At 49.7% G+C, this 136,784-nt stretch overlaps 9 protein-coding genes, 1 long non-coding RNA gene, 1 other non-coding gene and 1 pseudogene across 18 annotated transcripts; 10 read left to right on the top strand and 2 right to left on the bottom strand.

Annotated features, from left to right (window-relative positions):
* Positions 1 to 8,716: 8,716 nt before the first annotated feature.
* TRNAR-UCG (transfer RNA arginine (anticodon UCG)) lies at positions 8,717 to 8,801 on the top strand. The gene has a single exon. It is a non-coding gene; the product is annotated as a tRNA-Arg (tRNA).
* A 1,746-nt stretch (positions 8,802 to 10,547) lies between these two features.
* On the top strand, positions 10,548 to 15,318 carry KLK12 (kallikrein related peptidase 12). The gene is made up of 6 exons (XM_027037178.2): positions 10,548 to 10,865; positions 11,046 to 11,101; positions 11,814 to 11,973; positions 12,758 to 13,017; positions 13,923 to 14,056; positions 14,961 to 15,318. The coding sequence occupies exons 1-6, from the start codon at positions 10,837 to 10,839 to the stop codon at positions 15,114 to 15,116; spliced, it is 795 nt and encodes a 264-aa protein (XP_026892979.2). The 5' UTR covers positions 10,548 to 10,836; the 3' UTR covers positions 15,117 to 15,318.
* Positions 15,319 to 16,361: 1,043 nt separating this feature from the next.
* On the top strand, positions 16,362 to 21,233 carry KLK11 (kallikrein related peptidase 11). Of its 2 annotated transcripts, none has more exons than XM_027037195.2 (6): positions 16,362 to 16,525; positions 18,398 to 18,472; positions 18,911 to 19,067; positions 19,442 to 19,707; positions 20,234 to 20,370; positions 20,783 to 21,233. In XM_027037195.2, the coding sequence occupies exons 2-6, from the start codon at positions 18,433 to 18,435 to the stop codon at positions 20,933 to 20,935; spliced, it is 753 nt and encodes a 250-aa protein (XP_026892996.1). In that variant the 5' UTR covers positions 16,362 to 16,525; positions 18,398 to 18,432; the 3' UTR covers positions 20,936 to 21,233. The 2 variants fall into 2 exon arrangements, with proteins under 2 accessions (XP_026892996.1, XP_053066979.1); XM_053211004.1 differs by lacking the exon at positions 16,362 to 16,525 and adding an exon at positions 16,998 to 17,421.
* A 1,972-nt stretch (positions 21,234 to 23,205) lies between these two features.
* On the top strand, positions 23,206 to 29,171 carry KLK10 (kallikrein related peptidase 10). The gene is made up of 6 exons (XM_027037177.2): positions 23,206 to 23,339; positions 23,780 to 23,884; positions 24,628 to 24,808; positions 25,402 to 25,676; positions 25,903 to 26,036; positions 26,784 to 29,171. The coding sequence occupies exons 2-6, from the start codon at positions 23,794 to 23,796 to the stop codon at positions 26,934 to 26,936; spliced, it is 834 nt and encodes a 277-aa protein (XP_026892978.1). The 5' UTR covers positions 23,206 to 23,339; positions 23,780 to 23,793; the 3' UTR covers positions 26,937 to 29,171.
* Positions 29,172 to 30,352: 1,181 nt separating this feature from the next.
* On the top strand, positions 30,353 to 37,219 carry KLK9 (kallikrein related peptidase 9). The gene is made up of 5 exons (XM_027037191.2): positions 30,353 to 31,693; positions 31,879 to 32,035; positions 34,475 to 34,740; positions 35,879 to 36,015; positions 36,452 to 37,219. Exons 1-5 carry the CDS (start codon positions 31,651 to 31,653, stop codon positions 36,602 to 36,604), a joined length of 756 nt encoding a protein of 251 aa, XP_026892992.2. The 5' UTR covers positions 30,353 to 31,650; the 3' UTR covers positions 36,605 to 37,219.
* KLK8 (kallikrein related peptidase 8) lies at positions 37,219 to 43,958 on the top strand. 3 transcript variants are annotated; one of them, XM_053211001.1, is made up of 6 exons: positions 37,219 to 37,421; positions 38,546 to 38,623; positions 39,102 to 39,261; positions 39,417 to 39,676; positions 42,405 to 42,538; positions 43,725 to 43,958. In XM_053211001.1, the coding sequence occupies exons 2-6, from the start codon at positions 38,554 to 38,556 to the stop codon at positions 43,878 to 43,880; spliced, it is 780 nt and encodes a 259-aa protein (XP_053066976.1). In that variant the 5' UTR covers positions 37,219 to 37,421; positions 38,546 to 38,553; the 3' UTR covers positions 43,881 to 43,958. The 3 variants fall into 3 exon arrangements, with proteins under 3 accessions (XP_053066976.1, XP_014943650.1, XP_026892987.1); XM_015088164.3 differs by lacking the exon at positions 37,219 to 37,421 and adding an exon at positions 37,907 to 38,120 and having other exon boundaries at positions 38,517 to 38,623; positions 43,725 to 43,950; XM_027037186.2 differs by lacking the exon at positions 37,219 to 37,421 and adding an exon at positions 37,921 to 38,120 and having other exon boundaries at positions 43,725 to 43,950.
* Positions 43,959 to 52,705: 8,747 nt separating this feature from the next.
* Positions 52,706 to 57,503, top strand: KLK7 (kallikrein related peptidase 7). The gene is made up of 6 exons (XM_015088161.3): positions 52,706 to 52,860; positions 53,201 to 53,334; positions 53,800 to 53,959; positions 54,141 to 54,388; positions 54,580 to 54,716; positions 56,725 to 57,503. Exons 2-6 carry the CDS (start codon positions 53,262 to 53,264, stop codon positions 56,878 to 56,880), a joined length of 774 nt encoding a protein of 257 aa, XP_014943647.1. The 5' UTR covers positions 52,706 to 52,860; positions 53,201 to 53,261; the 3' UTR covers positions 56,881 to 57,503.
* Positions 57,504 to 61,891: 4,388 nt separating this feature from the next.
* KLK6 (kallikrein related peptidase 6) lies at positions 61,892 to 70,269 on the top strand. Of its 3 annotated transcripts, XM_015088170.3 has the most exons (7): positions 61,915 to 62,011; positions 62,801 to 62,851; positions 63,281 to 63,325; positions 63,629 to 63,785; positions 66,884 to 67,131; positions 68,238 to 68,374; positions 69,580 to 70,269. In XM_015088170.3, exons 3-7 carry the CDS (start codon positions 63,283 to 63,285, stop codon positions 69,730 to 69,732), a joined length of 738 nt encoding a protein of 245 aa, XP_014943656.1. In that variant the 5' UTR covers positions 61,915 to 62,011; positions 62,801 to 62,851; positions 63,281 to 63,282; the 3' UTR covers positions 69,733 to 70,269. The 3 variants fall into 3 exon arrangements, with proteins under 3 accessions (XP_014943657.1, XP_014943656.1, XP_053066980.1); XM_015088171.3 differs by lacking the exon at positions 62,801 to 62,851 and having other exon boundaries at positions 61,892 to 62,011; XM_053211005.1 differs by lacking the exon at positions 61,915 to 62,011 and having other exon boundaries at positions 62,102 to 62,851.
* Positions 70,270 to 74,371: 4,102 nt separating this feature from the next.
* On the top strand, positions 74,372 to 81,948 carry KLK5 (kallikrein related peptidase 5). The gene is made up of 6 exons (XM_027037170.2): positions 74,372 to 74,576; positions 74,838 to 74,922; positions 76,809 to 77,079; positions 77,604 to 77,860; positions 77,985 to 78,118; positions 81,454 to 81,948. Exons 2-6 carry the CDS (start codon positions 74,850 to 74,852, stop codon positions 81,607 to 81,609), a joined length of 891 nt encoding a protein of 296 aa, XP_026892971.1. The 5' UTR covers positions 74,372 to 74,576; positions 74,838 to 74,849; the 3' UTR covers positions 81,610 to 81,948.
* Positions 81,949 to 99,855: 17,907 nt separating this feature from the next.
* On the bottom strand, positions 99,856 to 110,714 carry LOC113593321 (uncharacterized). 2 transcript variants are annotated; one of them, XR_008293788.1, is made up of 4 exons: positions 110,576 to 110,714; positions 106,737 to 106,879; positions 103,507 to 103,739; positions 99,856 to 101,495 (listed from the first exon to the last, which is right to left on the bottom strand). It is a non-coding gene; the product is annotated as an uncharacterized LOC113593321 (long non-coding RNA). The 2 variants fall into 2 exon arrangements; XR_008293787.1 differs by having other exon boundaries at positions 99,856 to 103,739.
* Positions 108,563 to 111,978, top strand: KLK4 (kallikrein related peptidase 4). 2 transcript variants are annotated; one of them, XM_027037172.2, is made up of 5 exons: positions 108,563 to 108,623; positions 109,887 to 110,049; positions 110,469 to 110,719; positions 110,806 to 110,942; positions 111,543 to 111,978. In XM_027037172.2, the coding sequence occupies exons 1-5, from the start codon at positions 108,563 to 108,565 to the stop codon at positions 111,693 to 111,695; spliced, it is 765 nt and encodes a 254-aa protein (XP_026892973.2). In that variant the 3' UTR covers positions 111,696 to 111,978. The 2 variants fall into 2 exon arrangements, with proteins under 2 accessions (XP_026892973.2, XP_026892974.1); XM_027037173.2 differs by lacking the exons at positions 108,563 to 108,623; positions 109,887 to 110,049 and adding an exon at positions 110,141 to 110,273.
* Positions 111,979 to 118,983: 7,005 nt separating this feature from the next.
* LOC106989675 (kallikrein-1-like) lies at positions 118,984 to 124,378 on the bottom strand (annotated as a pseudogene).
* Between the last annotated feature and the right edge of the window lie 12,406 nt (positions 124,379 to 136,784).

The following is a 136,784-nucleotide window of genomic DNA, read 5'->3' as shown; positions in this document are numbered from 1 at the left end:
TTTGGATGGAAGAATCTTTATCTTTTGGGAGGCTCTGTTTCCTCATCTGGTACTAACAGGACCTACTGCTCAGCGTTGTTAGAAGGAAGACCGGCATTTAAAGTCTGCACCCGGAAACTTCTCAATCGGTGGAGATGCAACATGATGCGATAGCTAAGAAGGTAGTTTCTGAGGCCAGGCTGCCCGGGTGTGACTTCCAGCTCTGCCACTTATTTAAAAGAATTTTTTTTAACGTTTATTTATTTTTGAGAGAGACAGAGACAGAGTGCGAGCAGAGAGAGAGGGAGACACAGAATCCGAAGCAGGATCATGACCTGAGCCGAAGTCGGCTGCTTAACCGACTGAGCCACCCAGGCGCCCCGGATTAGGAATCTTTAAAGTGAAGTAACCCATCTAGTGGCAGGGATGCAGACCCAATGGAACCCAGGTGCACAGCTGGGACCCTAGGACCCAACAGTTCCACGCCTGACGTCTATCCTAGGGCAATGATCATGCAGGTCACAAAGAGGCAAGTATGGAAGGGTCTGTCAATCACTTATTTGTTGTGCTGCAAAATTAGAGGAAAACTGGGCACCCACTAATGAGGGTGGGGGTGGGTGTTAGGATGCGGTGGAGAGCACCATGGAGGACCACACAGCACTTACAAGCAACAGGCTAGAGGCACACATGAACGGAATCTCAAAGGTGCAGTGCTACCAACGTCAATGGTTAAAAAGACTGACACTATTAAGCACTGGCAAAGATGTGGGGCTCTGGAACACTTATACGCTGCTGATGGCAATGCAGAGCGGTACAACCACTTTAGAAAACATTTGGCAATTTCCTTCAGAATCCAACACACATCGTACGATCTTACAGTGCCACTCCTAGGTGTCTGCCTAAGAGAAAGGAAAACATGCCCACACAAATGATGTGGACGTGAATGTGTGCAGCAACATTATTTGGGATAGCCAGAAGCTGGAAGCAAACCCAGATATGTAACGACTTGCAAATGGATGAAAGCTGTAACACGTCCACACTGTGGGATACTGCACAGCAATAAGAGGCAATGAACTATGGAGAGAAAAATGCAAAAGCGTGGGTGATTCTGAAATGCTATTATGCTAGTGAGAGAAGCTAAACATTTACATGATATTCTAAAAAGGCAAAACTCTAGGCAGAATGGAGATCAGTGGTAGCCTGGGGCAGAGGGAAGGAGGGAGAGCTTTGGCAGAAAGAGTGCAGGGCAGTTTAAGAATGGGTGGCTGGAAGGTGGGAGGTACTTGTTTTAGGTTTTGATTTATGGTGGAGGTTACAGGATTGTATCCAGTTTCCAAACTTCATCAAATCGAACACCTAAAATGAATGGATTTTAATTTATGTAAGTGATACCTTCTTTAAGAATGAAAGAAGGGGCGCCTGGGTGGCGCAGTCGGTTAAGCGTCCGACTTCAGCCAGGTCACGATCTCGCGGTCCGGGAGTTCGAGCCCCGCGTCGGGCTCTGGGCTGATGGCTCAGAGCCTGGAGCCTGTTTCCGATGCTGTGTCTCCCTCTCTCTCTGCCCCTCCCCCGTCCATGCTCTGTCTCTCTCTGTCCCAAAAATAAAAATAAACGTTGGAAAAAAAATTAAAAAAAAAAAAAAGAATGAAAGAAGCATAGTTAGGGCACCTGGGTGGCTCCCTCAGTTAAGCGCCGATTTCGGCTCAGGTCATGATCTCGCGGTTCATGAGTTCGAGCCCCGCATCTGGCTCTGTGCTGACAGCTCAGAGCCTGGAGCCTGCTTTGGATTCTGTGTCTCCCTCTTTCCCTGCCCCTCTCCCACTTGTGCTCTGTCTCTCTCTCTCTTTCTGTCAAAAATAAACATTAAGAAAAATGAAAGAAGCATAGTTTTTTTTTTTTAATTTTTTAAAATTCATTTTTGAGAGAGACAGAGACAGCGTGAGCAGGGCAGGGGCAGAGAGAGGGAGAGAGAGAGACAATCCCAAACAGGCTCTGCACCGTCAGCGCAGCCTGATGAGGGGCTTGAACTCACAAAACCATGAGATCATGACCTGAGCTGAAACCAAGAGTCAGACACTTAACTGACTGAGCCACCCAGGCATCCGGAAAGAAGCACAGTTCTGAGCTTAAAAAGGAAAAACTATGTACCACAATCCTGCTGCCATAAATTAAAACTAAAGAAAACGCTACGCAATGTTTTGCACATAAAGTGATACACAATTTGTAAGAAAGTATACCAACAAAAAAATATACATGACATTGTGAATGTACTGAATGCCACTGAACTGGACACCTTAAGTGGTGAAAGGTTATTTATGTGAATTCAACCTTTACCTTTTTAATTAAAAAAAAACTTTTAAATTTTATTTTGTCACCATAGTCTTTAAAAGCTATGCGAGGGTGCCTGGGTGGCTCAGCCAGCTGAGCATCCGACTTTGGCTCAGGTCATGATCTCATGGTTCGTGGGTTCGAGCCCTGTATCAGGCTCTGCGATGACAGCTTGGAGTCTGGAGCCTGCTTGGGATTCTGTGTGTGTGTGTGTGTGTGTGTGTGTGTGTGTGTGTGTCTGCCCCTCCCCCACTTGTGACTTCTCTCTCTCTCTCTCTGGCTCTCTCTCTCTCTCAAAAATAAATAAAGACGTTTAAAAAAAGCTATGCGATAATAAATGCAATAGCAGAAGGCACGCATTAATAAAGGTAGCAAAGGATACACAAGAGCAAAAGATAGTAGCAGTAGATACACAATAAATAAAAACAATAGCGAAGGATATACTGTAACAAAGATAATAGCAGATACACAAGGGTAAGGACAAGAGCAGAAGGGGAGGGAGACAGGGAATAAGCCAGTAGGGAAAACAAAAGAGGGACTTGTACAGATCACTCAAAGCATTGTGCCACCAACAGATTCAAGTCTCCCCACCTGAGGCTTTAGAACTATCTAAATATATTAATGGCTTTTTTGAATGTTCCTTTATTTATTTTTGAGAGAGAAAGAAAGAGGGAGAATACCAACCAGGCTCTGCATGGTCAGCCCAGAGCCCAATGCGGGGCTCGAACCCATGAACTGTGAGACCATGACCTGAGCCAAAACCAAGAGCTGGATGCTTAACTGACCGAGCTACCCAGGCGTCCCTATTAATACATTTAAACAAACAAACAAACAAACAAAAAACCACTTCACAGGGCTCTTGGGAGGATTAATTGCATTAATACATGAAGAGCCCTCAGAACACCTGGCACCAAGCAAGTGTTTACTAAGTGGTGCCCTCATTAGTATTATCCTTGCTCTCATTGACAAAATTGTTATGACAATTTGTCTCCAAGGCCCCAGAGCCAAAGCAGCCTGCCTTGGGTGACAGCTGGGGATTTGGGAGAACGGGAGGTGGCCGCCCAAATCCTTCCTGTGGAACAGAAAATAATGACATACCTGAGCTGGAGATTCTGACTGCCAGCAATACCTTAATTCAGTTGGCCAGCCAGGTGGCCAGGTTTCTCAGGCATCCCTCCGCCCTCCTTCCCTCTCCAGGGATTTTGTGGCCACACGCCCTCCTCTTCCTATTTTTGCTCAGGGGAATTGTAATAACAATGGGATCCTGTGCTGGAGGGATTTGGAAAGCTGGGGCTTGTGAGGGAGGGGCGTGGAAAAGACTGGAGGAGAAACCGACAGCCTTCTGACGGGAGGGAGGTCTATGCTTCCTACGCATCCCCCGCCTCCGCCCCCGCACTGGCCTGGGGCACATCAAGACTTCTTTTTCTCCTCCCGAGGCCTCAGGAAGGGAGATGTCAGCTCCTAAACTAGACCTAGGCTAAGAATTTCCCTAGTCTGAAGCGTCCTGGCCAAGCTTAGCCACTGCCCCTACTAGGAGGCCTTTAATAAGGGATTACGTTGGGCTTCCCTGCCTAATAGGGATATTGGTCTCCACACCCAATCCCAACGTGTGGGGGTGGGGTTCCCCAACACCACCAGGCATTCTCCCACACCAATTCAACCTAATTTTTGATTTTTTAATGTTTTTATTTTGAGAGACAGAGCATGAGCAGGGGAGGTGCAGAGAGAGAGGAGACACAGTCTAAAGCAAGCTCCAGGCTCTGAGCTGCACAGAGCCCCACACGGGGCTCGAACCCACCAACCATGAGATCATGGCCTGAGCCGAAGTCGGACGCTTAACGGACTGAGCCACCCAGGAGCCGCACAATTCGGTGTAATTACACTAACTACACTATCTACCTGGAGGTAACGTCGGATCACAGAGGTTAAGGACTCAGTCCTACAAGACCCGCCCCCCTCCCCCAGTACCGACCTTTCAGACGCCAGTTGAAAGTCCAAGTTGTTACCTGTGCTTCTGGCCAAGCTGCTATATAGATTGAAGGTTTCCACCACCTCCTCCTGGAGTTTGATCAATTTGCTAGAGCGGCTCACAGAACTCAGAGAAGCACTTTACTTACTTGATTACTGGTTTACTGTGAAAGGATGAAACTCAGGAACAGCCGGATGGAAGAAATACGTAGGACAAGATACGTGGGAAGGGCTGTGGAGCTTCCTTGCCCTCTCTGGGTGCCTCATTCTCTCCACACGGCTTCACCAATCTGGAAACCGTCCCAGCCCCATCTTTTTGGGTGTTTATGGAGGCTTCACTGCATAGGCCTGATTGGTTGACTCAATGTCCATTGGTGATTGATTCCACCTCCAGCCCCTCTCCCCTCCCATTTATTGGCAGCTTTCAAAAGTCACCCATTCACATGACAAAAGACATCGTCATCTCTTTCCTTACTTAGGAATTACAGGAGTTTTAGGAACCCTGTGCCAGAAGGAGACTAAGACCCAAAATATATTTCTTATCACCAATCACAGTATCAATGGAGGCAAAGGGCATATAAACCCAAGCTTCCATTCTAAGGGGTCAATGTCAATGATAAAGCAAGAGAAGCAGACAGGCTGCAGGAGGGTGGAAAGGATGGGAGGCCCAGGTCAGGATTTTTGGAAGAGATAATGGAAGGATAAGGGAGCCCCCCCACCCCGAAACCGGATGGACTCCCCCATCTGAAAGTTGGTCCGCATGTCAAGACTGACGATGTCACACACGCATCAGAAGGGTCCAGCCTGCCTCCGTGGGGTGACCACAGTTGGTGCTGTGAACAGGAGTCTAGATGACCCCCCCCCCACGGAGTCTCTCTCCTCGTGCTGTGCTGTCCTGTGCCTGCTGGTGAGTGTGCATTTTGAGCTGTGCTGCTTGGGATTTGCACCTGTTGTAGACTCAACCAACCCAAGTCAGGAGTTTCCATAGTTGGCATTCAGGAACAGAGGCGTGGGATGGGGGGCTTCCTTCAAGTGGCCCTGGGCTGGCACATCTGCACCCCGACCTGTCTGTGTGCTTCGCCCCAGCCAGGGCAGTGGGGGAGGGGTGCCTGAAAGTTCCAACCCAAGTTGTTGGTTCCCCTGGTAACCAGGCTGCATTTTCCTCCAACAGTCACCTAAGTAGCATAAATTCTGGTAGGGTTAAAAGTGTCTTATTATGGGAGCGCCTGGGTGGCACAGTTTGGCTCAGGTCATGATCTCACAGTTGGTGAGTTCCAGCCCCGCGTGGGGCTCTGTGCTGCAGGCTCAGAGCCTGGAGCCTGCTTCAGATTCTGTGTCTCCCTCTCTCTCTCTGCTCCTCCCCCATTCACCCTCTGTCTCTCTCTCAAAAATAAATAAACATAAAGAAAAAAAATGCTAAGTGTCTTATTGGGAATAACACTCCTATGATACTCCTTACCTCTAACCACTCAGGAAATTCCAGAGATTTTAAAGCTCTGTGCCAGCAATCGGAAAGAAAACCAAATATAATCCAGGGAGGTGTGGGAGGGGTGTGGCAGAAGAAAAGGAACAGGCTGGATGTAGAAAGACCCTTACGGGGCTGTCCAGGGACTAGGGGTGGGGGTGGGGGGTAGGGAAGGGAGCCCAGAGGGAGGGAATCCAGGTAGGAGGCTAGGGTGAGGGTCCAGGGAGGGGGGTTTGAGGCCTGAGCTGAGGCTGGAGAGAGTGGGACAATGGAGGGCCAGGGCTAAGGAGGGGGAAAGAGGAGGAGAGTATGTGAATTCAGCCTAGCGAATTGGCGTGTGGTGTTCCCCCCACCCTGGGAAAACCAGGGGGAAGATGCTGAGCTCACGAGAGGCATGTGATGTGGGCCCAGGGGCATGCAAGATGCCAATAGCTGCAGAGGGCCAGACTTTCAGAGGCAGATGTCAGAGCCAGGGAACTGGGAGGAAGTTATCTGTGGAGGCAGTACTGGGATGGGATGTCTCAGAAGAAGGACGGGTCTTAGGAAGAATCAGTGTCTCAAGGGTCCAGACCAGAGGACTAGTTGGGAGGGGGAGGGGGGAAGCCACCACAAGGCCAAGGGAGTAGCGTCTGAGAATAGGTTGGTGAGACAGTGGGGGACCTGGGTTTGTGTCATCCAGGAGGCTGTTGGATGCACAGGCTTGAGGCCAGGGAGAGACTAAAGAGCCATCCTGACCCAGGTGACAGGTGAAACTGTCCAGTGTATGTAGTCAGTGCAGAGGACAAGGCTGAGGACTGGCCCTGGGAACACCCTTATTTGTAAAGACACCAGGAGAGGAAAAAAGGCCTATTCATGTCCGAGAGACAGAAAGTAGAAGGAAACCAGAAATGCATGAAGGAGGGAGCAGCAGACCAGGTGATAGGCTGCCTGAAGGCGAGTAAGGTGAGGACCAGGAGACCAAGATTGCTCAATGTGGAAGGACTCTGGAGACCCAAAGACCACCGCGGCCATCCAGGGCAAGCAGTGAGTAGATCTCTGTGGATAAGTTTTGCCAGGAATGATGGAAGAAAACAGAGCAGGCGAAGGAGGGGTGGGGGCTGCTGGTTCTGATGAAACTCTGTGCTCCCAGGATCACCCAGCAGAGGGTCAGGCTCACAGGGCATCTCAAAACGTTTGTTGAGTGAATGCAGTATGCCTGCAGGCATGAATGAATGAACGAGTGAATGGGGCAGAGAAATAGAAGGAGAGAGAGAGGTGTACAGACATAGACAAAACACAAAGCACCAAGTTGTAGCTGATAGTGCTTCACAGCTGAGAAAAAAAGGTTCTGTCATCTAAGTCAGCTTTGAAAATTCCTTCTTCAGAAAGCAATGAACCGGGAAAGCCAATTGCAATGGTGTCTCAACTCAACATAGCTGATATCCTCGCCCATTTTTGTTGCCTTGTTTGATGATCCCAACAAGAAATGGTATGGGGCCCTTGGGTGGTTCAGTTGGTTAAACGTCTGACTCTTGATGTCGGTTCAGATCATGATCTCAAGGTTCATGAGTTCAAGCCCTGAGTCAGGCTCTCTGCTGTCAGCGTAGAGCCCACTTCCGATCCTCCAGATCCCAGTCTCTCTCTGCCCCTCCCCATCTTGTGGGTGCAAATGTGGTCTCTCTCTCCAAAAAATAGACATTATAAAAAGGGGGAGCGGTATGTAGACAGGTAGCTTCCTCCTAGCCCCATTTTTCAGATGAACAAACTGAGGTCAAACCAAAGCCTGATGATGATCCCCAGGGAGTCATGGCATGAGCTGAGCTTTCAGCCGTGTGTATGATTCCAAAAGCTATCCTTCTTCTTTGAAGCCTGTAGGACCATTCATACGTTCCTCTGTTCACACCTGTACTCGTTCAGTTAGCCATTCATTTGTTCATTCATATGTTTGGATAGGGGCTCTGGAGCCAACTGGCTGGGTTCAAACTCTGGTTCTGGTACTTGCCAACCATGTGGCTGTGGGCAAGTGACATTATCTAGTCCTGCCTCTGTTTCCACGTCTACGACAGTCTCCATGTTGTAGGCCCTCTCCCCAGGTGTCAGGGTGGCCGCGTTCTCTCTAGGGAATAGCCTTCATATTGAGTTTACCATGGTGCCCAAGAGGAAAACGTGGAGCTTGGGACTTGAGAGCACTGTGGGCTCCCTGGAGGAGGTGGCAAAGGGGCTCCGAGCTTTCCCTGAGTGCGAGAGGTGTGAGAGTGAAGCTGCAAGCCAGTCTGTGCCCTCTTTGAGCCTCCAGCTGCAAAAGAAGGGACTGGCTTTTTCCAGAAGCCACAAGTCTGCAAGTCTGTGTCAAAAGAGAACCACTGAGAAGCCACTCCCCACTCCGTACAGCTCCAGCACCATTAATCTGCTTTGTGTCTCTATGGGTGAGCCTGTTCTGGACGTTCGTATACATGGCGTCATATAACATGTGGCCTTTGTGATGGACGTCTTTCAGCTAGAATCGTGTTTTCTTTTTTCTTCCTTTTTAAATGTTTATTTATTTTTGAGAGAGAGAGAGAGACTCAGCATGAGCAGGAGAGGGGCAGAGAGAGAGGGAGACACAGAATCTGAAGCAGGCTCCAGGCTCTGAGCTGTCAACCCAGAGCCCGACGCAGGGCTTGAACTCACGAGCGATGAGATCATGACCTGAGCCAAAGTCGGCCACTTAACGGATTGAGCCAACCAGGTGCCCCAAGCATAGTGTTTTTAATGTTCATCCACGTTGTAGCCAGTGGTAGTGTATCTCTCCTTTTTATGACTGAATAATACTCCAGAGTATGGATAGACCACATTTTATCAATCCATTCATCATGTGATGGACATCAGCCTAATGGAGATAGAGTCTCTTCTGGGGCTGATGAAAATGTCCTGGAATTAAATTGTGGTGATGGTTACACAGTGTTTTGAGTGTGGTGGACCTCACTGAAGTGTGGACTTTAAAATGGTTCAGGGGGCGCCTGGGTGGCTCAGTCGGTTGAGCATCTGACTTCGGCTCAGGTCATGATCTCGTGGTCCGTGGGTTCAAGCCCCGCGTCGGGCTCTGTGCTGACAGCCCAGAGCCTGGAGCCTGTTTCGGATTCTGTGTCTCCCTCTTTCTCTGCCCCTCCCCTGTTCATGCTCTCTCTCTGTCTCAAAAATAAATAAATGTTAAAAAAATTAAAAAATAAATAAATAAAATAAAATAAAATGGTTCAGGCACTGGATTTTATGTTATGTGAGTTTTATTTAAAAAAAAAAATCAAGGCAGGGCGTGCCTGGGTCGCTCAGTCAGTTGAGTGTCCAACTTTAGCTCAGGTCATGATTTCATGGTTCATGAGCTCTCTGCTGTCAGCCAGGAGCCTGCTTGGGATCCTGTGTCCCCCTCTCTCTCTGCCTTTCCCTGCTGGCGCTTTCTGTCTCAAAAATAAGTAAACATTTTAAAAAATAAATTAAAAAATAAAGGCAGAAAGAGAAAAGAAGACAGAGAGAGTGGGATTTAGACGCTTTGTTTTCTTGCCAATATTTGAAAATCAGAAAACGTCCCACCATGAGTCTGGATTTCCATCTTCTCTTGAAAAGCCATGGAACTTGACCATGCTCGTACGTGTTCTGGAGGGCAGCCCCTGACTGGAGCTAAGGGTGAATTTTATTCCATGTAAATTGCACCTCAATAAACCGAACCCTCCAGGAATCCAGAAATAGAGAGGGATTCAGTTAGGTGATTTGTCTCAAAACAAATCAAAAGCTGAAGATTTGTGGGGCGCCTGGCTGCCTCAGTCGGTGGAGCATGTGACTCTTGATTTCGGCTCAGGTCATGATCTCGAGGTTCATGGGTTCAAGCCCCACAATGGGGCTGACAGTGCAGAGCCTGCTTGGGATTCTCTCCCTCCCTCTCTCTGTTCCTCCACTGCTCATGCTCTCTCTCTCTCTCTCTCTCAAACTAAATAAAATTTAAAAATTTTTTAATAAACTTAAAAAAAAAAGAAAGTAAAAGCTGAAGATATGTGATTATGAAATCAGAGAAGGAAAGAGATCCAAGACCAGAGAGAAGGTGATGGACTGAAAGGCAGGAGTAAGGGGGGAGGGTCTTCTTCTGTTTCCTCACACTCCCTCTGCCTCTGACCACCTTCCCTCTCAACTTCCTCCCCTCTGAGTGTCTGTCTCTCTCTCTCTCTCTCCCTTCCTCCCTCACAGGTGAAGCAAAAACTCAGATGAACCAGCACAGACTGTCCTGTCCCTGGTTCTCTCTCGGTCCCCTGTTTCCCTTTCTTTCCCAGTGGAAGCCCTCACGCAAGAGAAAAAAAAAATAAATAACTTTCATGTAATTAGATAAATCGGCCACATGCAGATAGGAAAAGTGGGCTTCACAGGGAAGAGGGTCGACCGTGCATTTAAAAAATTCAGTTAGAATCAGACTCTGCAGAACCCAGCTTGGAAACCTCTTCAGTCTCTTTCTGATCATCTATTTCGAAATCCCTTCCTTCTCTTCTCAGTCTGGGCTCTCTCAGCTCTGGTTTTCCCAGCCTCTCCCTTCCACTCTCCTGTGCTCTTAAACACTCACCCTCCTGCCTCTTCCCTGCACACCGCAGGGAGGGGGGGGGGAGGGCCCCACCCTCCCTAAGCCTTCCTCACTAGGAATGAGGATTAGAACCCAATTCCTAGGTCACCTTCAGTCATGGGTCTGAGCACTGGCTCGGAGAGAAGGGGAAAAGGAGTGGGGCCGGGTCTTTCCCCCTAGAGCCATTCTGGGCCCAACCCCCCTTTCCCCATTTAGTTGTAAAGCTCAATTAGGTGCCATTAGCTGAGAAGATTTTCTGCGGGATTAGAGAGGGTGCCCCACCCCAAGTCTTCCTGGTCCCCTTCCCTCAACCCGGAAATCGCATGGGCTGGAACAAAGAGAGTTAAAAGCTGTGTCAGCTGCCTGTCTGGGGCAGACAGACAGAAGGAGGGGGACAGGTGGGGCAGCATGACAGGTGGCTGAGAAGCCAGGTGGACAGTGGGAGAGTTGACTGGCGGGGTGGCCAGTGGATGACAGGACAGGCAGGTGGTGGACAGACAGATAGCAGAGGCAGACAGGCTGGAACTGTGACAGCTACATGGAGGCCCCAGCAAGCAGGGGGACAAGGTGAGGAGGGGGCAGGTGGTCACCAATGAGGTGACCCCCCCTCCCCACCTGAGATGGGCAGAGGGGGGGATGGGCAGGCATCCTGTCCTCCTGGAGCTGGGCAAAGAGGCGGGGTGGGCAAAGAGAGGGGCAGGTTGACAGGGAAAGGGCCATCTCTGAGATTCCCCCAACGTTTCCCAGGACCTGGAGGTGGCTCACCCTGGGCTCCAGCATCCTGTTGCTCCTGTGTGTTTCTGGTGAGTTCCCCAGCGGGGCGGGAAGCCCTTCCTCCCTGACAGGGAGCCCTCCGATCTCCCCCTCCAGGTCTGATCCCCAGTCTGGCACTGAGGAGGGGAGGGGACTGCCTCTATGTCTCCACTCACCTCCAGCTCTTGGGGGCCCTGCCACCTCTATCTTTTGATCTATACCTTCTCTGTGTCTTCCTGTCACTATGCCTCTGTCTTTTCTCTCTGTCTCTGTGCTTGTCTGTCTCTGTCTCACTCCTATCTTTTTTTTTTTTAAGATTGATTGATTGATTTAGAGACAGAGACAGTACAAGTGGGAGAGGAGTAGACAGAGAGGGGGACAGAGAATCCCAAGCAGGCTCTGTGCACAGAGCCTGATGCAGGGCTCCAGCTCACGAAACTGTGAGATCATGACCTGAGCCGAAAACCAAGAGTCGGATGCTTCAGCGACTGCGCCACCCAGGCGCCCCTGTCTCCCTCCTATCTTTAAGCATCTCTCTGTCTTTTTCTCTTTCTCTTCCTCTCTGTGTCTCTGGGCATCGCTGGGTCTTTTTGTATTTGTCCCTGGGTCTGTGTCTCCCTGTCTCTGACTCTCTCTCACGGTCTCTCTCTCTCTCTCTCTCTTACCTGTCTGTGTCTTCATCTCTGCATCTCTTTTCCTGTCTCTGAGCCCCAATCTCTAGATCTCTGACCCCATCTCTCTGGCCCACACCCCTGTCCTCAGGGCTCAGCCAACCGGCCACAGAGAAGATTATTAAAGGCAAGGAGTGTGCCCGTCACTCACAGCCTTGGCAAGTAGGGCTGTTTGAGGGCACCAGTCTGCGTTGTGGGGGGGTCCTCACTGGCCGCAGATGGGTCCTCACAGCTGCTCACTGCAGTGGCAGGTAAGCCCCTGTCTGGGTGTGGTCTTTTCCAGGGGGGGGCAGCAGAAAGGTGATGGGGAGGAGAACCCTCAGGGTAGGAGATGGGGGTGCCAAGGAGTAAGGAAATGGTCTTGCAACAAAAGGTTCTGAGGTTAGACAAAGAGTAGGACTTCTGCAACAATGGGTCTGGGGTGGGGCTGGGTGGGGCAGGTAGTGTGGGTGGCATGAGGGGTCCTGGAACCTGCTCATCTACCCGCTCCCATTTCCTCGTGTTCCCCTTCTTTCCCACATGACATCTGTCACCACCCCAGCTATTCCCTGACCCAGTCTGGGCATCTTCTCTGGGTCTCGGCAGTCCCATCTGTGAAATGAGGAGATTGGACTTTCTAGGTCTGAAGCTCTGAGGTTTTTTCAAAAGGGAACTTCCAAACACGAAGAGGCAGATTGATTAGGGAGAGAACAGAGAGAGTCCGCTCATTACTCACGCGTTCCTTCAGCTGACAGTGCTAACAGCCCAGGCAGCCTCTAGGGGGTGGGAACAGAGCAGCAAGCAATGAAGGATGGATGTGCTTGCCCTGGCTAAGAGACTCAGAAAGGGACAGAGATGCAGGGACTCAGGGCGGAGAAGTAGGCAAATGCAGGAAATGGAAAGATAGTGATAGAGACGAGAGACAGAGAGACAGAACAAGCGTGTGAGGGAGGGAAGACTGACACTGAGGTGCAAAGCAGCAGAGAAAGGCTGGAGGGTCTGGGAGCCAGGGGTCCACTGCCCCCCGCTGAGCCACCTTGACCCCCCCCCCCCCAGCAGGTACTGGGTGCGCCTGGGGGAGCACAGTCTTAGCCGTCTGGACTGGACGGAGCAGATCCGACGCAGTGGCTTCTCCGTGACCCACCCCGGCTACCAGAGAGCCGGGCACAGCCATGACAATGACCTCCGGCTCCTGCAACTGGGCACACCCGTCCGCTTGACCCGCAGCGTCCAGTTCCTGCCCCTGCCCACCACCTGTGCAGCGGCTGGCACCAAGTGCCACATCTCAGGCTGGGGCATCACCAATCAGCCAGGGAGTAAGGGAGCCTCAGGGTCAGGGCTCAGAACGGGTAAAGTCTGGGGTGGAGGACGAGAGATCAGGAGTCATGCCAACAGAAGGATGGATCAAGGGTCAAACATGGGGATTGTGGTTTGGGGTCAGAGATCATGGTGGACCAGGGGTCTTGGGAGTCAAAGTGGTCAACGGGTTGGGTATGGAGTCAGAAGCCATAGGTCAGGGACGTGATTAGAGGCCAGAGTGATAGCAGGGATCATCAGACTGGAGAAAAAGGCACGGGTAAATAGGACCTTGGGTCATGGGTCAGAGACGCTGGTGTTAGAAGTCATTGTAGAGTTGAGGACATGGGATCCAGATGTTGCACAAGCTGGCCACAATCTGAGGCTAGAAATTGAGATTCAACCAGGGATTGCTGGTCTGGGATTGAAAGCCCTAGAGGCTAGGGGTCATGGAGTCTGGGGTCAAATAAACTAGGATCAGAAGTCACTTTGGAGCAGTGGTTTAGAGCTGAGTTTGGACGTTTAAGAGAAGACAAGAAATGTGGGGTCTGGAGACAGAGAGGGAACATGAGGTCAAGTTGGGATCTAAGTATAATAAGATTGAAGGTCAAAGGGCACCGCATGGGGAATTTAAGGAGAAAAGTCCGGATTCACTGTTTCTGGGGTTGGAGGGACAAAAGGTGTCTTGAGTTATGGCACTCAGAGTCATAGGTTAAAGGAGAGGGGGACTTGTGTCAATGGACTGGGGCAAGGGTCACTATGAAATGAAGTCATAAATCTGAAATCTAGAAGTTTGAGGATTGTTGTGGAGAGTCACAGGAAGAGGGCAGAGTATAGACTTACATTTGGCTTCCTTTGGTGGAAGGATGTGGCCCCCAAATGGGAAGCTTTGGGGAACAATGCAGCTTCTATCTTCCACCCCCAGAACCATTCCCGGACCTGCTCCAATGCCTCAATGTCTCCATCGTTTCCAGTGCTGCCTGCCAGGCTCTGTTCCCCGGGAAAATCACGGACAACATGGTGTGTGCCAGCGGCGCTGATGGGGCGGATGCCTGCCAGGTGAGTGAATGCAGGCTATGCACGGTCACCCCGGGACAGGAAGTAGGAGACAGAGCAGGGAGATGGGGGAGAGAGGCGTGGTCAGAAAGAAGGGGAGGCGCAGGATACAGCAGCAAGAGCTAGGTGATGGAGGATAGAGGAAAGGAGGGAACAGAGAAGGAGACATGGGAAGAGCATAAGGAGAGGGACAGGAAGAGACAAAGAAAGGTGGGGAAGGCCAAGAGGTGGCAGGGATTTAGAACTCAGGAGTGTAACTGGTTGTCTCTCCCCATACCATCCTCCAGTTGGTGCTGGCCCAGGTCAGAGAGTGAGAGAATCTAGGATGGAGGTGGGAAAGGAGCCTGGTGGACTCTCCTGCCCTCCAATTCCACTACCTTGCCCTCTTGGGTCCTTCAGGTTGGAGGATGCCACCCTCTGCTGGCTAGGGCTCCCTAGCCTTTGTCCCTGAGAGAACTTTTATAGCTCCCGCCTTCCTTTGCTGGGATTGGTCACTGGTGGTTGTGTTCTTTCCCTCATTGGTCAGGGCCCGTGCCAATTGTCCTCTATAGAACGCTTATGGTTTCCACCTCCTTCGCTGGGATTGGTCACTGAATACACTCTCTTCACTCATTAGCCAGAGCTCTAACCATTCCCCTTGAGAGATAGCCCCCCCCCCCCCCATCACCACCACCTGTTATGGAGTCCTGCCTTCCCTGGGATTGGCCCCTTAGGAACAGGGTACTCTTCCCTATTGGTCAGTCATTGCTCTTGTCCTCAGGAACGGAGTAACGCTCTTCTCTCTGATAACCAAGCGCCGACCCACTGTCTTCAAGGCCTGGGAATGGATTTGGGAGTCGGGAAAAAGAAAATGGGAACAGGCTTTCTTCCTTACTTATTCAGTGCTCCTTCTCCTTCTGTATTCCAGGGTGACTCTGGAGGACCCCTGGTGTGTGGAGGAGTCCTTCAAGGTCTGGTGTCCTGGGGAACTGTGGAGCCTTGTGGGCAAAAAGGCATCCCAGGAGTCTACACCAACATTTGCAAATATGTGGACTGGATCCGGATGGTCATGAGGAACAACTAGCCTGCTCCCTCCGCCTCCACCCCTCAGGTTGGGTGCTACACTGAGTGAGCCTCAGAGCACCAACAGCGCCCCCCATTATCACTCTGGCTCCCATCCTTCTTGCTCTGGGGATTTTCTTCCCAGAACTCCAACTGCAGCCAGCCCTTTTGAGACCCATGGTTGGGGGAGAAAGGAATGAGTGACTACCTGGAATAAATATAACTGGAGGAGGAGATGTGTCTGTCTGTTTGATGCCCCCATGCTGGTTGACACAGGAAGGAGGTTCATCAAGTCCTCTGCCCACAACTGTAGGAATAGAGACCACAGAGGCTGAAGGTTTTCCCTTAGGAGCCACACAGGAATGGAGTAGCAAAGTTTACTCATAACAATAAAAATAAGGGCCTTTTTTTTTTTTTTTCCTCCACCCAGCACTTTAGGAACAGTGCCCATGAAGGACCTGAAGGGGGAAAAATTATCGGCCCAAAAATGCCAAATGAAAATTGCAACATCAAAATTCATGACCATTTAATTAAATGTCTATAAAACCTAACATTCTTGCATGTAGCGGATTCCAAGTTGGCTTTGCTGGAGCTGTTGAGCACATGTTATATTTAATTAAAAAAAATTTTTTTTAATCTTTATTTATTTTTGAGAGAGAGAGACGGAGCGTGAGCAGGGGAGGAGCTGAGGGGAGGGAGACACAGAATCGGAAGCAGGCTCCAGGCCCTGAGCTGTCAGCACAGAGCTCGACGTGGGGCTCGAACTCACGAACCGCGAGATCATGACCTGAACCGAAGTCGGACACTTAACCGACCGAGCCACCCAGGTGCCCCAAGCACACGTTATATTTAATGTGGGATGTGGGTTCGTTTTACTATGTCTGTGATGATGGAAGGTGGGGTGTGGCCTTGGAAAGCAAGAGGACCCAGACTAGGTCTTAAAATAGTCCTGCCCACCCCTTGGGTTCTGTCTTCACCACCGTCCAGGAGGTGAAAAGAGAGCTTCTCCCCAGTGAATGGAAAGGGAATTTGGGGGTAGGAGAGTGCGGGGTGATGGTGACAGCATGGGAATACTTGCTGAGCGCCTGCTGTGCTCGGCTGTCCCGGAGTCCTCATCCCAATCACCCCAAGGCAGGGCTGTCCCCCCATCTCCTAGATGAAGAAACTGAGCCTCACCGGGGTGGAGTCCCTTGGCTCACGTCACTGTGGTAGGAAGAGGCAGAGCCGGGGTTTGAGGCCAGGCCTGGCTGCCTTCAGAACCCATACCCGGTCGTCTTGCCCCACTTCTGGTTAGGGGAGAGAGGAGAGAGGAGGCAGGACGGAAGCGGGAGATCTAACTGATAAGGAGCCAGCCAGGAGATAGAGGGATCGGCAGACAGGATATTGAGGTGGCTCCGAGTCGGAAGTCATTGGACCTAAGTCACACAGCGAGTAAGTGTCACAGCTGGATTTGGAGGGGGGGGGCGGGGAACAGGGTGCTGGGGGGGTAGGGGCGGAGGCAGGAGAGGGGAGCGGAGGGGAGGGTGGGTGGCAGAAACAAAGCCCCAGAGGAATGCTAGGGGCTGAGGCCTTGCAGAGGGCTGACTCCCTTTCTTGGGCCTCGACTCCCACAGGCCCCAACCTGCCTCCCCCACCCTCCCGGCCTGCCCCTTCGGCTGGCAGTGGCCCCACCTCTGTGACACCCCAGTTTCCCCTCTCCTTGGAATAGAGAAGGGAAGGCCCTGAGGAGGCCAGGGGCCCATCTGGGCTTGGGCTGTGGGGAGGGAGGGGAAGGGACAGGAGAGAGAGAGGGACTGGGAAACCGAGGTGGAGGGGGAGAGAGAGAAGGAGGCATAGGGAGGCAGAGACGGAGAGACACAAAGAACGATAAAGAGTTAAAAGAGTCATGCAGGGAGAGACTGAGAGAGAGACAGAGACAGAAAGACAAAGAGACAGAAAGGCACAAGCCCAGAGAGGCAAAGAGAAAAATGACAGAGAATTACAGAGAGGCAGGAAACGGCAGAGACAAAGAGAGACAGATTCAGCCTGACGAAGAAGGATGCAGACAAGTCGGAGAAACAGAGAAAAGCAGAGAGAAGAGGGGCTTGGAGAGGTGACAGAGGCAGGCAGGCGCGCACACACACACACACACACACACACACACACACACACACCACCCCCAGGGCAACAAGGCAGGGCTTAGGAGGCCTAGTCATCCGGGCCACCCCACGTCTGCCACCTGCCTGGTGCCTGATGCTCTGACCCAACCTGCCTCTGACCCAAACCGCCACAGCTGCCTACACCACCACTACCACCACCGGCCACCCAGAGCCCCAGCCCCAGAGCCTGTGAGTCGGGGAGGGAAGGGCACAACCGCCCCCCCCATGCAGCCTGCCTGGCCTCCTCTACCTCCGCACCCTTTCTCCCTCTGCTCTGCCCTTCTAGGCTTGGGTGGGTGCTCTCTGCCTCTCTCTGTGTCTCTGATCCCTACTTTGATAGCTGAGTCCAGCCTCCACCCCTCTCCCTGCTGGCCAGGGCAGCTGAGGGCACTGGCCTCTCCCCTGACTGGCCCAGCCCAGCTCTATCTGCCTGTCCTTCAAAGGGGCAGGCATTCAGAAAGACAAGGCTAAAACACGGTCCCAGGCTGAGCTCCTTGCTATACGGGCCCATATCACCCTGCGGTGGATGCTAAATGACGCTGGTTCCTATTATTCACCTGTCCCAAGCTGCTGGGGCCTGGCCAGGTCTCAGGTGTGCAAGAAGGAAAACATTCACCCCAAAGCATCTCACAGGTACCATGGCTGACTTAAAACGGAGCCGGCCAATCGCTTGCCCCAAAGTCAAAGCCCCTCCCAGCAATTGCCATATTCTCTTTGGCTGCTAGAAGCTTCTAGCTGGTATCAGTCCCCTCTAAGGCCACCTTTGATACCAAAAATTTATTTTTTTAAGTTTATTTATTATTTATTTTGAGAGAGCGGGGCGGGGGGAGGGAGAAGGGGCAGAGAGAGAGGGAGAGAGAGTATCCCAAGCAGGCTCTGCACTGTTAGTGCAGAGCCCAATGTGGGACTCGAACTCATGAACCATGAGATCATGACCTGAGCCAAAGTCAGAGGCTTAACCCACTGAGCCACCCATGCGCCCCTCAAAGATTTATTTTAAAGGTTTGGAGGCCGGGATGCTGTGAGAACTCGGGAGTTCCTCAAACCCCGTTGCTTCTCCCTGGGGGGAGCCAGAGCAGGGAAGGGGAGGAGGAGACAACATGAACCAATCCCTCCCTAGTCTCCCCATAAAGTGATTTGGCCCCTTGTCCCTTCTTGTTCCCAGAAGAACCTGGGGCCTGCCCTTCCCCTCTCCAGGCCATGATGATTCTGCGATTAATCATTCTTGCTCTGGTAACAGGTATGTGGGAAATGGGGGAGGGCAGGGGCCTCCTTCTCAAATCTTTAAGATCTCTCAGCCCTCTATGTCTGGATATTGATAGGGCTGATACTCAAAATACAGAACAATCCATAGAAGATCTAAATGGGTATATGAGCCATAATGAGGTCCCAAATGCCCCTTGCCAGGCCAGACATAATCCCTTTAGATGCCAAAATGGGGAGAGGTCAAGGAGGGTCCCAGGGGAAGGGCCAGGGTAGCTGGGGAGATACTCAAAGAGCCCAGAACAGTAGCTACTGGCCAGTCAGTATGGAAGCAGTTCAATCATTTAATATCTGGCCCATCCAGACAGTGCCTCCCAGCAGGACACAGGGCTGGGGCCCACACCGCCCACCCCCTCTCTGTTCTCTCCACCCCCACTTCTGCCTGAGCCCCTCTTTTGCCCTCACTCCCCTCCAGGGCATGTAGGGGGAGAGACCAGGATCATCAAGGGGTATGAGTGCTCTCCTCATTCCCAGCCCTGGCAGGTGGCTCTGTTCCAGAAGACACGGCTGCTCTGTGGGGCAACGCTCATCGCTCCCAAATGGCTCCTGACAGCAGCTCACTGCCGCAAGCCGTGGGTGCGGGGGCTGGGGCGGGCCGGCAGGGGGCTGGAGATGGAGAGATGGTTGGAGAGGGGCTTGGGGATGGGGAGAATGGGCATGGGGTCGGAGACGGGCACGGGTGGGGTGGCATGAGCACTGAAGATGGACACAGAGCTGAGACAGGACGGAAGGACGGGAGGTGTTGGGAAGGGGGTGGGGGCCAAGTGGGGTTATGGTTTCGAAGGAGGCTTCGGTGGGAAATGGGGATGAAGTTGCGAGTGGAGCTTTGTTGCTTTCTTCTCTCAGTTGCACTCAACCCTTCCCCTTCCCCTCTGTGTCCCCCCACCTCCTGTCTCCTGCCTCTCTTCCTGACCTTCCACCTCTGACGCCATCTCTCCCACCTCAGCCGATACTTAGTTCACCTGGGGGAGCACAACCTCCAGCGGCGGGATGGCTTTGAGCAGACCCGAACGGCCACCGAGTCCTTCCCCCACCCAGACTTCAACAACAGCCTCCCCAACAAAGACCACCGCAATGACATCATGCTGGTGAAGATGACGGCAGCGGCCTTCATCACCCGGGCCGTGCGACCACTCACGCTGTCGTCACGCTGTGTCGCTCCTGGCACCCGCTGCCTCATTTCTGGCTGGGGCACGACGTCCAGCCCCCAGTGTAGGGGCTCCAGAGGGCGACACAGAAGGGGGCGTGTGGGAGGACAGAGGGACAGGGGGAACGAGAGGAACCTGCAGAGGGGAGAGTCATGGAGTACGAGAGTGCAAGAGGGGCGTTCCTGGGGGTGTCATTGGTGGGATAAGGAAGGGTTGCGGAAGAGGGAGACAAAAATCGGGGCCTTGGAGTCAGACAGATAGTGCACATTGCCAGATCCACAACCTGCTAGTTGTGGGGCCTCAGGCAAGTGGCTTCACCTCGCTGAACCTTGGTTTTCTTCTCTATACAATGAGGATAATTCCACCCACCTACCAGGGCTGGATCAGAGATAGTGTATTTGGAACAACCGGCATCATAAATTTACTCAGTAGTGTTACCAGTGCAGAGAGATGAGTTGGCTGCCAGCAGGGACAGGACCTGGGTGTGGGGTGGGGCAGAGCAAGGTCCTTGGGTCCAGAGCAGGCTCTGTAGCATGGGGAAGGGGACTGGGGGCTCTCATTGTCCACACCCCTTCATACCGTTTCCACAGTGCACCTGCCCCATACCTTGCGATGTGCCAACATCACCATCATTAAGCACGAAGAGTGTGAGAACGCCTATCCCGGCAATATCACAGACACCATGGTGTGTGCCAGTGTTCGGGAAGAGGGCAAAGACTCCTGCCAGGTCAGGGGGCAGGGCCTGGGTCTCCAGCCACATCCCCGTGCCCATCTCCCACCTCATCTGCCTCTTCAACTACATCCCAATCTCATCCCCAACCCTAACCCAGTCTCCCCTCCCTGCAACCCTCAATCTCTCTCCACCCCTAGTTCCTATTTCTAACCTCTGTGTGATCCCCAGCTCTGTCCCCATTCCCACCCCCAACTCCAGCCCCAACCACCCCCCCCAATCCGTTTCCAACCCTCACCCATCTTTATTGCTATCCATATCTCCAACCGCATCCCCAATTCTCTTGCCAACCCCATCCTAAACCTCCACCCCAATCCCAACACCATCGCTAACACCATGCCCAATCCTGCCCCTCCCCTATGGCCACCCTCCCCCCCTTTGTGACTGGTTTCTCTCTCTCCATACCCAGGGTGACTCTGGGGGCCCTCTGGTCTGTGACGGGTCTCTTCAAGGCATTATCTCCTGGGGCCAGGATCCATGTGCTGTCACCAGAAAGCCTGGTGTCTATACCAAGGTCTGCAAATATGTAGACTGGATCCAGAAGACTATGGAGGATAATTAGCCAGGACCAACTTATCACAGCCCAACACTCCTGATCCCTATTTGGTGATGTGGCTCATTCTGTTAATAGTCAAGCCCAAGAGAGGACATCTTTATATATTTTCTTTTCAGCCACCTTAACTATGAGACATGCTGTGGTTTAATAATCAACTTGGGGTTTGGAATTAGTGAGGCCTGGGTTCCAATCCTGCCTTGTACTAACTTGTGATTCTGGGAGAGAGAAGTGTTGTTTGGTTCACTGTTGTATCCCTAGCCCCAAAGGCACTCACCAAGGTTTCAATAAATACTTACTGAGTGAATGAATCTTTGGAGTGCTTACTATATGCCACACCTGGTCCAAGGGCTTTTCAACATATCAACTAACTTAATCTTCACAAAGATTAAGTGCTATTATTGAACCCATTTTGCAGATGAGGAACTGGGGGAACAGAGAAACAAGTCACTTGCTCATATAGTCACACAGCCAGTAAGGGGAAGAGCAAGGAATCTAAAGCAAGGTGGTTTCTTTTTCCTTTCCTTTCCTTTCCTTTCCTTTCCTTTCCTTTCCTTTCCTTTCCTTTCCTTTCCTTTCCTTTCTTTCCTTCCTTTCTTTCCTTTCCTTTTTTCTTTTTTCTTTCCTTTTCTCTTCTCTTTTCTTTTTCCTTTTCTTTTTTAAAGCAAACTGATTTCTTAACTACAGAGTGAAACTCGATTAAGGCTCAATTTTCTTATCTGTAAAACCATGAACGTAAAAGTATAATAGCACACGAGGCTAAGTCAGCCTGCACATAATTAGGACCTAAGAAAAGGAGCTATCATTGTTTTTTTTTTCCCAACCTCCGTGCTAGGTAGTTCCACCAGACCTGTGCTGGCCAATACGATAGCCACTAACCATATGGGGCTATTTATTTATTTACTTAAGTGTATTTATTTATTTTGAGAGGCGGAGCACGTGCACAAGCTGGGGAGGGACAGAGAGAAAGAGAGGGAGAGAGAATTCCAAACAGGCTCCATGCTGATCATGATCTGAGCTGAAATCGAGTCAGATGCTTAACCGACACTCACCACATATCAAATGCTTTGTAGCCACATCTCGTTGTTGTACTGAATATCGCACATAGGGCATTTCCACTGTTGTAAGAAGTTCCATTGGACAGCCCGGAGCTGGACAACCTCTAGAGTTAACTCAATTCCCACTGGAGAAGATGCTGCATAAATGGTCCAGAACTCAGAATCTTTTTTGATGTCTTGCTCACCTTGCAGGAGAGGTCGTGGGCATGAGATGTAAGAGCCTAGAGCTGGGGCGCCTGGGTGGCTCAGTCGGTTAAGTGTCCGACTTCGGCTCAGGTCATGATCTCGCGGTCGTGAGTTCGAGCCCGACGTCGGGCTCTGTACTGACAGCTCAGAGCCTGGAGCCTGTTTCAGATTCTGGGTCTCCCTCTCTCTCTGACCCTCCCCCATTCATGCTCTGTCTCTCTCTATCTCAAAAATAAATAAACGTTAAAAAAAATTAAAAAAAAAAAAGAGCCTAGAGCTGGAACTGGGGCCTCCTGGTTGTTAGGTGGATTTGCTGTGTGACCTCCTGTGAATCACTGCCTTCTCTGGGCCTCCCATTTCTCATCTGAAAGGAAAGGATGGAGCAGCTGACCCAGGTGATACTGACATTCTTCTGTGGCCTTGGCCTCCTGTGATTCATGGGCCTATGTGTCACCTGAAGACACGCAGGTGGCAGGATGTGACGTGACCACACCTGGGTGTGATGTGCAGTGTACCCCCCCCCCAACATGAGGAAGGGACGCTACTCACTGGGCCACCTGCTGAGCCCCCTGTTCTGGCTGTGAGGATGAACTCAGCACAGAGCATCATCGCTCAGGCTCTGAGCTCTGCCTCATTCCCCCTCTGCCTCCTTTCTGTCTCTTTGTGTCTCAGTCTGTGTGGCTCCTACCCTTTCCTTCCATCTGTCTTTTCTCTCTGCCTCCCTCTCTCCTGGCCAGCATTCTGGCCTCACAATCACCTCTCTCCAACGCCCTCCTCAAGACCCTTAGGCTCCCTGGGATCCTCTCTCCCCAGCTGAGAAGACTTCTTGGAACAGGAGACGTGGGGAATCCCCATGGAATCCAGCTCCAAAAAGGGTGTTTGGGGCCCTGGAAAGAGCCTGTATTCCCTGGGCCCCTCCCCGAGCAGGAATCTGGGGCCCAGGTTGGGTGCCAGCCCCACCCACGGTATAATTAGGGAGAGGGAAAGGGAGGGAGTGAACCCCTGGGGGGAGGGTGGGGAAATTTCCGGGCTCTTCGGGGTTAAAAGGGAAGGCCAGGCCAGGGGTCCCTGGGCAGAGGATTCGGCGGCCCACTCGGCGGCAGGGCAGAGGCACTTCTGAGTCTCCTCCCTCCTCCTCACCAGCCCTCCTCCCTACCAGCGACTCCCAGGTGAGGTGGGATGCCCTACCCTGGTAGGGGCGGGTTGTGAGAGCATGGGTGGGGACCTTCGGGTCGCGGGCACGAGCCCTGTTTGAGCCTCAATTGCCCTATCAATCGGGCGCGCCTCTGAGCCTCGGACCCTCGCGCCACCTGTGAAGGAGGGCGAAACCCAAATGCTGTTTGGCCGGCAGTCCGGGGAAGCCGGGGTCCTGAGATGGCTCCCCCTTCGGGCACAGGGAGGTCTGGAGGACGCCACGGGGGGCGTCATTAGGGTAATGGTGCCCATCCCTGGTATTCTGGCCCGAGTCGCCCGTCCCCCTGTCCCTGAAGTCGTCGGCCGCAGGTTTAGCGGGTCTTCGCGGGCTGGGTTGGCCCAGGACGGGCGGACGGGCGCCGTGGGGTGCAGGTCTCTGACGGGGCATCCGTTTTAATCCGCCCTCGCCCCCTAGCCTCGGTCCCGGCCATGAGATCTCCGCACCTCCACCCCTCCACCGCCTCTGGCCCCCGGGCCCGGGCAATGCTGCTGCTGCCGCTGCTCGTGACGCAACTCTGGGGTGAGGCGGGGGACAGGGCTTGGCGGGAGGTGCCAGGGACCAGGGGAGATGGCAGAGTGTGCTCTCATCACCAACCCCAGCGCAACACTGCTCCTCCGGGGACCCCAGGCCCCACCTGCTGATCCAGTGCTGGCCCGCCCCTAAGTCAGCCGGGTCCCCCCCGAGCTCCGCTCTGGGGGATTGCGCCCCCTGCACTGCGCCTGGATCCCTACTCCTCCCTTCTCTCGGCTTCCTTCCCGGCCCCTGACTAACCCCGTGCCCTCTCTCAGTCCCTCTCGGTCCCCGCTCCTTCCAACTCCGCCCAGTCCCCTCTCTCAGTCCCTTTCGGTCCCCGCTCCTTCTAACTCCGCCCAATTATCTCCCAAGTCTTGCCTCACAGCTTTTGGCCCTCGGCCCTCTCACCGTTCTGCGGCGCTATTCCGGCCCGCCCTCCTCTATCCCCGCCCCCTGGTGGCCGGGTCGGGTTCTGTTCCTCCTCTGCTTCGAGCGCTGCATTCTGTCCCCGTCCCTCCAGACCCTCCCTGGTCGCTCTCCCCAACTCCACTCCGCTCTGTCCCCGCCTCCTTCTCCTTTCCCGCGGTCCTTCTCCGCCACTTCCATTCGGTTCCTGCAGGACCCCCAATTTCCAATCCTCTCCCCCAGCTTCCCTGGTTCTGGCTGCGGGCCCCGCAGGCGCGTCGCACGGCCCAGCTGTGGCCCCAAGCCCAGCTCCTGCCCTGTCTCCACCCCTTTTCTTTCTCCAGCCGCGGAGGCGGTGCTGCTCCCCAGAAACGACACCGACTTAGACCTTGTGGCCTCCGGCGCCCCGTGCGCACGCGGTTCGCAGCCCTGGCAGGTCTCCCTCTTCGATGGCCTCAAGTTCCACTGCGCGGGCGTCCTGGTGGACAAGAGTTGGGTGCTCACAGCCGCGCACTGCGGGAACAAGTAGGGCGAGCTCCTCAGGGCAGCCACGGAGGGGCGGTGGAGGCAGGCCCCGGGGAGGCGGCGGGAAGAGCTGGGGCACTTGAGGGTATGGACCTCTCCGAGCTCCTTGCGGGAGTCAGTTCTGGAGGGCTTCCTGCAGGAGGTGAGGCAGGGTTGGGCTGTGGCCTCCAGGGGGCGCTGTAGATCCTTCTCAGGGCTTTCGGGCTCGTCCACTGCCCTTTGTCTAGTAGATACTCCTTGGGCTCCCCTGAAGGGTGGATAGTTGCATGCAACAGACCCAAGTCCGGGGGTCCGGTGTGGTTAGGACTTTAGAACTAAAGACATTGTTCACCTCACGAGTCCCCATTGAGGAAGGACAGGAGTGGTAAGCTTACCCAGGTAGACCCCCAGTCCTCAATTCCTGCAGAACCCCAGCTCCCTTCTCCCCCACCTCCTCCTCCCTCAGACCCAGGAGTCCCAGCCCCCAGTTTCTCTCCCTCAGACCCAGGAGTCTGGGCTCCCACCACGGGGCCAGTCCCCTCCTTCCCACCGACTCAGAGTCTTGTCCCCGTCCCTACAAAGGCTTTACCTTCACATGGCTCTTCCCTCCCCAGGCCTCTGTGGGCTCGCGTTGGGGACGACCACCTGCTGCTTATCCAGGGCGAGCAGCTCCGCAGGACCACCCGGCCCATCGTCCACCCCAAGTACCAGCATGGCTTGGGCCCCATCCTGCCGCGGCGGACAGACGAGCATGACCTCATGCTGCTGAAGCTGGTCAGGCCGGCTGTGCTGGGGCCTCGCGTCCAGACCTTGCGCCTGCCCTACCGCTGTGCCCAGCCGGGAGACCAGTGCCAGGTGGCTGGCTGGGGCACCACGGCCACCCGAAGAGGCAAGAGCTGGGCACCCTGAAGCCTGTATCTTGGGGAAGAGGAACTGAGGGCCAGGACTCCTGGGTCTGAGGGGGGAGGGGGTTGGGGGGAGTGGGACCCTGGGTCTGGGGAAGGAGGGGCTGGAGGTCTGGGGTCTGGGATGGGAACCGTCTGGGTATCTGGACTCCTGAGTCCTGGAGGACTGGACGTCTGGCCACAGTATCACCTCCTATTTTCTCCTGTCAGTGAAGTACAACAAGGGCCTGAGTTGCTCCAGGGTCACTGTCCTGAGCCCTAAAGAATGCGAGGTCTTCTACCCTGGTGTGGTCACCAACAACATGATGTGTGCAGGACTGGACCAGGGTCAGGACCCCTGCCAGGTAGGAACTGGCCAGGGAGGGTCTCACTCATGGGAGCTAGGATAGGGTTATGGGAAATCGGAACGCCCCATCCTTGTCCCCAACCCTACACCCCGTGTCCAACATGATCCCATCCCTACCCCAGTGTCATCCCCGTGTCCAACATGAGCCCATCCCTACCCCAACCTCCATCCCCACCCCACGTCCGACTCTACCTCCTTGGGTCCATCTGCTGGCGCCCGGCCCTACCGACTTCTGACCCCGTCCTCAACAGCATTGCCATCCGCAAGCCTAGACCCCCACCCCATCCCTCTCTGTCGGCCCATGTCTACCTCCCCCCACCTCATCACAAGCTACAGCCCCAGCTCTACCCCATCTCCACTCTCGCTCCCCCCCCACCATCCAATGTCCACAACCCCTAGTCCGGCCCCATCCCAACCCCACCTCATACTTAACCCACCTCATCTTTTTTAAAAAAAATGTTTTATTTATTTTTGAGAGAGAGCATGGGGGAGGGGCGGGGGGGTGGGACAGAGGTTCCAAAGTGGGCTCTGCGCTGACAGTGCGGACCCCGATGCAGGGCTCGAACTCATGAACCGTGAGATCACGACCTGAGCCAGTCAGACAGTCAACCAACTGAGCCACTCAGGCTCCCCACCAACCTTGTCTTTATCCAAACACAACTCCAACCCTACCCAACCCCCAGATCCCCAAGTGGCAGCCTTTGAATTGGTGCATTTATTTGATCTCTCCTTCCCCCACCCCCAGAGTGACTCTGGTGGCCCTCTGGTCTGTGACGAGACCCTGCAGGGCATCCTTTCATGGGGCATTTACCCCTGCGGCTCTGCTCAGCATCCAGCTGTCTACACTCAAATCTGCAAGTACACCTCCTGGATAGAGAAAACCCTACGCTCCAACTGACCCCCAGGCCCGGAGCCTCTACCAGCTGCCTCTTCTCCCTTCCTGGGCAGTTGCGGGGGGGGGGGGGGGCTGGGCTCCTCCCCTGCCTCGCTGGAACCTCTGCTTCCCATTCACACCTGCTGATGTCTCTCCTCCTCCCTTCACCCCACCCCACCCCCTGCCCACTGCTGCTCTCTGCCCGCTTTGGAGCCAAACTGCCAAAAGCGATGGCAAAGTTTTTTGTTTTTTTTTTTAATTTAAGAGAAACAAGGAAGCTGGTGGTCACCCCATCTCTGAGAGGGGTTGTCACTCACCAAACCAGGCTGCCTCTACCACTCCCTGCTGTGTGACCTCAGGCAAGCTAAGCACCCTCTCTGGGCCTCTATTTCCTCACCTGGAAAATGAGGACAATGAAGTGCCTACCTCATATTCCCACTGTGAGGAGACTATGATATAACATGAGTGTGTAGGTTGCTATGGTAATTATCAGTAAAGCATTAACACAGTGGGTGGTGAGCCCTGACTAAATGTTACCTGTTGTCATGACCTGCCAACAGGTCCTGGTGAGAACATATGTCGCTCTGTGTCCTGGGGAGAAGAGCACAGGAGTAGCCCCCAGTCCAAAGCTCCCCCTCACCATCCCCCGCCCTCAGGGTTCATGGGAGAATCACATTCCCCACCCTCCTCTCAAGTTCCACGAAGCACCCCTTAACCACTTCCTCCCTCCCTCCCACTGTTTGCCACATCTGGGTCCGCCTGACACCAGTCCCTCCTGTGCCAGCAGGAGCTGGGCCACCTCTGAGTCATCTGGTACCTTCTCTGCCTTCCTGGGGCCACGGGAACCCAAGGGACCTTACCCTGGACCCATCTCAGCCTCTAAGACCAGAGGAACTCTCCCCACCTCAGTTGCTAAGTTGACATAAAGAAGCCCTCTGAGATTTAGGGGAAAGTTCTTGGTTAGATCCGTCTCCATTCCCTCACCAACCACAAGCTCCAGTCCCAGCTCCACTCTGTATCTCCGTTCTCACCCTCCGATCCAACACCCACAGCCCCCAGTCTGCCTCCATGCCCAACCCACTCCACACGGGCTTTGAAATTTCACCCTGAAACTTTGAAGAGAAGAGTTCTTTTCCTCTCCCTGAAAGTATCTCCATGTAAATATTTCTCTGCTGGAGGGTATTACACACAGAATCCAGGCAGAGGTGTCTCCACTTAGCCTGGACTCTGGAGATATTAATTACATCAGCTGAACATCTGCACAGCAGAACTTTCCCAGCCAGGTTGTTCTTGTTTGCCCTTTCAAACACCAATTTATTGAGCACCTATTATATGGCAAGCCTGATGCTGGGCACTGGGAACATAGTGGCGACGCCAACCACACGGTCCTTGCGCTCACAGAGCCCACAGAAGCCTGGCTCACAGTTTCCAGCCCTGAGCCTCTCCAGCTTCCTTCCCCCACCCCCATTAGCACACCCAGGAAACGCCAATCAGGCATATCAGCGGAGTTTGTCATGCAAGAATCAGAAACAAAGTAGGTGGGAACGTGAAAACTTGATTCACTGAAAAAAATTTGTTTAATGTCTATTTATTTTTGAGAGACGGAGAGACAGACAGAGTGCGAGCGGGGGAGGGGCAGAGAGAGGAGGAGACACAGAATCCGAAGCAGGCTCCGGGCTCCGAGCTGTCAGCACAGAGCCCGATGCGGGGGCCTGAACTCAAGATCTGTGAGATCATGACCTGAGCTGAAGTCGGACACCCAACCGACTGAGCCTCCCAGGCGCTCCTCGATTCATTTTTAAAGGCAAATCACCCATTCCTGTAATCATCACAGTACAAGTGTTTATTGAGCTGTGTCCTACTCCAGGTCCTGGAGATGAATCAGCCTGAGCTCTCCCTCAGGAGCTGCTAGTCAGGTCAGGGAGACAGGCAAGACTTCCATTCTTGTCATTCAGGTTTCTGCTTACTCAGGTTTCTACTCAAAGGTCACCTCTTCAAAGAAGACTTCCAGGATTGCCCTGGCTATAGGGGTCTCCTGCCCTTACCGGGACAACAATCCATTGCTCGGTTTATTTATTTATTTATTTATTTTTGCCACACTTGTTAGAGCTGAAACGACCTCATTTATTTGTTTACTGCTTAATGATCTGTCTGTCCCCTGTCTCCCTCAACTCAGTCCTTGAAAGCAGGGACTCGGATTTATTCGCTGTGATTTTCTTAAGCACCCAGCACAGTGCCTGGCACACAGAAACCACTCCATACATTGTTGAATGAATGACAAAAACTGACCAGCGCTGCAACAGAAGGAGGCACAGGGTGCCCTGAGGAGAGGCCAAGGACTCTTTCTGAGGAGACAGGGAGGTCTTCTCAGATCAGGGGACATTTGCATGGGGTTTAAAAGGATAAGTAGGAATGTACCAGGTAGAGAAGGAAATGCATTTCTGTCACTTTGTGACCTTGAGAAAATTGCTCGAATGCTCTCTCTACTTCAATTTTCCCCTCTGTGGAATAGAGATAGGATAGACTCCTATGAGAGTTAAATGAGATAATACACATGAAATGCTTACCTGCCAGGACAGTCAATGAAGGGAGCTGTCAAGATGTTATCAATAGCATTTAGAATGGCACCTAGCACAGAGTGGCTATTCAGTTTCTGGTCTCAAAGATGGACCTCCCGGGGCGCCTGGGTGGCTCAGTCGATTGAGCGTCCGACTTCAGCTCAGGTCACGATCTCGGGGTCCGTGAGTTCGAGCCCCGCGTCGGGCTCTGGGCTGATGGCTCGGAGCCTGGAGCCTGCTTCCGATTCTGTGTCTCCCTCTCTCTCTGCCCCTCCCCCGTTCATGCTCTGTCTCTCTCTGTCTCAAAAATAAATAAACGTTAAAAAAAATTAAAAAAAAAAAAAGATGGACCTCCCTTTCTGGAGACAGAGTAAGACACCCAACAACCACGAGTGACATGTATTGTAATGGGGGCAGCATGGGACTCTACAGGAGATGGATAAACATGTTATATTTGTTGAATGCTTACCATGTGCCCAGCACTGTTGTAAGACTTCAGATGGGTTAATTTGCCCAGTCACCCCGCGACCTGAATTGTTATTACTTCTTAATAGATGGGCCAGCTGAAAGAGGTCCAGTGACTTGCCCAAGGTCACATACCTAATAATGGCCAGCATTGAGATTTGGACCCTGGTGGTCCACTTCCAGAGTCCATGCTCTAAAAAAAAATTTTTTAATGTTTATTTATTTTTGAGAGAGAGAGAGAGAGAGACATATATAGTGTGAGTGGGGGAGGGGCAGAGAGAGGGAGCCAGAATCCGAAGCAGGCTCCAGGCTCTGAGCTGTCAGCACAAAGCCCGATGTGGGGCTCGAGCCCTTGCACCATGAGATCATGACCTGAGCTCAAGTCGGATGTTTAACCAACTGAGCCACCCAGGCACCCCTGAGTCCATGCTCTAAAGCATTGTATCAAGTACACATTCAAGAGGAGCCCAGCCCCAGAGTGATAATCAGGCTTACAGCAACAGAAAGTGGAGGAGTCTGTGAGTGCCCAGGGGAGGAAAAGATGTACTCTTCCTTGAGAAATCACAGAAGACTTCCTGGAGGAGGGGGCATTTAGGCTGAGTCTTGAAGGATGAGTAGGAGTTTACCAGGAAAAGAATATAGAGAAAGACATTCACTCCTTTAATTAACATCTCCTGAGGCCTCCCAAGAAGAGCACAGCCCTGAAAGGGTGATGCTGGGGACACACAGATGAGTCACATCTGGGCTTGGCCCTGCAGGGGCTGTCCACCTGATGAGGAGGAGGGATGGGATCGAGGCAGGTAGGATGGGCGGATGGGAAGGGCAATGGAGGAGAAGAGATTTAAAAAAAAAAAAAAAAACGGGCAATGTTCTCAGGACTTGGCCAAGATCTGGTGGTATTAAGAGAAAAGGAAAGCACTTAAGTTCCAGGTATGTTGGGCATGTGGGTCCTTGGTGGGTAGCGATATGAAGGGGATGGGATAGTTTATGACAAGAGTGGGTTAATCCAGTTGGGACCATATTTCCTCAACCTTCTAGGAGAGAGCTTTGTTCTTGCGGGAAGGGGCCTGGATGCTCAGGGTAGGGCATGCACATGTATGTGGCTCCTTGTGGTCGCTGCTTTGCTCAGTCTGTATCTTCCTTTCTCTCCTTCTCTCACCCCTGATCCTTCTATCTCTGTCCTTCTCTCTAATTCTTTCTCTCTCTTTCCCTGCCTTGCCCCATCCTGCCTGCCTCCTTCCTACCGAGTCTCTGTTCTTTCTCCCAGCCTCAGCCTGCTTTCTGGAAGGGCGCCCTCCTGCCCAGGACACTGGTCACAGCTCACCACAAGTTTCATTCAAGATAAATTTGCTTCCACCTCAGGACCCAGCCTTAGGAATCATCTTCCTATCCCTCTTCCTCCTCCAGATCACAGGATATCCTGTATCCAGGTCCCACATCCCCAGATCATGGGAATGAGGGTTCCCCTCTCTGGAGATCCCAGGGCCCCTCCCTCATTCCACCAAGCCCTGCGGGGGGGGGGGGGGTCTCCCGCATCACCTCCATTCCCAAGGCCCCCAGTCAAGGCTCCAGGGCTTCCCCCTCCTCCTGGGACATTTCTCAACCCAGATTAATCACAAGGGCGGCCCCAGAGAGGAGGAAGGAGATGGCATGGCTTACCTTAAAGAAGCACCCAGCGCCCCAAAGCATGCTCAAGACCCAGGCACCCCGAGGTCATGAGGCTGGGACTCGTCTGTGCTCTGCTTTCTCTCCTGACAGGTGAGGCTCCTGCTGTCCATCCTGCTGCCTGTGCCCACGGCCCCCTGAGAGACCCCTCAACCCCTCCCCCGCTCTCCACCCCCCCCCCACGCTTGCCCTTCCCCTTCCTGCTAGGTATCTCCCAGGTCTCCCCCAGCCCTCCCACCGTGATTGTCATTTACCCCTCTGCCTCCACCCCACCCCAGGGCACGGCGGGGCAGATACCCGAGCAATCGGGGCTGAGGAATGCCGCCCCAACTCACAGCCCTGGCAGGCCGGGCTCTTCTTCCTCACCCGCCTCTTCTGTGGGGCTTCCCTCATCAGTGACCGCTGGCTGCTCACAGCTGCCCACTGCCGCAAGCGGTGAGTGACCCGGGCACCACTATGTGTCGACGGGGGGGGGGGGGGGGGGGGGGGTAGGAGGGGGGAGAGGATAAGGAAAGGGTGGGGGTGGGGTCAAGGGGCCTTCGGAGGGAGGGAGGGAGCTGTGGGCAGGAAGGATTTAGCCTTCATTTCTTTTCCCAAAAGCTCAACTGTTAGAATTGACTCTCCAAATTCTAGAGTCCCAAGTAATCTAATTATTGGAGTCTAAAATTTGAAACTCTTAGAAGCCTAGACTCTGACCCAGAAAAATCCAGACTCTTGAGCTCCTGAAATCTCAGATCCATGAAATTCAGTGAATTGTAGAATCAGAGATTCAGAGAGTGGTAGAAACTTGGGAGTCCGGCTCTACCCCCAGAGGATATAATCACTCCAGCCACACTGGTAAGTTTACATTTTCTAGTACATGTATTACAAGAGTGAAAAAGAAATGATTAACATTAATGTTAATAATAGATTTGCTTTGAAACACTCAAAATATTATTTCAATTTGCAATCCACTTTTAAATGTTTATGAATGACTGTTTAGTCTTTTTTTTTTAATACTACGCCTTTGAAGTCAGATGTATGTTTTACACATACAGCACCTCTCAGTTCAGATGAGCCACATTTCAAGTGCTCAATACTTGTATAGGATAGCACAACTCTAGAATCTTAGATTCAGTTTCTAGGTAGGTTCATTGAATATAGAAGTTCATGGTCCTAGAATATTGTATTCAGAGTATACTAGAATACTAAGACTTGCAGAATCCTAGAATCTTGCATCAATAGAATTCTAGAAACTTCTATTCATGACTGTCTAGAATCTGGTGAATTAAACATCCCAGAATGCTATCATTCCAGATTCTTAAAATCCCCCCGGTTTTAATTCAGAGAATTCTAGAGCCTCAAACTATTTGAACCCTAGCTTCCTGAATTTCAAAAACCATTGATTTATAGAATTCTAGAGTGATGAAATTCATCTTATAGTCCCAGGATACTAGAATTCTAGGCTCTTTCAGTTCCTGATTTCACTCAGGTAGTTTAACACCCCCCTCAGACTTTTTTTTTTTTAATTTTTTTTTCAACGTTTATTTATTTTTGGGACAGAGAGAGACAGAGCATGAACGGGGGAGGGGCAGAGAGAGAGGGAGACACAGAATCGGAAACAGGCTCCAGGCTCTGAGACATCAGCCCAGAGCCTGACGCGGGGCTCGAACTCACGGACCGCGAGATCGTGACCTGGCTGAAGTCGGACGCTTAACCGACTGCGCCACCCAGGCGCCCCCCCCCCTCAGACTTTTTGATCCAGAGAAATCTAGAATGTTAGAACATTGAATTCATAACATTCTAGAACATAGAATTCTAGAATTGTGAATTCCTAACATGTTAGAATCTTAGAATTCTAGAATTTAGATTCTGGGCATTCTAATGCCCAGAGTATGAGAATCTAAATGATTCAGTAATCTTTTCTATATTATCTCTGGAAAGGAGTCATTCACCTTGTTCCAATATTCTTCCCTCCAGGAATGAAGCACATGGGGTTGGTACAGAATGTTGTGTGGGAATTTCCCATCAGTCATTGCTCCACGATAGGGTCTCTTTCAGCTCAGGTCTGTGCTTCAGGCTAGGAGAACAATGCTCAGATTTCAGTCCCAAAGACCAAGGAGAGAAGCAGAGATATGGAGGTAGAAAAGATTTAGGCATGAGGACGAGTTGGGGGGGATTGATTTCCCAGATATGGAACCAAGGCAACAAGGTGACAGAGAGTCAAAGATAGAACTAACACCTCATACTCCTTAAATCCTGAATTCTCAATCAGAAGCCTGTTCCCTAAGGTCAGAGGTCAGAGGCTGAGGAATGGACACATATACTCCCAGATAGTCCCCAGCTGTCCTGGGACGTGGACTGGGCTTGCAGTGAGAGAGCTTGAGGGTAGGCCTCAGGAAGACACACATTGAGGGTAAGGGATACAGCTACAGGAAAACCCTGAGTTCATGGATGACCCCTAACTTGGGGATTTTCCATTTCCCATCCCCTTCCATGCATACACACACACACCAACACACACACAGAGCCACTCCCCGCAAAAGCCACCAGACCTGTGGGGGCAGGAGGTGGGGCTGTTGTTGTATGGTAGGTGTAGCCTCCATGTGCCTACACACTTCCAAGGGACCCAGGTCACCTTTAAGGCTCCAGGTGGGGCAGGAAGGAAGGCGACTCACTTGGTACGGGACTTGGGAGGGGTGTGAGTTTTGGGGGGAGAGGCAGATGAAAGGATGGAGTGAGGAGCTGGGGCCCAGAGAGGGTGTATACCTTGCCTAAAATCACACAGCACTCTGGGTCGTACAGAGATGATGGGGGCCCAGGGACAGTGTGTGGCTTGTGGAGCACCCAAGCTTGGTGGACACCCAGCTTGACCTCTGAGGCCTGTCCCAACAGGTATCTGTGGGTCCGCCTTGGGGAGCACCACCTCTGGAGATGGGAGGGTCCAGAGCAACTGTTCCGGGTCACGGACTTCTTCCCCCACCCTGGGTTCAACAAGGACCTCAGAGCCCATGACCATAATGATGACATCATGCTGATCCGTCTGCCCAGGAAGGCACATCTGGGCCCTGCTGTGCAGCCCCTCAACCTCAGCCAGACCTGCGTCTCCCCAGGCACCCAGTGCCTCATCTCAGGCTGGGGAGCCGTGTCCAGTCCTAAGGGTACAGTGTTGCTCACAACTCAATCCCTTGTGTCTCACGCTGACGGTCTGAATCCCCTCCGTTTGTCTGTCTCTGCCTTTTCATCTGATAGGGAAAAATTTTAAGATGCTATAAATTGATCATTATTTTACAACCACTAAGAACAGGGGGGGAAAAAAGGTCCCATTAATCCTTGTATGACACCATTTGCTGGAAGACCCTTCCTGGATGTTGGAGATGTTTAAATGTGAAAATACATGCATCTTGGAATGGAAATGAGGTGTACAGAGTGACTCTCTCAGAGTCACCGATCAGCAACCCATTAGCCATATTTAGCTTCCTCGCATCAGTTTTCAGAGTGCCTTGAAAAAACAGTCTGAATTTGTTGCTGCCAACAACTAAAGCCCTGGGAGATTTTACGCAAGAGCCAAATTTCTGCGTTTGCTGGAAAAATTCAAAGAACTGGCAACGTTGGAGCCACATTCCCCAAATAGCGGCCATTGGGCAGAATCGGTGGAGGCTGCCCGCTTCAGACCGGATGTGGGTTCTCTGGTTCACTACAGTGCCCCCCAGTGGCTGCTGTGGCTGCACAGTCCCCTCCACCCACTTCTATTTGCTTGTCAAGCCCAGCAATGCCATCCATACCCCTCCACCCACTTATATTTGCCTGTCAATATCCATACACATGGGTATATGTGTATCTACATGTGTATCTATATTATACATGCTGTGTCTCCCTGTCTGTATCTAGTATCTTTTAAGTCTTTGTCTCTTCCAATGACCATAAATATCTCCTCCCTTTATCTCACTGTCCTTGGCATTTCTGGGCCTCTTTCCCTCTCTTTCTTCATTGCTTCCTGAGAATCTCTTTCCCCTTAAGAGGTCTATCTCCTGGTATGGTCTCTGCTTTTCTGTGTATCATGTATCTCTTCTTGGTTCTTGACTCTCTGACTCTGTTTCTCTGGCTCTCTCCCTCTCCTCAAACATGTTTCTCTTTCACGCTATGATTTCTTTTTGTCACTGTGTCTTGTTTCTATCTTTGAGAGTCTTATGCTGTGGTTCTATGGGTCCTCCTTAGGGAAGGGTCTGGATGGAGGGGCTTCTGAGTGTGATGAGCACAACTGCTGATCCTCTATGGGTTGACCTCTTTTGCCAACAGTGCAGTACCCACTCACGCTACAGTGTGCTAACATCAGCATCCTGGAGCACAAACTCTGCCATCGGGCATATCCGGGCCACATCTCTGACAGTATGCTCTGTGCCGGCCTTTGGGAGGGGGGCCGGGGTTCCTGCCAGGTGAGTCCCACTCTGGGGAGGCGGGGAATGGGTATCTTGCCAGATTCCTGGGCCCTAGGGACTTAGGGAGTTGGGTCCCAGACTTCCTGGGTGAAAGCAAGTGGGGATCTGGGACACTTGGGTCCTGGGAGAAGATGGGGCCAAGACCAAGATTCCTGGATTTAAAGGGGACTGTGGGCCCAGACTCCAGGATCTAAAGAAAGAGGAGACTAGTCTTAAAGAACAGACTTTAAGTCCTGAGGGAAGAGGGGACTAGGATCCCAGAAGGCTGGGTGCAGAGTTGAGGTGAGGGGTATGAGCTTTTACTCCTGGGTCTGAGGGAGGAGGGACTGGCCGCCTGGACAACAAGGTGTCAGGAGAGGAGGGCTTCCTGGGAGAAAGATAATATCATGAATACACCCGCTTAACAGTTTCATTGCTCTTCTGCCGCGCACAGGGTGACTCTGGAGGCCCTTTGGTTTGCGAAGGGTCCCTGGCAGGTGTGGTGTCTGGGGGTGCCGAGCCCTGCTCCAGACCCCGTCGCCCCGCCGTGTACACCAGCGTATGCCACTACGTGGACTGGATCCGAAAGACCATGGAGGACAACTGAGCTCTCGCGCCTCAGGACCAAGAGAGAAGGGTGGGCGCAGGGGAGCCGGGAATTGCCAGACTCTGGCCTCGGCAGCGCGGAGACGCACTTTGCATATTCAGGCTCCGCCCCCTGTTGGCCGACCGCGTCGAAAAGGACAGGGAGACACCTCCGCCCTGTAGCCCCGCCTTCTATGATGTCACCGAGAGCTGGCACCGCCCCCATGGAACAGCTTCGCCTAGGGCTCCGTTCGGGAAGCTCCTCCACCAGATAGCTCCTCCCCTCGGAGCTTTGCCCAATGAGGCTTCCCCCTCTGGACCCCACCCCCTTGTAACCCCGCCTCCTCCGTGAGAGATCCCACCCCCGTGACGTCAGGGGCGCGGCAGCTTCCCCCACTAGGGACTGAAGCGCTGTCGGGCTCCGCCCCTCATGGCCCCGCCCCTGGGCGTTTGAATCCTGGCGGGGTCCCAGCCTGAGAACCAATGGAAGATTTTACAATAAACGCACGTAGCCGCGCCTTCCGTCCGCCTGCTCCGTGGGATGAAGGAAGGGCAACGGGTGGGCGGCGGTGGGCAGACAGGGAACGGCCACCGTACAGCAATTCCCCCTAAGCCCCTAGCAGGTCCTGCCTAAAGTCTGTCTCCATCAGCCCTATTGCAGCAAGGCCGCTGGGTTCTGCTTGGGCCGGTCCCGTCTCCCCCAGGGGAAGGGGAAACCAGGTCACGGTGCCTCCCAAACCTGCCTTCCCACATCCCGGATCTCTCAGGGGGCAGGGGGCGGGGCCAGATCCGCCCTCAGAAGTCGAGACCAAGAGGACTCACCTTCCTTTCATTCCGAGGTAGTGACAGCAGCCCCCTGCTCCCGCAAGAACCCAGGCTCCAAGTCACTCCTTCTAAAAAGACTGAAGAATTCAGCCCCCAACCCCCTGCTCCCTCAGACCAAAAATTCACGCCTATATTATTCCCCCTCCCCTCTCAGACCCAAAAGTTTGGGTCCCCAGCTCCTCCCAACCGTCAGACCCAGGAGTCCAGAACGCTAGTCCCTCCTCCCTCAGACCCAGAGTCCAGAATCCCAGCCCCCACTTCCAGACCCAGAGTCCGGGCCTCAAGACCCCTCCTTCCTCAGACCCAGGAGTTCAGACGCCCAGCCCCTACCTCCCCTGAACCCAGAGTCCAGGTCTCCGGCCTCCCCCCCCCCCCCGCCTCGGAGCCAGTAGTCCGCGTCCCCAGCCCTTTCTGATTCAGACCCAGGAGTCACAGCACTGAGGTCCTTCTCTCCCAAGCCCGAGGAGTTCCAGATCCCAGCTCCTCCTCCTTCAAGATTTCTCTTTCAGCCCCTCAGTTCCTTCTCACTCAAACACAGAGTTCCAGTTCCCTGGTGCTCTGCAGGCTCCAGAGGGGGAGGAGGCGGAGCAGGAGGCGGGGATTCCCAGTTAAAAGCCTCCAGAATCTAGTACTCGGCAGACGGAGCTGAAGTACCGGGGCCTCTTCCTCTGGGTCTGAATCAGTCGGTGACCCCGCCCCTTGGATTCTGTAAGGTGAGAGGCCAAAGTACTCAGACACAGGCATCAGGCCGGAGCCCCTCCTCCCCCAGGACTACCCCTTCCTCCTTCAAGAGTTAGGAATCTGGCCCCTGGCCCCCTTCTCCACCCCCCCCCCCCCCGCCCCAAGACTTAGGAATCTCAACTCCCAGTTTCCTCTTCCTTCAGATCCTGGAGTCCAGGACCCTAATTCTTCCATTCCTTGGAATGTAGGAATCCAGCCCCCACCTCCCCTCCTCAGATTCAGAAATCTGGGGTCTGCCGCCTTCTTCCTCAACCTAAGAAATCTGGATCCCCAGCCCTTTCCTCCTGCAGGACCCACAAAAATGGCTTCGGATGCGCTGCTCCCTTATTTCAAGATCCTCCTAGGATTTAGCTCTCCCCCCTCCTCAGGTCTCAGCCCTGCCTTCTCGCTCTCCCAGATCCCACCATGGGACATCCCCCAGCCGCTGCAGTCTGGATCTGGACGTTTTTGCTATTGGTGCTGGAAGCCTGGACAGGTGAGGGGGGCCTGGCGGGAACCTCGGGAATGCCACGGTGGGTGCTTGTGATGGCATGGGGGTGGGGGATGTGAAACACACGATCACATGTGGGAGCTTCTTCAGGCTTTCCCGAGGGCGGATGGGGGCACACACACATGGCAGCAGGCAGGAGTGCGTCAGGTCCTGCTGCCTATTGCATGAGCACACCAAGCCTGCAGGGCTGCCTGCTGAGGGGCGCAGATACGCACGGGAGTATACGGGCGTGTGAATGCATGTGGAAGCATGCTTGGGTGTGTGACTTCGTGTGACTCATGGGCTTCAATGAGTGTACGTGTGCATCTGTGTGGCAAGCCAGGGACCTCGCGTGTGAGGGTGTGTGGACATGTGAGGTGGCAGGCAGACGACTTGCCGTGTGTCTGTTTGAACCCATAGTGGCTTTCTTGGCCCTTCCACTGCCGCAGGGGGTGGTGATCCAACCCTCTCCCTCCTGCTGCAGGACACTTGAGGGCACAGGAGTCCAAGGTGCTGGGTGGCCAGGAGTGTGAGGCCCATTCACAGCCTTGGCAGACAGCCTTGTTCCAGGGTGTCCGGCTGCTATGCGGGGGCGTCCTCATCGATGACAACTGGGTCCTCACAGCAGCCCACTGTAAAAAACAGTGAGTTTTTGCCTGGGGCAGAGGTGGGCTGGGGCCTGAGGGGAGGGGCAAAGAAGAGAGCTGGAGGTTGAGCTTCTGAAAGAGGAGGGCTGAGGGAGGAGGGGCCAGGGGCTCATACTCCTGCCTGGGTCCCAGACTACTCTCCACCATTACAGGAAGTACACGGTACGCCTGGGGGAACACAGCCTGAAGAAAAAGGACAGTTCAGAGCAAGAAATGGCTGTGGCTCAGTCCATCCCACACCCCTGCTACAACAGCAGCAGCGAGGACCACAGCCATGATCTCATGCTCATCCGACTACGTGGTCAGGCATCCCTGGGGCCCCAAGTGAAGCCCATCAACCTGGCGGATCACTGCCCTCAAGCTGGCCAGAAGTGCACCATCTCGGGCTGGGGCACCGTCACCAGCCCCCGAGGTAGTAGGAGGCAGAGGAGAAGCTGGCTGGCCCACTGGACCCCAAGCCATTGGCAAAGCTCTGGCTCCAGAAGGAGATAGAGAAGGGACAGTGATTGTGAGTTTGAGACTCACAGGTGGCCCATGTTGGAAACCCCAAAGATCAGAATATTAACAGGAGTGGTGGGAGAAAGAAAGCAAAATAGCAGACTGTTAGAGCAGGTTCCCAAAAAATGAATGGATGCATGAGTGGATGAAAGAATGTATGCCTCCTTTATGGTGGAGAGTGCCATGTTATGAGAACTTTCATAGCACAGGGTCTTATATAATCTTCTTAACAGGCTTGGGGTAGATGGGCTCCTCAGTGGCCCAAGAAAACAGGCTCCTACGATCTTCTCCCTCCTGAACCCACGATTCCTGGCACCAGAAACTCTTTGTCTTTACACCCAGGAGTCCAGGCCCTTCCTCCCCCAAGACGCATAGTCTAGTTTCCAGCTCATTCCTCACTCTGGACCCAAAAAGTCTGGACTTCCATTGAAGCCCTCCCTTTGGGACTTCAGAGTCCAGGCAGCTCCTCACCCTACATCACAGTGAAAGAATTGAGGCTCAGCTCACAGAGGCGTGTGATTCACCAAGAAGCAGCAAAGCCAGGACTCAGGTCCCTGCCTGTCTGGCTCTTACTTCTAAGGAGACAAGGGACACTGTGGAAACCCACTGGCTCATGAATCAGTCAGGTCAGTTCACACCATGCTCTGCCCTTTTTTCTGGGCAAGTCCCTTTCCATCTCTCGGCCTCACTTTCCTCATCTGCAAAATAGGGATAATTGACCAATAGATTTTTTTGAAGTTTATTTATTTTATTTTTGAGGGGGGGGAGGGAGAGGGAGGGAGAGGGAAAGAGAATGAGTAGGGAAGGGACAGAGAGAGAAAATATCCCAAGCACACTCAGCACTGTCAGCGGAGCCTGATGCGGGGCTCAAACCCATGAAACGTCAGATCATAACCTGAGCAGAAACCAGGAGTTGGACACTTAACTGACTGATGCACCCAGGTGCCCCTGACCAATAGATTTTTAAGCTCCATAAGGGTTCAGGTTAAATCTCTTTTCTTCATGGTGCATTCCTAGTGCTCAGGATGGTTCTTGGTATACAGTAGGTACTCAATAAATATTTGTTGAATGAATGCATGGATGACTCAATTATGGATGAATGAATGTATCCCTCTTTTAAAAAGCGATTGTGAGTTCAGATGTCTTACAATCAATGAGATTGTGAGTATACAGCTTCTGGAGAATGGAGGTGCCAGATAGAAGTTTTTTCCCTTCAAGTCTATTGCTCAAAGGTTAATAAGAAAGATTAATTCCATTTTCTTTCTTTTTTAAGTTGAAGTATAATTGGCACACAATATTCTATTATTTATTTTTAATTTTTTAAATTTTATTTTAGAAAGAGAGAGTGCAAGCTAGGAAGAGGGGTGGGGGTGGGGAGAGAGAGAGAGTCTCAAGCAGGCTCCATGCTCAGTGAGGAGCCTCGTGCAGGGCTCAATCCCACGACCCTGGGATCATGACCTGAGCTGAAATCAAGAGTTGGACACTCAACTGACTGAGCCACCCAGGTGCCCTGCAATATTCTATTAGTTTTGTGTACACAAAAAATATATATATTATATATATAATATATATATATTATATATAATATACATTATATATATATTATGTATATATAATAATATATATATTATATATATATATAATATATATATATATATATATATAATAATAAGTCTAGGTACCATCTGTCACTATACAAAGTTGTAACAATATTATTGACCATATTCCCCGTGGTGTAATTACATGGTTAATTCCACTTTTAGTCATTAATTCAATTTGTTTGTAAGCATCTGGTAGTCCCAGCTGCTGTATTGTGTGAAGTCCCTATCCTATGGATTTGCATGCTAGGTGGGGGAAATAGACAATAAACAAAAATACATATAAAATGAATTATTAGGTAGAGTTAAGTGATATAATGAAGTATCATGGAGAGTTAAGAGGATAGGGAGAGATAGAGGGGTGGTGTCTTCATTAGAATGGTCAGGGAAGGCTTCTAAAATGAAGTGACTTTTGGGAGAGGTAGGATTTAGCTGAATTGGGGTGGTCTGGGGATGGGAAGATTGGAGAGACAGGGTCATAGGTGTCACAAGGGGGCACCTCCATGTCTTTCAGTCACCTGATCCTTAATTTGCGAATGACTTTGGGATGGGGCACCTGGGTGACTCAGTTGGTTATAAGTATCCAAGTCTGAGTCTCAGCTCAGGTCTTGATCTCAGGGTTGTGAGTTCAAGCCCCACATTGGGCTCCACACTGGGTGGTAAAGCCTAGAAAGTACGAAAGAAAGCAAAAAAGCAAGAAGGAAGGAAGGAAGGAAGGAAGGAAGGAAGGAAGGAAGGAAGGAGAGAGGGAGGGAGGGAGGGAGGGAAGGAAGAAGGAAGAAAGAGAGGAAGAAAGAAAGAAAGAAAATGGCAGGACTCTGGGCAAGAAACAGAAGGTAAGGTCCACAGCCTTTCTCTAGATGTTGGAAAGGAAACTGCAGGAGCCATAGCTTTGTTTAATGTGGTGAGACGTGATGTGCCCTGCAAAAGGTGTCAGAAAACCCTCCTGTGCAGCCATGCATGTACAGAAGGGAGGTTAGATTCACCTAGGGACTGAGGGAAATGGTTACTCTCTCTGGGAACTTACAACCTCTGCCCCCTCAGAGAATTTTCCTGACACCCTCAACTGCGCAGAAGTAGAAATCTTTCCCCTGAAGAAGTGTAAAGATGTCTACCCTGAGGAAGTCACAGATGGTATGATTTGTGCAGGAGACAGCAATGGGGCCGACTCATGCCAGGTGAGTGACTTCTGAAACCCCCTTCTTCCCTTGGCCTTCAATGCCCATGGAGGCTTGGGGCTGGCATCAGGGGAAACTCAAAGAGTTAGCACCCAGAGAGGTTATACTCCATCTCTAGAGCAGGAAGCAGGTTCAGAGAAGGCCACACTCTCCCTGCAGGTCACACTGCACAGGGATCAGGAACGCTAAATTGTCGCTATCATTTTCTTGGGAACTCTTGTCTTCAGGATAGGGTGCAGACAGAGGAAGGGATAAAGGGAGCAAGAGAAGATGTCCAGAAAGAGTCTGAAGCTAGAGGGTGAGCAAGCTCCCTGCTCCCTTCCGCAGGAATTTGTGCTGACTCTATCGCTGACCAGGTAGCCAGCCACCTTTCTTTGGGACCTGATTGGGTTTCCTAGCACGGTGGCCTTCTCCTATGATTTGTTCCTTGGGAAGCAATACTCTCTTGCCAACTGGTCAGAGAATGGTGCCATTGACTTTAACCCTCCCTCAATGAGCTCCCCATCCCCAAGATGACAAATCTTGGGATGTGCCATAGCTGTAACAGTCATTCTTATTTGGCTGCAGTTTCAGTCTTCAGGGCTCCCCCAGCTTTGTCTCCCTCATGGAAGTCCCACCCCCTTTGCTAATGATTGGTCCCTGAAGACAATGCTTCCATGCTTTCTTTCCCATTGGCCAGGAATGAAATCATTTCCATCAGTGTCCTCCCAGGAAATCTAATCTCTCAGGATGGTTCCAGTTCCATAGAGACAAAGATCTCTTCCCAAAAGACCCACATTGCCCCTTGCACGTTTGTGTGTGTGTGTGTGTGTGTGTGTGTGTGTGACCACAAGAACTCTGCTCCTTCCCTCTCTTTGGTAACCGGATTCAAAGATCTGTTCGCCACTGGCAGGAACCAAGACATCAGCTCAGTCCCCTCCATGTAATCCTCACTGTCTTCTTTCTGACTTGGACGTTTGAGACATCATTCTCTTCCCTCCTTGGTCAGGATGTCCCCCGTTGCCCTTGCACACCCAGTGTGTGTCCCAGTACATGAAGCCCCACCTTTCTCTGTCACCATTGGTCCCAGGATACAATGCTCTTATCTCTATTGGTTAGAGGAACAAATCAGCTACAGAACTAGTACTAAATGTGGGATGCAGCGGGGGATCTTAGGTGAAAGTATTCTCTTACTCTCCCCTTCCAGGGAGATTCCGGGGGCCCGCTGGTGTGTGATGGTGTTCTCCAAGGCATCACATCCTGGGGATCAGACCCCTGCGGGCGGCCCGAGAGACCTGGTATCTACACCAACATTTGCCGCTACTTGGACTGGATCAAGAAGACCATAGGCAGCAGGGGTTGATGCTAGGACAAGCTCTGGACCCGCTTCAATAAACTCACAACTCAGCCTTGCTCCTTGCCTGTCTGTGCTTCCTCCTTGCTGGGAGGGATGGAAAGACGGGGGTCTGCGCCTTGCTGGGACATTTGATGGGTGGTCTACAGAGATCAGGACCACTCCCCACCCCATGGCCACTCTGGCTACCACCATTGCCTGGAGTGACCCCCTTTATTTCTGGAAGGGCTTGGAGGAATGGGAGGTTAAATTCAGGGGAGAAGATACACAAGGATTTCCAAATATCCGATGGGTTGGCCTGCAAAAGACAGATTTGAAAGAATTTCTTTTTTTAAATTAATTAATTTATTTTGAGAGAGAGAGCTTGTACAAGTGGAGGAGGGGCAGAGAGAGAGAGAGAATCCCAAGCAGGCTCCACCTTGTCAGTGACGTGGGGCTTGAACTCACAAACCATGAGATCGTGGCATGAGCCGAAATCAAGAATTGGATGCTTAACTGACTGAGCATCCCTAGAAGAATTTCTGTTTAGTTGTTCCAAGCAGCTAAAGTGTTTCTAAGTTTTGCAGGGAGAGTTCCCCTTCCCCATTTTAAAAATTATAAGAGGGGTGCCTGGGTGGCTCAGTCAGTTAAGTTTCCGGCTTTCACTCAGGTCATGATCTCACAGTTTGTTGAATTCAAGCCCCATGGCGGGCTCTGTGCTGACAGCTCAAGCCTGGAGCCTGCTTGAGATTCTGTGTGTCTCTCTCTCTGCCCCTCCCCTGCTCGCACTTTCTCCCTCTCTCAAAAACAAACATTTAAAAAATTTAAAAAAATTATAAGATATGTAAAGTGCAGGAAATACACAAACACCTTAAATATGCACCTATGGAGCTACCACCCAGGTGAAGAAATAGAACACGGACAGCCCCCAGAAGTCTGGGAGACAGATTATTTTTCCCCCTTAGGAGAAACAGAAATCTTTCTCACAGCTTAGAGCTTTTCTGCTGTGGTATGAGGAAATGAGTCACTTCACTGAAGGTGCCCAAACTGAAGTATGGAGGAAAAGAGATTTGGAGGGAGTTTTCATCAAAGCAGAGGCTAAATGTAAGTCGTCTTGAGAAAGATGTGTGTGGAGTGGGTAGTTATTGTAAGAATAGAAATAAATTGCCACGGGGGGGGGGGGGGACTAGCTCCACTCTATCTCATCTCCATGTATGTTTCATTCCTTTCTTGCTACCAACCTCTAACTCATTTATTTGACTCTCTGATGCCTTTCTCTACATGCTTCTGCATTTTCATGGTGCTGGCTCCCTGGTGCGCTTATCCAGTCTCTCTCCTTACTTCATAACCGCTGAACTTCACCTATACCTGCCACCAACTGCTTTGCTTCCCGGGGATTTCCCACATTATATACCAATACGAGAGAATCCCATTGGTCCAGGTCAATTTTTCTCCTTCAGCCACATGATAGGTTATTGAATGGCCAATGGTTTGACTGCATTCTGGTCAGGTGACCAGTCCCATCCAATCAGTGGCTATGTGGAATCAGGGGCTACGAGTCGTCTGGGACGTGGGCTGTGGGTGGAGCAATTCTCTGCAAGGAGTGTGGGTGTGCTGGATGTCTTGCATGGCACACATCAATCTCTGTCCTCCGTGAAAGTCCCCGAATACCAGAAATCCTGAGGAAGTCTTTCATGCCTGATGGTAAACTCCTGGAGCTGGGGATGCATTTCTGGAGGTGAGACTCAAGGGTCATCTCGGCCTAAAGAATTGTTTTAGAATTTTTATTATGAATAATTTCAAGCATATATAAAGTGGTGTAGAAATCCTTGTACACCAGCTGAATCAAAACCAGTTCTTTCACCTCTACTACACACTTCTCTAATGTGGGAATATTTTGAAACAAACATTGGCTATCATTTTGTTCTCAAATATGTTCATTTGTATTTAAAACAGTATGACAAGCTACAGTTCATGGGCCAAATCTCAGGAGGTATAAATAGCTTTTACTACTTGATTTGATGCCAGGGAGCATTAATTTTGAACCCTAATTAAGCAAGATGTTATCCCTCCAAAAGAATTCCATTTTGCTGATTAATAGACCTGTATGACAAAAACTGGTAACAAATGATTATTTTGAATTTCATCAGTTAAAAATGTTGGTGGGGGGGCCTGGCTGGCTCAGTTGGTTAAGCGTCTGACTCTTAATCTCAGCTCAGGTCTTAATCTCAGGGTCATGAGTCCAAGTCCCTCATTGGGTTCCACCGTGCAGCCTAGTTAAAAATTTAAAAATGCATGGAAATTTATTTTCTTTCTTGTTATGTGGATACCTACATAATATCCTCAATTTTGCCTCATGGTCTAGAAAGCCTAAAATATACACTATTTGGTCCTTTATTGGAAAAGTTTGCCAACTCCAGCTCTAAAATATAGACTCTTTTAAAACATAAAAACCTTATGTTATCACCGCTTACAGAGTTAGTAATAATTCCTTAATATCATCCAATACTCAGGTGATACTTAAATGTCCCCAATGGAATATAAACCAGAGAATACTTGAAGATTGATTTATAGTATTAAATAGGGGCATGACTGAGGTCAGTGAGGGGAAGAGACTTGTCCAAGGTCAACCAAAATTCAGGAATCTGGGAGGGGTCAACCAAAATTCAGGGGTCTGGGAGGAAATCAGAGCACTAGGCATGGACAAAAGCTGGAAGGAGCCACTTAGTCAGGGAGCTTTTGGATAGCAACGTCAGAGTCCAAAATGAGTTCAAAATGGCTTATGTACAAGAAGAGATTGATTGATTTAGGTGGCTAAGAAGGCTGTGGGGATGGTTCATGATGTCAGAGGATGTGACATGGGTACCAGAGTCTCAAGTACTTGAAATAGTGACTTAAGCCAATTAGCTCTCTCTCACACACTCACACACTCTCTCTCTTTGACACTTTCTCTCTGACACTCTGCCTACTTTTCTCTGCTTCTGTTTTTTTTTTTTTAATGTGTAAGCTGTTTTTCAACTCTGCTTGTCTCTTTCCTTCTCCTTTGGGTCTCATTCTAGCCCCTGTAGACAGACTTTTTCAGAGGAAGGGAACCTAGCAGCTACGACACACCCAATTAAGCAAACACAGTAGAAACAAAGATCTCCATTCTCCTGGCATCTTCATATTACTCCCAGGGAAGAACTCTGATTGACTGAAGAACTCAGCTTGAACTGAGCCCACCCCTTTGGATCAATCATTGTTGCCAGGGAGGAAACAATGCTTTTGTCGGCTTGGCCTGGGTCATGCATCAATCACAGTGGTTGGGTGGGCAGATGGTAAGGTTTGGAGAACTATGATTGAAACTTTCACCAGAACTATCTGAAATAAAAGAGCAGCTTCCCAAAAGAAGTGGGGAGCTGTTCTTGAAAGAAGAGGGAAGAGAATCCAGGAACTCAGAAACAATAGGCCTTCGGAACCCAAGAGGCTGAGTCAGGAGGTTCCAGGGTCACAGTGTCCAGGATCCCTCAGGGCAAGGCACAGCTGGCAGGATAACCAGGTGCCTGTTCTCAGGCATGATCATGAGCTGGAGGATGAATCATCACGCAAAGGTTCAGGACACAGGTTTGAGGGCAAGGGAGATATGAGGCTGGGTATCTGTGTGGGACTTGAGAGCGGGTGCTGGTGCTAAACCCACAGGGCACAGGAGGGCTGGGACTTGGAGGTCTCACCAGCGTGGGGTTATGCATCCTTAATAGGCTCATAGGGTCCTGAGTCCATTTGGAGCCAAATAAAACTTCCAGGGTGTGTGACAGTATCCCAGGAAAATTTTCTTCTCAGAGTGTGGGTTTGTACAATCATAATGCTATGGGCAATCCTCAGCATTTGAATTCTGCTTCTTCTGACTCCTTAGGGGAAGACAGTCCTAACTTGGACCCATGTGAGAAATAAAAATGAGTTCTGAGAAGTGCCGGGCACGTCACACTGCAGGTACACAAGAAATGAAAGCTTCTTCATTCTGGATTGATGGGGTAAGGAAGCTAATATTAACTCAGCATATGCTGTGTGTATGTCCATTTTCTTTTAATAATTTTATTTAATCCTCCCGTTTGCCTTGAGAAGTAAATTTTTCTCTCCCCCACTTTATTTATTTTATTTTTTTAAACGTTTATTTATTTTTGAGACAGAGAGAGACAGAGCATGAACGGGGGAGAGTCAGAGAGAGAGGAAGACACAGAATCCGAAGCAGGCTCCAGGCTCTGAGCTGTCAGCACAGAGCCCGATGCGGGGCTCGAACTCACAGACCTCGAGATCATGACCTGAGCCGAAGTCGGACGCTTAACCAACTGAGCCACCCAGGTGACCTCTCCCCCACTTTAAAGAAAGGCAAAGTGAGGCTCAGAAAAATTGAAGTCACTTACCTGAAATCACAGGACTGGCAATTAGGATTCACACCTGGGTTGGTCTGACTTGTGAGGCCAAGTTCTTTCTCTCACACCACATGGCTGAATGGCTCAGGGGTTAAGGAAAGACAGTCTACAGTTGGTAAATCTGTGGATGACAGTGGTTTGCAAACTAGTATACTAGTATTTACTTAAGTACCTCCTATGTTCCCTGGTGTGGGCTGGGTATGAACATCAGGTTTGTTCCTTCTGCTCATGTTTAGGTGTTTAGCAACAACATCAGATTAAATAATTAAACACAGAAAGACAGACATTCAGAGCACAACAGAGGAGAAGTTCAGGGGATGTATGAATGAATAACAGGGCTCCAGAGGAATGGGGCTCCTTTCTTCTTTCTGACAGAATGCTGATGAGGCAGGGAGCTGAAGAGAGAATCCAGGGATAAAGATTTGGGCACTAGATGACAAATTGGAAGTCTTACTAAAATTTCCCTCCTTAAGAAGCCAGGAGAGAAAGATAGATTACTGACTCACAGGGCTATGAGGTTAAGTGGCCTGGGGTCTACTCCTTCTTGATTTGGGAGCCCAAGTCAGGAAGGCTGACATCCCTCAAGGCCAGGGTCCTCCTGTGGAATTGGTGACATCAGGAGTCTGAGTTCTGGGGTCTCATTTTGGATTTGATGAGAGTAAGTGTCTTAGAAAGTTTGGGGACTTAGCTTGAATTTAGTCAGTATAGGATCAATATTAGTATGGTGTTAGTTGGTAGACTTTATTTTAGAAGTTGTATGAAACAAAGAGTCAAGGTGGTGTGTGGAATTGGGAAAATGAAGGCGGGGGTGGGGAAAGGAGTTGGGCATGGAAATTAATATGGAATTTCAGATAGAAATTGGGTTGAAGAGGAGAATAGGGCTGGAAGTGGACCCAGAGTGTTAAGATTAGTGTGATTTGGGGGTGAGTTCATGGAGAATATGTCAGTGTGGGCCTTCTGGAATATTACAGGGATGGGCACTATAGTTGTGCATGGGTCAGGCTTGGGACTGAGGCTATGGTGACATTCAGTTTTGGTCAAGGTTGAGTTTGGTTTATGGTTAGGGATTCAGGGTTTGGGTCAAGGTTTATGGCTGATTGAGGTGTAAGCCATAGCTCAAGCTAACATTTGGAGTCAGGGACTTGGTCAAGTAAGTTAGAATTGGACAAGGATAAAGCAGAATTGAGGGTTAGGTTTGGGTATGAACTGAGGTTTCAGGTTAAGACTCGGGTTTGTGTCAAGATTGGTGTTGCAAGGGGTGCCTGGGTGGCTCAGTCGGTTGAGTGTCTGACTTCAGCTCAGGTCATGATCTCGGTTCATGGGTTCAAGCCCCGCATCAGGCTCTGTGCTGACAGCTGAGGGCCTGGAGCCTGCTTTGAATTCTGTGTCTCCCTGTCTCTCTGCCCCTAACGCACTCGCATTCTGTCTCTGTCTCTCAAAAATAAATAAACATTAAAAAAGATTTTTAAAAAATTGGTGTTGTGAACTGTGTCAGTAAGAATTGTGCTTGAAGCCAGTGACTGAGGTCTTTCTCACCTTCTCATGAGCACTTGATCATATCTGATCAGGCCTTCTCAATGGCACCATCATCCATCAAGCAGGAGACTTGAAGTCTTAACAACTGTCTCTCACACCACAACATCCATTTAATCCATGCCTAACGCCTATTGATTTTCTTCTCTGAGCACATGTTGAATCTATTCTCTTATTTCCATCTTCACCTCCTAAATGGCCTTATCCAAGTCACCATCATATCTCATCTGGATTATAGCAATAGTCTCCTTATGTGTCTACATCCCCTTAAAATCCATCCTCCATATAGCAGGTAGAGTGACATTTTGCAAACACAAATCTTGTTATGTCACTCTGTGACTGAATTCCAAGTGGTTCACCATTGTCTACAGAATAAAGTCAAACTCACCATGACATACAATGTTCTTTACCATCTGGTTCCAGCCAACTCCCTGTCTCTGAGTTCCATCCATGACTCCTTTCCATCTCAGAGCCTTTGCACATACAGTTTCATCTAAATGATATACTCTCCAATCCCTTCCCATTTTATTCTTGTTAAAATTTACCGTTCTTTCAACTCTTAGCTCATTGCCACTTCCTGGGTCAAGGTCTCCAGGAAGTGCTTTCCTTCAGAGCACACATTGGACTTGTAATTTTACATTTATTTATGAATTATGCATCTTTATTTTACACTAGACTGTCAGCTCCTTGAGAGAAGGAACTCTGTCCAGGTTTGTGCACCATAGTATCCTCAGCATCTAGCCCAGCCTGTGTATATAGATGGTGCTCAATACGTATGAAGGGTTGGATCTGAAAGGCAATGTGGAAGGAGGGCTGGAAAGAGAACTAGGATTGGAGGCAGGACTGGGTTTGTTGATTACTGTGGCTTCAAGGTACAGATTCAAGTTAGAATTGGGTTTGGATTCATGGTTTAGGATCAGATTTGAATTTAACATTGAGGTTTTATTAAGGAAGATTTTGGCTGTAGGAACCAAAAACTCCAAATCAGATAGGAAACCTGAAGAAGTCACAAGATGAAGAAGCACCATAGTTGGTTAATTCACTAGCTTAGAGACCTCATCAAAGACCCCATTTATCCCCATCTCTCTCTTTGGCCATTTTCACTGTTTTGGCTTGGTCTGCCAGATGTTTCTCTCCGTGGCTCCAGCAGAACTGCCACAGTTCCATAACTTACATCCAAAAGGGACATCATCTGGCAGAAGAAAAGAGAACTCTTCAGGTGTCACTTTTGAAAATAAGACAGTCTTTCCTAGAAGTGCCCCAATGATCTTCCTCTCATTATTGGCCAGGACGGCCTTTCATGTCTGTGTCTAAACCAGTCACTGGCAAGCAGAGTATGGGTTTCATGTTTGGTGCTTTACTGCACTAAAGTATAAGGATGAAAGATTATCCAATCAAAATTGGGGTGCTCATAGAAAGGCAGAAGGAGTGAATGCTTGGGTAGGCAACAATAATGCCTATTATGTTATGGGACAAAGGTAGAATAGGGTTGGGGTTGGCATTCAGATAAGATTTGGGCTGATAGCTGAGGAACCAGTCACATTTTGGAGGTCTGCTTTGGAAGTTGGGGCAATTCCACTTTTAGGAATTTGCCTTCAAGTAATAATCAAATAATGGTTCCCATTTCATTTAAAGTAAAAGCCTAAGTTCTACATTGGTCTTCAAGACTCTATGTCCTTTGAGTCCTGTTATGTCTCTGATCTCATGGTCTGACCTTGTCTCCCTTGGTCATTCAGCTCCAGTCAAAACGTCTTCCCTGTTAGAATATTCTAGTCTCACACCTGCATGTTTGCTCTGCCTGGCACTCACTACCCAGAAGTCGCTACATGGATCCATTCATCATCTCCTTCAGGATTTTGCTAAGATGTCACCTTCACATGGGAGTCTTTCTAATCATTGTTCCCAACTATATAACCTTAGGGATTTCTGAGAGTGGAGAGAACCAAGAACTCCCTATCCCTCTTCCTGTTTTTATTTTTCTCCGTAGCACTTACCACCACCTAACAAACAATATATTTTATGTACTTATTTTTGTATTCATGGTCTCCACCTGCTAGGAGAGCCTCTGTGAAGGAATTTTTGTCTGCTTTGTTGACTGCTGTGTCCCCAGGAGCAAAACAGTGTCTGGCAGAGTAGATGTCCAAAGGATACTTGAATGAACACAAGGAACAAAGATGAATGTACAAAGAAGTTAGTTCATCCCAGCATTATTATAACTAAAACTATCCAAATATACTCCAGTTTGAAACACATTACATAAATCATGGTACAATCATAGAATGGAATACTATCTGTGGAAGGAAGGAAGAGGAAATTATCTAAATAAACTACCAGGAAAAAATTGTTCAAGGCATTTTACAGAGGAAAAAAAAAGTTATATTATGGAATGCCCAGTACAGGGTTTTTGTTGTTGTTGTTGTTGTTGTTGTTATAAATACATAGTATGATAGAAATCTATGTATATGATGATAACAGTGAGCATTTAGTAAGGTGGGATTAGGGAAAACACTCTCTTTTTAATTCATATCCCTATATCAGGGCTGGGAGTGGGTTCAGGCTCAAAGGCACCACTAGGATCCAGACTGGACAGGTTCCCACAAGCTGGTCAGAATTAGGGCACTGGGGGTAGGTCGCCCTTGAGGGGGAACAAGGACAAGAAAATGGCCCCAGAGGAGGCCAATCCCAGAGCTCAGCCCTCCTTTGACTCCAGCTCCCGTGGCCCCCCCTCAGAGCTAGCACCTGGTCTCTCCAGCGGCAGGCCACGAGAGACGAGAGACGTCGGACCAGAAGGGGCGGGGGCGAACTGGCTGGGTACCGCCCGACCCAGGCCTCCAGAGGGAGGGTGGAGAAAGAATTGAGTGCGGCCAATTGCTTTAGCCGCCTCAGGGCTTCGAGATAACTGCGAACACAGGAAGGGGGGGTGTCTCAGAGCCGGCTCCACCTGCACCCCAGGGCGCTGGGGGCGGGCGTGGGGGTGGAGGTGGTATAAGAGGGCCGCCCTGCACAGGGCTGGACACGCTTGGCTCCCGACTGAGTCCGGAGCCGAGATCACATCAGACCCTCCAGAGGTGAGAAGGGGCCTCGTTTGGGGTGCGGGGTGCGGGATGAGGCTGGCTGAACAGCTGGCTCCTGCTCCTAAGGGGAGGAGGAGCCTGGAGTCCCGGTTCTGAGGGATGAGGGGCTGGAAGTCTGCCATTTGGCGTCTGTCGGGGAAAAAGGAACTGAGGACCTAGACTTGTAGATGGGGAGGGATGGGAACCCAGATTCCTGGGTCCCAAGGAGAAGGGAGGTCTGGAGGCCTGGCCTCCTGGGTCTGAGGGAGGAAGGGCTGGGGCCGAGACCCCTGGGTCTGCTGGGGGAGAGTTGGGGGCTTGGACGACTGCTTCTTGAACTCTTTGTCCTCCCCAGTCCCAGCAGAAGAGGCCCTTCCTCTGCCTGGCAGCCCCTGGCGAGGCTCAGAGAGGCCACCATGGCAGGATCCCTTCTCTTGCCACTGCAGATCCTACTGTGGTCTCTAGCCCTGAGATCTGCTGCACAAGAAGGTGAGTGCTGAACTGGGAGGCCTGGCTTCACCCCTGGAGCCTCCCTCCATGCCCACTGACCCTTCCCAGGGCCCTCTCTCTCCGAGGACTCCCTGAGTCAGGACCCTCCCCCTGCAGCGGCTCCCGCCCAAGGAAAACAAGACTCTTCTGCCTCCTGCCCTATTTTTTCCTGCTTCCTTCTGACTCCTGGGGTCTCTGTGCCCTCCAGGCCATCTCCTGCACTCAGTGTTGCTCCCGTAAGCTTCAGTGGTTGCCTCCAGACAAGATGCTTCTCCTGGGTTTCTGAGCAGACTCCCTCTGTCTCTCTCCACCGCCACGTCCTGCGTTCTCTGCACGGTTCTCCATTTCCACCTCTGCATTCTCCTGTCTCTCTGTCTCTTTCCATCTTTCTCTCCAAAACCATCAGCTGCCTCTTCAGCCCCCTTGATGCTCGCTACCCACATTTCCCTCCATGTCTCTATCCAGCCCAGGGTGACAAGAGTGGGGAGAAGATTATTGATGGAGTCCCATGTACAAGAGGCTCCCAACCCTGGCAGGTGGCCCTGCTCCGGGGCAATCAGCTTCACTGTGGAGGTGTGTTGCTCAATGAGCAGTGGGTGCTCACCGCTGCCCACTGCAAGATGAGGTATGTGGCAAGGACTGTGGAACCCACTCTCTGGGTCTCTGTCCCCCTTTCTCAGGGTCTCAGCCCCCCTCCTTCTGGGTCTCTCTCCTCCTCTCTTGGGGTCTCTGTCTGCTTCCCTTGAGGTCCCTGTCCCCTCTCCCAATGACAGAGTTTCTCTCTGAATGCCACTGTCTCGTCCCAGTGAGTACCAGGTGCACATGGGCAGTGATCAGCTGGGTGATAAGAGAGCCCAGAAGATCCGGGCCACACAGTCATTCCGCCACCCTGGCTACTCCACTCAGACCCATGTTAATGACCTCATGCTTGTGAAGCTGGATCACCAAGCCAGGCTGTCGTCGAGTGTGAGGAAAGTCAAGCTGTCCTCCCGCTGTGAACCCCCTGGGACCACATGCACTGTTTCTGGCTGGGGCACCACCACCAGCCCGGATGGTAAGGCTGTCTCAGGGACCCAAGAGCCCTGGCTCCTGACTACTCCTCCTTCGGACCCCAGAGACAAGGAGTAGTCATGGCCCATTTCATGACTTGAGGGTTGAGCCTCTAGCCCCATCTTCCTTCAGGGTCCAAGCACTCTGGGGGCCCCAGGTCCAGGCCTCTGACTGACCACCCCCTCTCTCCACCAGTGACCTTTCCATCGACCCTAATGTGCACAGATGTCAGACTCATCTCCTCCCAGGACTGCAAGAAGGTTTACAAGGACCTGTTGGGAAAGTCCATGCTGTGTGCTGGCATCCCCAACTCCAAGACCAATGCCTGCAATGTGAGACTCCACCTGTCCCCATCCCTGGCTCCCCTGTCGTCCCCACAATACAGAATCTGTGCACCTGACCCTGGTGCCGAACCTTCCCTTGTACCCCATCCCACCCGAGGGCCAGTTTTCCTAGCTCTCTCTATCCTGTTCTCTGCTGGGGCAGTAGTGGGAGCCCAGGAGGCTGGCATGACCCTGGGGATGGGGCAGAACAGCAGTGGGAAAGATGATGTTGAGACAGGCAAGTGAGGCACTGGCTTCAAGCCCAAACTTCAAGTGGATGCCAAAATAAATCATATTCTACTAATGCAATATTCTACAAAATTAGAATCTGTGCAGGGGCACCTGGGTGGCTCAGTCGATTGAGTGTCCAACTTCGACTCAAGTCATGATCTCGCAGTCCGTGAGTTCAAGCCCCGCGTTGGGCTCTGTGCTGACAGCTCAGAGCCTGGAGTCTGCTTCGGATTCTGTGTCTCCCTCTCTCTGCCCCTCCTCCATTCATGCTCTCTCTCTCTCTGTCTCAAAAATAAACATTAAAAAAATTAAAAAATAAATAAAATCCATACAAAAAGTCCATGATGAGCAAAATATCAGAATTTTCAGTAAAGAGCAATCAGTCTTACTGAACCACTCATTTGCCTCCGTCTCCAGTAATGATGCAGCATAGCACTGTACTGACCCTGTCTTTACCTAAAGTTGGGATACCGTGCTCAGCATGGACTTTTTCATACCAAATTTGATTTTTTTTTAACTATTGCATTACAATACTATTTAGTGCAATTATTGAGATTTTGTGCCCAGAGCTAATGTCTCCTCCACATTGTCCCGGTCCTACTTTTTAGGAAAGGAACTATCTCCCCTTCCTCTTTGTTCCCCCTTCTTCATCTTTTTATTTTTAATATTTATTTTATTTATTTTGAGGGAGAGAGAGAGAGAAAGCAGGGGAGGGGGAGAGAGGGAGAGAATCCCAAACAGGCTCTGAGCCTGTGCCGACAAGCACAGGACATGGGGCCTGACCTCAGGAACCATGAGATCATAACCTGCGCCGAAATCAAGAGTTGGATGCTTAACTGACTGAGCCACCCATTAACCCTGTTCATCATCTTTGTAACCTCCTCTCTGTCTCTAAATGTCATCGCTTTCCATCTTCCTCTCTCTCTCTCTCCCTCCTTCTCTCTCTCTCTCTCTCTCTCTCTCTCTCTCTCTCTCATCTGCCGCTGTCACTCTTTTTATTTACCTGTCTCTACCTGTATTCATCTCTGCTTCACCCCCTACATTTCTTCCTCTCTGTCCCCCTCTTCCTTCTGCCTTCTTTCCACCCTTCTTTCTGTACCCCCACGCTCTTTGCCCACGTCGGTACAGTCAGTTTTCAGGGGAAGTGGGGTGGTGTGTGTTAGAGATGGGGGGGATGAGACAAGGATGTATGTCCTAGAGAGTGGCAGGGGGTGGGGCTTTTTTCCTAGTGATGGCCAGTGTCATGAATATGCAAGTTGTGCAGTGGCACAGGGCTTCACTCCACACTCGGGAGAGTCCCGCACATGGTTTAACGCACTTCTGTTGTTGTCTTGAATCTTTTAATAATTTTTGAACAAGGGGGCTGCATATTCATTTTGCACTGCGGTCTGTGAAATATGTCATTGGCCCTGCCCCTGTTCCCCTTTCATCTCAAGGGGCATGTATCCATCCTCTGGAGATGATGTTCCTTCTCCCTCTGGCTTGGCGAAGAGTCCTTAATGAGGGGAAAGTAAGTGGGACTCTAACCTCTGGAAGCTCCCTCACCTCCCAGTGATTGGTCCCATTGGCTGGGGCACAAGTCCATGTCTTCAGATAGCCGTTTGGTTCTCTCCAGGACAGCACTAATTTGTGCTCTCCCACTGGTCCCCAGAGACCATGAGTCTTTTCCCATTGGCCAGAGTGGAAGTTCATGGTCTGGCATGACAGAGATGTGATAACTACACACTGTGGACATGTCTGTGGTGGTTGCTCTGAAACCAAAGCGAATCTGCTCTTTCTTCTCCAGGGTGACTCAGGGGGACCACTGATGTGCAAAGGTACCCTGCAAGGCCTGGTGTCCTGGGGAACTTTCCCTTGTGGCCAACCCAATGACCCAGGTGTCTATACCCAAGTCTGCAAGTACTTCAAGTGGATAAATGAGACCATGAGAAGGCATGGCTAATCTCTGCATACCTCCCATCTCTTCATCTATACTCCTGGAACAAGAAATTTACAGAAATAAGGACGTGATGAACTGTGGTCATTATTTGACCTTACCTTTCCTCAAAGACATGTTACAACCTCAACAATATGCCATGTGTGTAAACCAATCAAATCAACAAAGGCCTAACACACAAAAACCTCAGTATTGGTAAAGACCAGCACTCTTAACCAGCGGAACTGTAAATCATGCAATTTTTATGTAAGGCAGTTTGGTAAGGTGAATTGAGACCCTTAGTTACCACCGTTGACCCTGTGATTCTGGTTTAGAAAGATATTACTGAAAAAATAAACTAAAAATCCAACTGCGGAGCAAGGTTTGAATTCATCACAACAGTATCCTGGCAAAACAGTGGAAACACTGAACATGTCCCAAATCGGTGGATTGTTTAGATCAATAATAGGCCCGTTTGGGACAAGGATGTTAGGAAGCTGTTAAGGATAATAACTTTGCAGCATTGCTAGTGTTATTCAAGAATGTTTGTGTTGTATGATGGAACATGAAAAAAGAGATACAAATATGTGTATGTGACTCTAGCCATGTGAAATGAAATAGTCACAGAATAAAATCCGAAAAGACATGTACTGACCTGCATTCAGTGGTAGTTACAGGGTGCCTCCTTCCTTCCATTTATTTTCTGTGGGTGTGCACTTTTGCAACATGCAAACAAAGGTGGAAAAGCTCTGAAGATCTAAGGCTGGGGGAGAGGGACCCTTAAGAGAGGGAGACACATCTGATTTTGAGCCCTCGCCCTGCTCCCTGCCTAGTGACCTGTTTCTGTCCATTTCCCAGATTTTAGTTTTCCTCATCTGTAAAATGGGGGAGACAGAGAGATAGAGAGCAAGAAAAGGTCAAGAGGGAAGAAGGAAGGGCAGAGGAAAAAGAGAATAAGCCTACCTCATTGGGGTGGAAAGGACGTGAAATTGTTCCTGAGTATTTCACCGGTGGCAAACCAGGAAAGAAGGAAGTTTTTGGGAAGGATAGGGCTGGCGGGGGGATGGGACACCTGAGTCCCCCAAGAGCCCACCCAAAGTGAGCAGCCAGTATCCCAGGTGCCAGAGGAAGATGGGGGAGGGAATTTGGGTTGGTGAGGTCCTATTCTCAAAGAAGGCAGGGGAGGGACCTCTGGAAGAGAGGAGGGAGGAGTCCCCTGTGACTCAGAGACTGGCCATGCCCCTGGCTTCATGCCATCCAAGGCTCTCTGGGCAATCACACCTCAGACGCTGCTGACAGAGGGATCCTCTCCAGCCGAAGGCTCACCCTCCTGCCTCCTTGCCAGTTTCTCCCCCAGAATTCTGAGCCACTGTCCTCCAGATCCTTCCTCTCCCCATCTCATCTCCTTGGCAAGTCTCTCCTAGCCTCCAACTCCTCTACTCCTCCCCATATTGCAGAAATCATAGGAGTCCAGACCCCTCCTCAGACCTAAGCATCCCTGCCTCCAGCACCTCTCCCCTCAGACCCAGGTGTCCCCTGGCCCCTCCTGCCTCTGTATCAGTGTCAAGTTTAAGTAAGGAATGTCAAGGGTTTCCAGCCACCATCCTCCATGAAGATCCATCAACTTCTCCTCTCCCAGGCAAGTCGCCCCAAGTCAATATTCGATCTAAAGTTTAAAAAGTAATGAAACCTTGAGGTTGCACTAAATCAGCCTGGAGACACCTGGCCCTCCCTTTTGGCAGCTCCCATATACAAGTGTGGGGGTGGGTTTGTTTGCAATGACTTGAGATAGTGCTCTTGTTGGATTGTTTAAAAAATTACTTCCTTTCTTTTTGGACAGACAGCTCAGCATAGTAGACAAAGGCACTGACTCCAGAACCAGGCTTCTTGGATTCCAGCCCCTACAAGCTATTTGCACATGACTTCCCCATTCCTCTTCCTTCATCCTTGAAGTGAGAGAAATAACACCTATTTCCCAGGTCTGTTATGAAGATTAAATAAACTTAATATTCAGAAAGTGCTAGAACAGTGCCTAACATGGAATAAGCCGTCAGTTGAAGCCGTATTGGCTCTTATTGTCTGTAATTTCTGGCACTTTTTTCCTTGCTTACACTCTCAAAGTTTTCTTGTAACACGTTTTCTTTATTGAAGACTTTTGCAGAGCACGTCAATTTGGAGAAAAACATCTTGTACATAAGCATGCGTGGCACGCAGAGAGGGCAGAATCCTAAAGGTCACTGGCAGATGCCTGCAGTTGGGGACTTCATTATCTCTCTTCTAGAGGCTCTTAGAGGTGGAGCTCCACACCGCCTATCACCTCCCTCCTTTCCCACGAGGCTGTCTCAACAACTCCCCCTAGCCCTCCCATCCCTTATTCCAGTAAGGTACACCCGGTGGGAGCACCAAAAGGTGGATCATGTCTACCACCATGTTGGAAATTGAGTTCCAATCCAAAAGGCCCCACCATTTCCTGGGTGTTGGATGTTGAGTAATTAACTTCCTTCTCTGAGCCTCAGTTTCTTCTTTGTAAAATGGGAGTGGGTGTAATGAAGTCATTTAATCATTTGGTCAACATTTTCCAAGGCTTCCTCTGGGCCAGGTCCTGTGAGGGCACTTGGGACACAGGGGTGACTTAGCCTCAGTGCCTGCCCTCAAGGAGCTCATGATCCAGTGGGGGAGGGGGGTGATGTGGATCCAGATGCTTACGGTCCAAGGTGACCTGGGGGAGGCACCTGCTGTGGGAACCTAAGTGAGAGAGTGACTAACCCAAGTGCAGGGAGTGGAAGTTGGAAGGTGTTCAGGGAAGGCTTCCTGAAGGAGGTGATATCTAAGCAAAGACTTGAAAGACAAGTTGTGGCCAGGGGAAGGTGAGAAGAGCATTTGGAGAGGGAGAATAGCATGGGTGAGGGCCCAGAGGTGAGAGAGCAATCTTCATGGCTGAAGCACGAGACCCATGGGCAGAGCTGGGCTGTGCAATGTGGTGGTTTCTCACCACGGTGGCTCCTGACTTGTGAAATGTGGCAAGTTCTAAATGAGATGTGCTGTAAGGGAAAGACACATCAGATTCCAAACACCGTGCAAAAAATAAGAAGGCAAACTATCTTTAAACATGTTCTTGTTTCGATTTCACATGGCAATATTGGATGTATTGGGTTAAATGAAATATTAAAATGAACTTGTTTCTTTTTACTATTTATTTTAAAATTTTTTTAATTTTTAATTTTCTAAAAATTTTTAATATTTATTTATTTTTTGAGAGAAAGAGAGAGAGAGAGAGAGAGAGAGAGAGAGACAGAGCCCAAACAGGAGAGGGGCAGAGTGAAAGGAGACACAGAATCTGAAGCAGGCTCCAGGCTCCAAGCTGTCAGCACAGAGATTGACGTGGGGCTTGAAATTACGAACCACATGATCATGACCTGAGCCGAAGCCAGACGCTTCATTGAGCCACCCAGGCGCCCGTAATTAATTTTTTTTTATTTTAGAGAGAGAAAGCAAGCAGGGGAGAGGGAAAGAGAGAGAGAGAGAACCTTAGGCAGACTCTATGTTCATCACGGAACCCAATGCAGGGCTCGATCCCACGACTCTGGGATCATGACCTGAGCCAAAATCAAGAGTTGGATGAGCCACACCTAGATGTCCCTCTTTTTACTATTTAAAAAAAGAAGTGTGGTTATTAGAAAATTTAAAAGTGCACGTATACTTGGCATTATATTTCTATTGACCAGTGCTGCCCTGGATGCTGAAGGGTCTCCCAACACCTGGTTGAGGGGCTGGGACTTTGTCCCAGGGATGATGGGGCAGCCAGAGCAGGGCTATGAGCAGGAGAGGGGCAGGGTGAGCTCTGGGTGCAGGAAGACCCCTCTGGGGTCAAGGGAAGGATACAGAGATGGGGGAATAGCCCAGGGTGGTGCTCCAGGTGGGCGAGAAGCAGGTCTGAGCTGGGATCAGGGACATGGGGATAGAGAGGAGGGAGCCAACAGAGAGAGAAGGTGCTGGGTCGGGCTGTAAGAGATCCAGCCGGCTGTCAGGGAGGATGGCGGGTTCTGAGAAGATGCTGAGTTCAGTGGGAACGTGGGTGTGAGGGGCCTGGAGGAGGTTGGGAGCATGGGAGCAGTCTGAGAGCACTTTGAATGCCAAATGTTGATTTTCACCCCCCAGTGCCAGGCCCAAGCTGGTGCCGAGGTGGACATTACTGATACCAGTTGTCCTCATGTCCAGTGATCGGCCCACAAGTCCCCATTTTCCTTCTCATGCTCTGTGCTCATCACATCCATTTTTATTTCCCTCCCCGAAGCCACACTCCTGCTCGTCAGCCCACATCCACCAGCCAGGTGCCCTGCTTCTCCTGACCCCAGGCCCGACTTTCAAGGCCCAGCTTCAAAGGCACCTCCTCAAATCCCCCTGGATCCCTCCAGCACCTGAGGCCCCCATTTCGCACTCCCACATCCCTCTCGCATTTTCTTGCATCCCTGCTTATTTCCCAGCCTCTCCCTACACGTTGAATCTCATCGTAAACCCCACCCCCACCCCCGTCTCCCTAAACTAACCCACATCTGGGCAAGGGCACAGGCTTCTCATGGAAATGCAGGGGAAGCCAGGGGAGGATAAGCAGACAGAGATGTGGAGAGTGTCAACAGAGAGTCAGAGAATAGGGAGAGAGACAGACAGAGATCCAGAGAAACAGATGGGGAAAGAGGCGGAGGAAACACAGGAAAACAGAGAGAAAGAGAGAGACGGATGTGGAGACACCCTCACAGTGGCCAGAGGGGACAGAGGTGGACAGTGAGACCTCAGAGGTGGACAGACTTAAAGCAGGGGGACCAGGAGGGTCAGAGGTCCTCATATCCGGGCAGAGGTGGGTGGACAATCAAAGGACAGCAACAGGACTGTCAGACAGGGACAAAGGGAAGCTATTGACACAGCCGCCCGCCTGCCCGGAAGAGAGGTTGAGAAACGGAGCTTCTGGGAGCATGGCACTGGGTGTTGGGGGCGGACAAAGCCCGATTGTTCGAGGCCCCTTTCCCCACAGCGCCAGGGCCTGCGCCCCAGCCCAGGGCAGAGGCGGATGCCAGCTTGGTGACACATGCTTTCTCACTGGCTTGCTGATTACGGTGGGGACACGGAGGTCGTCAGCACCCACAGAGGGACTTACGGGCAGGTGCGTGAATCACCCCAACCCCACTGACCCATGCGGCCTGGTTTTCAGCACCTGAGGGCAGCAGGCCCAGAGGTGGTGGGATCCCTGCAGGCTGGGGGGGCACTGTTTGCTCCCCTGGGCATTGGTATTTGGGTCCTCAGACATCTTCTTGCTTAAGGACCTAGAAGTCTAAGGACTGAGGAGGACAAGTTCCCATCTTTCCTCCTTTAGGCTCAAAAGTGTGCATGCCTAGGCCCTTCTCCTGAAGGTCTAGAATTCTAGGGCCCCCTCCCCTCCTCCTTCAGAACCTAGAGTCTGACCCCCAGCCTCTCCTCCTTCAGACCCAGGAGTCCAGACCCCCAGCCCTTCCTCCCTCAGACCCAGAAGTCCAGGCCACCAGTGCACTCAGGGGCTGGTGTTCCCTTCCATGGAAGCCCAGTCAGGGGTCATCAGGAGCAGAGCCATGGGGCCGTGGGGATGGAAGGAATGTGTGTGGGAGGTCTGGGTGAGGAGGAAAGGGTGGGGCGGCCTCCTGCCTCAGGGACCTGGGGAGACAGGGGTTAAAAGGAAGCACCAGGAGTGTCTGGGGACAGGAACAGCCTCTTCCAGGGAGGCCAGGAAGCCCGGGTGTCTGTCTGGCCTGGGCCCCACAGCCCATACATCCTCTGCTGTCTGTCTCACTGGCTCTGGCTCCTAGGCACCCTCTCTGCTTTCAGTGTCCCGTCTCTCCCCATAACACCCTGCATTTCTGACTCTCTCTGCCTCTTTGTCTATCTGCCTGTGCACGTGCTGTCCCTGCCCCAACCCAAGAACCCCTCGGCCAGGAGTCCTCTGGACCCCCAGGTAGCCGGCCCCCAGCAGGTAAGATCACACTGCACCCCAGAGCCTCCAGGTGTGGGGTGAGTGACAGGGTAAGCACAGAGCCAAGGTGCAGAAGAAAAACCCCATGGGGAGGGAAGAAGTTCAGAGCCCCTCCTGGGCCATGCCCTTCTGTGGGCAGGCAGCCACACTGGAGCCCAGAGGAGTTAGAGACTAAACGAGAATCACACTGTGAGCCGCTGACCGCCCCAGCGGTTCCCGCTTCTCGCTCAGCCCGCCCTCGTGGGACCCCAGGATGGAAGTCATGGTTAGAGTGACAAGAAATCAGGAGGCTAGGTGAAGGACAGATGTCAAGGGTCAGAAGAACATGCAGGCTGGAGTGGAGGGGGGGTGGCGGAGGATGGGAGGAAGGGCCTGGGGCGGGGGTTGGTCTGAGGCAGAGACTGAGGAGCATTTGGCTTCCTTTCTCAGGAATGGGCACGAAGACGCTGGTAGTACTGATCCTGATGGCCGCAGGTGGGAAGAAAGGGGACAGGATGGGGCAGTTTGGGGTGCAGTGGGGGCTGCTGATGGGAAGGAGTTTGAGGATGGGGATGGGCTTCACAGAGATATGGAAGTGGGGTGGGCTTGGAGTGAGGAAGAAGTCGGGAGCTAGGTTAAGGATGGGGGGGCACAGACAGGAAGGGGAGTGGGAGGTGGTCTGAAAGATGGGGAAGAGTTTGAGGGTGGGGGTGGGAAGAAGATGACCTGGGGTTCACCCTGGGGGATTCACCCGGTGTCTCCAGGCCTCCTCCCTGACTCAGACCCTTCCTCTCTCAGCCTGGGCAGAGGAGCAGAATAAGGTGCTGCATGGTGGACCGTGTGAGCAGACGTCTCACCCCTACCAAGCTGCCCTCTACACATCAGACCACTTGCTCTGCGGAGGGGTTCTCATTCACCCGCTGTGGGTCCTCACTGCTGCCCACTGCAAAAAGCCGTGAGTCTTCCCTCTGGGAGTGAGGAGTAGTTGCAGTGAGGCCTCGATGGGTGTTGGGGGGGGGGGGGTCTTGCAGATTTCAGGCACAAAGTAACACACACATCCCCCTGCCCCAGCACAAGACCACCTGGTAACCAGGTTCATCTGGCCAGTATTTAACTGAGCATTAACTATCTGTCAGGCACTGTCTGGGGCCTTGGGGATACAGCAGTGAAAAAGACAAGCAAAATTGCTACCTTTACGAACAACAGACCTTCTAATTGGGGAATCAGATTGTGTGGGGTCCTGTAGGCAGCAATGGCTCATTGGATTTCATTCTTAGTGCAGTGAGAAGCCACTGGAGAGTTTCATTCAGGGAAGCAGCACGATCTGATTCACATTTTTTAAAAAATGTATTTATTTTTGGGAGAGTGCAAGCAAGGGAGGGGCAGAGAGAGGGGGGCAGAGGATCCAAAGCAGGCTCCCCGCTGACAGGCTGACCACAGTGAGCCCGATGTGGGGCTCAAATTCATGAGCCACGAGATCATGACCTGAGCTGAAGTCGGATGCTCGACCGACTGAGCCATCCAGGTGCCCCTGATTCACATTTCTTTAGAGCACCCTGGCTACCGTATTGAAAGTGGGCTGGGCAAGGAGAAATGAAGGGATGCATGTAGATTAACCTAAGGATGATGGCTTGGACCAGCGTGGTGGCAGTGGGGACAGAGGATAGGTGGAAAGTTTGGGAGGTATTTTGAGACTCAGCCAGCAGGACTTGGGGATGTAGCATGGAAGAAGCAGGGCTGACTTCCAGGTATTTGACTCAAACAAGTGGGTGTTTTGTGGTGTCTCTCTGAGTCAGGGGAGAGGGAAAGAGAGCCAGGTTGGATATGGGCAGAGGAGTGTCAGACACTTTGCTTTAGCCATGGTGATTCTGAGATACGAGGGAGATGTCCAAGAAGCATGAAGGTCAGCCACTGGTGCTCCGGTGAGAGGTCAGAGCTGGAGGTAAACCTGAAGGTGTCACCACAAATAAGTGGTAATTTAAACACAGGGTGGGATGAGATCATCCAAAAAGTGGACACAGGTAGAAAAGCAAAGAAGGCCCAGGACTAATCCTCAGGGCACTAATGACCACTAGTTAGATTAACAGTTGGCCATTTTGTTCAACGCTAACTACAGACCGGGTGCTGAGTTAAGCGGTTTATATACATATATTTCCTGGAATCTCCACAGTAAGGGACTCTTGGCCCCATTTGGCAGATGAGGACACTGAGACTCAGAGATGTAGTAAGTGGCAATTCAAGTGTTTGTAAACCTACAGGTGCCACTCCCCACTGTGGGGGGAGGGGTTTAATCATGCAAGGTTATGGACTTAAGGGTCCCCTGCACGGTCTCCCCCCATGCTCAGGCATTGCGCTCACCATTCTCGTTCATCCATTTGGTACACATTGATCAAAGCATCTGCTAAGAGCCAGATTTGAGCTGAGCAGTGGGGACTTAGCAGTGGATGAGAGAAATACAGAGCCTCTATTCTTGGGAACACAGGAGCAGAAAGGCACAGAATGTTTTTTAACGAACAAGCCCATGGAAAATCATATAATTACAAATTACCCTAAATTTAGTGGAGGAAAAGAACAGGGATGTTCCCTAAGAGAAAAAAAACAGAGGTACCCACTTTAGATAGAGGAGGGTGTCAGGAAGGACCTTCTAATGAGATGAAGTTCAAGCTGAGGCATGGAGAATGAACAAGGGTAGACAAATGAAGAGGGAGGAAGAGCATTTAGAGCAGCAGAAGTGCAAAGACAAAGGCCCTGAGGTGGAAACAGTCTGGAGTGCACTAAGAAATTTACCGGTTCACAGCAGGGTAGAGGATGGTGGAAGGAATTTTATTCCAAGGGCAATGGGGAGCCACGAGAAAACTTTGAGCAAAGGAGTGACTCTTTGATCCATTTCACAAATGTTCATTGGTTATCTATCGTAAATATGACAGACACAGGTCTAGGCACTGAGGACGCTATATCTGAACAAAACAAAAATCCCATTTGATATTCTAGAGCTGTGCCACCTAATGTGGTAGCCACAAATGGCCAATTAAATTTACATTAAGAAAAATGCAATGGGATGACAAATCCAGGGGCCACATGTCAAGTGCTCAGTAGCCGCTTGTGTCTAGTGGCCACCATATCAAACAGCTGCATGCCTGAGAAAGTCCTATTGAACAGTGCTGCTATGGTAGGAAGAAAGAAAATAAAACAAGTAAATATTTAACAATAAAGATATAGTATATCAGATGGTAATGGTAGGTTCTCTGGTGGCAAAGAAAGCAGGAAGGGGAAATAGGACTTGCATACTAGGATAGATATTTGCACTTAAATTGGGTCATCAGGGAAAGCCTCACTGAGAAGGTGGCATTTGAAGGAAGTGTGGGAGGGAGCCATGCAGCTATGAGGGGAAAAGAGTTGCTGGCAGAAGGAGCAGCCAGTGCAAAGACCCTGGGGTGATAGGATGACTGCTGTGTTCAAGGAAAGGCAGGGAAGCAAGTGTGGCTAGATCAGAAGGAGTGGGTTGAGGTGATATCTGAGAGGTGATGAAGATAGGATGTGCAGAACCTTGTGGGTTAGGGTGAAAACTTTAGCCTTTACTCTGAGTGAGATGGGAGTCATGGGAGGGGCCTGAGCAGAGGAGGGACAGGAGGAGGCAGGATATTTTATGTCATTAAAATTTCTCCGGTTGTTTTGTGGAAGATAGACTGTGGAAGGGCAAAGGCAGAAACGAGGAGTCCAGTGAGGTGGCTTCTGCCAACATTCTAGTAAGAGGTGATGGCTCCAGACCAAGATGGCAGCAGTGGGGGCGAGATGTGGTCACATCCTGGATATACTTTGGAGAGCCAAAAGGATCTCTGGACAGCTTTTGTGTGAGGCATGAAATAAAGAGAGTCAAGAATAGTCTCCCAGGTTATTCTGGAAGGATGAAGTTGTCATTTTCTGAGCTGGGAGGAGAACAGGACAGATGGTTCATGGTGCACCAGGGCACCCTTTCTTGCCATCACAGCCCTCTCTGAAGTCTCAGCTGCAGTCCAAGGGCTCCAGGTAATACCCAGCCCTCCTCTTTCCCAGGAATCTTCAGGTCTACCTGGGAAAACACAACCTTCAGCAAAGGGAGAGTTTCCAGGAGCAGAGCTCTGTTGTCCGGGCTGTGGTCCACCCTGGCTATAATGCTGCCACTCATGACCAGGACATCATGCTGTTACGCCTGTCTCACCCAGCCAAATTCTCTGAACGCATTCAACCACTCCCCCTGGAGCAAGACTGCTCGGCCAACCACACCAGCTGCCACATCCTAGGCTGGGGCAAGACAGCCGATGGTCAGTAGGAGGAGGGTGATGAGGAAGCGCCAATGGGTGACAGGCTATGGAGGAGGTGGGCTCATAGTGAGGACCAATGGGGCAGTGTGTCAATGTGTGAAAGGTCAGTGTGGAGGGGAGGCAAATATGGGAGTAGGGCGAATGAGTGAACAGTCAGTGGAGAAAGTAGACCCATGAGTGAATGGTATGGAGAGATGGGCCATAAGATGAAGGATCAATGAAAAAGGAGGGTCAGTGGGAAGATTCTAATCAAGAAGGAGGCCAATGATCAAAAGAAACCAATCAGGACGCACAGATGATCAAGAAGAGATAAATGGAGGATGGACTAATGGAAGAAGAGGTATCAATAAAGCATGGCAGCCAGCTGAAAGATGTTAATTGAGAGTGCAAATGGGGTAGAGAGTGATAATAGAGAGGAACCAATGAGGAAGAGTCAATGGTCAAGAGGAATCACTAGAGGGAGGACTGGGGGAGGAACAAGTCTAATAGGTCTGCAGGAACCACTGAAGGTGGGTGGGCCGGTAAGTGAAGGGCCAAAAAGGGAAGGTGGACCATTGGGTGAAGGACCAATAGGAAGGGAGAGCCAATGAGGGAGGTGGACCACTGGATGAAGGGCCAATAGGAAGGGAGAGCCAATGGGAGCGGGGGCGGGGAATGAAACCAGTTAGGAAAGCACCAATGGGCAAGTGTTGGCCAGTCAAGATGAACCAATGGAAAGAAGGGTCCAGTGAATGATGAAAGGGTGGAGGAGGGACTAACAGAATAGAGTCTAGAGGTCCCTTGGAACAACTGAAGAAGGTGGGATCAATGAAAGAGAAGAGTAGAGGCAGAACCTTAGAGAAAGGGAAAACCAATAAGAAATGAGGATTCCCGGAGAAAAGGTGATTGATAAGGAAAAAGGGCCAATGAGAGCAAAGAATGATGTAAAGAGGGAACAATCAAGAGTCAGAGCCAATGTGTTTTTATGAAAGAAAGACAAATAGGAAGAAGGAAACCAGTGGGAAGTAAGGACCAATAGGGGAGAGGTGACTCATAGGGGTTGGAAGATCGCTGGTGAGGACGTGAGGACAGGTTGTGAGATGAGCCTGGCCCATCTTTCTCTGCAGGTGGATTTCCTAACACCATCCAGTGTGCATACATCCATCTGGTGTCCCATGAGGAGTGTGAGCGTGCCTACCCCAGCCAGATCACCCGGAACATGGTGTGTGCTGGGGATGAAAAGTACGGGAAGGATTCCTGCCAGGTGAGGCCACCAGGACCTGCCAGTGACATAGCCAAGAGCAGAGACAGGAAGAGAGAGATACACAGACCCAAATAGAGCTTTCCATGCTGGGAGACAATCCCAGGGAGAGAGTCTTAATTTGATACTCAGAGACACAGCCAGGAACAGGCAGAGATATAAACACAGCCAGTAGAGACAAGGACAGAGATGGAGAGGTCGAGAACCAGAGAGACACAATAAGGAGACAGATGGTGTGAGGGGACCATCCTTCCTCAGACAGAACCCCTGAAAGTCCTGTTTGGACATGGCCGAGCTCTGGAGATGGGCAGACCACAGCTGCAGAGAGACAGGGCTCATCCCCACTCTCAAATACCTCCTTTAACTTGGGGGTTTTGTTTTCCCCATCATCCATCAGATCTCTCCTATTTATGGCAAAATTTACCCCAGTGCATTGAGGGACGTGAAGAGACCAGTCACGAGGGAGAAAGAGACAGAGACAGAGAAAACGATACACAGCAAGTTGGACGCAAAGAAAGGGCAATCAGACAGACCCCATTTCCAAAACTGTCTTTTCTCTCTCCAGTTGTGTTGACATGCATGCATACATCATGGTAGAAGTTTCAGGTGTATAGCATAGTGTTTGACTTCCATCTATTGTGGAATGATTGTTGCAGTCAGTTAACTTAGTACCCATTATCCCCTGTGGATTCAATAAAAAGAGAAGCAAAAAAGATGGGAACCCAATCCCCACTCCCCAGATTAGAAATAGTGTGAATTTGTTCAGATCTGGCTTTTGTAAAGAGGGGCCTGATTACAACTAATAGTTTCTCTTTTTTTTAATGTTTTGTTTATTTTTGAGACAGAGAGACAGTGAGACAGAGCACGAGTGGGGAGGGGCAGAGAGAGAAGGAGACACAGAATCTGAAGCGGGCTCCAGGCTCTGAGCCATCACCACAGAGCCTGACACGGGGCTCAAACTCACAAACTATGGGATAATGACTTGAGCCAAAGTCGGACGCTTATCCAACTGAGCCACCTAGGCGTCCCCACCCCCCCCCCAAGAGATTTTATTTTTAAGTAATCTCTACACCCAACATGAGGCTCAAACTCACAACCCTGAGATCAGGAGTTGCATTCTCCACCGACTGAACCAGCCATGAGTCACTGTCTCTCTTTCTTTTCTCTGTGTGTGTTTCTGTATCTGACTCTCTCCCTCTTTTCCACAGGGTGATTCCGGGGGCCCGCTGGTGTGTGGAGACCGTCTCCGAGGTCTTGTGTCATGGGGAAATGTCCCCTGTGGATCCAAGGAGAAGCCAGGAGTCTACACTGATGTCTGCAGATATGGCCACTGGATCCGAAAAACCATTCAGGCCAACTAACCCTGACATGTGACATCCAACTCTTGACCTGTGACCCCCACCTGCTGGCTCCAGAATATCTCTGACCAAGACTTTACCTTCCCTCCACCTGCCTAGATCCAACCCTTAATGCTTAATAAAAGCAGTGACGTGACAGCACAAATTCACCCTGATTTTACCCCAGCCCCATCCTCGCATCACTGGGGGCAAGTGGGGATATGAGCTAAGGTCTTACCCCCACCACTAAGAGAATACAGGAAAACTCCTTCCAAGCATCTCTTCTTTCCTGGTTGTCTCATGGGCTCTACTCCTTCCTGCAGAGGGGTGGTCACAAGTCTGGCAAATTTCTGCTCCTTGCTAGTCGTCTGCCCTTAGGAAGTGACTTCCTTCACTGTGTAGATTTTCTCATCTGTAACATAAGGATAATGACAGGACATTCCTCATTAGGTGACAGCTGTCATTGGGAAGATTCAAGATTCCAAACGTGTGGAACACAGACAAGAGGCCCTGACACCCTAACACACCTGCTTGAACAATAAAGAGTGGATTTTATTATTATTGTGATTTTTTTTTTGTTGCTTTTATTCCATGTCTGCCTCTCTGAAACCCGGATATTCTTAGTTACCTTTTACAGCCCAGTTTGGTTTTTCCTCCCCTCTAAGAAGACATCTGTGAGTACTCCACCTGGTTCTAGCCTTCATGGTGGCTCTCTCCCCTCCACTCCTTTTGTAGCAGTGAAAGCAGGGAGGTGAGAAGGCTGGGAGGTCACTGTGTGTAGATGGGAGAGCAGAGCAGGAGCCAGATCCCAAAAGACCGCGGACCCTAGGTTGAGAGGATAGGACTTTCTCCTGAGGGCAGTGGGGAGCCATGGGAGGCTTGTGAGCAGGAGCAGCACTGTGGCTTTGTACAGGATGGACCAGAGAGGGGAGACTGGAGGCCAGGGAGGAGATTGAAATGACAGTGCAGGGAGAGAGGAGGGCTGAGTGGCGGTTGGGTGGTCTGGGGAAGGGGGCTGAATATGGGGTCACTGTATGGAAAGGTTTGGGTGGATGACATTCTCATAGAGGAGAGAACCTGTAGAAAGTCCTGAGGGTGTGAGAACATCAGGTGTGCCCCAGATGGCACACCACTCAGGTGATGGCAAATCACTCAGGATGAGGGAGCCAGGGTTTGAGGAAGGAGGAGTGGGTGTTGTGGCTGAAAGTGTGGGTCAGTAGAAGGCAGTGTTGGCCTTGAATGCCAGGAAGAAGCACTTGGCCTTGATCCCGAGGGCCTTGAGAAAAGGACAGGGTCAGATCTGTGCACCAGAAAGATCTTGCTGTGGTCCATTTGAAGGGAGAGCAATGGGCAGAGGGGAGGAGAGACTGTAGGTCCCCCTAAGAAATGAAGGGAACAGACACCAGGCTTCTTCATGCTTTCTGGGCTTCTCCCACCAACATGCACCATACGTGATCCCTAACCAATGTACACACCTCAAGTCCCAGGCCTGTCCCTGTCCTCAGAGAAGACTTCTTTTCTTACAACCCTTATGCATCGTCTCTGAGGAAGGCAAAACAGCCTCTAAGCCAGGTGTCCTTCCAGGGAGGTGAGTGGGATGGGTAGGGGCTCCCAGAGAGAGAGGGAAAAGAGGGCTCTACATGGGGGCTGGATTTAAGAACAGAGAAATATTTAGGAACAGAGGGAGAATCAGAGACAGCAATTCATCTGTTTCAATATTTACTGCAACTTTATTTTTGCCCAGGACAGTATAGAAAAAATTGGAAGTTGTTAAACAGAGCAATCGTGTCATAGGAAATGTTCAAAGTCAGTCGTGTGTTATTCTACAATGGGAGAGTCATGTGGTCCAAAGACAGAGGGAGTCTTAAAAGAACAGAGACCCTCAGTTGCAACGGTCTTCAGATTTAGAGAAAAAGCATACATGCATGTCTTAAAAATCTAAGGTGAAAGTTGATCAAGCCACATGATGGCAGGGAGTGGCTGATTTTTATGTGTACATGGAAATATAGTCACGTGAATGGCCTGGGCCCGCCTTGACCAATCCCTTCTGAAGGTTATGAATGACAAATAGGGCCATGAAATGCACCAGAGTCACCAGGAGGAGCCAGTCAGTGGATGTCCAGAAGAACTAAATCAACTTCAGTTAATTGAGAGAGAATTGTCTTCCTTTTTCAAAGATACTGACTTATTTTGAGTCAGAGAGCGCAAGCAGGGGAGGGGCAGAGAGGGAGGAAGAAATGTCAAGCAGGCTCCACACTCAGTGCAAAGCCTGACGCGGGGTCAATCTCGCAAACTGTGAGAAATCCGCTGAAATCAAGAGCTGGACGCTTAACTGACTGAGCCACCCAGGCATCCCAAGAATTATCTTCTTTAATGGATACGACTAATAATAAACACTTACTTAGCACATGCCAGGCACTGGTCTACGGACTTTATATATTAACTCACTTAATCTCCACAGCAAGCCTATGTGCTAAGTTGGAGTCATACCAAATTTACATCCAGTGTTGGGAGACTGGAAAGACTATAACGTTGATCCTATGCACAAGTGTGATGTACACAGGTGTGTAAATTCACTTAAATGCGTGTCTAAAATTTGAAGGGCTTCCGGAAGAGATTGAATGTGTTGGTTTTAGAAATGTAGTTTAAAATGTTTGAAGATACTTGATTGGCTTAGTTTGTAAATGAGACCAAACATTATTGTAAAGAACCACCTAGAATAAAAAAAAAAAGACAGATCTAGAATTGAAAGGGCTGTAAGCCAGCATTGAAAGATTAAGAAAAGAAGTGACTGGGCCGTTGGAATTGTCACTTTAATATATGCAATATAAATTATAATCAAGATAAACCTCAGAATAGTTTCTTTTCCCCCTACACACGGAAAGCAACCTCAAGGTCTCTAAAACCTCTGGTTCAACAGGTGCAGGCTTACAGACGTGAGCAGTGCAGTTCGGTTTTACCCTCAAGGAATGTGAGTTCCAAAGGGATCATCTCCCGGGGTCCTTGTCTGGTTTTTTTCACCTCAGTCTGGTACCCCGTAAGGAGCTGCTGAGTGAGTAAGGGGCTCTTACATCCCAGTGCGTCAGACTTGGAGACACTGTTAGAGACAGATGCAGAGAGCTGGGGCCAGACAGAAAGAGACCAAATGGAGAAAAGATCAGGAAAGGCAAGCCCAGATGACCCAGGACTGGTGATAGAGAAGCCACTTTTTGGGCTCCCCACCCAGTGCCCCATTTCCTACAGGGCCAGGAGCCACCCACCCCTTATTCTGGCCTCTTTCCCCATCAACAGGTGGCCCTGCCCAACCCTCTCACCCACGCCTGGCTGTGCCAGCCCAGTCAAAGCCTCTGGGGGGGGCGGGGGGCGGGGGGGGGGCGCCCTCCCCCCCTACGGACTGGATCCCTGCCCCTTTCTGCCCTGTGGCTCCCCCCTCAGGGTGAGGGACAGGAGGAGGGGTGAGGGATCCCTTAGCAAAGTGGCTTCCAAAATACAAGGCGAGGGAGGCTGAGGGACAGAAAGACACAGAGATACAGATACTCAGAGCCAGTGAGAGACAGACAGAGACAGAGGGACAGAATGATGTAGACGCAGAGACAGAAACAGGGAGATCAAGAAGGATAGAATCACAGAGGAAAGAGAGGTATTAGAGAAGGAAGGATACAAAGAGAGACCCTGAGGTATAGAGAGACGGAGACTGGGAATCACAGGCACGTAAAAGGATAGGAGGAAACTTAGGGGGGGGGATGGGTTTGCTCACTGTCTGGGGTGATGGTTGGGTGTATGTATGTCAAAACTCATCTAATCGTACTCATCAAATCGGACACGTTAAATATACGCAGTTTATTGTACTCCGATTATACCTCAAAGCTGTAAAAAAAAAAAAAAAAAAAGCAAAAGAGAAGTAAAGGAAAATAAGATGAGAAGTCTAGGGGCGCCCAGACAGCTCAGTCCATGAAGCATCTGACTCTTGATTTCGGCTCAGGTCACCATCTCACAGTCCTGAGACTGAGCCCTGAGTCTGGCTCCAAGCTGAGTGTGAGCCTGTTTGGGATTTTCTCTCTCTCCGCCCTCCCCCCCAAAATAAATAAATATCAGAACCATTAAAAAGAGAGAGAACCTCAGAGACGGATAAAGTGCAAGGGTTAGAGACACAGAAAAAGGCCGGTCGGGGGGTGGGGGGGGCCTGAGAGACAGACGCAGAGGCACAGAGAGAGACGGGAATCCTAAGGTGGGGGGGGATGTGAGGTGGCCGCAGGGGGCGGGATGTGTGATGGGGGGAGACACCCAAAAACAGATAGTTGGTGGACGCTTTATATTGAGAGATTCTCAGAAAGATTTAGAGGGATGCAAAAACAGAGAAAGAAGGCTGTAAGAGTTCGGAAAAAAAACAAAAACAAAAGAACAGAGACACGGGTGGGAAGGCTATAAGGCGGGGACAGAGAGAAGCGGAAGGAGTATAAGGCATGGAAAATAAAGAAAAATCCTGGCGCCAAGAAGAGCGCCCAGAGCAGGTCAGAAGCACGAATGCGAGGCTGGGGGGCAGGGGCTGCAGGTCGAGGTGGCCCAGCCCCGCGGAGACCCCTCCCCATCCCCCGGGCCAGGGAATTAGGGAGTGGCCTTTGGGACTGGGTGGGGGGGGTGCTCTGGAGGTGGAGGTGGGGGGCAGGCAGGAGGAGTGATTGCTGAGGCCTGACGGGGCGCCTCACTACCTGGGAATGCGCCCCGGGGATCAGTGGGTGGTTATAACCCAGGCCAGGTGCCCGGAGCCCAGGAGGAGGCACGGAAGGACGGCGCAGGCCTGAGAAGTCTGTGGCTGAGTTGGGAGCCGGTTCCCCACCCCCTACCAGGGGGGGACTCTCGCTTGGCAGGTGAGGCCTGGGGAAGACCACTGGGAGGGAGAGGTGTCTGCCTCTGGCTCTGGGCTTGGATGCACCCCCACTCTCTCTATCCTCCCTCCTTGCCCAACTGGAGAGGGCTGGATGTCTGCCCTCTGAAGTCTGTAGCTCTTGGGGGATTGGAAGGCAATGTCCAATGTCTCTGCCCTGGGAAATGGGACAGGGAAGGAAGGGATGTGAGGTAAGGGCTCCCAGAATCACCTGGGCCACCCTGCCCTCTGTCCTTCCCACCAGGTCCAAGTGGCCATGGCTACAGCAGGACCCCCCAGGACGTGGATGGTCGGTGCCCTGATCACAGCTCTGGTTCTGGGGGTGAGAGGTAACCAGAACCCCTGTGTGTGCCTGTTGGCAAACTGTGGGTGGGGCTCTGCGTGACTCTCTAAGTGACATTGGAGTGTTTGTCCCAGGGAGACTCTGTGGGTATGGCTCCAGGACTGGGTGACTAGGAGTCGGTGTCCGTATTTGTGATCAAGTGATTGTGTATGGCTGTGTGCCTGTCACCGTGTGTATGTGTGTGGGGGGGTGGGGAGGGGACCTTTTCCCATATCAAGTGACTGCCTGTGACAGGTGCATTACCCTGGAGGCTGTGTGTGTGCGACTGTGTGACTGGGTGTGTGTGCATATAGGATCATGTGTGGCTCAGTGTCTGTGCGGGTGCTTGTATGCATGTTATGTGTGTGACTGTGTATGACTGCAGGGATCTGGGGCTCTTGTCCCTGTGTCACCAGATTGCAGGTAACAAACGTGCTTGTTACCATGAAAATGTGTGGCCAGGTACTTGCAGATAGCCGTTTGTGATCGTGTGATTGTGGCTGAGTGCAAGACTACAGGTGGCTATATTTGGGTTGTGTGATGGCTTGGGGTTCTATGTGTGCGTGTTTGTGACTGTGTGTTTATAGGGGGCTGTGTGACGGCACAGCTGTGTGGGTGGAGTTTCCATTCCTGCCTTAATAGAAGTGGCTGTCACTAGGAGGCAGTGGCTGTGTGCGGGTGGCTGATGCCAGGTCACTTGCACTGTCCCACGCTGGGTTTACTGAGTGTGATATTGTCACCAGGCCAACGTGCCTGTGGGCAGAAGTGCATGTGGTGGTCTCTACATAGATGTATACGTGCATTCGTATCGCTGAGACACTGGGTGGGTGCATGAGGTCTCGTGAGGCGTTCACCGAGTGCGTGTACCTGGGAAGTGTGTGTACCATGAGACGGAGATGTGCCTGTAGCCATCCCGGGGGAGACCACGCGTGTGTGTGTGTGTGTGTGTGTGTGCGCCTATTGGTGACAGCTGTTGTGCGCATGTTTCTTGGAGTGTGTGCATAAATGAAGGCGGCACCAGTGCCTGGCATCTCTGGGTCATCGGCAAGAATGTGAACAACTAAATGGACTATGGGGGACTGGCGATGGAGTGAGGTATCCGTGTCTGTCTGTAGGGGGGACGGTATTGGCAGGAGGATTCAGGAGGTACGTTCGTGTTTGAGAAGGCAAAAAATCAGGCCTGCTCTCTGCCACCACCCGGCCCCTCTAGCTGAGCACTTTCCTGGTTCTGCTCCCCCAACTCTCGCTCCGCCCAGGGGCTCTGACTCTGCCCCCTTTCCTCAACCGCGCTGCTAGTCCAGGCTTTATCCACAGTCAGGGTCCCCTTGGGCGGCGCAAGCCAGGCCCCACCTGGATGGCTCTCCCTCCTTTTGGCCAGGTTCCACTTCCGGTCCTGTCTGCAGCTCTTAGAGCCCAGCCCCTACCTCCTCGCCCAAGTCAGGGCTCTTTAAGAGACCCTGGCCTCTCCAGCTGCCCCCTCCAGGCCTGACCCCACTTCCTGAGCCCAGGTCTTACCCTTAAAGCCCTGGTCACCGGTCCATTCCCCGGGCTCCACCCGCTGAGCCTTGGCTCGGCCTCTGGGGTCGTCCAACTTGACCCTCCCTGGCCCCGCCCACTAAGCTCTAGCCACTCCCAGGAATCTTGAGGTGCAGTCAGAGTCCAGTAAACCACCTGATCCTGGACTCTGTCCTTGAGTTCTAAGCCTTGCCCCTCATCAGAGATTTCACCCTTAGACTCCAGCCTTCGCCCCTAAAGCCCCGGGCCCGCCCCTCAGTGTCAGGGCCCTTCGGAAGTCAGACGACCTCTGGCTGGCCCCGCCTCTTGGCTCAAAGACCCACCCCCTGCGCCCAAGCCCCGCCCCGTCCCCAAACCCCGCCCATTTTCTGCCCCTAGAGCCTGTTCTTGCAAACGATGTTACCTCTTGCGACAACCCCTCTGACGCCGGCACGCGGCCCTCTGGGAGCACGCGGGACCTTGGAGCTGGGGCCCAGGAGGACACCAGGGCAGACGAAGGCAGCAGCAGCCGCATCGTGAACGGGACCGACTGCGAGAAGCTCGGCCAGCCTTGGCAGGGTGCACTGTTGATGCATCCCAACCAGCTCTACTGTGGGGCCGTGCTGGTGCATCCGCAGTGGCTGCTCACAGCCGCCCACTGCCGGAAGCAGTTGAGTGGGGCTCTAAGAGCAGGACTGGACAGGGCAGGGGGCAGGGGTGGGGGCATGGAGATGAGGGTCCGGCGGGGATGACGAAGGGGTACAGTTGAGATGGGATTAAGGATGGAGATGGGGTGCAGAGGGCTGAGGCTGGAGAAAGGATCGTGGCAGGGGTGGGAGTTGGGCGTGCGTTGGGTTTGGGGTGGGTGCATATGCTGAGTGGTTTGGAATGGAGATGTGATTCAGAGTGGCTTTAGAGTTTGGGAGGGGGTGGGGCGCAGATACATGGGGTTGGGATGGGGCTGAGGGTAGGGTTGGGATTAGAGTTATGGGGAGTTTTGGAGGCAGTTGGGTTTGAGGTTGGGGTGTTTAGATCGTGTTGGGGATGCACACGTGGTGGTTTCTGTGTACAGAAAGGATTCAGGTTGGGGATGGGATGGGTGGAGTCGGGGATGGGACTAGACTTGGGATGTGCTTGAAACTGGATAAAAGCATAGGGTTCGGGGTTGTTGGTAATCTGCACCATCTTCCTTAGATTTTTCAGAATCCGTCTCGGCCACCATTCCCTGTCACCCGTTTATGAATCTGGGCAGCAGATGTTCCAGGGGATCAAAACCATCCCCCATCCTGGCTACTCCCATCCCGGCCACTCCAATGACCTCATGCTCATCAAACTGAACAGAAGAATCCGTGAAACTCAGTATGTTAAACCCATCAACATCTCCTCCCGGTGTCCGTCTGCTGGAACCAGATGCTTGGTATCTGGCTGGGGAACAACCAGCAGCCCCAGCAGTGAGTGTCCAGGCCCCTCTCGACCCCACCCTTGCCTGCCTTCTCCCCCTCTCTGCCTCTGAGCACTGCCCCTCCCCGTCTTCCTCACTGCTCACTGTGGCCCTACTCTGTGTGTCTCTGACAGTTAAATTCCCCAAGGTCCTCCAGTGCTTGAACATCACCGTGCTAAGTATCGACAGGTGCAAGGAGGCCTATCCAAGACAGATAGATTCCACAATGTTCTGTGCTGGTGACAAGGCTGGCAGAGACTCCTGCCAGGTAAGGCTTGAGACTTCTGCATTTGCTCAGCAAATGCACAGCAAGTGCCAACTCTGTAACCTGAAACCTTGCTAAGTGCTGGGAACCCAGCCCTGTCCAGTAGAAATATGTGAGTCATACATGTAATTTTAAATTTTCTAGCAGCTGCATTTTATTTATTATTTTTTAACATTCATTTTTGAGAGACAGAGACAGAGAATGAGCAGGGGAGGGGGCAGAGAGATAGAGAGAGAGAAAGGGAGACACAGAATCCAGAGCAGGCTCCAGGCTCTGAGCTGTCAGCGCAGAGCCTGACACAGGGCTCGAACCCACGAACCGTGAGATCATGACCTGAGCTGAAGTCGGATGCTTAACCCACTGAGCCACCCAGGTGCCCCTATAGTAGCTACATTTTAAAAAGAAACAGGTAAAGTTAGCTATTTTAATAATAAATTCTGTTTAACCCCATGTATCCCAAGCACCATGATTTAAAAATGTAGAACATATAAAACATTTGTAAATGAGATTTTTTACATTCTTTTTTAAAAAGTTTATTTTTATTTTGAGAGAGAGAGAAAAAGAGCACATGGGAGGGACAGAAAGAGCCACCATATTAGACAGCACTCACTGGTCTAGAGGGAGAGATCAAGTCTGCTTTGTATGGTTAGGCAGGTTGTGCACTGCAGATATCACATCTAAGGGGGCACCCTTCACGTAATAGATACTAGTTTTGTCTATTTGTTTTGGCAAATTTCAGGCAGATGACAGTTACATATCTTGTCCCCACAAAATCTGTAGTATGAAAGTTTCCTGACAAATGCTAGTAAACTGCCTTGAGGAAGGAAAACAAAAAATTTCACTAGGTATTTGAAAAAAGAGAATATTTAATACAGAAGCTTGATTGCAAACTTGTTGGAAGTTTGTTGGAGGGCAGAAAAGGTTAAAAAGAAAAAAAAAAAACCTCCAATGGTTGGGCACCTGGCTGGCTCAGCTGGTACAGCATGTGACTCTTGATCTCAGGGTCGTGAGTTCAAGCCCCACATTGGGCATAGAAATTGCTTAAAATAAAATAAAAAATAAAATTATTTTTAAGCCCCAGTGGTCAAGAAACTGCATAACTAGGGTAATTTCAGAGAATTATAAAACATAGTTTTATGATAGCAAGTGATGAGGGACAATATTCAAAAGGGTGTTTGGGGAGCATCTGGCTGGCTCAGTCGGAAGAGCATGAGACTCTTGATCTGGGGTTGTGAGTTCAAGCCCCACACTGGGTGTAGAGATTACTTAAATAAATATATTTTTAAAAAATTTTAATGTTTATTTATTATTTCTTTATTTTGAGGGAGAGAGAGAGAAAGAGACAGAGAGAGAATCCAAACAGGCTCTGCACTGTCAGCACCGAGCCCAGTGCGGGGGCTCGATCTCACAAACCACTGTGAGATGATGACCTGAACAGAAATCAAGAGTCAGACACTTAGCCGGCTGAGCCACCCAGGTGCCCCTATATATATATATATATATATATATATATATATATATATATATATATTTGCTTATAAAAGAATGGTTAGGAGGGCCTCCTTGAAGAGTTGGGTAGAGGCTGAATGACACGAAGGAGTCATACCCTTGCAAAGGCTAAGGGTAAGAAAAACATGTGCAAAGGTCCTGCAGCAGGGAAGAGTCTGGCTGATTCAAAGGACAGAAAAAGCCAGAACGTTTGGGAGACTGAGGGAGGGTGCAGTAGGAGTTGAGCCTGGAGAGATGAGTGGGGGCAAATATTCAACAAATACTCCTTGATCCCCAATACAGAACTTCTTTATGTCCTCATGGAAGCTCTATCCTTTGAGGATGACAGAAATTAAAATTATACTGTTGCAGGGATCAGGACCCTTCCCTGTATTCAGGCCCTCAACGGTTCTAGAGGGATATAAATTCAGGTGTTCCCTGCCAGCAGGAGGTACACTTCAGTAACACTGGCAATTAGTAAGCACATCATCCCATTCTGATGGCTGGGCAACCCCCCCCACACACACACAAAAAGAATTTTACAAAGCTGACAATTGCAGCAACTTCCCAATATCATCTCTGTCCCCACGTAACATGGAAACACATATCTGGAGAGAGAGAGGGATTTTTATCAGAAGAAAACACATCTAATCCACAGGTCAGCATTTAAAATCACTGTAGCTTTTCTGGAGCCCCGTTTAGCACTTTGTTTTTCATTCTGCAGACCTCAAGTAGCTTTTCATACCAGCGTGTGGTCAGGGTGTGGCCCCTGGGAGCAAAAAGTAACAACACTAATACTATCATAATAATAGCAGCTAATCTCAGACCCCGCTTTATGTCTTTATGTCGTTTATGTACATCGATGAGCTCATTAACTCACTTAGCCATTATTGATAGCTCTGTTTTACAGAGGAGGAAGCAAGCTCAGAGCAGTGAACTAACTGCCTCTCAAAGGAAATTCTGCAGGGATATTAAGCAACATACAATGAAAACAATTAATCTGCAAGAAAGTTGAAAGTTAGAGGTTCACAGGCAGCCAGGCTCTTTTGCCTTGAAACAGTGCTAACAAAGAAAGAAGCCAGGCTCTGGATTTCTTTATACTGGATACCAGTATCTCGCATAAGCACTCATAAGAAATGACAGTAAAGAGTGGTATTATTATAGGAGAGGAATTGCTGGAGCTGTGGGGAGTTAAACACAGGCAACCCACGGAAGTGGTTCTCAACCTACCCCCAGACCCACCCCAGGGGACACATGGCAGTGCTTGTTCATATTTTTGGTTGTCACAGCTGTCCCCTGGGGAGGAAGGGGGTTACTGGCATCTAGTGCATAGAGGTCACGGATGCTGCTGAACACCTTACAATGCACAGGATGGTCACCACAGCAAAGAATGACCTGGCCCCGATGTCAGTGGTGCCCAGGATGAGAAAGCCTCATCCGAGGGCTGAGAACTACCTCTCTGCAACGATGAGGTGTGTAAGAACAAGGTGGATTGCTGCAAGGGCAGGTGAAGAGTGAGGAAGGGAAAGGAAGGCATGTCCAGTAGGAGAAATACAATGATCGAAAGCTGGAAAAGAGAAACAGACAGGGAGACCCAGTGAGGGCGACACAGGTGGGGGTTGGGTAGAGAGGGGCAAACAGAACTTCTAAGGCTTGGATTTACAGTGATACGTTAACATTCTCTCCCCCTCTCTCCTTCCCTCTCTCTCACCTACGTCTCCATCACCTCTCTACTTTTTCCGCCTCTGTGTCTCTATCTCTTGCCACCCTGGCCTTTCTTCACCTGTGTGTCTCCCTCTCTCCACTTCTCCACATCTCTGCCTCTCTGTGAGCACCTTTCTCCTCCACAGGGTGATTCTGGGGGGCCTGTGGTTTGCAATGGCTCCCTACAGGGCCTCGTGTCCTGGGGAGACTTTCCCTGTGCCCAGCCCAACAGACCCGGCGTCTACACCAACCTCTGCCAATTCACCAAGTGGATCCAGGACACCATCCAGTCCAACTCATGAGGCATCCCAGGACTGGGCATTCTGATGTGCCCCATCCTCTGCGGTCCTCACTCTTGCAGAGACCATGACACTCCCTACAGACCCCTGTTCCCTAACAGGGATTAGCAATCTCAATCTCTCCAGCCCCTCCAAGTCTCCTGGAATCAGGGTCCCCCTTCCCCAACAGTGGGCTGATGCTGTCTCTCCATTCAGGTCCTAGAGACAGTTCCCAGAATGACCAATGTGAGGGCTGCACCTCAGTCTCCCCGGTGCTTCCTTCCTCAGACCCAGAGGCCATCCCTGCTCTGCAGCTGTGACCCAAATCTGGTCCCAGAAATAAAGCATCTGAGGAGAAGTGGACTCTTGTGTGGTGTCCCGCACTCACTGAATGACCGGGCAGCCAGGAACAAGTCATTTCTCCCGTCCACGCCGCTGTGTTTGCTCTATTGGGTTATTTCAGCTGCAAGAAGCAGAGATCTGCTCAAGCCGCTCTGCGTTTTCTTCACAAATGCTGTTTGAGTGGGTATTTTGTGCCAGGAAGCTTCCAGATGCTGAGATTCCACAACAGGCAAAACAGAGAGCAACTTCCTGCCTCACGGAGCTCCCATGTTCACAGGGGAAGACAGACAGTAAAGAGATAGACAAATAAATTATGTACTATAATAAGCATGTAAGTGATATGAATAGAATGAGCACAGAGTACAGGGAAAGGGGATTGTTAGGAGGGTCCTTATAAGAAGGAGTTGTCGGGGGGGGGGGGCAGTCAGAGTGAGAGATTAGAAGATGCTACAAGATGGTTCTGAAGATGAGGGAAAGGGAGAGGAGCCTAAGAATGTAGGTGACAGTCCAACCGCTCTCTGTAAGCAAGCACACGATGGGTGCCATGGTGCAAAACACGGACAAATAATACTGACATAATTGCAGGTGACAGAGATAACTCAAAGTTGGAATGTTAGGGGGCAAAATGTAGAACAGAGCAGAATGCTAGCTGAGGGGCAATCTTGAGTATCTTTTCCAACATGATGCTGTTGGTCGATCTGCTCTTGGCAACAGGAAAAAATTCATAGTGCCTTGAATAGTTAGGTTTTAACCTTGCATACCAAGAAATCCAAGTAAGGGCTGTGAGGGCTCCAGTTCCACTTCTCTCTGCTTCTCTTGGTTCTCCTTGGTGTGTGGTTCCTCAAGATCAATGACTGCAGGGAATGTCTTTTATTTTTAATGATTATTTTTGAGAGAGAGACAGAGCATGAGCAGGGGAGGGGCAGAGAGAGAAAGGGAGACACAGAATGTGAAGCAGGCTCCAGGCTCTGAGCTGTCAACACAGAGCCCGACACGGGACTTGAACTCACGGAGTGTGAGATCATGACCTGAGCTGAAGTCAGGCACTTAACCAAATGAGCCACCACGGGCCCCCAGAGAGTATCTCTCAGAGAAGGGTAACACTTCCCCAGAAACTGCCCCAGCAGAATTCCCTTCATTCTTATTGGTCAAAATTGGGTCACATGCCCTTTCCTAACCCAATCGCAGGCTAGAGGAAATGGATTAACATGGTTGATTTGCACCAATCAGGATTCATTTTCCGAGACTGAGCCCAGAATGTCCCCTGAGTAGTGGAGGCTTGAGGAAAGGAGCTGCTCCCTGAATAAAATGAAGATTCTCCTATCAAAGAAGAAGAGAAACATGGATGGTAGGTAAACAGCCAAGCGTGTCTCTTATAGGCGTCCTTTTAGCAATATTTTAAAATTAACTTTTCATTGAAGGATAATGTACAAACAGAAGTGTGCCCTGTTCATGAGTATTATAAACTCGATGAATTTTCACAAAACAGAAGACATCCTTGTAACCAGCACCAAGATGGAGAAGCGAGATACAAACAGCTCCCCCCGAAGATCCAGGGGCCCCCTTGTAGTCACTACCCTTTGCCAAGTGCACTGACCTCCTGACTTTTATCACCATCCATTGGTTTTGCCCACTTATAAACTTTGTATGAATAAATATAAATGTATTTTTATAGACTTATGGAAATATAATAGATGCATATAAATAAAATCACACAGTGCATTATCTTGTGTTTGGCTTGTTTTGCTCAGTCTTATATTTGTGTGTGGTTCACCCAGATTTTTGTCTATAGTTGTGGATGTCTCTTCATTATGGCACTGTTTACTTTTGTGTAAATGTACTCCAATTTATTTACCCTTTTTACTATAAATGGACATCGGGTAGTTTCTAGTTTTTTCAACGGTTTAACAGATTTTTTAATGTTTATTTTTTTAAGAGAAAGAGAGACAGAGTGTGAGTGGGGGAGGGACAGAGAGAGAGAGGGAGACACAGAATCTGAAGCAGGCTGCAGGCTCCAGGCTCCGAGCTGTCAGCATAGAGCCCCATGCGGGGCTCGAACTCATGAAGGGTGAAATCATGACCTGAGCCGAAGTCGCACCCTCAACCGACTGAGCCACCCAGGCACCTCTCTTCAACAGTTTTAAAGGCAATACGCTGATCTAACACCTGCCAAAGCTATGGTGAAAAGTTTAGGAGAAGCACTGTGCTAGACTCCCCCACCCCCTACCCTGTCCCCATGCTTCTTTCTCCTGATGGCACAGCCTGGAAGCATTCTGGGTCAGGTCTAGACTCAAGGTTGAGCAGGAGATCAGAAGGGAGGTGTGTGGGCCCGGAGGCAGAGATTGATGTGTTGTGATCTTGTCTGACTCAGCACAGGGCAGCCTGGGCAAAATTGAGATGTAGTTGTTGGATTACCACACAAACCCAACTATTACTCAGGGTGGCACGTAATCCGGATAAAGATGTTCTCCCTGCATGTGGGTGGCCAGGTGATCCAGTTTTAAGCACAAGATGTAAGCTGAAACCCAGTGGGTGGATTTCCCTGGGAAGTTTTTGTTTTGCTGATAAAAGGGTGGGTGTTATGTTTGGAACCTATCCCCTTCCCACCAAGAATGGGGATGCCCAGAGATAGATCAGCCACTTGACACCACAAGGATAAAAGCCACGGGATAAAGACGACTCCAAGAAGCAAAAAGAAGCCCGCACTCTTGGTGACTTGCGTAAGCCCCTGCTCCAGGGGCACACTCCCAATATCCGCACTTGAAACAAGAGAGGACAGAACCTCCAGCAGCTGTGCTACTCTAGTTGGTGTTAGGTATGCTGATACAGAGGAGTTGATGGGAGACATGAAGTTTCTAGGAACAAAACCTGAGCTTGAGACATTGTGCAGATTTTCCTGGGCAGGATCAACTCTCTCTTCCTGAATGAGGATGTGCCTTTTTCAGTGTGAAGCCTGGCTCCAGAATCAGGAGGGAACAGATGTCTGCAAATGGCTCCTGTCAAGGGTGGAGAGGACCAGTGTATTTCCTGCATGGTGATGTAAGTGGTAAGGAGAATAGGGCTGTGGTGGTGCAAGAAATAAGCTTCTTGCCCTACCAGATATTAAGACAGGCTACAAAAATAAAATAATGTAGTTTTTCAAGTGTAGTGTTTAAAATAATTAAATTAAAAAAGTGTAGTGTTAGTGAGTGCAGGAGTAGACAAATGGCTCAGTGAGACAGAAGAGAGAGTTCAGAACTCAATATATTATATACTATATGGGGAGTTATAAAATATGGTAAAATAAGCAATCCAAATTAATGGGAGGAAGATGGTAAGCATAGTAAATAGTGTCAGGAAAACTGGCTTAATGTGTGGAGAAAAATATACTTAGATATCTATCTAACACCACACACAAAGGTAGACTCAAGATGTATTAAAGGCCAATATGTGAAAGATACACTTATAAAGTAAACAGAAGAAAACCAAGGAGATTATCTTCAAATCTTTGTGACAAAGAACAACTTCTTAAGACTTGGAAAGTACAGATCATAGAACAGAACATCGATTAGTCTCATTATGTCAAAATTAAAAGTAGACTAAAATGGGCCATTAAAACATTTATCAGAATGGGAGAGGTTGGGGTGCCTGGGTGGCTCAGTCGGTTAAGCATCCAACTTTGGCTCAGATCATGATCTTGTGGTTCGTGAGTTCGAGCCCCATGTCAGGCTCTGTGCTGATGGCTCAGAGCCTGGAGCCTGCTTCAGATTCTGTGTCTCCCTCTCTCTCTGCCCCTCCCCTGTTCACACTCTGTCTTTCTCTGTCTCTCAAAAATGAATAAATATTTTAAAAAATTAAAAAATTAAAAAATAAAAGAATGGGAGAGGTCATTTGCAATATTCATAATGTACTAGGGACTAACACCTATAATATGCAAGAAGCACCTGTGAATTAAGAAAAGGGATGGGCACCCTTACGGGAAAATGGGTAAAACTTATGAACAGGCAATTTGCAGAAGCAGAATCTAAAAGCTGACATGCATAAGAGGAGATGTTCAAACTCATTTATTATCAGAGAAATGTAAATTTCAACAGCAGTGAGCTACAATTTTACACCAATTAGGCTAGAGAAAATTAGAAGGATGGGCAGTGTTCAGTGTTGTCAGGGACGTACAGGCATCCTGGGATGTTCAAGTGCTACCAGGGTAAGTGTGGGGCCTTCAGCTCTGAGGAAGGATCTGGCACTATTTCATTTAATTAAGTATATACATACCCCATGACTCAGCAATTTCTTTCCTGGCTATACATCCCAAAGAAATTCTTCCACACCCACAAGGGGTCACGTACAAGGATGTGCCTTGCAGTGTTCTTTGTGGTGGCTAGGAGTTGGCAGCCACTGCGTGTCCATCCCTAGGGGGATTGTTGAGTAAATGTGTGGATGCCCATCATGGAGTTCGATGCAATGGGGCAGATGTGTGAACACAGCCACATGGTTGGGTCTTTAAAACAAAATGCTGTTTGAGGGGCACCTGGGTGGTTCAGTTGGTTAAGCGTCCAACTTCAGCTCAGGTCATGATCTCATGGTCCATGAATTCGAGCCCGGCATTGGGCTCTGTGCTGACAGCTCAGAGCCTGGAGCCTGCTTCAGATTCTGTGTCTCCCTCTCTCTCTGGCCCTCCCCTGTTCATGCTCTGTCTCTCTCTGTCTCAAAAATAAATAAATATTAAAAAATTTTTTAAAAATGCTATTTGAAAAGTGAATTAGAATAGAATGATATATATAATCTAATGCCAATAACATAAGTTAAAATTACAGGCCCATAAGAACCACACTACACATTTTGTAAGACCAAGGGAGGGTGGGAAGAGAGAAGAGAAGGGAGGGATGGAAGGAGGAGGGGGGGACAAGAGAAGGATTCTGTACAAACCAGTGATGATAATGATGCATTTGACATTGAACCTCTGCCCCTAAGGTCTAAAGGGAGTAAAAAATTAGCTTGTTAAATTGTCAAGCCACACCTTGCATAGATAGTGTCCTGAGGCTGAGCCCCTCTATGGGGCTGGGAAAGTTGTGTGCATTTTGTGTGTCCCCGTTCACTGTGGCCATCTTTTGATAGTATTCGGTATCCTTGAATTGTTAAATCAGACACTAACCCAACTGTGGCTGATTCTTGCTTGATTCTGCACTCCCCCGAAATGCACAGACTTGGCTCAGGACCTCCTCGGAGAGGCTGTGACTGAGGCCCCAAACTGTCATCGGGTGTGGCTTGGAAAGTTGGTGCGTCCTCCACCCGGTGCCCTCGCTCTTGGGATGGTTGACCCTCGCTAAAAACCGAGGTCAGGGAGTGGCCCCAATTTTGTTGGTGGGAGGATCTTCCCCATGCATTCCACACACCAGATAAGCATCTAATTGTTAGCTACAGAGAGGCTGGCTGTGGGTTACCTTTTATTAGTAATCATAATGATGATGATGACAACAGCAACCATGTATCGAGTGCCTGACACCTCGCTGCATTCATTGCATGCCTCGTCTCTCCCAGTTATGACAGCAGCCTCAGGAGGGAGGCCCTCAAAAAGTCAGTGAGGGGCAGTCAGGTTGGGAGAATTTGGCTCAGTTTCTGCAGCTGGTACGTGGCAGAGCCGGGATATGAATCAAGGGAGTGGGAGGCCTGAGCCTTTGCCCAAAACCACACCGTGCTCCGGCCAACAGAAGCAAATGCAGGGGCACCCTGCCAAGCCGAAGCTGGGGAGTCTTGACTAAGGCAGTAGGGAGAGAGGGAGGGGGTGAGAGAAGGAAGAAAAAGGGGGGGGGGCGAGGAAGCTGAGACACTGAGCTTTACAGAAACACAGCAAAGATTTAAAGACAAATTCAGATGTAAAGAGATTCAAAAAGAGAGGGAGCTTTGGGGAGCTTTAGAAAGAGGGAAAGTGAAATAGAACCATAGAAAAAGGTTCTGATGAAGGGCCTAGGGAGATAGAGAGAGGGACTCAGTAAGATAGATAGGAAGATAGGGACAGACAGAGAGAAAGGAAGGAAGGATACCTGCCTTGGGAGTTTTACAGAGGCAGTCGGGGAATCCCAGATTCCCTTTGCTGACCCTTAACCTCACTCTCCTTCAATTTCCAGATGCCTAAGTGCCCCGCTCCACCCCTTGGCTTTGCAGCTAGACCCCTAGCACCCAGGGCTCCGTTCTCTCAGATCCTGGCCTGGGTCACCCATGGAAAATATCCCTTCTATGCTAAAGAACAGGCAGGCTGGGGATGCATGGGTGCCTCAGTCCGTTAAGCATCTGGCTCTTGATTTTGGTTCAGGACCTGACATCGTGGTTCATAGGATCCAGCCCTGCATCGGACTCTGCACTGACAGTGCGGAACCTGCTTGGGATTCTCTCTCCTTCTTTCTCTGCCTCTCCTTTACTCGTGCTCTGTCTCTCTCAAAATAAGTAAATAAACATGAAAATAATTTTTAAAAAAATAAAGAACAGACAGGCTGGATTCAAACCTGTGTCTATTTCCTATTCTGAGCATTAAGGGAGAGAATGCACGTCAAGGCAAGGGTACAGAGCCTGGCGCAGAATAGGCATGTAAAACTAGTTGCTTCTGTGATTATTATGACCATCATTACTCTTGTCCTGGAGTTCCCTGACCAGCCAGCACAGGTGCCAAGAGAGTCATTGTGCCGTATCAGCATCTCCAGGGAGCTTGTTAGAAAGTGTAAATTCTTGGCCCTTCCTCAGACCAACTGAACCAGGAGTTGCATCTTAACGAGATCCGCTGGTGCTTTGTGTGCACTTTGGGGTTTGAGATGCGCCCCTAAGCACCCAGGAGGAAGGAATTTTAAACGCGAGGTATGAGAATCCACAACTTGCTCCCGGGCGCCACCTTGAGGTCTGTGGAAGACCTGACCCTGGAAAGCCATGGGTGTGAAGTCCCACAACCCTGGGTCCTGGTTTCCCAGCTCCCCTGGGTTCTTAACTTTGGAATTTGGGGCAAGTTAATTGATCTCTCTGAGCCATGGATAGGTCACACTTCTTACCTGTAACACCAAGCTCACAACTGCATCTCATGCACAATGCCTGCTGCAGAGTTGGTGCTGAAAAAATGTTATCCCGTTTTCAGAATGTGCCACTGTTTCGAAGATGGAGCCTGGACATAACTTGGAGGGCAGACTACTCAATCCACTGTATTATGTGTTACACTGTGTCCTCCAAAAATATATGTTTTAAGGTCCTAATCCCGGAGACCTCAGAGTGTAATCTTATTTGGATATTGGGTCATTGCAGGTGCAATTAGTTAACATGAGGTCATACTGGAGTAGGTTGGACCTTTAATCCCATATGACTGGTGCTTTTATAAAAAGAGGGAAGACAACGTGAAAACATACACACAGGGGAGAAGGTCATGTGAAGACAGAGGCAGAGATTGGGGTGATGCAGCTACAAGCCAAGGAACTCCAAGGATTGACAGCCATTGTCAGAAGCTACAAGAGGCAAGAAAAGATTCTACCCAGAGTCCCAGAGAGAGCACAGCCTTGTCAATAACTTGATCTTGAACTTCTGGCCCCCAGGAGTTCTGGCCTCCTGCTATGGACACTGTTACAGCAGCCCTAGGGAACCACTACACATAGGAAGGTTGATTGTCTCTGTGGGTCAGACAGAGATATTAGAATATCTCCAGAATCCTTCCCTTGAGAGGAAGAAGTCAAACACAGGTCTACTTTACAACAGAAGATGTATGAATGGCCAATAAGCACATGAGAAGATGCTCAACATCTTTAGTCACAAGAGAAATACAAAACTGCAATCAGACACGACTACATGCCCATCAGGTTGGCTAAAACAATTTTTTAAATCCCCCAAACTCATAAATGTAGCAGAGATGTACAGTGACCAGAACTCCCACACATTGTTGCTGGGGATGTACAATGGCATAACCACTTTGGAGAAAGGTTGGGCAGTTTCTTGCAATACTGAACATGATCTACTCTATGCCTAGCAGTCCCACTGGTAGGTATTTCTCCATGAGAAGTGAAAGCATATGTCCACACAAAGACTTTTACACAAATGTTCACAGCAGCTTTCTTTGTAATAGCCCCAAACTGGAAGCAACCCAGGTGTCCATCAACAGGAGAAGGGATAAATGAACTGTGGTGTATTCAAACAATGGGCTATGCCTCAGCAATTACAAGGAACAAAATGCTCAAGGGGACTCAAGATGAAAGGAGTCTTATACAAACAGTACACACTTACGTCTCCATTTACAGGAATTTCTAGAATAGGCAAAGCTACTCTATGGTGGAGAGACATCAGAACCCTGCTTGCCTCTTGGGGTGGAGGCTGGGACAGACAGAACTGATGTGAAGAAACTTGCCGGGTGATAGTGTATGTTCTGTGTCTTGATGGGGGGTGGTGTGCATGTTGGTCAAAACTCACAGAAAAGTACAGCTTTTGTGCATTTCATTGTATATGAATTTTACCTTAGAAAAGAAACATGAAGTTTGAGTTGTAGTACATGATAGATGTGTTTGAGAATTTAAGATGAAGTGTGCTGATGTCTGTGACTTACTATGGAATGCATCAAAAATAAGATGGATAGATGCTTAGATGGATGGATGGATGGATGGATGGGTGGATGGATAGAAGGATGGATGGGTGGATGGGTAGATGCATGGATGGAAGGGTGGATGGAAAGTCAACAGACGTGACAAAGCAAAGATAGCAAATTATAAACAGTGGAATCTAGGTAGTGGGTATATGGATGTTTGCTGTAAATCTCTTTTATTTTTGCTACGTGTTTGAAAATGTTCATGATAGGGGCCGCCTGGGTGGCTCAGTCGGTTAAGCCTCCGACTTCGGCTCAGGTCATGATCTCGCAGTCCATGAGTTCGAGCCCTGCGTCGGGCTCTGTTGCTGACCGCTCAGAGCCTGGAGCCTGTTTTCGATTCTGTGTCTCCCTCTCTCTCTGCCCCTCCCCCGTTCATGCTCTGTCTCTCTCTGTCTCAAAAATAAATAAACATTAAAAAAATTTTTTTAAAAAAGAAAATGTTCATGATAAACATATGGGGGAAATCAGACATGTGTCTAGTTAAGTTGCAGTGACTCAGTTCTTCTCCATTTTCTTTTTTTTAATTTTTTTCAACGTTTTTATTTATTTTTGAGACAGAGAGAGACAGAGCATGAACGGGGGAGGGGCAGAGAGAGAGGGAGACACAGAATCGGAAGCAGGCTCCAGGCTCTGAGCCATCAGCCCAGAGCCCGACGCGGGGCTCGCACTCACGGACCGCGAGATCATGACCTGGCTGAAGTTGGACGCCCAACCGACTGCGCCACCCAGGCGCCCCAGTTCTTCTCCATTTTCATTGCCACTACCTTAGCTGGAGCTGCTCTCCTTTCTTTCCTGGACATTCATTCATTCATTCATTCAACAAACAGTTACTGAGTACCTACTGTGTTCCAAGCACTGTTCTAGGTTCCCAGGTCATAGCACCGAACAAGTTGGAGAAAGTCTGTTTTTGTGTAGCTTTTTTTTTCCCTAGAGGAGGAGAAAGACAACCATGTGTAAGCACATAATACTTCAATGGGGACATTAAATGTTATGAAGATGAGTAAAGCAATCAGGGTAAGAGGACAGAGAGAGCTGGCAGTGGGGGTGTTATTTCCCATTGGCTCGTCAAGAGAGGCCCCTCTGGGAGGTAACTCAGACCACAGACCAGAAGCAGCAAGGGAGGGAATTGGGGTGACAGGGGAGGCTCCAGGATGTGCGGCCAACTCCGACACAGACATACTGGGCTGCTGCAAACACCCTCTTCACTTCTCTACACTGGTCTTTGCTTTTGCGCTTGCTCTGCTCTGTCCCTCAACTGTTCTCCCACAGAAAACTGAGTGGGGGGGGGGGTTGGCATTGTTTATAGGGAAGGAGGCACCTTCTCTTCTGCAGCTGTCAGCAGCATGGATTGTCAGGCTGAGTAGGGCTTTCAGGGGAGTTTGGTGGTGGGGATGGAAGAAGCTGGACCACTCTGCTCACTAGTGAGAAGATCTGAGGGTCCTTGCTTGGGTGGGTCTCCAGGAGGTAGGGGTGGAAGAGAAGAGGTAACAGGGAAGAGGAGAGAGGAGCAAGCAGTGTGGTCAAAAGCAGGGCAGGAGACCTGGAGGGTCTTTCAGAAGCCAGCATGCTGAATGGTCAAGGCTGAAGTCCTTACCTGGAAGCTGATCCTTTTTGGCAAATCCTCCATCAAAAAGTCTCCTGCACTTGGGACTGCCTGGGCTAGCATTTGGGGTGGAAATCAAGAAGTGTGTCCCTTCAGGTGACAGTAGGATTCTGAGGTGGTCTAGATAGTGGGGCTAGAACTTCTACTAATGGGGACCAAGGGAAGACTTGGCTGAAGTCCCTTTTCTGCTTAAACACCATTGATGGCTTCCCACTAGTTCTGGAATAAACCCCAAACTTGTCACCGGAGCCTTCAGAGGCTGACATGATCTGGACTCTGTTAGTGTCCTACTTTCCCACCCAATCTGGCAGCACAGTTCTGCCCAATACCTCAGATGAAGCCTGAGTTGGAGGAGCCCCTTGGGGAACTTGAAAAATAGAAAGTTTCCTTTTTTTTTTTAATAAATGATCTATAATCAATTTTTGTTTCACAAGAAGAAGGAGAAGAAGAAGAAGAAGAAGAAGAAGAAGAAGAAGAAGAAGAAGAAGAAGAAGAAAAAGAGGAAGGAGGAGGAGGAGGGGAAGAAAGAAAAATCTGCAAAGATGAAAAAACCTAATAACGCTTCCTAGACACACATATTGGTGAATAAATCAAGTGGGTCCACAAATCTGTGGGTCAAATTCTCTTAGACTGTTGAGCAAACTCAGTATTCTCTATCAAGCATGATTTATTTTTTGCTTTTAATTTAGACCAAGGGTGGAAAAGGCTGTGTTCATCATATGGCACATTTGCTGGCACATTATTATCAAGGCTTCTGTCTTGTTTTTTTATATAATTGTATTCAACCAATTTTTCCCCCATTGTCTGGTCCTATTGCCTTCCTCCTCTGGGCCCAAACTAGAGACAAATGAGGTATTTTGCCTCAGGAACAAAATTTAAGGAGTAGTGCAAAACCTCAGAAATCAAGACAAACAATATTTTAAAAAGTCAAAACGAATGCAGACAAGTCCACACAGGGATCTGACTCTGCACAGCATGATTCATATGCCTCAACCTAATCCCAGTCCTGCTGCATACTGTCTTTATTTTAAATCTTGGTATCTTGTTCATCCTAGATTGTTGCATTAATTTGGAGTTTTTAAAACATCGCATTAAAGTGTTTATTCCTGATTACTGAGGTTTTTGGTCATGCTTATGCTTGTGCCCAAGACCCTCTTCCCCCTCCTCCTGGTCTTCTGAGCTTTGCCCTCAGGTAACCATCCTATCATGTCTCATTCACATCTTTGTGTTTTTGCGTGTTTTTATTGCCATAAGTGTGCCAAACTACCAAATCTGAGGACACGGTTCTTCACAAGATTGCCCTTGTTTCAGACACCTGCTGCAATTTTGGGGGTCCGCGGGGTCGCCTCCCCGCCTTGAGACCAGCTAGCTACAAATCTGGAGTCCCCACAGACTCCCTCAGGCTTAATAAATCACAACCATGGGATTCAGGAAAGTGCCAAACTTACAACTGCGGTTTTATTATAACAAAAGGACAGAAATTAGAAGACAAGCATAGGGGCGCCTGGGTGGCTCAGCTGGTTAAGCATCCGACTTCGGCTCAGGTCATGATCTCACGGTTGGTGGGTCTAAGCTCCGCGTTGAGCTCTGTGCTGACAGCTCAGCCTGCAGCCTGCTTCAGATTCTGTGTCTCCTTCTCTCTCTGCTTCTCCCCCACTCACACTGTGTCTCTCTCTCCCTCAAAAATAAATAAACATTAAAAAAGAAAAAAGAAACTAAAAGATATGCATAGAGTGAAGTGGGAGGTGGTTCCAAACGTGAAGCTTTCATCATCCTCAGGGATGTGTTATTTGTCACACATCAAAGTGTGACAATTCCCAAAGAGTATTGCCAACCAGGGATGCTCACTCAAACTATGACACACAGAGTTTTTAATGGGCTACATTACGTAGGTGTGATTGATGGGTCAGCTGGCTACAGATTTGGGGGTTCTCACTACCCCTTAAGATTCAATATTTTGTTAGACCAGCTCTCAGAACTCAGGAACATGCTATACTTATGATTACAGTTTTATTATAAAGAGTATAAATCAGGCCAGATGAAAAGATGAATAGAATGAGGTCCAGGAAGGTCCCAAACATATTCTGTGCATTCTGTCCTCAGGAGCTGTCACACCCTGTGTGTTGCCAAACAGGAAGCTCATCAGAGCTCCAGAGTCCAGAGTTTTTATTGGGGTTCCATTATAGACACATGGTTGATCAAATCACTGGCCATATGATTGAACTCAGTCCAGCCTTCTTTCCTCCATAGGCTGATATCAAGCGGCCCAAAACTCCAACCTTCTGAATCACATGGTTTGTGTTTCAAGTATTTTGAGCGTGGCCCTAGGGGCCTACCATATATAACAAAGGTATTTCTATCACTCCAAAGGTTTAGGGCTTACTTCCCAAGAACAGGGGACAGAGACCAGCCAAATTCTGTTGATTACACATTTATAAAATACGCAGGGATTTTTGGTTCTGTGCATATATTTTTAATGCATGTAAATAATATTGGTTATATGCCCCAAATTTGACCTTATTTTTTTTGTCACTCAGAACTATGCTCCTAAGATCCATCCATGTGGATATATATACACCTAATCTGTTGCTTTTAACAACACACAACTCCATGCCAGTGGGCACTCACCACACCCTACCATCCACTACCCCAGAGATGGACACAGAGGTTGCCTCCAGCTCCTCATTTCCACCAACAGTGCTTTGTATGTGTCTCCTTAGAATCCAAAATCCAATTTATTTGGAACCTGTGGAGGTTCAAATTACAGCCACAAATTTTCGGCACTCCTCTCTCCAACAGTTGGAGTTGAATTTCCTTCTCTTTGAGTGTAGGTTGAACTTACTGACTCACTTCTCATGAACAGAATGTGGCAGAAGTGACAGTGTATGTTACTAGGTTGTAAAAAGTATCGCCTCCCTCTCTCTTCCTTCCCTCTATCCCTCCCTCTCAGATCACTGGCTCTGGGGGAAGCTCACTGCTGTGTTGTGAGGACACTCAACAGCCCACATGGTGAAGTTCACATGGTAAAGAACTGAGGTCTCCAGTCAACAGCCACTGAAGTCACCCATCCCGGAAATAGTCCAGCATAAGTGGAACCTTCAGGTGACTGCAGCCCTGATTAACATCTTGCCTATAATCTAGTGACAGACCCTGAGCTAGAACCACCCAGGTAGCCACTCCTAGATTCCTGATCCTCAGAAACTGTGTGAGGTTTTTTTTTCAAGTTTGTTGTGTTAAGATGATGAATTAGGGGTGAATAGCCACCTAGCAATAGGCAACTAATATGGCATCTAACCCTAGGAGTGGGACAAGTTCCTGGTTGAGCTGAATACATATGCAATGTCCTCACAGAATTAACACAGAATTATCACACGCTGGGTGATAGTGTGGGCATATGGTTAATTTGACCAGGTCACTCTCGTGCACGGCTTTGTCCTCCACACTCCAAGGGCACAATTTGAGGATCCCTAAAGTTCAGGTTCCTGCTGCTGCTTTCTACCGCAATTTAATCGGTATAAAACGATAGCCTGCCACATTAAGCTCGCATTTCTTAAATTGTTGATGGTTTTGAGCCTCTCTTCACCTGCTTGCTAGTTAAAAACGTAGCTCTTAACTTTCAGAAAACATGAAATATTCTAAAACGGTCACTCTAACAGCTGTAGCTTGTCTAGAACAAGCCTGTCAACAAAGTTTGCATCACATCATCTATATTAATGGCTCACATTTCATAGATGATCTTAATAAACCTCTGGTCGCCAGGGAGGTTCAGGCAAATGAGCCATCCAGGAGTTAATTCTGTGAGGACATTGTATATGTATCCAGCTCAACCAGGAACGTGTCCCACTGGGCAAAATTGGGGTTGCTGTGTTACGGCGGCTGTTTCTCTAAACCTTCACAGTTGGTTGGAATACATATATACATTTTAAATTTTTTAATTAAGTGAATTTTGCCCCCAACACGGGACTCGAACTCACGACCCAAGATCAAGAGTCTCACGCTCCACTGACTGAGCTGGCCAGGCATCCTGGAATATATTTTTTAACCGTCTACTTTATCTTTTCCACAAAGGAGGGACAAACGAGGAAGCCCATACTAGTGCTCTGTGTGCTCAAAAGCACTTTTGTGCTTTTTTTCCTCCTACGTGTTCTCATTATGTGCTACCATGCACATAGGCATGTGGATTTAGGTTTTACTTTCCTTGCTGCTTAGGCTTGGAGCTTATGGTGCTCTGTTTCTTTGGGAGCAAAAGGAGACAATATGTGGTGCAGGTGTCAACCCAGAGACCTCTGGAAATGGTACAGAAGGAAGAGGTGGGTTCATTCTGACCTTGGTCCTGAAAGCTGTGTGTCGTCATGTGCGTGGGTTATGTGAGTGCAAGAGACTGACCAGTGGCTCTGAGGAACACTGAGGTGTATGAAGGAGGGAAATAAAACCGCCCAGTGATTTCACCAGCCAGAGAAAACCAAACAATGTTGCCATCTTTGTGCATGTGCTGTAGGGACACAGGATAGCTCTAGAGTAACACACAGCCTGCAAAAACCGAAGTGCCCAGTCCTAACCCTAGCCTTGCTATGTACTGGATGTGTGTGAAATGGCAAGAAAAAAATGGTGCATTTTTCAACCCCATGGGGTTGTTTCAAGGATATTGGAACATAATACCCAACAAAGCTTTGTGTTTGGACCTGGGTTTCCAGAAAAATGGTCTAGCAATCGCTCTGGCAAAACACTTCTCTGAGGCAGCAGACAGATGAGTGAAACTGTTCGTCTCCACAATTAGGAGTCTGTGGCGAGCTTTAACAGCTTTTTAAAACAATGTACCTTAAGAAATAAGCCAGCCGAGCTTCAGGACTGTATCATTTACCTCCAGTGATAACAATTAAGAGAGTCATTAGTAATGTTCACACTTAGTCATTGTTTTGTAACTTATGCAACTGACTGAATGGTTTGTCAATAACTTTGTAAGCAACTCAGCATTAAGGGAGTCTTTTCTTTTCATTTTTTTCAACATTTATTTATTTTGGAGAGAGAAACAGAGAGACAGAATGAGCGGGGGAGGCTCAGAGAGAGAAACACACACACACACACACACACACACAGAATCTGAAGCAGGTTCCAGGCTCTGAGCTGTCAGCACAGAGCCTGACGTGGGGCTCGAACTCATGAACCAGGAGATCATGACCTGAGCCCGTCAGATACTCACCTGGCTGAGCCACCCAGGCACCCCTAAGGGAGTCTTTTTCAACATTTTACTTTTAATTGTAAAAAAAAAAAAAAAAAAAAAAAGCAACATGAAATTTACCATTGTATCCATTTTCAAATGTACAGCTCAGTAGTGTTGAGTATATTCACCTTGTTGTACAACAGGTCCCCAGAACTTTTCATCTTGCAAAACTGAAACTTTGTAACCCATTGCATATTTAACTCCCCATTCCCCCTCCCCAGGTGCCTTCCCCCGGAAACCACCGTTCTATTTTGTCTGTTTGAATTCGACTATTTTAGATACTTCCTATAAGAAGTATCACACAAGTACTTGTATTTTCGAGACTGGACTATTTTAGATACTTCCTATAAGAAGTATCACACAAGTACTTGTATTTTTGTGACTGGACTATTTTAGATACTTCCTATAAGAAGTATCACACAAGTACTTGTATTTTCGTGCCTGGCTTCTCTCCCTTCACATAATGTTCTCAAGAGTCATCCCTGTTGTAGCATGTGACAGCAGATTCTTCCTTTTTAAGGATGAATGATAATCCATTTTATGGAGACATCACATTTTGTTTATCCAATTCATTTGTCAGTGGACACTTGGGTTCATCTTCTGTCTGCTATCCATAAATGCTGCTATGAACATGAGTGTGCAAATATCTCTTCCAGACCCTGCCATCAGTTAAAGTGAGATGGGGGGGTCTTTGATTATATAAAAAGGAAAAGAAGGTATCAAGCTCATTAATACTAAGTTGGATGGGTTGTTTTGTTTTGTTTCTATGAATGTCCCTGGAGTCAGGCTGCCTGGGTTCAAATCTCAGCTTTAACAGTCACCTGCTGTGTGTCCTGGGACAGCTCACTTCACTTCTCTGCTCTCAGTTTTCCCATCTGCAAATGGGAATGGGAATTTGTTAGGAATACTAACCGAACCTACAAACTTCAGGCTTTTGTGCATGTAAGTGACTACATCCTCGAGGACACTATGATGAGTGCGGAAAACCCAACTTCACAGCATTTCATACTGTATGATCCCGTTTATATCACATTCTCAAAGTCACAGAATTAGAGTGACAGAGAACGGACCAGTGGTTGTCAGGGCTTGAGGGTGAGGGGCGGGTGTGGTTCTTAAGGGATACCACGAGACACTTTCTTCCTGATGATGCAAGAGTTGTGAATCCTGATGGTGGTGATGGGAAAGACAGAGAAAGAGATATAAAAATGATGAAATTCAACTAAGATCTGTAGCAGACTACTATTGTACCAAACCCAGTTTTCTGGTTTTGACAAAGTTTTGTGGTTATGAAAGATGTGACGGAGGGAAACTGCATGAGAATCCTCTGTACCACTTGGCAACTCTTTGTGAGTCTTGAACTATTTCAGAATAAAACATTAGAATAAAAAAACGTTTCTGGCACATTGAAAGCGCTCAACGAACATTAATCATCGCGGCCATAGATCTCCCTATGTGCATCTTTCATCTGGTCTTGTTTTCTTTTCAATTTTTTTTTCCTGGCCAGCTCTAAGCCCCACCAAATTAATAACAAGATCCCTTGAGGAGGGAAAAAAAATGCCTCCCACTAAATTCCCCCAGACTGAAAGACTTCCCAGCAGAAGGCTTTATAGGCATAGATATAATTATGATTCATCTGTAATTTTCACACCAGCCATTGTCTTACAACTTAGGTAATTATCTAAACAGTGTTTCACAAACCTTGAAACTCACCAGGCATTGCAAAGTTTCCATGCTTATAACAGGAAAAAATAATTAACCAAGTGTTCTGAACACCAGGAGACGCCTTACTTTGTTAAGAGCCCAGCCCGGTGGCGAAAGGCAAGAGAAAAATAAAAACACGTCTTTGCATTTGCCTGTTTATGTGCAACGAAACCTTTGAAGATGACCCAAGTAACATATTCTACTTGTTATGTTTTGAATAAGAGGTGAGGACAGGCTAGAAGGCGGATATGGTCATGATTTGTCACTGTGTACCTTTTTTTATAAACATACTTTATTTTTGTACCATGTGGAAATAGTACAATTACCACGTGGAATAGTACAAATACTATTCAAATACTTGGGTAGAAATGATATTACAGACACACACACACACACACACACACACACACACACAGATTCTCATGCAAGTCTCTCTGAGTTCAAACCTAGCTATTTCTTACTGTGTGGACTTGGGAAATGATTCTAATGTCCTCTGGCCTCAGTTTCCCCTGTTTATCGTGAAGACAGCAACAGCAGCAAGGTTTACGGGAAGATAAACAAGTTAATCCACATAGAGCCCTTCAATCAGCTCTACAGAGGATGCGTTCAGCATACATTGGCCAATAATCTTAACATTGCCCCTTTGAGTAAGTAAAAACAAAAAGGTACTTTCTTTTCACCTCTGTTGCAATCCTAACAAACCTAGTCAGAGAGGATTTTACTGAAAAAAAAATTATTTCTTCTTGTAATGGGAAAGTCATATTTCTTTATCTGTTGTTGTTTTCTTTTTTTAATTTTTAAGTTTTATTTCTTATTTTGAGAGAGAGAGAGAGAGAGATAGTGAGAGTGTGGGAGGGGCAGAGAGAGACGGGGAGAGAGAATCCCAAGCAGGCTCTGTGCTGTCAGGGCACAGCCCTACATGGGGATCGAACCCACAAAACCATGAGATCATAACCTAAACGGAGATCAAGAGTTGAACACTTAACTGACTGAGCCACCCAGGTGTCCCTGTAGTTTTGTTAAAAAGACAGGTTCGTGATTTTATCCCACTAGATTAATTACAACGACACAAGTAAAACTGACTATAATTGCTCGAGGCATGTGAGCTATTTATTATATTATTACTATTGTTATTATTATCATGATCTTAGGTGGGTATCTGGGTGCACAGAGGAGATAGTTCTGGAAGACAACCAGGGTCACCACGACTCACGAATAAACAGACATGATGGTAATTTCCCCAACTTATTAAATCATTGCTACATTGGTAGCAATACTTGGAAATAACAGTGGCTGAGCTCTGAGGTAGAAATACTTAGTCTTGGGGCGCCTGGGTAGCTCAGTCGGTTAAGCGTCGACTTCAGCTCAGGTCCCGATCTCACGGTCCGTGAGTTCGAGCCCTGCGTCGGGCTCTGGGCTGATGGCTCAGAGCCTGGAGCCTGCTTCTGATTCTGTGTCTCCCTCTCTCTCTCTGCCCCTCCCCTGTTCATGCTCTGTCTCTCTCTGTCTCAAAAATAAATAAACGTTAAAAAAAAAAAAAAAGAAATACTTAGTCTCTTGCCCAGGGTCTCACCGGAGCGGGTCTGACCCCACAAGCCACACTCCCTGCCTTTCCCTGTAGAACCTGAGAGACCCAAGATCAATCAAGATCAGGACTTGAGCTCGCCAAGGGCAAGGTTCAGGTGGCTCCCTCCCCCTGTCTGCAAGGAGTTTGCTTGCACCTCTGTCCCCATCTAGCACCAGAACTGGGTGCTGAGACCCACAGTCCCCCACCCAGGAGAACTTGGGAATCCCTCCTTTGTGCCTCACCCCTTCAACCTCTTATTCTTTCCCTGCGTGCCTCCAAATCCACAAGGGGGCAGTGTTGCCTAGTGGTTAGGCTCACACAGGGTGGGTGATGTGGAGATGAGGGTTCAGACCTCAGTTCTACCATGTAATCAACTTGGTCCACAGGTAAACAGCTCTTAGCTTCTCCGTGCCTCATTTTTCATCTGTACAGTGGGGGGAGGGGGGGATAATAGATCCGATTTCATAGGATATTGAGGAGATTGAGCCAGTTAACGTTTGTAAAGAACCTGGAGCAGTGCCCGGAACAAAATAAATACTACTTGTATAGCCTATATGTAAGTTTATATGTAGGTGCTCTATGACAGCGTATGACGATTATTGTTGTTTTTTTTCTGCTTTACTTTATCTCTTGTCTCTTTGTGCCTGAGTCTTTCTGTATTTTTGTCCACTTTTTTCCTCCACTGGGGTCACGAACTCTGCTGCTTCCTGGGGCCAGGCAGGTAACGAAAATGAAGGAAACCGCCGGGTGTGGGCCAGAAAACGGGCAAGCTGTCCCCAGGACAGTGGCCACTCAGAACCTGCTGCTGGTGGATCATGACCGTGGGAATGCAGACACGATATTGACTTTCCAAGAGAAGCTTGAAATTTCCTGATCTGTCAATGTTGGCGGCCAACTGAAAAAAAAAAAAAATGCCCAGAATAGAGAGCCCGGAATAAACCCACACATATGTGGTCAACTGATCTTAGACAAGGGTGCCAAGAATACAGAATGGGAAAAGGACAGCCTCTCCCACAAATGGCGTGGGGAAAACTGGACATCCACATGCAAAAAAATGAGACTGGATCCCTGTCTTACACCCTACACAAAAATCAACTCAAAACGGATTAAAGAGGGCGCCTGGGAGGCTCAGTCACTTAAGCGTCCAACTTCGGCTCAGGTCATGATCTCACTGCTTGTGAGTTCGAGCCCCACGTTGGGCTCTGTGCTTACTGCTCGGAGCCTGGAGCCTGCTTTGGTTTCTGTGTCTCCCTCTCTCTCTCTCTGTCCTTCTCCCCCACCTCCCAAAAGTAAATAAACATTTTTTTTAAATTTTTTGAAAATGGATTAGAGATATAAACAGAAGAGCCAACACTGTCCGACTCCTGGAAGAAAATAGGGGGGGGTTGTCTTGGCAATGATTTCTTGAATACGACACCAAAATCACAGGCAACATAAGCCAAAAATAGACAAATGGAATCACATCAACTAAAAAGTGTCTGTTCAGCAAAGGGAACCATCATCAGTGACAGGTGGCCTATGGAGTTTGAGAAAATACTTGCAGACCATATAACCAACAAGGGGTTAATATCCAAACTATATAAGGAACTCCTTCAATTCAATAGCAAAACAAACAAACAAACAAAAAAACCTATAAAACCAGATAACTGGATTTAAAAATGAGTGAAGGACTCGAACAGACATTTCTCCAAATATGACACAGAAATGACCACCAGGCATATGAAACAATGATGCCACTCATCACCAGGGAAACGGAGATCGAAACCACGAGGAAGTATCACCTTGCACCTGTTAGGATGGCAATTAAAAAAAAAAATCCAAGGGGCGCCTGGATGGCTCAGTCAGTTAAGTGTCCGAGTTTGGCTCAGGTCATGATCTCCCGATTTGTGAGTTCGAGCCCCGCGTCGGGCTCTGTGCCGACAGCTCAGAGCCTGGAGCCTGTTTTGGATTCTGTGTCTCCTTCTCTCTCTGCCCCTCCCCTGTTCATGCTCTGTCTCTCTCTGTCTCTCAAAAAATAAATAAATGTTAAAAAAAATTTAATAAAAATTAAAAAAAAAATTTTAAACCCACAACAGCAAAAAACCCAACAACGACAACAGAGATAAGTAAGGAGCATTGGTGAGACTATGGAGATATTGGAATCCTTGTTCACTGTTGGCGGGTGTACAAAATGGTGCTACCACTGTGGAAAACAGTGTGGGGGTTTCTCAAAAAATTAAAAGTAGAATTACTATATGATCAGGAATCCCACTTCTGGCTATTGAGTCAAAAGAATTGAAATCTGAGTCTCACGTTAGGTTAGCATCACATCTCGTGAAACACTGTTTCAGGTGTTTGCAAAGTAATATTAATATTAATAACAAAAGTGAATTCTTACAAAGTACTTCCCATGTGCACCAGACTCCGCACCAACTGCTTCACAGGTATTAACTAAGTGAATATTCTCAATATTCCATGAGACAAGTAATATATTTATTCCCATTTCACAGATGAGAAACAGAGGCACAGAGAGGCTTGGTAACTTGCTCACGGTCAGTGACCTAGTGAATGGCAGACCTGAGATTTGAACCTTGAGAGGCTGTCTCTTCATCAGTGTGCAATCAGCTGGGAAATTGTTTCTGTGACTGTAAATCAATTTGTTGGTAAGGGCGTTAATTCTTCCCTCCTCGAGGGCATTTGTTCACTCAGCGAATCTTTACTAACAACCTACCACGCGCCAGGCATTGTTCTTGGCCCTGGGGATACAATGGTGACCTTGGCAGGGATGTTTTATCCTCATGGAAGAGCTTGTGTTCCAGTGGAGGAGACAGACACCATGAACAGGTGAAACATTAACGCATCATGTGATTTTGCGGCAGACAAAATAATCCCCATCACAAGGGTGTCCTATGAATATGCGATCTTACTTGGGGACTTTGCGGGTCTGATTAAAGATCTCGAGATGGGGCGGTTACCCCGGGTTATGCTGCTGGGCACAATGAAACCACAAAGGTTCTTACAAGAGAGAGGCAAGAGGCAAGACGGGCTAAGGAATGCAGGTGCCTCCAGAAGCTGAAAAGACAAGGAAATGGAGTCACCCTTAGAGCCTCCAGAAGGAACCAGTCCAGTGAGACTGCCTTTGGACTTCTGGCCTTCTGAACTGTAAGAGAATAAATCGGTGTTGTTTTAAGCCAGTAAATTTGGGGTGTTTTCTTACAGCAGCAATAAGAAATTGACATAGATTTATATATAGATAAGTTTTATACTGATAATCAGGGCATATATACTGTTAATAAGGATAAAGAAATGGGGCCACTCTAGACATGGGGCCGTCAGGGAAGGATCCTCTGGGGAGGGGATATTTAAGAAGAAACCTGAATAAGGGCAGAAACAGGTAGATATGTGGACAAAGAGCATTCTGGGTAGAAGCAGCAGCCAGCAGCGAGTGCAAAGGTCCTGAGGTGGGGACATGATTTACACACCTAAAAAGCAGCGAGGAGGCAGGTGTGGCTGGAATGGGCAAGGTGGAGAGGGAGGAAAATGAAGTCAAAGCAAGAACAAAGGGGGACAGAGCATGTGTGGGCCTTTGCGTCATGGTGAAAAGTCTAGCTTCTACTCTGAGTGTGATCACCAGTCTTTTAGACCAAGTTTGCACGTTAGTTTTCTTTTACAGCCAAGGGCCATTGTAGATCAGCCCAGCCAAGGATCTGCTGTTTCTAGAACTTTTTATTAGAGATCAGTGACTCTTCTGGGGACCAAGAAAAACAGGGGGGAAAAAATGTCACTGCGTCCCCTCCCCTACCTCCACAAACAGTTTAAAAAGTGCTTCTGGCAGTTTCCACTTAAGATCATTTAATACCAGGGTGCCTGGGTGGTTGAGTCGGTGGAGCGTCCGATTTCAGCTCTGGTCATGATCTGATCTCACAACTCATGAGTTCGAGCCCCACATTGGGCTCTGTACTGACAGCTCAGAGCCTGGAGCCTGCTTCCGATTCTGTGTCTCCCTCTCTCTCTGCCCCTCCCCCATTCATGCTCTGTCTCTCTCTGTCCCCAAAATAAATAAACATTAAAAAAAATTTTTTTAAAAACAAATATAAAAAACATTAAAAAATAATAAAAAATAAAAAAAGATCACTTACTACTACTTAAGCTTTGATCTATTTGATTTGGTTCCTATGTTCTCCAAATCAGCCCTGTCCAATCAAAATAGAACATGAACCAAATATGTAATTTAAAATTTTCTAGTAGTCACATTATAAAAGGGGGGGAAAAAGCAAGCAAAAGTTTAATTTTAGTAATATATATTTTTTTAATTTAGAGAGAGAGAGAGTGCGAGCGGGGGGTGGGGCGGGGAACGGAGAGAATCTTAAGCAGACTCTATGCTCAGTGCAAAGCCTGATGCGAGGCTTGATTGCATGACCCTGGGATCATGACCTGAGCAGAAATCAAGAGTCAGATGCTCAACTGAATGAGCCACTCAGGCGCCCCAGTAATATTTTTATCTTAACCCAACGTATCCAAATTATGATCATTCCAACATGTAATCAATACAAAATTAATAAGATAGTTTACAATCTTTTATACCAAGTCTTCAAAATCCACTGAATACACCTGCAACAGCATCCCCATCCAAATACTAAGTTTTCATCAGAAATAATTGATGTCGGGGCGCCTGGGTGGCTCAGTCAGTTAAGCGTCCAACTTCAGCGCAGGTCATGGTCTCACAGTTTGTGAGCTGAAGCCCCGCGTCGGGCTCTGTGCTGACAGCTCAGAGCCTGGAGCCTGTTTCGGATTCTGTGTCTCCTTCTCTCTCTGCCCCTCCCCGCTCATGCTCTGTCTCTCTCTGTTGCAAAAATAAATTTAAAAAAATTTAGAAATAATTGATGTCTATGCAGAGCCTATAAAACTTAGATTTGAAACAGTAGATTCTTGTAGCCAGATGGTTCCAGATGTGCTTAAGACCTTTTCAAAAACTGAATCAGGATTCAAGGCTTACACTTAAATTAGTTAAAATTTGGGGGCGTCTGGGTGGCTCAGTTGGTTAAGCGTCTGCCTTTGGCTCAGGTCATGATCTCACCGTTTGTGGGTCTGAGCCCCGCGTCGGGCTCTGTGCTGACCGCTCAGAGCCTGGAGCCTGCTTCGGATTCTGGGTCTCCCTCTCACTCTGCCCCTCCCCCACTCACACTCTGTCTCTGTCTCTCCCTCAAAAAGAGATAAACATTAACAAAAATAAATACACTAGTTAAAATTGAATAACAGTTCAAAGCTCGTTGCTCTACCGCACTTGCCACGTTTCAAGTGCTCAATAGCCACCTGTGGCTGGTGGCTGCTGTGTTGAGTGAAGCGGATCTAAAACCCAGGCAGACCGAAATCCACCAGGCAGGAAATATCTCAGTCACTTCTGGGGTCTCCTGTCCTCCCCTGCAAGGTAGCGACAGAAAACTCAACTTGGTTGGTGCTAGAAAAATGGGGGGGGGGGGAGTGTCCAGGCCTTTGGTGTGCGGGGTTCCATCTTAACTTCTGCTCCTCTGGTATTTGCTGAGGTCCCTCTCAAACCCTGTTGCTGCAGAGGGGCTGGGACATGCCCCCCGTGGTGGTCCCTACAGCCCACAGCCATCCTGCCGTTGTGCATGTGGTCAGGATACGTTTCCTGTGGCTCTCCAGGGTGGAGCAGGCTACAATTCTCTCTGTGCCCAGTAAGACTCTGTGCCACCAGGAGACTGAACACAAGCAGCTAACTGGAGACAGAGCTAGAGGACCAGACAGGCACCAAGAAAAAGCGAGTGACAGGGTCAGAGAGACAGAGAGAAGCACAGACATTCATGCTTCATCACCACCATCATCTGTTGCCCAACCCCTCATCAGTGCTGTCCATACCTGCTCCTTAGGTGATCTCACACAACCCCATGGCTCTAAACACCACTTCTTTGCTATGACTCCCCACTGCTTCTCGCCAGCGCTGACCTCTACCTGCCCATGCATCCAACCACTTGGCTCCCGACAGGCACCCCCTTGCTCAGCCCTTGCCTCCCACACCTCCTTGCCCGCTTCCACAAATGGCACCACAAGTGGTCAGACCAAGCCTCAGAGACACCCTTGGCGCCTCCTTTCCCCTCCCTGCCCATTTCCCACCTGTCGGTCAGCATGTTGACTCTACCTCCGGGATGAGCCCTGCGCCCATTCATTCCTCTTCTCCCTGGACCACAGCATCGCCCACCTGGGCTGCTGTCACCTTCCGCCTTCGTGTCGGTGTCTGCTCCCTTCTCACCCTACGGTCATTCTTCTCCACGCAGGATGTGTCTAAAAAGTAAATAAGATCGTGTCACTCCCTTCTACCCCTGTGCTTAAAACCCATTGCCCTTAAAATAAACCCAAATTTCTTCCCCAGCATTTACACCCCTGCATCATCTGCCCCGTTCCTTCTCCTTGTTCTGCCTCGCATACCCCGAGTTCTCTCTTTTTCCTGCAAGGTTCACATGGCATGGCGGCTGTCAATCTAAATGTCCCTTCTTCTGTCTCCCCAACCATCATCTTGTCCGCAGAAGGTCCCCCGCCCCCGCCCCCGTCACTCTACGGTCACCTGTGTTCTTTGCACACACACGACTGCCATATATTGCCTTGTACTTTTTCTGCTTGTCTCCCCCACTAGGATGTGAGCCCCGTGAGCACCAGAATTTGCTTGCTCCGTCCTGCGTCTCAAGTTGGGACAGCAGGAGCTCAGAGCATGGCAGGTGTGCAATTGCTTTTTACCGAGCGAGGGCTTCGTCTTACTCCCACTTACTGGGCACCTACGATATGCCTGACACGATGCCAAGGCACTTTCCCTGCGCTATGTCTTTGGAGGTATCTGGGGAGCGAGGAATAACAGTGCCCCTGTTTTACAGATGGGAGAATGGAGGCTTAGAGGGATTCAGTCACCCCAGGGTTTCAAAGGTAAACCATGATGCAGTCTGGATTTGAACCCAGAAAGGTTTGCTGGGGAAGCACAGCAGGGGACAGAGAGAGAGAGAGAGAGAGAGAGAGAGAGAGAGAGAGAGTAAGAGGGAAAATAAGAGAACATGAGACAGAGCAAATGAGAGAGAACAGGAGAGAATACGAATACGAGGGAATGAGAGACAGAACCAAGAAAGAAGTGAGGCTCTGAGTCCCCTCTGGGTCGCTGCTCCCAGCCCCTCGAGCCCCCTGACCTTAGCCTGACACCAGGGCAGCCCTGAGAGCTCTGAGATGGAAACTTGCAGCACCTGACCCCAGGAATGTGTCCCCAGGGGGCAGGCCAGCCCAACTGGGGATGCTTATAAGTCCCATGGGGGCCCCTTCAGGAGGCAGCAGGCGGGAGCACAGCCCAGCGCAGGATCCCGGAGCCCAGAGGCAGCGAGGTGAGCGTCCCCGCGGTGCCCGCCCCGCCCACCGCCCCTAAGGGCGCAGGCTGCCTACAGTGCCGCGTCACTGTGAACCTCAGCCCCCAGACCCTGGCTCTCTAGGTCTCTCCAAAAAGGTCTCTCGCGCTCTCTAGTTAGGAATGTCTCTTCATCACTCTCTCTGACTCTGCTCTTTCTGTGTCTCTGAATATCTCTGTCCGTGACTCTGGCTCTCAGTCTGTCTCTGATTATCTCTCGCAAGTGCTCTGTCTCTGTCCCAAGTCCGACCCGCGGGCCACGTCTCCATGCTCCTACTCTTCCAGTTTAGAGACAGAGGGACACTTCCTTCGTCCCTTCCTCTCCACCTAATTCTCTCTCTTTCCACCTTTCTCTCCCTCTTTCTCTCTCCCTCTCTAAATCTCTCTGGGTTCTGGGGCTCTGGGCTGGGATCTCCAAACCACGATGCGGGTGTTGGAGGGCAGGGGTGGCATACATAGGTCCTTGTCTGACCAATAATATCCTTAAGGGGACAGTAAGAGAGGGAGACAGAGAAAGATGGAGAGATTTGGGCTGTGAGTCCCCCAGACTCACCAGAGACTGACCCTCGTGCCCAGGTGCTGGCGTGATGACCACAGCAGGAAACCCCTGGGGCTGGTTCCTGGGGTACCTCGTCCTTGGTGTCACAGGTATCTGAGTGTGTGTTGTGGGTGTGGCTGTCTGTGCCTGAGGGCACAGTGTTTGTCACTGTGCAGGCATGACTCAGTGTCCTCCTGGGTATGACTAAAGCTGCCTGTGTGACAGAACCCGGGACCGTTGCTCTCTGGTTACACACATGGGATTCCTTGTATCATAGGGAGTTTCTGTGTGTGCCACTGGTGTACTCTGTGTGTGTGTGTGTGTGTGTGTGTGTGTGTGTGGTTTGCACGCCTCTGTGTGTGACACAGTGTGATGGGCTGTGTGGTCAAACCCGTGAGAGTCACTGTGTTACTGGGTGAAGGTCAGACGGTCTGGGCCTCTGAATATGCTGCGAGTGACAACGGTGGATGATGCTGTGAGGACACGGGAAGCCCAGGGTGCCGCTGACAGGGAGGTCGTGCTTCTGGGGGAGTCGCCCATTGCCGGAAACCTGTGCCTACTTCCCGGGTCTCTGATCCACGGACTCCCAGGGGCCCACGTCGCCCCGGGGTTTCTGTGTGAGCCGGCTTGTCGCTGGTGCGACTGTGGAGGAGGCTGAGCCGGGGAGGGAGTGACTCTGAGGGCCACCAAGAGCGACACTGCTTCCCTTGAGCGTCTGACTGTGTCATCCTTGTCTCTGCACCCTATATGAGGGGTTCTGCTTACGCTAGGGGACTGTGGCCCCGGGTACTGCACGAGGCTGGTGTGGCACTTGTGGGGGAGCGGGGGGCGGGGGGAGGGAGAGACAGAGGAGATGGCAGGTGGGTCTTGGAGATGGGTGTGACTGGCTCAAAGCTGAAACTCCCCTGGAAGACAGACCCTTCTCCTTTACTCTGATCTCCGCTTCCGGAGTCGTATCCCACCCCAGGAAGCCTGATCTGGCCCAGAAAATCCCTGCACCAGGACCCCGCCCCCGGGAGGTCTAGTCCCACCTCCTGAGCCGGCCTCCGCACTCCTCACACCGCCCCTGGGATCCCTGACTCCACCCAGGAAGTCCTGGCCCCGCCCTCATCCCGCCCCGCGGCACTGGCCACGCCCCCCCTGCACTGAGACCCCCGCCCCCAAGAGCTCTAGTCCTGCCTTTTGAGCCTGCCCGCCAGCCGGGCCCACGCCCCCGCATCGATCCCTGCGCTTAGGAGCCCTGTTTCCACCCTGAGACCATCCCCAGTCCTGACGAGACCCTTGAAGCCATGACCACGCCCCTAGCCCGTGGCCACGTGCCCAGGAGCCCGGTTTCCAGCCGGAGCCCGCCCCCATCCCTGATCCGCCCTCAGGATCCCAGGCCTCGCGTGGCGGCAACCACATCATAAACGGCGAGGACTGCATCCCGCACTCGCAGCCCTGGCAGGCGGCGCTGTTCACGGAAGACGAATTTTTCTGCGGGGGCGTCCTGGTGCATCCGCAATGGGTGCTGTCAGCCGCACACTGTTTTCAGAAGTGAGTGCCAGCCTGGGTGGGGGCGGAGGCAAGGGCCTGGGGCAGGGTGGATGGAGTGGCGGGGGTGGGGAGGAGGGGTGCCTGGAAGTAACTTTAGCTCAGCCTCGGTGCTGAGAGCGGAAACCTCTGTAAAGCAAGACTCTGCAAGGGAAGTGGGGGCTGTTGGCTTTGGAAAGACTCAGGCAGCCCAAGAGCGAAATCCCAGCTCAGCTGCTGAGTCACCAGTGAGTTAAGACAAATTCTTGTCGCTGGATAAATTGGGTGTGTGGGCGAGGATTTGCGATCACAGATGGGTAGCTCCAGGCGCCGCGCTTAGCGAGGAGGATGGGGTTGGGATAAAGGGGGGGGGGGGGCGGGGAGATGGGGTTGTGGAGATAACGGTGTTGCCACAAAACTAATCCGTCCCCCATGGCCCTCAGGTCCTACACCATCGGTCTGGGACTGCACAGTCTTGAGGCCAGCCAAGAACCAGGCAGCCTGATGATGGAGGCCAACTTCTCCATACAGCACCCAGAATACAACAAACCTTTTATCGCCAACGACCTCATGCTCATCAAGTTGAAAGAGTCAGTGCCCAGGTCGGATGCCATCCAGAACATCAGCATCGCCTCCCAGTGCCCGACCGCTGGGGATTCTTGCCTCGTTTCTGGCTGGGGTCAGCTGATGAATGGTGAGCTCACGAGTGTGCGTGTGTCCGCCCTCTCTGAGGGGTTCTCCTCCCGGCCAGAGGGGCTGACCCCGGGCTCTGCGTCGCAGGCAGGCAGCCCCAAGTGCTCCAGTGCGTGAACATCTCGGTGGTGCCCGAGGAGATCTGCAGCGCGTTCTATGCCTCCGTGTTTCACCCCAGCATGTTCTGTGCCGGTGGAGGACAGGACCGGAAGGACTCCTGCAGGGTGAGAGATGGGGGACAGGGGAAGGAGGGGAGGGGACGGGTGGGGGGGATGGAGCAGGGAGGGAGGCAGAGACACACAGGGGTACAGGGGAGAAACAGACACGGGGAGATGAATGGAGAAACAGAAATAAACATGAGAGTAAAAATAAACAAAGAGAGAATGAGAAATAGAGACAGAGATAGTGGAGGCAAACACACACACACACACACACACACACAGAAATACCTCAGGGAGAAACAGAGAGATAGACTCATAGAGATGAAATGCAAAGAGAAATAGGGGATTTAAAAAAAAACAGAATATGCAAAGAGATGCAGAGAGGCATAGAGACTCTGGGAGTCAGAGACAGAAAAACAAGCCATAGGGGGAGATTAAAAAACAAGCAAACAGAATAACAACAAACCCAGGAGAATCGAGCGGCTGTTGGGACCTAGGGGAGCAGAATTCCCTAAGGTCAGGGCTCTGGAAGGGACCTCTGAGGTGTGTACGGTTATCTTTTATTTCCCTATCTTAAGTCTCTTGGTGTCACTGGTTCCCTTCTGACTTCAATCCGTCTCCACCTCTCCGTGTTTTGGATTCTCCCTCTCTCTCCAACAACAGGGTGACTCTGGGGGCCCCCTGGTCTGCAACGGGTCCCTTCAGGGCCTCGTGTCTTTTGGACAAGTCCAGTGTGGCCAACCCTATGTGCCAAGCGTCTACACCAACCTCTGCAAGTTCACTGACTGGATACAGAAAACCATTCAGGACAATTAACTTCTAGAACTTGGACCCAAGAAACTCAACCCCTAAATATAGGCTGCAGAAGGGATTCAGGAATTTGGGTTCCCAGTGCCTTCCTCCCTCAGGCCCAGGAGTCTAGGTTCCCAACCCCCTTCTCCCTTAGCCCCAGGAATCCAATCCCACCAAGAATCTTTTCCTGTACTCAGTGCCCCCTAGTGGCACAATGTTGACCCAGCCTTACCAGCGGCAGAGAAAGTTGGTGTTTCACTTTTGTCCCTTCTCTTAAGCCCAAAAATAAAGTCTAAGAGAAACACAGGCTCTGTTTGGACTGTCTTCCTCGCTTCCATTCCAATTCAAAGGATTCTAGCAAATAGCTTTTCCTCCTTGGGCTATTGGAGGGCCATTGGATTCCCAAAGAAGGAGATAATGTTTGAGAGGTTAAGAGAATCTGATTCTGTGGATGTTACCCAATTTCAAAAAAGTCAAGTCAGCAAATGGCAAATTAATGAGGTTTTTTCCCTTGCTTAGTTTATTTACCTATGGTTGACTTATTTTTGGTTTTATCTTCCTAAGTGCATTTTAAGAAGTTTTCATTTGTATCTGCCTCAGAACCCTGCTGCTGTAACTAGGAGATGGTGAGAAGAATCATGGAGAGATATGGAGACTGAGGGCAGAGATGGGAGGGGGGAGACTGAGGGCCCAAGGAATTATTATCATACTCTTTCCTGATAAATTATATTAATAAGAACATACTACTAAGAATTTCTATTCAAGAATATATTCATAATTATATTATTTGGGAATCTATTCATCTGGAGATATTCCTCAAAATATATAGAGTAAGGAGTAAAATAACTAAAAGTGAAAAAAAAAAACCCATCCCCACTCATCAAAAAGGACTTAAAGATGTTTCTCAGGGGTGCCTGAGTGGCTCAATCAGTTGAGCATCTGACTCTTGGTTGCAGCTTGGGTCAGGATCCCAAGGCTTGCATCAAGCCCCATGCTGGGGTCTACACTAAGTGTGAAGCCTGCTTAAGATTCTCTCTCTCTGTCTCTCTCTTGGGGCGCCTGGGTGGCTCAGTCGGTTGAGCGTCCGACTTCAGCTCAGGTCACGATCTCGCGGTCCGTGATTTCGAGCCCCGTGTCAGGCTCTGGGCTGATGGCTCAGAGCCTGGAGCCTGCTTCCGATTCTGTGTCTCCCTCTCTCTCTGCCCCTCCCCCGTTCATACTCTGTCTCTCTCTGTCTCAAAAATAAATGTTAAAAAAAAATTTTTTTAATAAAAAAAAAAGATTCTCTCTCTCTGTCTCTCTCTGTCTCTCCCTCTGCCCCTCTCCCCTGATCACATGCTCGCTCTCTCTCTTGCTCTCTCTCTAAAAAAAGTAAAAATAAAAAAATAAAGATGGCTCTTAGAAAATAATAGAATGGGGGCTGGCTGGCTCAGTTGGTAGAGCATGTGACTCTTGATCTCAGGGTTGTGAGTTCAAGCCCTACATTGGACATGGAGCCTTAGAAAGAAAGAAGGAAAGAAAGAAAGAGAGAGGGGAGAGGGAGGGAAGAAGGAAGGAAGGAAGGAAGGAAGGAAGGAAGGAAGGAAGGAAGGAAGGAAGGAAATACAACAAACAAGATAAAAATGAATAAGGACACAGGTGATCTGAACAATAGGATTAACAAACTTTATTTAGGGGTACCTGAGTGGCTCAATTAGTTAAGCATCAGACTTCAGCTCAAGTCATGATCTCATGGTTCGTGAGTTCAAGCCCTGAGTAGGGCTCTGTGCTGACAGCTCAGAACCTGGAGCTTGCTTCGGATCCTGTGTCTCCCTTTCTCTCTGCCCCTCTCCCCCCTCTCAAAAATAAACATTAAAAAAAAACTTTATTTAATTGTTACATATAGAACATTGCACCCAGTATCTGAAGAATACACAATCCGTCCAAAACACACATATCTACCAGAATGGCTAAAATTAAAAAGAATCGCAGTACCGAGTGTTGGTTAACGTGTAGAGTGGCTGTAACTCTCATACGTTGATGACGGGGTGTAAATGGTAAACTGCTTTGGAAAACAGTTTGACAATTTCTGAGAAAGATGAGCGTATGTCCACCTCATGACCAACAGGTCCACCCCTAGGTATTTATGTAAGAGCAATGAAAAAAAAAAAAAAAGACCTGCCAAGAATGCTCATAGAAGCTTTCCTCATAATAGCCAAAGTGGAAACAGCCCAAATGTCCATGAAAGGGTGAATAGACAAGCTGTGACATCTTCATTCAATAGAATGCTACTCACTAATAAAAGAGAAATTAACCATTGATATACCCAACAACGTAGGTGCCTGTCACAATCGTTATGCTGAGTGAAAGAAGCCAGATACAAAATACCACACACGTATGATTCCTTTTATACATGAAATTCTCACACAGATGAAATTAACCATGGGATGAGAAGGAGAAGTAGATGTGGAAACAGTGGGAAATGATGTGAGAGAACTTTCTGAGGTGATGGAAATTTTCTAGAACTTGACAAGAGTGAGGGCTACAGGGTTCATGCATTTGTCAAAATTCATTGAACTGTATACACTTGAAACCTGGATATTACACTCTATATATGTCAATAAAAAAATTATAGCTTCATAAAAAACTTGACACAGCATTTACAAAAAGTGACCAGACACTGAGCTATGAAGCAAGTCTCAACTCTCAAGTTTCAAAGTTATAATATACAGAGTATGTTGTCTGACCCCGCGAGGTAATTACAGCAGAAATCGGGACAAAAATAATTATGCAGAAAATCCCCACATGTTTTGATTTTCGAAATACGCTTCTAAATAACCCACAGCTTGGGGCACCTGGGGGCTCAGTCAGTTGAGTGTCCAACTTCGACTCAGGTCATGGTCTCACGGTCCATGGGCTTGAGCCCTGCATCAGGCTTCGTGCCAATGGCTGGGAGCCTGGAGCCTGCTTCAGATTCTGTATCTCCCTTTCTCTCTGTTCCTCCCCTGCTTGCGTGCTCTCTCTCTCTCTCAAAAATAAATAAAAAATTTTAAAAAAAACAAATTTTGAAAGTTTTTCTGTGCTGTTTATTAGAGACGCACCAAAAGCTCATAGAAAAATTGAAAGCAAAAGATCAGGAAAGATTTTCCAAGAAATATTACTCCTAAGAATGATAGTATAGCTTTACTGATATCAGTCATATTAGGCATTAATACCAAAACGATCACTAAACAGAACAGGTCACTACAGAGTAATAATTCTTCATAAAAATTTGTATAACAAATGCAGCAATTCAAAATTTGAATATTTCTAATAAAACAGCTTCATAACACTTAATATAAAAATTAGTAGAAATATACAGGGAGAAATGGATGTATGAGATCTCAATATCACTATCATGCAAAGGATTTGGAATCACACAGAGCACATTCTCCAACCAGGACGAAAGAAAATTTCAATTCAATATACACATCAACATAATACCAATACAAACAGAAGTTAAAACTCAGCCACTCATCTGAGTAATTCATGATAAAAATGAAATCATAATGGACAAAAATGGATGAAAAAGTCATAGTGGAAAATGTTTACACCTTAAAACTGGATGATAAATAAAATATGACATATGAGGGGCATCTGGATGTCTCAGTCCAACTCTTGATCTCAGCTCAGGAAGTCATAATCTCTCCATGAGATCAAGTCCCACATCGGGCTTTGCACTGACAGCAAGGAACCTGCTTGGGATTCTCTCGTTCCCTCTCTCTCTGCCCCTCTCCAGCTCTCTCTCATGCAAACATGCACACACTCTCTCTCTCAAAATAAATAAACAAACTTTAAGCAATAAAAAATATGACCTGAAAACTTGGGCGGAGCAGAAGATTTATAGCTTTAAATAATTAGATTAAGGGCACCTGGCTGGCTCAGTCAGTAGAGCATGTGTCTTGATCTTGGAGTTGTGAGTTTGAGCCCCATGTTGGGTGTGTAGAGTATTTAAAAATAAAGTCTTTTAAGTGCCTGGGTGGCTCAGTCAATTGAGCTTCCAATTCTTGATTTTGGCTCAGGTCATGAGCTCCCAGTGGTGAGACTGAGCCCTCAGAGCTCTGTGCAGAGTATGGAGCTTGCTTAAGATTCTCTCTCTCTCTTTCTCTCTCTCTCTTTCTCTCTCTCTCTTCTCCTGCCTTTTCTCCCATTTGAACTCTATCTCTAAAATAAAATTTTTAGGGGCGCCTGGGTGGCGCAGTCGGTTAAGCGTCCGACTTCAGCCAGGTCACGATCTCGCGGTCCGTGAGTTCGAGCCCCGCGTCAGGCTCTGGGCTGATGGCTCAGAGCCTGGAGCCTGTTTCCGGTTCTGTGTCTCCCTCTCTCTCTGCCCCTTCCCCGTTCATGCTCTGTCTCTCTCTGTCCCAAAAAAATAAATAAACGTTGAAAAAAAAAATAAAATAAAATTTTTAATTAAAAATAAAATATAAGAAATAAAGAAAAAAAAAAGGAAGGAAGAGAGGGAAAGGAAAGGAACGGAACGGAAAGGAAAGGAAAAAGAAAAAGGGAAAGGGAAAGGGAAAGGAAAGAAAAAGAGGAATGGGGGAATATAAAGGACCCAAGGTGTTGACAAAGAATAGTGAATAACCCTAACTCAAAGGAAACTGAGGTAGGGAAACCTGCAGAAATGAAGAAGGGGGTGCTAGCTGGAGGTGAAAGCAGCTTGGGGCTCTGGATCAGAAGTCACTCTCAAAGTGATCATCCCTGGATCATGCTCTAAACACCCTGATTGGGGTCTGGGGGGTGGGTGGGCTGGGAGGGTGTGGACTGTAAGACGGCAGTATCTGATCCCAAGGCACGTGTTCCCCAGCCATAAGGGTAGGAGAGCCCTGCAAAGGGGAGCTTGTAAGCCTCAGTGTAGCTTCTGGAAACAGTGGCCGACTCGAGGCCAGTCCAGCCCAGATTAGCCGAGTGAGTGAGTGATGGGTGGATTCTGCATCCTGCCTCTCTGGCCCCATGTCAACCTTTGGGTCTCTGATGTCTCTGTCTCTCCATCTGTGAGTCTCTGAGTCTGTATTTCTGGCTCAGTAACCTCTTTCCTCCTCTGTCCCTCTATCTCTGTATCTTCCAGATACAGCATTCATCAGCTCTCCTGTCCAGCTCTGTATCTTCATCACCTGATTCGGTCCAGCTCTGACACTCTTGCCTTCTCTCTCTCTCTCTCTCTCTCTCTGCCCCCCACCCCCGCATCTCCATGTTTCTGAATCTCACGCTGTGTTTCTCTTTCTCTGATTTTCTTTGTCACTGTCATGCCATCTTCCCTCCGCTGCCACTGTTCAGAACTGTCGCTGACACTTTCTTTCTGTCTCCCTGCTGTCTCCCACTCCTGTCTCAGTGTCTCTAGGCTCTGCGTCTCAGGGCTGAAGTCTGAGGGTCAGGAAGAAATGCCCTTTCTGCCGCCCTTCCCTGCCCAGACATGTCCTAGGAGACAGTGGAAGAACGGAGTGAGAGGGAGGGTGGACAGACCCGAGCTAATGGCTTCAGACCCACCGGAGGACTCGACGGACCCGGAGACTTCCCACAACTCTTGCATGGGCAAGAGAGGACCAGTCTTGGCCAGAGGGAGACTGCAAATGTGAGATGATGTGTGCACCCAGGTAGGTGTGCACCTGTTGTGTCTTGGGGAGAGGTGAAGTGTGGAGTCAGAAGGGTCCAGAAGAGGGGTTCCAATCTCTAGCTTTCTTTTTTTTTTTTTTTTAATTTAAATCCAGGTTAGTTAACATACAGTGTAATAATGATTTCAGGCCAACCTCTAATGTTCTTCACGGGAGACCTTGTCCAGGCTTCACCCTCCAGAACCTTCCTTGGTCTTGACCCCGCCCCCTGAGCTCTGGCCCCACCCTGAGCCCTGACTCCTCTCCGCTGTGCTCTGACCCCGCCTCCAGGAGTCCAGGCCAACGGTGGCCAAAGCCCCATCTCTAATGGCACACAGTGCAGACCGCCCTGGCAGGGAGCCATCTTCCAGGGAGAAGGACTCCACCGCATCCCGCGGTGGGTTGGGTCTTCTTGGCTGTGCGCGTCGGGCTGGGGGCGGGGCTTCATCTCTGGGGTGGGCCCTGAGAAGAAGAGGAAAGAACACTTTTCCTCAGCTGGGGAAAGATGTCAGAGGGGGAGAGGGGTTGCGACTGGGGATGGGTTGCTGCGGAATTTTTTGTGGATGGAATTGAGATGGGCCATCTCGGGTGGGAGCGCAGATGAGGGGGAGGCTGCCAGGGCCCTGACGAGCCGGGTGGGGGTGTGGGGGAGGGGTGTGCCCATCCACAGCAGCCTACAGCATCAGGCTGGGTCCTCACGGCCTTGGTGCGCACCAAGAGCCCGCCAGCCAGACCTCATGCTCACCAACCACAGACGGAACTCAGCAACCAGAGGGCAGGATTCGGTCAGCAGCAGCCACCTGATGTCTGGCTGGCACTTACGTCCCAGAGTGGGCTTTTCAGTCACTGTCGCCGCCCATGTGCCCGTGGGGGGACGGGGGTCACTCCCTAACAGCTCTGTCCCCAGTGCGTGTCTCTGAGCCTGGGTCCTGTCCCTAGGCGACAGCCCAAGCGTCCTGCAGCACGTGAACTCCCCAGTGGCGTCTGAGGGGGTCTGCCTCCAGTGCTGTGCACTGGCACTGCTTCTACCTCAGTTCCCTCTTGATCCCCTCTCTTTGGGGCCTCATGGGCAGGGGGGGCTGAGGAAACTGTATCCCTTGGTTCACAGACCTTTGACTCAGCATCCGTGACCGGCCCCTCCACTGTGTTTATATTCGTTTCACCAACTCACACCCTCCACTGACCATTCCCTCTTGTCCCCATAATCCACTCCCACTCCCCACTCCTGAGAGGCGCCCCTGCTAGTGTTTTCACTGGACATCGTGACTTGACTGTGCTCTGCAGAATGAGTATTTGTGAGCACACGTTGTAATTTATGTAAAGCTATTATGCTCCATAACTCACGGTGTGTTCACGCATTTTCACTCATGGCTGTGTTTTTAAACTCCATCCTTGGTGTCCATGCGTCTGCTTTGTACTTCTTACTCTGCTCGGGGCCTCATGGGGATGGTCTAGCACATGTCCCACAAAGAACACGGCCACCCCTGCCTTAAGGGTGTCTCTGCCGAACCTGATGTCTCCAGACATTGCCTAATGTCCCCTGGAGGTTAGGGGCCAGAGTGGGTGGGAATTGCCCCCATCGGAAAACCACTGGTCTTCCCCTTCTGTCGACCTCAAAGGCCCGTGGACCTGGGGCGGCGAAGGAACTGAGAAAAAGAGATGACGGTGTAGCGAGGCACAGGGGACCCCGAGCCAACAGCCCGAGGCACCAAGATTTATTGTACATCTTCTTATATACGTTTTCAGGAAAAACAGATCAGCAATGATTAACAGAAACTTAGCAAAGCATGTCCACAATGTACATCTGATTCAGCTATTGTACGTATCTTGCGTAGGAGAGCAGTCTAGCAGATACGTATGTTCTGATAAGAATCTTTACGACAGAAGCAAAGACAAAGAAGGGAGTGAACGCACTGTGCTATACACAGCTGGCTTCCTTTGAGCAAAACATCCTTATGTGCGTACTAAAGAACAGACCACATCTCCCAAGGGCGATTCACTCAGGTCCTCTCAGGTCGTTTTTAACCTTACAATCTCGATCTCGAGTTCTCTCAGATCTTGGAGTCTGAATGAATATGCGCCTCTGGTCATTGTGGTGTTCTGTTTCCCACACCCTTCCACTTCGGGACACAGGCTGGGTGGGTCCACCACATCTGGAAAAGCCAGAGGATGCCAGAATCTCATGTGTATTTGATTTGAGTAAGGGGAGGGGGAAGGCAGGAGCATTCAACTGTTGGCCAATATGGTCTCTTTATCCACTGCACGTAGGGCATCACTTTGGTGTAGACAGCAGGCGTAGTGGGGCAGCAACATGGGATGTGGCCCCAGGACGTGATTCCTTGAAGCATACCATCACAGATCAGTAGGGTCCCTGAGTCCCCCTGCAGCACAAGGGGGAGAGAATGACAAAGGTCAGCGGTGGGGGCAGGGTTCTGCCTGTGGAGCCCCAGCTCTAACACCTGGGCTCACAGAGCTCGAGACAGCGACTCCCCAGCCCCAGGAGAGGACACAGTTCTCTCCAGAGTCCATTGTCAGAGGGCCAGCGAGATTCCAACAAAGGTGACAGTGGCTCAAGTCCTGGTCAATGGGGATGGGACTTTAGGGTCCAATTTCTGTGCAGGAGGCAGGGTCCAGGAGAATAGTCCCAGCTGACAGGTCAGTGGGGAAGAGGAGCGGAATCCATCTACAGGACCTTCTACATTCAGGACTCATCTCTGATGTCACTTCTCCGAAACAGCTTTTTTTGACAGGATACACCTCCACAGGGCACTGGGGAGCCATGGGAGGAGCATGGTCAGTTCTGAGATGAGAATGACCCACTGGGGCAGGACAGGGATGGAATAGAGGGGGAGAATGAGGGACAGAGGCGGGTGAAGAAGGCTGGGGTGAGGGTCCAGTCAGAACAAGGGCAAACATAGGTTGAACTAGGTAATGGACACAGAGGGACACTGGGTGAGACAGGTAGCAGAAGGGGCCAGGCTTGGGGAGGGATGGGTCGGGGGAGGGGAAGTTAGGGGTGTGCCCCAGAGACTGGAGGACTCACAGACCCAGGGGGTGGAAGAGGAAGAGCAGGGCTCTTGGTGGAAAATGCTGGGCTCAAGTGGGGCTTGAGGAGGTGAGAGGCTGGGCTCCCACCTGCGTGTTGGGAGGGGGGGACGTCGTGAGTGTAGATGTGTCCTTGGAGCTGCTCAGCTGAGAGACTGGGGCCAGAGCTCAGATCATCCTGAGTCCCGTCTGCCCCTCTCCTCACTCGCACTCGCTCAGCACACCCTGAGGGCTCCCTTTAGAGGTATCAGGAGTGGACCCCTTCTCCCTCCCTGCCTGCACCCCGGCTAGCCCAGTCCTCACTCCGCCTCTCCTCAGCCCTGTGGTCTGACCCCCGCACAGATGCCCGAGGGACCCGTGAGGTGAGGCCCTGTCCTGCTTCTGCTCAACATCGCCCACGGCCCCTGGGTCCCTCAGAGGAACGGCCGCGTCCTCCCCGTGGTGCCAGGTGAGGCCCCTTTCTTCCCTCTGGCGTCACCTTCCCCCCTCCCCTTGCTCCCTGGGCTCCATCCACACTGGCCCCGCTGACACCCTCACACACACCAGGCCCGCCTTCCCGGCCTCCTCTTCCCCCACGTTCCGCACCGCATGGCTCACCCTCACCTGCTGCAGGTGTTTCCTCCTTGTCTCCCCTTCTGCAAGCCTTCTCCTTCCCCATCACACCTGCTGTCTCCCCCAGCTCCACTGGGTCACCTCCTGACATGCACTATCCCTTCTGGGTCAGTTCACTGTTTCTGCCTGTGTCCCCTGGCACAGTGGGGCCCCAGGAGGGGCGCTGTTCTCTGTCTGGTCACTGCGGGCTTCTCAGGGGCTAGGTTGGTGTTGGGCACGTGATGGATGCTGAGTAGATACGTGCTGCACGGAGAAGGGGGTGGACTGTGGTGTGGACGGAGGTGCGGGTAGTGCCGGATGGGGTGTGGGATAGGGTAGGGCAGGCGCGGAGGCCCTAGGGGGCGGGGCTACAGCTGGGTCGCGCAGTGGGACAGATGCCAGGTGAACCCTCCCACCCCAGTTCTGAATCTGGTACCCCTCCCCCCCGCCAAACCATGCATGGCCCCAAGGGCACAGGCTGGCTCACCAGACACTTGTCTCTGTTGCCTTCCCAGGGTCTGACGCATAACATGTGATCTGTCACCTTCTGGGAGTGGGCCTTGGCACATTCATCACTGGGCAGGAGCCTGAGGTCCACACACTGGACATCGCCTATGTATGTGACTAGGACCCGGGGGGAAAAGGGCTGTGGCCAGACTCCTGGTGGCTCCTCAGCCCCTCCTACCTCAGACGGTGGAGTCCGGGTCCCCAGCCCTCTCTTCCTTACACCCAAGTGTCTGGGCTCCAGGCTGCACAGTCTGGCCCTGGAGTATGCTTACCAGGTTGGATGCCGCCCCAGCCAAAACTGTAGCAGATGCTCTGCAATTTGGGTTCCTGGACGGGTAGGTTCAGGAGCCTCACAGTTTCTCTTTTCTGGACGGGCTCTGCCAGGCGGAGCAGCGTGAGGTCACGGCTGTAGTGCTCTCCCGGAAGGCGGGTGTGGTTCTCCAGGAGACTCAGGTTGAATCCAGGGTGGGGGAAGCTTGTAACTCAGTCGAATAATTGGGCTGTGCCTTCCCTCTCAAACAGGTTGCGGCGACCCACCCAGAGCTGGTAATAGATGGGGGAGAGAGAAGGTCCCAGGGAATGAGGAGAGAGGAGGGGGAGGAGATGGGGCCAGGGAGCATGGGGGGGGTGGTTCCGGAGAGAGAGAAGCGAGGAGTAAACACGGAGAGAGGCCGTGCAGGAAGGATTTAGAGTCATGGAGAAATAGAGACCTTGAGAAAACAGACGATTGTAACAGCATGAAGGGCAGATCCAGAGACAAAGAGAAGCAGTGAAAAAGAGAGAGCTTGAAACAGAAGCAGGAATGAGGCAGAGGGGAGAACAGTGAGCCAGAAGGAGCACAAGGGAGACAGGAGAGGAAGAGAAAAGGTCGGGGGGGGGGGGGTGGGGGGGTGGTTGGGGAGGAGAGGCAGCAAGAGAGAGAACAGGGAGGGAGGACGGGAGGGACGGGGGAGGGGCCTGGGACCTGCTCAGGTGTAGCTGGGGCTGTGGGGTGGGGTCCCCAGCAAAGGGTGACCTGGTCCCAAGCCCAAGGACGGAGTTCCCCTCCCTCCCTCTCCCCTCCTCCCACTCCTTCCCCTTCCTCCTCTTTCTCCTCCCCCCTCCTCCTACATTTCCCCCTCCTTTTCCTCTTCGTTTTCCTCCTCTGTTTCCTTCCTCTCCGCCCCCCCCCCATCCTTCCTCTAGGGTTCCCATTAGGCACCAGCTGAAACCAGCCTTTCCCTGTATCCCCCTGGAGTGGATCACTATCCTGGAAGGAGGGGCTGGGCACGTGAGAAGACCCCCCTCACACAGAGACATGGTAGGACAATCTCTTCCTTTCCTCTGGGGTCCCCCTCAGTCCCATCCTGGGGGGGTGCTCAGCAGTGAAGGGGGAGAGGGAGTGAGGCAGAGACCAGGAGACACAGAGATGGAGGGTGAGACATACAGTGACAAGGATGCAGTAGAGGGACCCAGAGATGGACAGAGACAGGGAGAGACACAGTGGCCCAGAGACCAAAGACAGGGAGACAGAGAAGAATCTTAGTCACACAGATACACAACAAAGCCAGTTACGGAGAGACACAGAGAGACTGGAGGGGGAGACATAGGAGCACTGTGACAAGGAGAGACAGAGAGACACGGGTACCAATAGAGGGCTTTCCTGGGGTTGTCCCTGTCACTCTCCATGACATAGACCATTAATGTCTTTCTTTCCCTGAGCCCCCCAGCCTCCCCTGAGGTTAACCCGGGACAGTGCTTGGTTTTCATTCCCCAGACCCTCTGCCCCACTTACTCGTTTATGCAGTGGGCAGCTGTGAGCACCCACTGGGGGTGCACTAGGATGCCCCCACACCTGTTATCGGTGAAATTGTACACAAGCGTCTGCCAGGGTTGGAAATTCTTCTCACAGCCCCAGTATCCCACTGCCTGGGGATGAATCTGGGGCACAGTACCTGTGGAAGGGGTGCTAGGTCAGGGCAGGTGGGAGGGGACACTGGGGCTGGGAGGTCCTGGGCTAAAAGACAGAGCAGTGCTCTGAGGTCAAAGGGACCTTGGTCGTAAAGGAGCAGACTGGGGGGCTGGGGACATGGCAAGGGGTGTGAGAAGGGTCTGGAATTCTCTATCAATCCCTTAATTGTGTTGGCGGCCGGTCCCAGGTGGGGAGACTTTCTTCTGAGATAGACCCATCCCATGGATCAGGTAGGAGACAAGGCAGCATCTGGAACAACTTGTGATGTGGAGGCCAGGTGTTTGGGAATGATTTGGAGGTCTTGGCCTGGGGGACAGGTGGCCTTGGTGGAGGTGTTGGCTCAGAGAGGAGGAAAGGGTTCTAGGAACCAGTGTTAAGGACCCCAAAAGAGAGGGTCACTGATTAGAAGGGAAGAATTTGGGGGGTCTTAAGGTGCCTCAGGCTTAGATACTTCTATGCCTAAGATGGGACTTTCAAGTTCTGAGAAGGTTTCAGTATTTAAGGGATGGGGCAGAGAGCCAACAGCTGGATGGCAAAGGTCACCCAGGGGCTCAGGAACCACAGCACTGAACCCTAGAGAACTAGGAGGAGGGAGGGGATGATTAGGATCCCAGGGTCCGGTGAGGAGGGGGCACTCCTTGGAAGAATTGGGGAACCCCAAAGACAGAGACAGAGATGGCCCCAGGCTGTGCCTGTCTGGTAACTGTCTGAGGAAGCAGGAGGCCAGTGTGGCAGTAAGGACTGTGAGGAATGAGCAGTGTGGAGAGCTAAGGAAGGTTTTGGGGTGAGAATGGGAGAGGTAGGAGGCACCTGGTACCCTGTCGGGGCTGGACTGAGGGCTGGAAAAATGGGCCGCACTCCTGGTGAGAGGGGAAGGCCTTATGCGGGCAGGGGGTGGGTGAGGGTTTCATGAGAGTCAGGGCCCCTTTCCCTCTCCCAGATCCACTATACTCACCGGTCAGCCCCAGGGACATTGTCAGGCACAGGACCAAGAACCACATGGTGGCAGGGGTGTCCAAGAGGTGGCAGGCAGTGAGCTAGTAGCTGGGGAGCAACCTCGGGGAGGCTTTAAACACCTATACCCCCAGGGCCCCGCCCCTACTCTGCCGCCACCCAGAAGCTGGCCAAGGCCTGCCCTTCCTTCTGGGTGTGGACAGCCCCAGCCCCCCACCCCTAGCCCTATGGAAGGGATGACAGAGTAAGCACCTGTTGTTCTTAGGTCCTCAACCGTGCTTATGGTTATCCATGGTTATGGTTAACCATGCTTATCCTTAACCATGCTGGATGTATTCCGGGGTCTGAGAACCAAAGGGGCCAGGGCTTATGGCTCTGTCGCCTTGCTCGCAGTGAGGGGGAGGCCCAGAAAGACAGAATCCACAGCTTTGGAGAATCTTGATGCCCATTACAAAGCCTCAGATGCCTAAACCCCAAGTGAGATTTTGCACACCAAAGCCCATTGTACCTTCAAATACTTGCACTGTGTCTCTGGAGCTCTCTGATCTCTGCACCTCCCTGAGCCAAGATGCCAGTTCGCCCAACTTCCCACATCCCTGAACTATGAGCTTTGGCTTTCAGAACTCCCTGATTCCTATACTTGCAGATGCAGGAACTGGTTCCCCTATTACATTGTTCCCCTAAAAATCAATTCTTGGGATCTCAGAGCTCCACAATCCCAGGGCTTACCAGACTGAGATATGAAATCCCAAAGGTCTCCTGGGGTGAGTTTCCTAGCATCTCAAAATCCAGCGTTCTGCAAATGCTGGGGTCCCAACATCACAACCCGTCCCAACTCCCCAAACCTCTCCCTGGGCACCTGATGACCCAGGACACCCAGATGACCTGACCTTCCAGGTCAAGAGTATCTTCTAGGAAATCCAGTGGCCCCGTTCCAGTAAATTTTTAGATCTCGGGGGACACCGAGCTAGTGAACCTCAGGATTAAGTGGCATTGAAAATCACATTTGGGGGGGGGTGCTTGGGTGGCTCGGTTGGTTGAGTGTCCGACTTCAGCTCAGGTCATGATCTCACAGCTTGTGAGTTCAAGCCCTGCCTTGGGCTCTGTGCTGACAGCTCAGAGCGTGGAGCCTACTTCAGATTCTGTGTCCACGTCTCTCTCTGCCCCTCCCCCACTAACACTCTGTGTCTCTCTCTCAAAAATAAATAAACATTTAGGGGCGCCTGGGTGGCGCAGTCGGTTAAGCATCCGACTTCAGCCAGGTCACGATCTCGCGGTCCGTGAGTTCAAGCCCCGTGTCAGGCTCTGGGCTGATGGATCAGAGCCTGGAGCCTGTTTCCGATTCTGTGTCTCCCTCTCTCTCTGCCCCTCCCCCGTTCATGCTCTGTCTCTCTCTGTCCCAAAAATAAATAAACGTTGAAAAAAAAATTAGAATATCTGTGTCCCCTCAAATTCATATGCAGAACTTCTACTCCCCAGTGTGACAGTTGGAGGAAATGGAGCTTTGGGGAAGTATTATGTCATAAAGGTGACCCCTTGCCCCTTTGCCATGTTAAAACACAGCGAGAAGACAGCCATCTGTGAGCCACGAAGCAGGCTCTCACCCGTGGGACACATGTAGGTCCAACCCCTGCCATGTCAAGCACTTGATCAAATCGTCCCCCTCTCTGAGCTGAGGAACATGAGAAGCTCCCAAGATAGGAAGTGAGAGAAGTGGTCTCAGACACTCACAAGTTAAGACCATAAAGGCTGGGGTAAAAGAATATACTTAGTCAGTGATCTGACCCCCCCACACAGATCAGTGTCACCCTACGGGAGAAGTATGCCTCAGACTGAGTGAGGAGCCTCTGGATACAGGCCCCAATCCCCATCCTAATCCCCACACACAACCTCAACCCAATCCCAGTACAGCCCAACCCAACCAGCCCCAACCCCACACAGGTCCGACCTGAGGCAAACGAACCCACCCAATTTAGCCTAACCAAACACAGCCCCCACATCTTCTCCATTCAAAATCAAACCAAACCCACATCGTCCTCACATCCAGCACAACCCAATCTTAACCTCCAGATCTTCTACATCCCCAGTACATCTCCCACCATCCCCAATTCAACCCCCACATCTTTCCCATCCAAATCAAACCAAAACCATTCCAAACGCTAACAATGCCATCTAAAACCAACCCTCGGGCGCCTGGGTGGCTCAGTCGGTTAAGCGTCCAACTTCAGCTCAGGTCACGATCTCGCGGTCCGTGAGTTCGAGCCCCGCGTGGGGCTCTGGGCTGACGGCTCAGAGCCGGAGCCTGCTTCTGATTCTGTGTCTCCCTCTCTCTCTGCCACTCCCCCATTCATGCTCTGTCTCTCTCTGTCTCAAAAATAAATAAGTGTTAAAAAAAAACATTAAAAAATAACAATAAAAAAAAATAAAACCAACCCTCACAATATCCAGCCCAAAGCTTATCCAACACAATCCAACCCTGTTCCCAGTACAAACCATAACCACAACTCCACCTCCATTCTAACTGCTTTTCCTACTCCATCCCCAACCCTATCCAAAGCATTTTCTCTGGGGCAAGGGAAACCCTACCTAACCCCATCCCACTCCTAAGCCTGCCCACATCCCTCCACCACCCATGATCCCCTCTAGGCTATGACCTCACAGGAGTCTGTGCTCCCACTCTCCCTGCCTGCACACAACATGGTGTCCAGCAGGGGGCCTGGGGAGTCCTTGTTACAAGATGTGGCCAAGATAGCACTGTCCTTGCACAATGCAATGTGTCAGGGAGACTGATTCACTGGGGAGGTAAGTGAGTTTAGAGTGGACCCATAAGATCAGGCCTCTAATCCCTCTGCCAACAAACCCGAGTCCTGGCTTTTGCATAGCAGCCTTGTGACCCTTCTCAAGCACCTTACTACCCTGCCTTCCAGGGTTTCTGAGCTCCTTATCCCACAAAGGCCTAAGTCAGACCCAAGCAGGCCATATCTACAAGGGGGCAGTCATGGGCAGTGCCATGCAGTACATGTGACTAATGGGGCCACATGACTTGGCCAAACTCTATGTCATACAAGGTTATGAATGTGGTCATACTATTTCAGGAATGTGCACACATGAGAATCAGAGGTTTAGACTTAAGTACTGATATGGACAGCACTTGAAGCTGAAATTCACATGACATATACATGTGATGCCAGACTCAGCAGGTGTTCATATGTGCATATGGATGTAGGTAGTTAAGACATAAGTGCATATGCACACACACACAAAGCTTTGGATGTACAAACTCAGACCTAAATTCACAGTCTCCAATGGAGGTCTGGACATCCAGTGTCAGACATGCACACACTTGTACACAGGGTCTAGACATACAAGCTGGGGTCCTGATAAGGATACACAGGGCAGAGGCATCCGTATGCACTCAGGCCCCTAAAGACATGTTCACAAACATGCATCTGTAAAATGGTATGATATCCAGAATTTTACCTAGATGTGTTTCCATTTCCTCATCTGTTAAATGAGGGTTGTTGTAAGGTTAAATAGGTGTGTGTGTGTGTGTGTGTGTGTGTGTGTGTGTGTTTCACAATGCTTAGAACATAGCGACTGCTTAATAAATATTAGTTCCTTTAATCAAGGATACGTGACATATATGGGGCATATATTTGGATATTCAAGTTGTGGACACAAATATGGTCAAGGTCAAACATATGTGCAGACCCCAAAAAGATAGCCAAGGTCAAATACTTGATGAATCTGCAAACCACTTAGTGGTGATTCAAAGTTGCAGGCACAAACACAGAGGCCAAGCATTCAGATGTGGCCTTAGTGAATCAGACACCAGGGCATCACCTGGACACAGGGCTGGGCATTGAAGATGTAAGAGACATAGACGGAGATACAGGCAGCCAGGACCGGACATATTTACCCATATCTACATCAGCCTCCAAGCCAGATGCTTGATATTCAAGGTCTCTCATTGGGTTTCACATATGATGACAAGGTTCACAATTACAGGCAAGTAGGAGACAGGTAGGGCTTTGCACTCTTGCCACATATAGATACACACACACACACACACACACACACACACAGGTGCCAACACTGGGGCGGGATTTGATATAGATCCTACAGATCCAATGACCACACTAATCCCCCTGTTGTTGGGATCTGGATCTGGAACTCTGGCGACCACAGGGCAGCAGATGTAGTGGATGAAGTGCTTGAGGAAAACAGAGTGATGTTGTCTTACAGGGAAAGGTACAGGGTGAGAACTGGCTCACGTTGGGAGAAATTCTCCAGTGGTATGTCACATGTCTTCAGAGCAAAGGAATAAATACATTTTATACTCTAGACTGTCTATCAAGTTTGTTTGTCCATCATGCAGCCTTTCAAGATAGTATCTCCCTCAGAGAAGGTTTGTTTACTGTCCATGATAACCAAGATAATATCTGTTTACGGCCAAGGACATTAAACAAAGTATGTCCCTCCAAGCATGTTTGCATATGGCCCAGAATTATAAAGATAATATCTCCATCAGGGACAAATTTTGGGCAGGTTTGCCTGCAGACCCCTTATCCTTAAGATTAAGGATTCCTAAGCTCCAAAGGCATCTGGGTGGCTCAGTCAGTTAAGCTTCCAACTCTTGGTTTCAGCTCAGATCATGATCTCATGGTTTCATGAGTTTGAGCCCTGCATCGGGCCGCACTGACAGTGCAGAACCTGCTTGGGATTCTCTGTCTCCCTCTCTCTCTGCCCCTCTCCCACTAGCGCTGTCTCTGGTCTATCTCAAAATTAAAAAAAAAAAAAAAAGGTTTCTAAGCTCCAGTCCTTCCTTGGCTGTGGCACAAACCACTGTGTGCACAGAATCCACCTATGCTCCTCTGATCACCCCCATGGGACTTGGGGGACAAGGCAAACTGAGGCGAATATAAAACTCATGCTACCTGCTGCACCATGAAGAGTAAAATCCTGCCTCTGACCCAGGATCTGGCGTGTTCTGCCAGTACTCATGAAACTGGCCAGCTAATGTTTGTTTGCAAGTCAATAAAATCGTACACTCTTCAGAGTTCTTGACAAACAGCTAGGCACTGAGGCACCACCTGGTCAGATGGAGCTGGGGTGGAAAGAGAACCTGTTGCATGAAGCAACATGGTGGAGGACAGACCAGGACTGAGCTGAATTCTGGGGGAGAGTTGTAAGCTGTGGAGAAGCTGGACCCTTCTCCTAGATGGATCCCTCCAGACACAAATTCATTCCACCTGCTGCTTGAGAAAATTCCTTTCACATCTCATGTCCCTCCCCATCCTGCAAAGAGCTCTTCCTTCCAGGTTCTCTATCTGGGGCGAGTATACTGTTCCCTGAGGCATGAGGACAGACCCCAGGTGCTTCACAGCCTTGAAAACACAGGCCATATCACACTTGGTCCCTGGATCTTCTCCATGCCCAAGGCTGTAACTCAGACCACAGCTCTATTTGGACCCTCTCCACATTATCCTCCCTTTAGTCAGGGTTTCCCCATATGCAGCCTTTCTGACTTCAGGATGTTCTTCCTTCCCAATCATGCCTTCCTTTTAGTAACAATCACCCAGATGGCTGATTTCATTTGGCATTGTAATTTGGCCACTCATGGGGGGATGGGCAGAGAGAGAGGGAGAGAGAATCTCAAGCAGGTTCCACACCATCACTGTAGAGCCTGATGAGGGGCTCCATCCCACGAACCGTGAGATCATGACCTGAGCCAAAACCAAGAGTTGGATGCTCAGCTGACAAAGCCATCCAGGTGCCCCCACGTGGTAACATATTCTTTATCTAGGATTGCTACTCTGGTCCATTTAACGGGTGAACAGAAAAGCCATTAGCTGGCAGTGGACCTCAGAACAAATGAAGGCTCAGCAACAGGTCCAGTCAGCCATACAAGCTGCACTGTCATTCGGTCTGTGTGAACCAAGAGATCCAAAGGTTCCATCACTCAGTCACTGTTGAGGGTTAAATCTGCCAGCAACAAAAACCAACACATAAGGCACCATTTTTAGGGGTGACTACCCAGCCTCCTGTTGGCAGGTTGATGACATTACACCACTCTCATCATAAAAGGGCAAGTGTTTTCTTCTTACTGGAAGAGTCATTTACTCTGGTTATGGAGTTCCCATCACTACATACAATGACTCTGCCAAAAGAGCCATCTATGAACTTACAGAAAGCCTTACCCACTGCCATGGTATCCCACACAACATTGCTTCTGATCAAGAATCTCATGGGCCCCTGGGTGGCTCAGTTGGTTGAGCATCCCACTCGATTTTGGCTCAGGTCATAGGGGCAGAGGAGCAGAGGGGGTTCTGGGGAAATGTGTGAGGGTTGTTGGGAAGCATCTGGAATTCTAGAACTATCCCTGGTATTGTGGGTTAGTGGCATGTCCTGGGTGGGAAGACTATGTTGAGAGCAGAGCCAACCACAAGGATCAGGCAGTAGACAAGAAGGCAAGTGGTCTAAGGGTTGGGTGATTTGAGGTCTCACACTAGGGGATGGGAGGCTGTGGGGTCTGGAGTATTAAGAGTTTCCAGAAATCCAGGATAAGGGGCCCAGAGTGTGAGAGGCTGAGAGAGGAAAGTTTTAGTGAGTCCCATGCTGGAGAAACTTATAAGGCCTGGAGTGAGCTTTGGAGGTTGTAGAAGATCACTGACTTAGGTGATAGTTCTGGTGGGCTGAGAAGAGCATCTTGGATGGGCTTAGGGTGTTTGGGAGCAGGGTTCCAGGACTGAGGTTGGAAACAGTCAGCTTGGCTGAGGGCTGAAAGAATTGGGTATTCCCGGGTCACGGCATGATAGAGAGAGTGAGGGTCAAGGCTGGGAGTGTCTCCTATGAGCTGCTGGTATTCTTAGAGGGAGTAGGAGTCCCAAGGACAGGGCTGGGCTCAAGGTGGACTGCACTCAGGAGGAGAGAGGTGAGCGACAGTCATCTTGGGATGGAGTGAGGATGGCCTTTGTTTCTGAAGACAATGGAAGTCATGGATTGAGGTAATGGAGGGACTTGGGATTCTCTTAAGGGTGGTCTCAGGGCAAGTATGGAAAAGGCGGCAAAGCACTTAAAGGCCTAAGAATCCTGGTTCACTTGGCTACCCAAATCAAGAGTATTCTCATGCAAAATCCAGCACCCCCTGCAATAGACTATGTAGGTCTCAGGAGCTAGATTTATGCACCTCAAGGTTAGTCTTTGGAGCGTCTCAAAGGTAAAATAGGAAGGTTCTCTAGGTTTCCACCATTTTGATGACCAAGGCTGTTCAGGAAAACTAAACCAACTCATGAGGTCCAACCTAAGATACATGTTAAAAACTTGATAGAAAATCTTCCTCCTTTCTTAGTTAAGCAACCAGAGAAACTGTCAACATAATGAATAAAAAGTAAGTGGACGCTGAGGGGTGCCCTCCTGGATCAGTCAGTAGAGCATGAGATTCTTGATCTCAGAGTAGTGGTGCAGGTGAGTTTTGAGGCCACATTGGGGCAGTGCTACTTTTTAAAAAATATAATAAAATCTCTTCCTTAAAAAAATAAATTAGGGGCACGTGGGTGGCTCAGTCAGTTAAGTGTCGAGCTCTTGGTTTTGGCTCAGGTCACGATCTCACGATTCACAAGTTCGAGCCCCACATCTGGCTTCACACCGAAAGCACAGAGGGATTCTCTCTCCCTCTCTCTCTGCCCCTCCCCTGTGTGCTCTTTCTCTCCCTCTCTCTCAAAATAAATGAACTTTAAAAATCTTTTTTTTTTTAAAAAGTGTGCGTTGAACATCTGAAACTAATACAACACTGTATGTTAAATATACTGGAATCAGGGGCGCCTGGGTGGCTCAGGCAGTTGGGTGTCCGACTTCGGCTCAGGTCATGATCTCACAGTCCGTGAGTTCGAGCCCCGCGTCAAGCTCCGTGCTGACAGCTCAGAGCCTGGAGCCTGTTTCAGATTCTGTGCCTCCCTCTCTCTCTGACCTTCCCCCATTCATGCTCTGTCTCTCTCTGTCTTAAAAATGAATAAACGTTAAAAAAAATTTTTTTTAAATACTGGAATCAACAGCAACAAAAAAAGTGGGCAGAGATAAACCCATTTTAAGACCATCAAGACTACAGAAGACGAAGATAGCCAACCAAAGGCCTGATCCCTCACGTGTAGATCAGGGGTTCTCCCAAGTCACCCTGTGGAGAGAGGACCTTCTGGATCCAGCAGCCCATCCCCATCCTAACCCTCATCCACAACCAAAATCTCACCTGACCCAATGCAACTCAATCCAGCCCAACCCCATACAACTCCAACTCAATTCATTTCAACCCAATCCAAGTTCTGGCCAATGGCCCATCCACAGTGAAACCTTGAAGTCTAAGATTCTTGGACAGTTGACATCCAGCCTCTCTCATACACCTTTCCACCATGGCTCCCTGTGATCCTGGGCTCCTTGTCAGACACCAGGATTCAGCCAGATGCCATGTGGGCCCCACCCACGAAGGGGAAAGCATGGGCAGCACCATGGGCACTGCAAGTGGTGGGTGAGGTGGCACAGGTGGGGCCAGTTGCAGCAACATGGTGTCATGGTGGCAACCTTGTGTCTCACAACTCTTGCTGGATGATGCATGAAACAGCCCACAGTATCTCTTGGGTATTGTGTTTACACAGAGTGTGCTCACCACAAGCACCCATGTGGGGCTGTGTAGGCAGGGGCTATGCACAAGTAGAGTGCAGGGTACACAAAAAGACTGAAGTGCTAGCAAGCTGGGCTCTCTCAACACTGTGGGGTGCTAGAGTTCCGGTTATCCACTGGTAACATCCTAGAGCCAGGGTCCAAGCCCTGTGTCTCAGGTTCCTTGGAGTCCCAAGGCACACACACACTGGGGTCCAGCCTCCTAACTCCAGTACATCCTTCCACATAGTATGGGAGTTGGGAAATGTCCCGTATCCTTTTCCCCAACCCTAGAGTCCAGGTCTCTAGACTACTTCCCACAACATCCAGGAGCCAACCCCCAGACCTCTCTATCCCCGGATCCAGAATCCTGTTGTTCTGAGTTATTCAGTCATGCCTCATCAGGACCACAAGCCCTACATTGTCACAGCCTTTGTCAGTGGGACCCATGTAGCCTATTGTGTGGGGAGAGGAGGGCAGCAACCCAGTTAAATGTCCACACACTGAGGGTCACTTGCCAGGGCTGGGAGTGGAGCTCACCCTCCTCACCTTCCAGGAACTTGTCACCTTACTGGGTTTCTGGGCAAGTAAGTGGAAAATCCCTGAGGACAGGAAACTTCCCCTCTACTGTTACCACTTCCCTGTGCCCTGCTCTACCTACATATTATTCACGTATGCTTTTCCTGCAACTTCTCCAGAAGCCCCTGGGTTTTTTTAAGCAATATTCTTTCTTTAGGTTTTACAACTGCTGCTTATTTTTCCAGAATTTACCCCCACCTCCTCTGACCTCATTTGCTATAGACTTGTGTGTGCATGCGTGTGTGTGTGTGTGTGTGTGTGTGTGTGTGTGTGTATGTGTCATGGCTTCAGTGTCCACAGATATATTCCTAAGATCACAGCCATACACACAGACATATACATTAGGCAGGATTTGCACATACAGGTCAAATGACCACATTCTGTCTGGGCAGCTTGGGGAAACATGGATGTGGTAAGTAAGACATATGGAAGAATGGACGAGGTTGTCCTAAAGTAATGATGGAGGGTGTGCTGTGAACAGTACTGGGGTAGAATTCTCCATGGACCCTCATGCTTCTGCATGTCTTGTGAGCAATGGAATTAACATATTTTGCTTGGATAGGATGTTGGTGTAGCAAGCAGTCTTAAATGGTTATTTCCCTCAGAGCAGTTTGTTTACTCTCCAGGACAATAAAAACTTCTCTCCAGAAAAATCTGTTTATTGTCCTAGCTAATAAATATAATGCCCCACTCTCACAGAGATTTATTTGCTGTCCAAACAATAAATATGTCTCCAGGGCATATCTGTTTATAGCCCAGATTAATAAAGATAATATCTCTCTCCTGAGCAAAGATTGAGAAGATTTCCTTCCAGCCCGCTAAGATTGTGGAGTTCTAAGCTCGGTTTCCTCAGTTGTGATACAAAATACTATGTCTGCAGCATAAACCTAGAGATGGTTGACTCCCTCAACTCGATAAAGAACAAAAATTTCACGGATCACACTGGTTCATAGTGAGAGACTAGATGCTTTCCCCCTATGAGTGGAAACAAGGAAAGGGTGTCTTTTTCAACTACTCTTATTCAGCATTGTATTGGAAGTCTTAGCTAATGCAATGAGACAAAAAAATGAAAACAAAAACAAAAACAAAAACCCCACTAAACTAAACTAAAGGTATGCAAATTAGAAAAGAAAAAAATAAGATGATCTTTGCTCCTAGATGACATAACTGTCTTTGTAAAGTCACACAAAAAAAGTTTTTTTTACAAAAACTCCTGGAATTGATAAGCAATGATAATAAGGCTGTGTTAACCCTAAAAATAAAACTGTCAGTCGTGTTACCAGCAAGATGGGTTTATTCAAGAGCAGCAGAGAACAATTCAAGATAAGAGAGCTATAGCACAACCATATGCAAACCCAGAGAACGAAAGGGAAACAGTCTTTTATAGAGGAAATGAAAGAGTGGGAGGGTCTGTTATAAACAAAAAGCCCATTGGAGTGACTGGGAGTTTGGAGTGTAGTGGCTTTTCATTGGCTGAGTTGTGACAGTCTCTCATTGGTGGGACTGTTGCCTGGAAAGGAGAAAATAGTTCTTTCTCCTACTGTGTTATTAAAGTATAGGCTTATTCCTACTTAAAGTGCAAGGAATATCTCTTTTTGTTGGGATCTGCAACTGACAAATGGTAGAGCGTAAGAGCTCCACTTTCTGGACCCAGACACTATTGTAAATATCCTTTTATTAATTTTTGCAGTGGCAAGATGCAAGGATAATATATAGAAGTTAATTGTCTTTTTATATACCAGCAATGAACACTTGGAATTTGGGATTAAAAACACAATCCCATTTACATTAGCACTCACAAAAATGGGGATCTTAGGAACAAATCTAACAAAATGTATGTAAGGTCCATATAAGGCAACTACCACACTCTGATGAAAGAAACCAAAGAAGGTCTAAATAACTGGAGAGATATTCCATGTTCACAGATAGAGACATTCACTATTTTAAGATGTCAGTTTTTCCCAACTTGATTTCCAGAGTCAGTGAAATCCCAATCAACATCCCAGAAGTATCCCAGAAGGTTACTTTGTGGATAATGACAAACTGATTTTAAACTTTATATGGAAAGGGGTGGCTCAGTCAGTTAAGCGGCCGACTTCAGCTCAGATCGTGATCTCATGGTTTGTGAGTTCGAGGCCCGCGTTGGGCTCTGTGCTGACAGCTCAGAGTCTGGAGCCTGCTTCGGATTCTGTGTCTCCCTCTCTCTCTGCCCCGACCCCACTCACGCTCTGTCTCTCTCTCAAAAATAAATAAACGTTAAAAAAAATGTTAAACTTTATATGGAAAGGCAAAACACCCAGGATAGCCAGGTTTAGAGTTTTGAGGCCAGCCAGGCGCCCCTCTTTCCACCATTTTAAATTCTATAAGCCCTATCTCCCACATTTTGCCACATTTTTCCTTTTGCTATTTTTTTTTCTCTTTCTGAGACCTTAATGTCAGCATCTGTACCTCCAGCTTCCATTTCTTTTAGCATTTCTTTAAAATTTTTCTTTCTCTTTCCTTCTGGTCTGATAAGTCATTATTGTGTTCTTCAGCTGTATTCCACTCTGCTCCTCATCTGTAATTGTTTTTACTTTTTACAACTACTACATTAATTTAGCAGGCCTGTGGTGCTCAAACCACGCACAGTCCAAAGAAAGGACTGGCCCTTGAGTGGCTTCTGGGAGGTAATATCTGATGTCTTGGACTATCCTGCCTGGGAAGAGTGCCTTAGCATACCTGGTGTCTTGAGTCATGCCAGAGAGTTTGTGCTAACAATGTGATTTGTGGTGAACATAAATGTTTTTGTACACCTGGGGCCTGGGCCACGCTGTATCAGTTGGACCTCTGGAAAGACTGGTGACTGAGTAGTTAAGGTCAGTTGTGCAAGCACTCCAATTCTACTGACCTCCACTCTAAACTCTGGACACCAAGGCTTGGGTGAGAAATACTTTGTACTTGTCCCACATTGTTTCTGGGGAGAATCAAGTGCTGCTCATATGACTCCACTGGGACAGAGAACTACAGGTCAGTCCCTGGTTTCTCCAGACTTCAATCAATATACCTGCCTCCTTGGCTGATTTTAATGTGTGTCCTGTCACTGTAATAAATCATATAAACCACAGTATAACAGCCTTTCTGAGTTCCTGAATCCTCTAGCAAATCATTAAATCTGAGGGTGTTTTGGGGGACCCCCAACATACTCCCCATGGTAAGGCAGCTTCCAGGGACTCCAGCCTCTTC

The sequence above is a fragment of the Acinonyx jubatus genome, chromosome E2, assembly GCF_027475565.1.
Source record: "Acinonyx jubatus isolate Ajub_Pintada_27869175 chromosome E2, VMU_Ajub_asm_v1.0, whole genome shotgun sequence".
Lineage (NCBI taxonomy): Eukaryota > Metazoa > Chordata > Mammalia > Carnivora > Felidae > Acinonyx > Acinonyx jubatus.
Note: the sequence above shows the minus strand (reverse complement) of the source record. Positions and strands in the feature narration are given on the sequence as shown.

What these genes read in the sequence shown, in the direction of transcription:
- KLK4 (XM_027037172.2), top strand. Translation starts at nt 108,563, where the DNA reads ATGACCACAGCAGGAAACCCCTGGGGCTGGTTCCTGGGGTACCTCGTC. An exon ending in GCCGCACACTGTTTTCAGAA is followed by an intron (nt 110,050 to 110,468) that starts GTGAGTGCCAGC and finishes CATGGCCCTCAG; the next exon opens with GTCCTACACCATCGGTCTGG. An exon ending in ACCGGAAGGACTCCTGCAGG is followed by an intron (nt 110,943 to 111,542) that starts GTGAGAGATGGG and finishes CTCCAACAACAG; the next exon opens with GGTGACTCTGGGGGCCCCCT.
- KLK12 (XM_027037178.2), top strand. Translation starts at nt 10,837, where the DNA reads ATGGAGGCCCCAGCAAGCAGGGGGACAAG. An exon ending in GCTGCTCACTGCAGTGGCAG is followed by an intron (nt 11,974 to 12,757) that starts GTAAGCCCCTGT and finishes CCCCCCCCCCAG; the next exon opens with CAGGTACTGGGTGCGCCTGG. An exon ending in CATCACCAATCAGCCAGGGA is followed by an intron (nt 13,018 to 13,922) that starts GTAAGGGAGCCT and finishes TTCCACCCCCAG; the next exon opens with AACCATTCCCGGACCTGCTC.
- KLK6 (XM_015088171.3), top strand. Translation starts at nt 63,283, where the DNA reads ATGGGCACGAAGACGCTGGTAGTACTGATCCTGATGGCCGCAG. An exon ending in CTGGGGCAAGACAGCCGATG is followed by an intron (nt 67,132 to 68,237) that starts GTCAGTAGGAGG and finishes CTTTCTCTGCAG; the next exon opens with GTGGATTTCCTAACACCATC. An exon ending in ACGGGAAGGATTCCTGCCAG is followed by an intron (nt 68,375 to 69,579) that starts GTGAGGCCACCA and finishes TCTTTTCCACAG; the next exon opens with GGTGATTCCGGGGGCCCGCT.
- KLK11 (XM_027037195.2), top strand. Translation starts at nt 18,433, where the DNA reads ATGATGATTCTGCGATTAATCATTCTTGCTCTGGTAACAG. An exon ending in CATTCTTGCTCTGGTAACAG is followed by an intron (nt 18,473 to 18,910) that starts GTATGTGGGAAA and finishes ACTCCCCTCCAG; the next exon opens with GGCATGTAGGGGGAGAGACC. An exon ending in GCAGCTCACTGCCGCAAGCC is followed by an intron (nt 19,068 to 19,441) that starts GTGGGTGCGGGG and finishes CTCCCACCTCAG; the next exon opens with CCGATACTTAGTTCACCTGG.
- KLK5 (XM_027037170.2), top strand. Translation starts at nt 74,850, where the DNA reads ATGGCTACAGCAGGACCCCCCAGGACGTGGATGGTCGGTGCCCTGATC. An exon ending in AACAACCAGCAGCCCCAGCA is followed by an intron (nt 77,861 to 77,984) that starts GTGAGTGTCCAG and finishes TGTCTCTGACAG; the next exon opens with TTAAATTCCCCAAGGTCCTC. An exon ending in CTGGCAGAGACTCCTGCCAG is followed by an intron (nt 78,119 to 81,453) that starts GTAAGGCTTGAG and finishes TCTCCTCCACAG; the next exon opens with GGTGATTCTGGGGGGCCTGT.
- KLK8 (XM_053211001.1), top strand. Translation starts at nt 38,554, where the DNA reads ATGGGACATCCCCCAGCCGCTGCAGTCTGGATCTGGACGTTTTTGCTA. An exon ending in CACCGTCACCAGCCCCCGAG is followed by an intron (nt 39,677 to 42,404) that starts GTAGTAGGAGGC and finishes CTGCCCCCTCAG; the next exon opens with AGAATTTTCCTGACACCCTC. An exon ending in ATGGGGCCGACTCATGCCAG is followed by an intron (nt 42,539 to 43,724) that starts GTGAGTGACTTC and finishes CTCCCCTTCCAG; the next exon opens with GGAGATTCCGGGGGCCCGCT.
- KLK7 (XM_015088161.3), top strand. Translation starts at nt 53,262, where the DNA reads ATGGCAGGATCCCTTCTCTTGCCACTGCAGATCCTACTGTGGTCTCTA. An exon ending in GAGATCTGCTGCACAAGAAG is followed by an intron (nt 53,335 to 53,799) that starts GTGAGTGCTGAA and finishes GTCTCTATCCAG; the next exon opens with CCCAGGGTGACAAGAGTGGG. An exon ending in CACCACCACCAGCCCGGATG is followed by an intron (nt 54,389 to 54,579) that starts GTAAGGCTGTCT and finishes TCTCTCCACCAG; the next exon opens with TGACCTTTCCATCGACCCTA.
- KLK9 (XM_027037191.2), top strand. Translation starts at nt 31,651, where the DNA reads ATGAGGCTGGGACTCGTCTGTGCTCTGCTTTCTCTCCTGACAG. An exon ending in AGCCGTGTCCAGTCCTAAGG is followed by an intron (nt 34,741 to 35,878) that starts GTACAGTGTTGC and finishes TTTTGCCAACAG; the next exon opens with TGCAGTACCCACTCACGCTA. An exon ending in GGGGCCGGGGTTCCTGCCAG is followed by an intron (nt 36,016 to 36,451) that starts GTGAGTCCCACT and finishes TGCCGCGCACAG; the next exon opens with GGTGACTCTGGAGGCCCTTT.
- KLK10 (XM_027037177.2), top strand. Translation starts at nt 23,794, where the DNA reads ATGAGATCTCCGCACCTCCACCCCTCCACCGCCTCTGGCCCCCGGGCC. An exon ending in CACCACGGCCACCCGAAGAG is followed by an intron (nt 25,677 to 25,902) that starts GCAAGAGCTGGG and finishes TTCTCCTGTCAG; the next exon opens with TGAAGTACAACAAGGGCCTG. An exon ending in AGGGTCAGGACCCCTGCCAG is followed by an intron (nt 26,037 to 26,783) that starts GTAGGAACTGGC and finishes CCCCACCCCCAG; the next exon opens with AGTGACTCTGGTGGCCCTCT.